This window comes from Polyodon spathula, chromosome 4, assembly GCF_017654505.1.
Source record: "Polyodon spathula isolate WHYD16114869_AA chromosome 4, ASM1765450v1, whole genome shotgun sequence".
NCBI lineage: Eukaryota > Metazoa > Chordata > Actinopteri > Acipenseriformes > Polyodontidae > Polyodon > Polyodon spathula.
This window is the reverse complement of record NC_054537.1, coordinates 83,174,228-83,318,406: the sequence shown is the minus strand read 5'-3', so window position 1 is coordinate 83,318,406 and position 144,179 is coordinate 83,174,228. Positions and strand designations below refer to the sequence as shown.

Here is a 144,179-nt window from a genome sequence, read left to right as displayed (position 1 = left end):
GGTATCATACAGAGAATTGTGACACACTGTACACGGAGATTAGAAAAGAATAGGGCACTCATGCAATTGCCTGAAAAAGCCAAGCATACAAGCAAATTATGTTTCTTTGCAATGAATTTCAATAAAATAATTGTAAAATGGATTGGAATATACGTTATTTTGGGTTACACAATAACATAAATTCAAACTGGCAACCTCATGTTCAGTAAAAATACTATTTAAAATGAATATCAATATTTTGCCATAGTTCATAACACGTTGGTAATTTCAGCTTAATTGAACAAATTCTTGAGAGCTGTTTCGTCCATTTGTATTTGAAGATTTATAAACACGTTAGGTCATGCCCGTGCTGAAGAAGAGCAGTGAAACTTGTACCCAACATGGCGAGAAAGTGTCTGAACTGTAAAGGTGACATAAATATTAATAAATCATGTGCATTCCAACAAAAAAATAATGAATTGATGTAAGAGGTCAAGTAACTCCCACTGGTCCACTTGAGCAGGAATGACCCAATATGTCAGCTTTTGTGGAAACTGCTAAACTTGAACTACATAGCTCTACCAAATTCATTCTGTTTACATACATGAACAACAGCTAAGTAATGAGTTCATAAAATTAAGTATACTTACCCTTGTACAAAAAAACCCAATGAGTAGTAAAGTAAGATCATTGAGAATCATAATTAATGTTTATTTATTGATTCCTGTGTTGGATTCCTGTAAAGATATAATAATGACAATATGGTTTACAACACTCCGAACAGCTGAAATAATATATATTTTTAACTGTTTGTTAGTTAGTTAGGTTTATAAGCATCCTCTCAGAATAGCAACATTTCTCAAGTCAATGCTAGTGGGCAACAATGCTTGCTGTCATGAATTCTGTGTGTATTCAATTAAAAAGAATTGGAGGAATGTCTTGATGTATAACTTTTAATCCATTGTTTGATGTGGGCGGTATCATCTCACCACAGTTCATTTTTACTACATAAACTGAAAACACTTTGACCTGCTTGTAATACAGTATGTATGGCTTGCCACATGGATAACAGAGCAATTGTTTACATTGAATACTTTTTTCTAAGTATTTAAGTCATTCTTTTTATGAAAAATGTATTTGTAAAAGGTAGTAAAGCATTCACATGGTAAAGTACACCTACACACATTCACTCATATAATCTCCCTGTCTTACAGAATCAGACAGAAAAGAAACACTGTGCTGGATTTTAAATATCATTTGTTTAAAATAAGTTTAGAGTCACGCATGTCTTTCATTTAAAAGACATAAATGCATTTTTCACTGGTATTTTCAGTCACGACTAGCAATGATTCATCCTTTATTGTAATATCGCCCACACATAACAGGTATTAACATGACACATCATTGCTTGATTGTTGGCATTAATGTATTTTTTAAATGGTTTGTGGGGTTTTTTTTTTGGTGATAAAATATGATGTAAACTTAAATGGGCACAGCTGCAATGAAAAAATCCTTAAAGGTTCCCAATAATTATACTCATTACAAGCATACCGGGATAAACTACTTTACGAGCAAAGCACCTCTCCAACATTGTCAGCTTTATATTGTTCTGTAACCATTTTCTAAGCAGACGCAAACATATTCCAAAATCTCATTCACAGCAAACAACTGCATCTCCATTTTAAACCTACCATGTTTCCATAGATTGCAATAACAAATGAGAGGGGGCAAGCAGCACAGGATGGGAAGCAAAAGGAATGACTTGCTTTCTTTGGTTGTATTTGGGCTAATTGGCCAACAACAGTCTTAAATTAAAAGAGACAAACAGATGTTGCCTGGAGCTGATCTTGATAATGGCTTCCAGACAGGAGATACTCAATCCACCCAAAAAATGGTATTCACTGTGGCTCCCAAACAGGAGCCCATCCTGAGACCTCTCTGGGACCTCTCTCAACCCACAGTCCTGCAAACCAACTCTTATAATCCCTGACCTCAACAGAACTTATAATCAACTATAAGTTATCAAAGTAATGGTGAATGAGTTTAAAAAAGCAAACACACAAATATTTAAAACACTTTACACAGTAAGTTGTGAATATGTTTTTTTTTTTTTTTTTTTAATTTAAACTAATTTATAAGTGAATACATCATACGCAGGGTACTCTTATTATTGTCATCATTGCTCAGTGTGTGCAAAATGACACACATGAAGTATTAGAAGTTCATGCATCATGCAGGTTTTTTTTTTTAATTGTATAGGAGATGTCATCTCACCTAGTTTGGGCAAACAAACAAAAAGCAAAGTAAAGCAAAATGTACAACACAATGTCTTGTTGACATCCTGAACACAACCAATTCACTTCTTAGAAATAGACCGAAACGAAGAGTGTACTGGGTTACTTTTGTTGTTTTGTATTTTTAGGTTTGCGATGTCAAGCGAAGGATGATATTTTAAAAATGGATGGCCTCTCCAGAAATGCAAATCTTGTTTTGAAATCCTTATAAAAACTAGGAGTTCAGCTGTTGCTCACACTTTCTTTGTTAAGCATGAGTTTGGCGGTGGTGCCGTAAAACAATATGAGTCATCCGTTTATCTAGTCTTCCAGAAGACTCCTCCTGTATTAGTCAGTTATTTTACCGACTCTGGCTCCTATCCAACCCTGCAGAGAGGTCTCTGCAAACTTCCTTCTCTTTGCACAGTGTCACTAAGCAATAAAAAGTGTGTACTTAAGTGTCATTTTAAATTTTTTGAACTATTGAAATCTGTCCCATAAAAACAAAATTAATAAATAAAAAACACTTCCCCATATAAAACTGACTTGGCTTTATTTGGGATGGTTCAGAAGGAGTGAGGGCTCCTGCTTAGTAAATTCTTTGAGACCCTGTATATCCAGTCTAAGCATTGCCTGTGTTTGTTGCTACCACTATCCTCACCATTGATCTAGTCAACTGAACACATTCCAGTTGATAAAACAAATAAACACATTTTTACCTTTAATGGCTTGAAGTTTGTTTGGGGGTTTGTCACAGATCATTTCAAGCTCTGTTGAAAATGCCTTTGCTCTTCAGTTAAATAGCTCAGTTTAAGGGACAAAGAATATGTAGAATAAGTATAATTTAGAGAAAAACATTACCTTATCATTACAACCCAGTGGCGAATACTACCATTATATCCTAACTTAATTTGATGTGGTATTATTCATTTAGCAAAAATAAGACACTGTTTGTAACAAGAACAATAGCTTCTTCAGTGTGTTCCGGAAATGCTGTCAACCAGTTCTTCCTTGAAACGTTTTAGATTCAAAATGGTAAATACGTAACTTCAGAAACTGAGAGGGAAAAATAAAATACTCTGAAAACCCCATAGTCTTAAACAATTACAATACAAGGTGACTTGTTCAAAAGTCAGTGAAAAGAGGCGCCAACGAGGTCTGTTTTATTGATCAAAGCAACATCTACACTATAACTGTTAGTAAATCATTAGGTCCAATAAGAGGTGTTTTCCACCAGAGGGGATTCACTGAACACCCTATTAACATGTTTAAATCAGTCAAAATCTGGCGGAAAGGGTCTCTGGCAATGCAGTTTTAGCCATGTGAATCTTGCACACCAGGCCATTATCTGTGGTTCTTAAAAATTAAACTTTGAATGCATCATGACAACAATGAGCTAAAGCAGATACTCATCAACACATTTTAGTCTTTAAACTTTTAGCATAACTAGAGAGTCTAGAAATCACTGGCAGTGGCATTCGTATGAACCAGCCTTTATTTTAAAAAAAGTAAAAAAACAAAACAGCTGCACAATGATGTTCTGAACCAAGTACTGCTAGACTTAAATCTTCCATGGTAAAAACAACTACTCCGCAGATGCAACACAACCTTTTCTCCTGGTTTCCTGCAAATATATATATTTTTTTACTTTTCGCTTATTCTCTGCTTTGTATAAATAAAAAAAAAAACAGAAATGAAAACACAAAACAATAGCAATAGTGTATTTTCAAAGTAAGCAGGCAGGAACGTACCTTGCAGGAGTGCTTTTGGAGTGTTGTTTGCACCTGAATGAGAGCAGAGCTGTTGAAACACTCCCAACACCTGGTCAAATGTTAACCATCAACCAGTTTATTGGACCTAATGATTTGCTAACAGTTGTCGAACAGCAAAGGGGACAGATGTGTCAGAAGCACACTAGAAAAGCGGAGTGGTTTCCTACTGATTAAAGAGGAACAATAACACTTAATAAAGTGCAGGTTTCACGTTTTCTATTCAGATTAGCTGCTGTTATTCTTTTTCTTCCTCACGTAAGGGAAAGTCAGTTTTGGGTTTGGTTGCTTTTGAAACTGCCTTCATTGATTGTTAAAGGCCTCATACTATTGGAAGCCTTATTGCATTTTGTTTGTTTGTGCGTATGTGATTATTTATTTATTTATTAACAGAGGCCCTCATCCAGGGTGACTTATAATTGCTGCAAAATATTACAGTACAAAGTATAAAATATCACATTACAGAATATCAGAATTACAGATGAGAGCAGTTATAAAGTACAATAAAATCAGTAGCAAATAAGATCAAATTCAAGTAAGAGCAAAATAAAGAATACAGTAAATAATTACATTTAAGAGTGAATTCGACTGAGAGCAGTTAACTTATAATAAAAATATTTGCTTGTGTGAGTAAAGTCCAGTAAAAGCACATAGTAAGTACAATGAATGGATGAGAATGATTTCAACTAAGAGAAATTACAAAAAACGTGAATACGGATACATATAATCTGTATCTTGTATTTGAGTAAAATCAAATACAATATACAGGAAGTAGTTATAATTAAGAGAAGTAGCAGAATACGACACAATATGGAGCAGTTCAGTGCAAGTACAAGCTGAAACAAGTACTGGTACAATTGGGTGCCATATAGTCCAATATAGTCGAGTTGTGAGGTTTACAGATGCTGTCTGAATAGATATGTCTTCAGGAGGCACCGTAAGGGGGTCAGGAACTGAGAAGTCCTAATGTCCATGGGTAGATTGTTCCATCACTGAGGGATGAGGGTGGAGAAGGAGGGCTCTGGAAGCGGGGGGGAGCAGAGGGGGGTACAGCTAATCTGTCGGTGGTGGAGGAGCTGAGGGGGTGAGAGGGGGTGTAGGGAGAAATGATAATCTAGAGATAGCAGGGAGAAGAAAGGTCAAGAGAGTGATAGGTGAATACAAGAGTTTTGAATTGGATGAGAGCAGCGATAGCGAGCCAGTGCAGAGAGCGAAGCAGCGTGAGAGAAACAAGGAGCAGAGTTTTGGATGAGCTGGTGCGGACAGTAGTGGATGCAAGGAGGCTGGTCAGGAGGGAGTTGCAGTAGTCAAGGTGGGACAGTACTAGGGCCTGAACTAGGAGCTGTGTGGAGTAGTCGGTGAGGAAGGGCTGAATTCTGTGTATGTTGCTGAGGAAAAAGCAGCAGGAGCGTGCAAGAGTAGAGATCAAGGGTGACACCAAGGCTCTTGATGGATGAGGAGGGAGAGATGGTGGTGGATTTAAGAGGAATAGAGATAGAGAGATCAGCGTGGGTCGGAAGAGGGGGAGAAAAGGAGGTCTGATTTGGAAAGGTTGCTTTTGAGATATTGCATGTACGTCTAGGAGGAAATGGCTGAGAGGCAGGTAGAGATACGGGAGGAAATGTCATAGTCAGAGGGGGGAAGAAGGAGGAAGATCTGGGCATCATCAGCGTAGAAATGATACAAGAAGACATGGGAGGAGATGAGGAGACCCAGGGAGGCAGACAATTACTTGCAAATTACCCTAAATCGAGTCAGCTGCGCCCTGGTGCTGAGAAAGAGATACCGTGTGCTTCACTTTTTGTGAAAGGAAACACACAGTACATGAAAAAAAAAATAATAAGAAACAACTTAAGGACCTTATACTAAAGGGTCTGATATATTTATACTTCCTTCTTTTACCACCATCTTTAACATTATGCATAAAAGATTTTGCAATATCTATACAACGGGGACTGATTAAGTACAGTTTTCTTTTTTCATATTTTCACTAAATGGAGCTATTGCTGTCATGGAACGGAATAACAAGTAAAACTATTTTTTAAACAATTTACAATAATGATGCAATAGCTACCATGTTTCAAACAAAGACTAAGCATTAAAATACAATTTTTTTTAAGTCATGGAAATGAAGATAAGCAAAAAGTAATATGGATTAATTTGTAAGAAAAAAATGTAACCGGTGATCGGAATCAATGGTGGCGTAGTTTTCTTTCTCCTCATTCGGTAGCAATAATCCCCCGGCAATACACAGCAATGTGTACTGCACGGGGTAAGCAATAAGTATCTGTCCCACAATAATGCCAACACAGTCACCAGTCCTGGGTGTGTGCAGTAGTGCTCGTGGTGGCTGATACAGTTTATTTTATGACAGTTGTGCACTGCTGTTCCGCCTTAGTGCTGGCTCTCTGTATTCCATTACCACCAAAAACTTTAACAATATTTTTAAAAAGGTACAAGCAGAAATGCACAGGGGGTCTCATTTACCTATCTCTCTACAAAGCCGCATAGCTGTTATTAAAATGGATATTCTCCTTTGCATAATTTTTTTCAGCTCAATGATCCCACTTCCTCTTTTTGTAGGTCAATGGGACATAGTTCATTCAATAATTTTGAAATTTTATGAAATGGAAAACAACCACATATCAGAATTCTTACTTTACAATGCGATAAAACAGCCTGAGGCCTGTCACTTTCAAATTTAAAATTGTATTCCTGGGCATTTGTACTAAGACCACAACTTGACTTTCTCCCAATGGCTCTGCTTCATGGTGGACCATAGAACAGAATCTGGTTTATCCATATAGACTTCAGGATCTTATTCACTCACAAATTCCTTTAAAGCACTCTAAACTATATTTTGGCCCTATTATTACCCACTTCTATCAGTATGGCGCTCGGTGGAAAAGCATACATCTTCTCAGATTAAGTGGCTCCCATAGCCCCATTTTTAATAATCACCTGCTTCTATCAAGAGGTCTTCCATTCTCTTTTCCCTTATGGCCAACCAGGGAAATACACAGTTTGGATGATATTTTTAATGAGAATGGCCTTCGCACATTCCAGGATCTGCAGTCACACTATGATTTATCAGGCTCCTCTTTTTTCTTTTACCTCCTACTCCACTCCGTAAAACGGGGCAATACGGGCCATGGAGGACAAGTGTGCCAGGGCATACACTGCACAATGTACTTGACAATGACAGGTCGACCAAAGGGTTGTCTCCAGAATTTATATTTACCTCCTACAAGCTTCATATAAACCTTTGGGAGTCTACATTGCAGTATCATCTAATGACGTTTCCTGGAATACTGTTTGGAACAATGTATATTTGGCTTCCAAAAATCACAATCACCAGCTTATACATTGCAAATTATTGCATAGAATGTACTTAACCCCTCACAGACATCACAGAATGAAACTGGTCCCTGACCCAATGTGCACACCCTGTTCTCTTGGTGCCTCAGGCACTTTTTTACATAGGTTCTGGGAGTGTCCAGATGTAGCCTCTTTCTGGAATCGGGTTGCAAGAACTTTGTCCACTATTCTAGGCCTGAACATACCTTGTGTTCCTTCTGTTATTTTATTAAATGCCGACTCTTCGATTAAGCTTTCATTACATCAGAGGAGGATTTGGTTGACCAGTTTATGACTGCCAAAAAGTTGATTGCCCTAAGATGGCAGCCTCCACATGCCCTCCCTTGGTCTCACTGGATGCTCACCTTTCTTAATATTGTTCTCATGGAGCTCTCCACAGGCAGAATCCATGGTGCCAGGAGGGATACTATACAGCCATGGAGCACTGCTACAGAAGCTGTGAAATCCTTACTGTGCCCAGCTTTATAAATTTTATTACATAATGCAATGTCTTTATTTTTTCCTAACACGGGGTCCCCTTTGGGGGGGGACCCCCCCTGGGGGGGGAACCCCCCCTTGGCCCAGTGGAACCCAACCCCCAACCCACCCCCACCCAATAATTCTTCCTTCATTATATTAAAAACCGGGTACAATTGTAAATGTACTTGTCTTTAATGTCTTTGTCTTAATTAATAGTTTAAATAAACAATTGATCACAAAAAAAAAGAATAAAATTTAACCTATAATTAAGAAAAACATTAACATTTAAGTAATCCATAATTACTGAAATAATGTGTTGTTTAATATATAAACATTGAACATAATTATCAGGAAAAACACATTGCCAAAGCACTAACAGGAAACAAGTTAACGTGTTTTGAAAGCAAGTAAAACATTTTAAGTTGCTAAAAGGCATTTAGCAATATATTTTCCTGCCTCCTGTTTATCTTTTATAAGCTATACATTTGAATCACTGGAAGAAAGAAGGAAATAAAAAGTGTGGGTGAGGTAAACAATGTGCTAAGGGAACCAGAAAGATGAATGCAGGGTTGTAAACCTTGTTGGTTTTGGTTTACCATATCAGACGTTGAACTTTGGACCAAGGAGTGTTGTGATACTAAATGTTAAGCCAATTCAATGTTTTATGATAATTAAAAGATTAGTAATAAACCAATAAAAAAAAAACTCATGCATACATTGCCAGTAAAGACAATGAAAGACCAATATTACCTAAAAGATAAGAGGAGACCTTGTGGATGCCCTTAAAGGGGGTGTGTTATAGGTAATGAGGGGTGGGGGGTGGGGGGCACATTAACTTTTAGACTTTAATTACTGGCTAGTTCTAAATAATTCAAAACCATACCCCATGCCTGCATGGCTCTCTTGGAACACATTTTTAATAGCTCTGTATCCTTCCCAAAGCCCTAAAGGGAGAGTTTGGCATGTCTCTCAAATGCAATACTGCAGACCAATGTGATGACAGATCTGTGATTAACAAAGCTGCCTCCTGTAGATTGTAGACAGATGTTACCTAATACTTGTTTTCGGAGAGCATATGAACACAATTTTTCCAACAGAGTGTAACTGGCAATGACCAGACATGAGGAGTAGACAGGGTTCAGCATTATCTGCAATAACAGTGTCATCACAAACATGACCTGTTATATGAACAAATTTACAGTCGTCCTTAGCAAAGGCTATGGTAAGGACAAAAAGAAGCATTGTATATACATAAGTATTGACACCCTCTTTTGATTGAATTTGATTGATTGCATTAGCACACATTATAAATGATGGTTTTGATTAAATGTTTTAACACTGGGGTGGGAATGTCCAGGTTCTTGGTCCATAGCCAGACAGACAATCTTCATTGATTGAGCAGGTACAACAATTGCAACAAGAGAAGGTTGAGACCAGTGAATTTCACCATAGTTCAGGGAAGCAAAACAAAAATCAAATATATTTTACAGTAAAAAGGAAAATCATATAGAGGCATTACGCCTTTAAGTAAGTGCATTAGCAGGCATACTGTTTGAACAGCAAGTCTGATAGGTACAACAGATGACAATGAGCATGCTTATCATTGGAGAGAAGGCACTTATAACTCTTTGACGTGATGCCAGGCCAAACATTGTTTTGACTTGAAATGTCTTAGGACTAATACATACTTTAATATGTATGTTGTTAATGATGCTGTTGGGAAAAGTGCGCATTTAGTTTTATTGGGCCACCCTAGCAATATCTAGATTTTTTAATTGACACAAAATACAGACCTCTTATTCTTGCAACCAACACAAAATGTCTGCCTTCTTTAACCAATGCATTTCTTATGCCAGCACACATCACACCCAGAGCATTGCCTTGTATCTATTTAGCATTGCATGCATAGGAAACTGAACAGGAGCCTCTGCTGCAAATTTTTTTTTTTTTTTAAAGACTTTTGCTCTCTCACCACCAAAAGTGAAAATAATAAGGATGAGATTTTCAAAGTGTTTAATCCAAGTGTTTAAGTGTTTAAGTGTTTAGTCTGCAGTTTTGTGAAATGAGAAAAACCTTGAAAGCTAGAACTAAAATACATATTACTTACTGTAGGTTACAGCATATTTTGAGAAAGAATATCTGATACCATGCCAGGTTAAAGCCTTGCTTTGAAATAGTCTATTATGCTTGCACTGTACTCGGTTATCTCACACCAGCAGTGTCAGTCATTATAGGATTACCCATTAATGGCAGGAAAGAAGACATCAAAGGGATGGAGAGAATTTCACTCTACAGGTAGATTGTCTAGGAAATGCAGACAACCTTATGAAAAGGATGAAAATATGTATTATTTCTAATAACTTTATTTAAAGTGTGTTAAAAATTAGGTTTGAAAACCAAACCATTTTGTTTTGTATATTTTTGCCCTAATGGAGTTTAATAGAAGAGGAATATTCACAACTGATGGCCACTACAAAATTAATGTGCCAAAAAAAACTCTTCCTTCATTCTGGGCCTCTATCCAAAGATGTCCTCTGTGCATTTAAGACATTTTGTACCACGATTTAAAAATCAAACAACTCAAGCAAGGCCGGACGCAGAGTAGTTGCATCTCTTTGGGTGTCTTGTTACTTCCCTGTCTATTTTAAATTCTGAAATACTTAAATTGAGGAAATACTAAAATATACTAAAATTCAATGCAAACATATCGATTTGAATTCTTTTTCATTTGTTCATGACATTGAAAAAGTCTTCTAGTCATAAAGTTTGTTATTGAATTTTGTTTTTTTTTGAGTATTTAATAATTAAACATGGGATAAATGTACCTGTATATAATACATTTTCAGAGAGAACAGAAATGCATATACGTTTATAACTATATAACTATATTATAATGATTTGTTTAAGAACAAACAACTGGATCATTTAGAATCCCGCTATAAAAGGGTATCAATGGGTTAATAAAACTACACCATTCCGTTTGGAGACAATCTCCATCTATAATGACCAGCAGCTCTGCTTTAAAGGGTCTACAAAGTAGGATGCGGAAATGCAGTGCATTCTGCAGTCTAATTCTGATTTCAGTTTTGTAATGTGGACACCGGCCCACTTAAGAGCCCTGGCTGAAATAAAATGAACTTTGGATGCAGAGAGATTAGGTGACACCATTAGCAAAATTAAATTACTAAGTGACACTTTAAAAAAAAAAAAAAAAAAGTATTTAAAAAAAAAATCACATTCCATTCCTACACAATGACATTAAAATGTATTGAATCATTGAAAAATGCATCACACCATTATTGAATAAATACAATGTTGGTGTGTTTACAGTGCTGATTTTTTTTTACTGCATTTTTTCACACAATATAAACAGTGTACTTCTGTAAGGCAAATCATTGACATAAATAGTTGGGAGTTCAGGGACACTAGAAATGGCACATGTGGAGTCTGGCTGTGCCCATGAGACCTGAACGTTCTAGAAACTTGTTTTGATTCTATTCTACGCAATGTGCTGTACTGCAAAAACATTTTCCATGTGCTGTACATTTGCACAGACAGACAAATATCTTTATAAGGGATTTCACAATGCCCTTAACATAATTTTGAGTTATTATTAGATTTATAATGAAACTGCCTCCTTATACCATATTATAAACATACTCAAACTGGACAATTGGACTTTTATGCAAATAAAATGCATGTTTTAAAAAAAATAGTATTAAATTATAAATATATATTTTTTATTACAAAACAGTTAATGATGACACAGGCTACAAATACATAAATATGGTATCATCCTTATTTGTTTAAGGTTGTAATACTTACATTTTTTAAGCACTTTGGCAATACTGACTCAGTTAGGTCAAGGACACAGAAGCAATCTATGGCAAGACTAGGATTTTGATCATTATTTCAACTGGTCATTTTCCATAAGTCCCCTGCATATATCTTCCTTTTTCCTTACGGTCTTTATTTTCTGAAAACTTCCCACAAATACTTTCATGAAATAATCCTGTCAAGTGGACACTGAAGTCAGGTTATCACAAAACTCAATGTATTAAAGTTGAGGTTGAGATTGCATATGTGTCCTTGGTCTGAGCCTTCGTGAACAGGGATGACCTGCAAACTTACCGACAAATCCCTGTCGCACAACACTACACAATGCTGATGATGTAGTAAGATGTGTTGCATGCTTACAGGTTTGCTTGAACTCTGCTTTTGATGTTCTCTTAAATGCAACCGTGTTAAATCTTTTTTTCATAGTTCCAAATCAACCTCAGAATTTCAAAAGATTACATCTGTATCATTACTTTGCAGAACGTACAGCCAATGTGCTCATAGAACTAGCTCTCTATTTATACAGACTGAAATCATTTCAGAGCCTTTATATGTTTGTGAAAAACAACAGACTACAGTTTTTCGCTGTATTATTATATAGTGCAATCTAATGTAGACTGACACTTTTTTTCAGATAATGTCTTTTAAGAAAACAGTCTCCTGCTTAATCCACAGACAAGTCAAAGTTCTCATAGCACTGAGAGGTCGTGACAAGACTTGGACTTCAGTCGGTATGCCATGTTCTTGTTATTCTTGGCCACTATTTTGTCCAGAAAACGTTTGGCCTTCTTGGGAAAACTTTCTCTCCTTTTGTTATGTGCCATCCTTTTCTCATTCACTTCCTTGCTGTCCCTCCTCAGCCGAACCTGACGTACAATTCCTTCAAACATCTCCTGCACGTTGTGGTGGACAGCGGCTGACGTCTCGATGAATTTACAGTCAAACACCACAGCGCAAGCTCTGCCCTCTGCAGAAAGATTCAAAAGAATGATCAGCACTGAAAACAAGCATTTTGACACAAGGAACCAAAGGATTCTGAAAGGTATGTAGTTGTAACATAGGGTGCACAACCTGGTCCTGGAGGGCCGGTGTCCATGCAGGTTTTTATTCCAACTGCACCCTAAAGTACTTTATTGGACCTTATTAGAAGCTTAATTGGTCCAATTAACTAATTTAGGGCATAGTTAGAACAAAAACTAGGAGGGACACCAGCCCTCCATGACCTGAGTTGTGCACCACTGCTGTATACCATCATGCTAATGATCCATGAACACTGTGGCCATTCCTTAAAATAAATAAATAAATAAATCCACAGCCTGTGGAGGTTCGTTTGACTGACTGCTTTTCAATTTAACCAATTTAATAACTAAGGACACCAACTCTTTGCACTTTAATCGTTTAGGTATACCTATTAAATATGTAAAGGAACTACAGTGCAATGGAAGATCAGTTCCCTTGATCTACTGCTGTGATGTAAAATGAGATAATAACCCTTATAAAAGCAAAGTGAATAAAGCACAGTGAAAACGAAGTACAGAGGGGCATGGTAAAACGTATTAAAAAACATTGCAATCAGGGTAAACTATGGTAAATGCATAGTATAACGATAAGGAAAATAGGGTAAAAGTGCAAAACTACTGTGCTTTTATAAAGGAATTAACTGCATTAGGACCTGGGTGGAAGTTTAATTGGCTCCATTAAATAATTAAGTACATGCTTGGAACAAAGCCCTGGGCTGACCTATACAGTAGGAATTGGGTTCTTTCCATTTACAGAGGTCTTAATAGAGAGCTGCTGGTCCTTCTAGGTCAGCAGAGCTCCGGCTCTCGAGATCCATTCCAGTCCAGGTCTTTAGTCCAAGCAGGTCCTAAATTAGTTCACTGAACTTGCTAATGGTCAATCAACTCATTTAATACCTGACTGGAATAAAAATAGACTGGAATGGATCTCGAGTGACAGATTTGTGTACTACTTTTCTCAATTGGGTAAAAAAAAAAAAACTAAATCCAAAGCCATCCCAATCGCTAATTAGTAACCTTTCAGTACTTCACAATAATGTGTAATCTGTGTTACCAGTAAACATGACCTATTCTCTATCGGTTATGCACTATAATTGTACTGTAGTTTAGTGAGTGGCCAGACAATACAATAAAGAAACACATGTTCTTGCTTTTTTAGAAATATTTTTTTTATTTTGTGTCTTACCTGTCACTGAAACTTGTCTGCGTCTGACAAGGTCACTTTTGTTGCCTACCAAGATGATCGGGATGTCTTCTGATTGCCTCGTTCTTCTCAGCCGTATTTGGAGCTCTGAAGCCTTCTCAAAGCTGGCTCTGTCTGTTATTGAGTAGACAATAAGGTACGCATCACCAGCTTGCATACACTGCTCTTGGGTCCAGCTGCCTTCATCCTACAAACAAATATTTAGAAACTAGTTAGTTATTTGTATGAAGTTGTTTATGCTTCAGGTGCTGGAACTGGCTGCTTTCACATATATTATTTCTACTGAACCCCATATCCCCTGGTTATCCTCAGATGACAGTAACCTAGATCCTAGAACACTGGTACTCTGTAGAAGCTCTTTCAGTCTCATGCTTTAATATCAGGGTTCTGTTAACTATCACCTGGTTGGTAGAAGGTTCTTGACTGCTCAATTCAACAATAAAGTATGTGGTTGAAAGAAGGTCCTGGAATTGAACAGACTAAAGGAGTGTAATTGTCTTTGAATGTAATCTTGCTGGCTTGACTATACCATTTTCTGGGCCGTTCAAACTTTTTGCACAATAATTCAATCAGTCAGTCTGGCCATAGTCCTATGATGGCAGCTCTGACCATTAAAAATAGAATAGAATAGAGTAGAATTTCTATCTTGCTAAAAGAAAGGACACTGCCTAAATATCTTCTTTTTAGGGTTCTTGTTCAATAAAATGTTGACCTTTGTAGCTGATTTTTACTTTTCTTGTTATCAAGGAGGGTAGCTAAGTGAAGGTTAGTGTAAAATAATGAATTACCTGATTAGCCCACGTGTCCAATAAAATAATGGTTGCCCTTTCGCCATCCACTACCAATGTTCGCTCATATGTGTCATCTAAAAAGAGAAATGAAATACAGTCAGTTTAAACATTGTTTAAAAACATAAAGGTGAGCATTTCTTTATTGCCATGAAACAACTAAAATAATTCCAATTTTGCTTATAATATTTTATGCTGAATAATCTTTCATAAAATTAAATTACCAGTAACGTTTCCTGATGCAGCATTATAAAATACATTAGTTTTATAACAACATATGTGCTATTCTGATAACTGCGCTTTATCTAAACAATACATTTTTCGTAACTCGTTGTTCCGGTTATGAGAAGTAGAAAAAGAGGAAGCAAATTACCTCCAAACAGGTCGCAATTACTATCCATGCTATCCCGTGCACCTGCAAAAATGCCAGCCAGTGCCGATTTCCCCACACCATTCGCTCCAATCACAACCACTCTGGAGAAGCTGCATTCCGACTCGGTTGAGACTGCAGAATCGGATGAATCCGAGGACCATCTTCCCCTGTATGACTGGCCGGAGTTCGTGCACGACTTGGAGCGCACGATATGCGATGGTGGAACGTTTTTGGTCAAGACGTACTTCCCATCTGTGGAAATACTCCAGCGATGCTGCTGCGGTTGTAAATCACAGCTGCTGTGTCGCATTGTTACATGCAGGGTCATGTCGCTTTCTGCTGAACAAAACAATGTCATAATTATACACACATTTAAAAAAAAAATGTATATAGATTCAAACCACTGCACTGGAAATGCAACAATTTCTCATTTTATCCTTACAAAAAGAACTGTATTGCACAGTAGTTTGGACACATTTTTTAACATTGCTGCAAAATTAATTATAAAATTAATAAAATTAATAGTTAAAAAGCATTAGGCTACTGTACTGTATTGCATTAAACATTACAAAGCCCGAATGTATGTACTGAATACATAAATGAACCTCCATTTACCAGTAGAATGCACATCACACGACATAACCTAATATAAAGTTTAGATTGTATTAAAACGTGTTAGTCAAACTTACACTATTACGTGAAATAACAAAGTTTCCTTAAGTAAAGTTGCTGTCTGACACTTTAAAGAACGGGATGCTTACTTTATTATTTTCAGTTACTTGCAGCTCTGTGATCGTACGGTTTATTTCTGTCTGAAGTATTCGTGATCTGAGCACTAGCTTTTGCGTTGTAAATCCTGCCTGGTTCTAATAGTCTCTCTAATGCGCTTTAGGCTCATCTGTTGTTTTTTTAAAGCTGGGCTGAAACTGAAAAAGCCTTTTCCTTGACGTCACCATTCATTCTGTCAGACACACTGGCTTAAAGCAAAAATAAAACAGATGAGTTCTTGTAATACGACTCGGTATAGGAATTATGACCAGTTCATAAGTCCCAAATGAGAATAAACACAAAAGCAGTACGAGTGCTAAATGTGTTGGATCATTTATTTTACTGTAATACAGAACATGCAGAGACGTGCCATAGCCAAGTTTACTGTAGGACTTTTAAGCACTGACAGACTACGTATTAAGTTAAATGCAAATTGTATTCTCATGCCATGGCAATGCGACTTGCTTTACCTCTATCACTTATAATATTGTTATTTATTATTATTATGTTTTAAATGTTTGATTACTCTAGTGACGACAAGGGGACAAACACTCGCTCACCACAAAACACTGACTCGGCCTTTAAGATGATAAATGCTTCGGCTACTGACTATAGCACTATTATACTTTGATCGTTTTTACTCCTTAAACCCATTGTTTTAACTCGACACATATTGTATCTGATTTACTTTTTTTGTATTTTGTTCCTTTTTGTATGTATATCATCTTTATACAGATGAATTGTGCATGTAAACGCCCCCAATGATGGCGTATGTCCCAGAGTTTTTACTACATTATATCTTTTCAAAAATGAAATAAATCTGATGTTTTCACAAGCTAAATTTAAATTTGTTTTCTATGGCTTAATGCTTAGTTATTTTAAAACTAGCCAGGGATTAACTTCAGGGTAAGCAGGAATGTTTTGGATTGTCTACCGCCAATTAAACAGCTTTTCTCAAATACGATTGACTCAAAAAAGTTATATCTATTAAAATAACCTCTAATAGTCTATACTTTAAGGGATAGATAGTTCAGTTAAGGTTATTTTGGATCAGGTCCAATGCGCAACTTAGTGCAGTAGTAACAGTGCTGTGATTATATACCAGAGTTTAAGAAATATAACATAGTTTATTCTTTTTTGTTGTTGGCATCATTAAGTATAATAGAAGTACAAGAAATCGGTCAGAGTTTTAAATGCAAAGTGTGGTGTTACCAGGTAGCTCAAGTTTGGCAATATGATATTACCAACTCGGGAGCAGGGAATCCAAAAATACCAATGTAAAAATATTATACAGAGATACCAAAGAGGGAAAAGGAGTGGATGGCTAAGGTAAGTAAACTGGGTTAAGATGGAGGGGGGCGGTGCTGGGATGCCAGCATCACTGAAGAGCTTTCCAGAGGTGTTGTGGGCTAGTCGATGGGGGGTATTTTTAGAGACAAAAAAAGGGTGCCTTTGTCTACATCTGAATAGATCAATTGGGTATTAATTGTCTTGCTTAAGATTACGGAAATTGGTGCTGAGGTGTATATATAGGTGTAATAGACTAACAATATGAATGAAAGCCTGAAAGTGAATATAACATTTTACAGGACATCATTTTAGCAAAAATTTTAATTCTGTAACTAGAAGGAGGTTATATTGTGTTCAGTGCATTGTGTGGCATGGTATCCATCTCAACTACTGTCACTGATAAATAGTGACAGATTAGGATTACAGTACGATGTTTCTGAAATAGACTGTGTCCTTAGAAGAACTATTCACTCAAGTGGGATAAAAATCATAAACTACTATTGCTGGCAGGATAACCAGGGAAGGGAACACTGATAAAGGGCATGGTGAATTGTGGGACGATACACAAATGAGTTGTGCCACCTTTCTCTCTCAGTCCACACCTCAAAACCATGACAAAAGCCCAGGATTAAATGGCAGGGGTTGTACAGGCCAAGATAGAGTAGAAGTTGGGGAGCTCCCATGATACCTCATGACATGTAGTAAGGTGATTGTCTGAATAATTGTTATTACCTTTTTAAATTCAACAAGAAAATTGAGACACTACAATCATAACATGCTGGATATGGATATTTTTGTTCTGTGGTCTGTCTTTTATAAAATGTTTTGTCCCTTCCAAGTGCACTCTGACAGCTTGGAAATCCAGATTTGAAAGATATTACCACAGGCAGGGGTTTATTTTTGTATGTTTTTGTTTTTATGGCAGATAGGTTCTTTCAGTTCAGAGCAGACCTGACCTCTCCTGAGGGAATCAAGAATATCGTGTGAAAAAACACAGTAAACGGGTCCAATCGATGGAAGACATGATTTCCATTACATGAGAGTAGGTGTTAAAACTTCATGCTGATATTGGACTGAGCTCTCGCCAAGATAAGCACCAACTAAGACTTAGCTTCTTTTACTGTAAACTAATGTGATCCAGCTGTGTTTTTCTTCCATCTGATGTTGTAGATATTCTTCTGCCTGTTGTTGATGGCTGAACTCTAATGCTGGCTCCAGGGATCAGCCTCTTTTGCCTCCCTGGTGCATCAGCACACACAACGGTGCAATGCTGGCTCCTGGGATCAACCACTGTGCGGCCTCCCTAGCACATCAGCATGACAACCATCTGGACTGAGCTGAGTAGGGTACTTCTCTAGGGTCTTCAAGTGGGCACCTTCAATCCTTGGTGTTTTGTCGACTAGCCCACAACACTTCAAGAGGGCTCAACAGTGATTCTGGCATCCCAGCATCACCCCCCTCCATCCCCCACTCAGCTCAGCCCAGCTTACTTACCTTCCTTTATGGCGATGTTGCTTTCTTTCTACTGTGCTTCTGATCCCCAACCAGAGTCAGTTGCTGCTCCTCTCTGCTGCTTCAGATAAGTTCGTCACTGTGTGTTGCAACTTTTGACCACTGAATCTGATGTTTCTGAGAAACCGGGTTGTGGAGTGTGCCACAAATCCTCGATAACCTACCTCCACTGGGTAAACCTGGACTCCCCATCCTCGCTGTTCTGCTTCAGCAACTAATTGAGCGTACCAAGGTTTCTTTGTTTCATACGCCTCATCCACAGCATCCTCCCATGGCACTATTAACTCTACTAGGAGAACAAGGCATGCTGATCCCGACCACAAGACAATATCAGGTGGAAAAATAAGTCGTTGTCCAACATCTGCTGGCATTTTCCAGTCTCTAGCAGCTTCCAGTTGTCCTAGACAAGTTTTGGTTTTAATATCTTTTCTTGGTAGTTGCTCCCCTGGATGGAGGAATGTTGTTCTTCATGTGTCATATATTGCTGGAATTGGTGACAACCTGTTGGTCATGCTACGCTTGTCTTCCAATGCTAAGGCCAAACATTGCAGCACCTGGTCATGCCGCTAAATAAACCGTCCTTGGCTAAGACCCACCTTACATCCTGTCAAAATGCGTCTTAATGTAGATGGCTATGAACACAAAGGACGCCACCGATCCTCTCCTACCCATAGATTAAGGTTCTGTGGTGATGGGAGAACACCATATGTTGAACTGATGAGGAAACTAATCCTGCTCTGTTCCATTGTCCATCGCCACCCGATCTTGCAATGTTCCACACTCTCCCATCTTGTCCATTCTCCCTGCTTGGCCTGGGAAACTGCCTTTACATACCTCATCCTCTTTTCCTGCTTTTGCACCTCGTTGACTACCAGCTTCCTGGTAGCTGTCATGTAGGAGGGAGCTAAACTGAGACCACGGCCTCCTCTTCCTTGCTGTACTTGCCCCATGATATCATTGATACTAAGGGTAGCCTTTGCATCTTCCACAGCTTTCTTTGCTGCCAACTTTCTTCCAGTTTTCAACATAGGTGCTGGCTCTCTCACACATTCATTGTGTGACTCTACCAATGTCATTTCCAATCGAACCTTGGCGCACTTAAACTCCCTCGGTTAGAACTTAGACTGGCAGCTTCAGTAAACCTTTACCATACAGTCCCACTCAGCTGAGGCAGCGTAGAACTCCTAACCATTTCTTGATTAACGCTTCCAGCTTCTCTACTGGAGGCAAGGAAACTTCATACACAGTGAGTGGCCACAGAAGTCTTGATAGTAGACTAAACTGAAAGCACCAGAGTTTAAGTTTGCCCTGTAAGTTTATTGTCTATGCTCAACTTTTCACAGGCTTCTCAAACACTGTTGGTATTGCCTCACCATTAATCTAGCACCTATTATCCACTGCTTTACTTTTAATTATAGAGTTGCTCGTTGACTTAGTGGGCTTGAAATGCATTCGTGCCCATTCAATGCTATTGATTAGTTTTCGTTTCTGTAGGCGCTCAGCTCTGCGCAATGTTGCAAGCTTATCTTTTATCACCCTTTGTAAAAGATTGAGTGCCTCTTTCTGCTCTACTCCATTGCTTCCTCAGTGGCCTCCTTTTTCTAACTAAGCACGCAATCTCCTACTGCCATCTAGACTTTACAGGAATAGTTTGTATTATCTCCTTTCTTTTTTTTAATTCCAAACCTCTCGCTTCCATATGAGTAGATGGTATCCCCAAATTTATCCAGCTTCTTTATGACTGCTCCACCTAACCTTTCCAATGTAAAACAGAGAACCATGTTTACTGTTTCCAACATTGTTTTCTCAGAAGCTTTTGGCCATCTAACTCCAGGCTTGTGCCTGTAGGTTCTTTTCTCTCTTACGCTGGTTCATCTGATCGGGTTCACAAGGATTCTTAGGTTCATCACTGTTGTGTTTATGCTAGTCCTCCTCTCATCTATGACAGGGGTGCTGATATCCTGCAAACTGTGGTTTGCTTCCTGCCGCTGTATTTCTTTCGACTGACTTGACTGACTTTGTAAAAAGTGCTGATCAATGCAAGGCCCTTGTCCCTTCTCCCTCAACTATTTAATTCTCCCTTGATGAATCTTCAAACCTCTTACCGTTGTCACTTTGCTCCAGCCACAGACACAAACCTGGAGCTCCATGTCTTTGCTAACTGCAGATCTTGAGCTAGTCCTTGATTGAATGGAGTCACATTATCATAGCACGTTACAATTTTTGAAATTTGGAGCAAGACTGATTATATTGTAGCGTGCACGGGGGAAGGCAGAAGCAGGGCTGGTAGGGGACATAATCGCATACAAAGACATAAGCCTGATATCCTTGCAAAGGAGCCGGCTCTTTTGTACAGCGGTAATGGTGCTATGCTTTAGTCTAAGAGGTCCCAGGTTCACGCCCGCCCTCTGCCTGTGTTTGGATTGCCTTGCCCTGTGTGATGTGCCTGCCTGTGTGAACCGAGATCGCTACAGTGGTGACACAAGTACCCCGGCATGCACTTGTCGGACTGTAGCCTGGTGAGCAAGTTCAAGGCGGACTTGAGGTTGGCAGGGGAGAGTGTAGTGTGCACGGGGGAAGGCAGCAGCAGGGCTGGTAGGTGATGTAATCACATACAGAGTCATAAGCTCGATATAGGCTCCTTGCAAAGGAGCCAGCTCTTTTATACAGCGATATTGGCGCTATGCTTCAGTGCGAGAGGTCCTGGGTTTGCTCCCACCCTCCTCCTGTGTGTGGATTGCCTCGCCCTGTGTGATGCGCCTGCCTGAGGGAACCGAGAACCGGAGGCGGGACATAAACAGTTAAAGGTATTGTATGCCTCGACTGAGTAAGTTTAACCAATGGGAGAGTCAAAGATCTGCCCTGGTTTTGCAGCTGTCCAATCTTTAGTGAGCAGAAGTTGGACATAAACATGCTAGGGTAAACGATGTAAGAATAGTTGAATTTTGCATGATATTGCTTATTATAGAGTGTTATTGAGAATTATATTGGGAACATCGAAGTAATATTTCAAATTACTTTTTACAAATAAAAAAAAAATGTCATCATCACAGTGTCCATGTGTCAATAGCTGTAGCTGTAGCTGTCAATTAAAAAAATTATACTGCTGAAACTTTGTTCAGTACAGAAAAGTTGAGATGGAACTGCACTGACTACAGGAAGCAAAGTCAGCACAAAAACATGAGTGTTCCCAAAGCCACTTGCAAGCCACTGTAACACTCAAAGCTTTTGGACAAACCCGGATTGATGTTCAGCTGGATAAGCAGAAGCGTAGAGATTAAATACATCACAATGAGCAAGTAAGAAAAAAATAGTGAGGTCCTTAAACACTTGGTTGATTCTGTTGTTTACATTGGCAAGCAATATCTGGCTGTCAGAGAGCACAAACACTTGGTTGATTCTGTTGTTTACATTGGCAAGCAATATCTGGCTGTCAGAGAGCACAATGAAAGCACCAGTTCCTCAAATAGAGGTAATTATGGGAAATTACTTTCTCTCATACTTTCTATGACAGCATGTTAAGCAGTCGCTTGTTAGTAGCCACAGTATTCTCAGGTACCTCTAACAAGATTCAGAACGACTTAATCTCTACGGTGTCTGGGGTTTTGCTAGATGCAGTAAAAAGGAGTACAGGAAGCCAAGTACGTAGCTATAATGATAAACTCAGCTCAGCTGTCTTGTGTTTTCAGGTATGTTTCAGGACTGACAGTTGCCCGAATGAACGGTTGCTCTGTGTAAATTAGTTACATTTACGAAAAATAAAGAAATAAATAAAGAAATAAATAAAAATGCTTTTAAAATGACAAAATTCCCATTGGGCTTTTTTTTAGGTTCTATTGATTTAGAAGTATTATTATGCAGGCCATAGGATTGTTACTTTTATTAAAACTGTGGACGGATTAATCTACCGGTTAATCTACAGACTAATCAACTAATAGTTATAAATTAACTGATCAAAAATTGTAATCAAATGACAGTCCTAATATATATATATATATATATATATATATATATATATATATATATATATATATATATATATATATATATATATATATATATATTAGATATATCTGCATGGACAGCGTTCAGTTCTACGTCACATGCATGTTTACCATTTAGGCCTTGCAAAGCAACTACAATGTGTAACCCGTACTGATCTTGGGCATCAGTCGACTCGTCAGTGGCCACTGACAAGCAACCAGACTGTTTTACCAATTCCACAATGTGATACTCCGCAACTTTAGATAAGTAGTCACGTCTCAGGAATCTAAAAGAATCGCTCCAACATTTGCTACACTCAATCTGAAGAATTGATATAATTTTTGATTATCCAATTTTTCAAGAGGGATATTTGCACAAACAAGTGCCTTTGTCAAGTCGAAATGTTGTGTTTTGTGCTTCACGGTTATCAGTGGACGTTTGGAACATGGAAGTCACCATTTTTTGTTTCTTTGCAAGTAAAGCAGTCTCAGTACTGATCTGGATTTCCGCCTTTCTCTTTCGGTGAATACTTGAATCTAAATGCCTGCTAACACATGATTCTTGGTAGTGATCTACAGTAACATTGCAGGACATACAGAAGAGCTTACCTCCATTGCTGTGTAAAACTCCTGCTGGATACTGCTTTAGTGATCTGCTGCAGACACATTTTTAGCCTTTTTAGTTGTTTACAGTGTGCAGTATTTTAATTTCCCACCTAGATTGCATAGAGTCACATGACATAATCACTGCACAGCACTATGTGCATGGCAAATAGTACACGCAGGCACGCAGCAGAGCTGGATAATTTAGTTAATCTGATTTTGTGTATGAAATACAAATAATAATTCTGAAATAATTCATTTAGATTTCTGAAGACTATTGTAAGAAATCACAGTATTGGGCTAATTTCACGATTTCCGCACAGTCCATGAATTCGCGATTTACACAGGGCCTTACTTATGATTGGACTACCGTGGAGAAAATGCAGATCTTCTATTGGTTGATTTTATTTTATACACAAAAATAAAATTCTGCACTATTGTAAAAAAAATTATCTGTTAAACGGAGTAGTAGCCTTTATTTTAAAATATATATTATATATATATATATTATATATATATATATATATATAATAATCACACTTTAGAGCTTTGATCTATGAACTAGATAACTTTTATCGAGCTAATTAGAACAGTGGATGACGTGCACAAAAAAATAAAAACTTTGAACCGTGGCAGAGGGGAAGGATTATGCTAACTATTTCACAATATCTCCGACGGAAGAAAGAAAAACAAATTGAAAATTGAACATTTGCCGAAGAAAACAAATTGCAACTTGCAACATTTGCTCATCGGTGCTTTCCTTTCAAAGGAGTACTGCAAGTTTATCACATCACCTTAGTTGCAAGTAAAGTATGTTGCACTTTTATTTCAGCTAACTAAAATATAATAGCCCGCAATAAATTACATTTTCTCTTCAGCTAACCTAAATAAAATAGTAGTAAGTTACCTTTGTTAGTCTGAACCTTGAAAGCTTACAGTATAGCAAAAACAGATCTGTGGTGCAACTGGTAAATCATTTAAGAAAGTTTACAAACGAGAGGAGGCCATTCGGCCCATCTTGCTTGTTTGGTGGTTAGTAGCTTATTGATCCCAGAATCTCATCAAGCAGCTTCTTGAAGGATCCCAGGGTGTCAGCTTCAACAACATTACTGGGGAGTTGGTTCCAAACCCTCACGATTCTTTGTGTAAAAAAGTGCCTCCTATTATCTGTTCTGTATGCCCCTTTGTCTAATCTTCATTTTGTGACCCCTGGTCCTTGTTTCTTTTTTCAGGTTGAAAAAGTCCCTTGGGCTGACATTGTCAAAACCTTTTAGAATTTTGAATGTTTGAATTAGGTCGCAGTGTAGTCTTCTTTGTTCAAGACTAAATAGATTCAATTATTTTAGCCTATCTGCACATGACATGCCTTTTAAAGCTGGAATAATTCTGGCCGCACTTCTTTGCACGCTTTCTAGAGCAGCACTGTCCTTTTTGTAGCGAGGTGACCAGAACTGAACACAATATTTAAGATGAGGTCTTACTAATGCATTGTACAGTTTTAACATTACTTCCCTTGATTTAAATTCAACACTTTTCACAATATATCCGAGCATCTTGTTAGCCTTTTTTATAGCTTCCCCACATTTTCATAGATTCCTTCTTCAATTTCAGTATCTCCCATATGATATTTATAATACACATTTTCATTTCCTGCGTGCAGTACCTTACATTTTTCCCTATTAAATGTCAATTGCCATGTGTCTGCCCAGTTCTGAATCTTGTCTAGATCATTTTGAATGACCTTTGCTGCTGCAACAGTGTTTGCCACTCCTCCTATTTTTGTGTCGTCTGCAAATTTAACAAGTTTGCTTACTATACCAGAATCTAAATCATTAATGTAGATTAGGAACAACAGAGGGCCTAATACTGGTCACTGTGGTACTCCACTGGCTACCTCTCCTCTAATCAGCACTTTCTGTTTTCTACATGTTAACCACTCCCTAATCCATGTACATGTGTTTCCCTGAATCCCAGCTGCGTTCAGTTTGAGAATTAATCTTTTATGCGGGACTTTGTCAAAAGCTTTCTGGAAATCAAAAAAAGGACCATGTCATATGCTTTGCAATTATCCATTATCGAAGTTGCATCCTCAAAAAAAAAATTGTGTACATCCCAAAAAAAAACCCTTTCCTTCATTGTATTCATTTTTGTATACTGCTGTTATAATTCCATTCAAAGGGGCAAAGGTAAAAAAAAATGTAAGAACTGAAAATATGACATATGATGTTATAAGTTGTGGGCTATTTGAAAATGTTATGGCACAGAGGCTTCAAAGATACAAAAGTTGCAGGTGTAGAACAACAACAAATGACATTAAGTGAAGTCCAACATTTTATACATTTAGTGGGATTTACAAGGCTTAAAGTAAATATCAAATTATATCAAAATATCAAATTCATAGCACAATGTAAGTTTGTTAACTAAAAAACAATGTTAGATTGCTATCCCATTTTACAAGCACAAGCCGCGTCTACAATTTCTACATCGCTTCATTCGTTTGTGTTGAGGTGTTCCCCCTACGCCAATACAGAATATTTAATAAAACATACTGCTCAAGAAATTGAGTAATCTGTCAGCAGGCCCTGTTTATTTGGGCTGTTATGTTTGGTTGCCAAGCAACTGCTGGGATGATTTTGTTTTAATTATAAGGGTCTAGGTCACACCTCTGGACAGTATAGTCTACAATGAGTCAACAGTCTGAAAAAGCCTGGTGTGTTCCAGAGAATATGTTTGGACTATAAAGTTTTACTGTTAAGAAAACTGAGGTTAGTTACTTAGCAACACCTTACATGAGGGGTCTAATGACACCTTTAGTTAATAGAAACCTAAGGGCTACAGAAGAAACAGTTGATTAAAAGCTTTTATTACACTATGTAACACAATTTTTGTTCCTGGGTAGTAAGTGTTATTTCCTAATTGCTTATGAGTCAAAAGTATAGAAAATAGCTATTATTCCCCACAAACTTTGCTTTTGTGACCAGGATAGTGATATTTCAAAATATCACTATTTCCAATGGGAAAATGGGCAAATGTGTGTCTTTTCGTTCACATAAAGTCAGAAAAAAACAACATATGAATCCAAATTAACATGTATTTATACTAAAGTAATACAAAGATGACTACAAAAGATTTAGAAGCGAGTAGTTTTTCGAGATTTACAATTATACTGTATTTACGGCAGGGTTCTAATTGTGAATGCCTTAACGGTGTTCTTGATTAATTTAAATTACAGAAGATTAAAATACCAGAAGAGAGTCCCATAACACATTCATTGGCAATAGTGCTTCCAACTGCACCCATTGCAGCCAACATTTTCTTTGGACAATCATACCTGGTCTATCTGGTGCTGAAGAGTGTATTGTTTTTGTGATGTGGATTACTGCTCAGGGAGGGCTTAGCACTGATTATTGAATTTATACCATTTATGACCTCAACTCGAATGGCTCAAGCAACAAAAGTTGGCCCCCAGAACAGCTGAAAAGCGTTCAGTGTATCAGCCCATGAGGCTTAGACTGAGAACAGTCTGTGCTACATTCTTCTGTCAACATTCTTTACAGCAGTTACATAAGATTTTAACATCCATCAGTTTCAGGTCAAATGTTCCCATGCTAAGATGTAGAGTCAGATTTATTAAGCCTTTGCCTCAGTGCATATTCACTATCATCAAAGAAAATATGCAAGAAAGAGGGAACTAGCCTCTTAACTTTTTCTTTAATAAGGAGCTATCCATAGAAATACAATAATAATTTAACTTATTGATTGAATTGTTGTATAATGAAAGCATTGTGAAGTCAAGAAACTTTAAAGACACACTAATCTGTTTTATAAACAGCCACGAATGCAGATATGGAAAGTTTTTTCAAATCCTTGCTTGTATGGCTTCAGGTTCATTGGGACAGTTTGGGACAGTTCACATTGCCTACATCTTTTAAATGACATTTAAAACAACAGGACCCATTGTATGCCAGTGAACCAGGTGACATGGTTACCCTGTGGTTATTTCCTATTTACTAGATTCTACAGAAAGTTCAATTTAGAGCAATTGACAGAAACATACAATGTATTAAACACTGTGTAAAGCAGAGAGGCCCAGTGCCTGGTGTAACAGATATATTGTTCTTCAGGATCATTCGGGATAGCCTGCTGTCCTACTATACTATTCTGGACATTCAATTTCAAGACACACTGCTGCCCACTGTGAGTTAATCAAGGCCTATGAGGTCTGAAATTGTGTTGCTGTACTGAAGTGTTAAAGGCATCTTCCTGATGTTCATCAGTGTATTCTCATGAGTTTTATGCTCACACTGTACTGTATCTGCTAATCCCAGCGTTGCATTAAACAGGTTTTTAACATGTCATATTACTGGAAATGTTATTTTACCAAATTGTGTAAAATATACTGTAACATATGATGCTGCTGTTTTGTTTTTACAAATGAATAAACATAAAATATTTATAACACCATTTGAAATGCTCGTCACAAACAATGCACATCCTTAAGGCTACGAAAATAGTGCACTCCCCAGTCAAGTTACTTTGTGCTGAGTTAAGTCAAGGCAGTCATGATGACACATTTCTGTCTCTGCTTGAGGCTACATCTGTTGTCAATGGAAATAAATGTGGAACATTTTGATAAAAACAATACATAAAAATGGCCTACTGGAAAATGTGTGCAACAGACACTAAACTGTTACCAAAATAGAGCATGCCACTGGCTATACTAAACTCATAAGACTCATGAAGCACAGTATATTTAACAATCTATTTTTAAAATAGTAAAGTAATTATCCAATGCTGAATAAATGTATCAACATAATACCATAAGCAGTGACCTTAAGCAAACACAATTGGTTGTTATTGTCCTGCAACTTAAATGCTGTGTAATCGTTTCAGTTAGGGAGCTGCCAGTGCTACTCTCTTGGTAATTCAATGCTAATCTGGACTTCACCAATCATGTGGATTGGGTGTACAAACTCAGATAAAGAAACAAATCCCTTTGTGGAGAATTAACTCCACATGTTTTTTTTAACAAACATCTAGGGTCTTGACACATTTTCCTCACCCTTTTCTGTAGTGCTATTTAAGGTATCATTAGTAGTTCACTAACAAATAAGGGAAACAACAAAAAGCACATTCATATAGCTGAGGGGGGAAAAAACCCACACCCCAGCCACTTTGTGTGCTGTGTTCACTTGAGGCAGTCATGATTTAAATGTCTATTTCTGCTTGATGCTACCATTTGTCGTCAATAGTGTGTGTACCCCTTTTCTTTCCCGGTAAATCTTAGAATGTTTTAAATGTAAGGAATACATGACCTGATGAAGATGGAGATTTCTGATGCAGAAGTCAGAAGATGGATTTAAAGCCTGGTTCCAAGAGGTGATTTTGCTGCACTGGAGGAATCTGCAGCACGCAGAGATGGGCATTGCTTCCAGGAGGGCGTCTTTGTATGGGATGAAGCAGACGGAGCAACAGGGATTTCCAGGACTTCTTAGTAATGGTCAATTTGGATGATGGAGGACTGTGAACAGATCATTGGATGCCTCATAACAACATTTGAATCCATGGGAAGGAGGTTAGAGGGGGAAGAATAACTCAGAGGAAATAAAAGTGATATTATAATCCTAATAGTCGTAACGTTTAGTAAGGAGGGACAAGTTTTGTTTGATGGAGAAGAAAGTGATGCATTCAGTAATGGAATGTTCAGAGGGCGAGGTAAAACATGAATGGGATAGAGTATGGGATGATGGTATTGTTTGATGTTAACTTTTCTGTTTCGATAATATAAAGTCTGATCTGATCAGGAAAGAAGAAATAAAAACGGTTGATATATAGAGAAAGCAGGCATCTGGCACACGTCACTGCACTAGCTGCATGTATGATTAATGGCATGGTTTGTTTGCTGGATTTGCTATTGTTTGACCTTACCTTTGCTGTTTTGAAAAATGAAACAACTGATCTGAGGTGGGAGGGTGTCAGTGGCCTGTTCAAGCGGGGTGGGTTGTAGTGTTGGCAAAAGCAGTGCCTCCAGCAGCAATGATCTCTCTATGCACAGACAGCAGAGCGCAGGATGACATAGCAGACAGCATCGCATGCACAGTGTGGCACAACACAGCACAGCACAATGCAGCACTGCACAACATAGCAAGGCACAGTGCAGCACAGAACCACACACGCAGCCCAGCCCAACACAACGCAGAACTCCGCCTCTGTTTATCCAAATTGCCAATAACTTTGTCTGCTGCACGACGTCCCAAAACCTTTAATCATATTTGTTTGGTTAGTCTTCAACAGAGCTCCAAAGTCTGACCACCCTATTATTATCAGCAGTATAGGATGGAAGGTAAACAAGACTGGTGTGATAAGTTTCATACATACATGCTAACAGTCCCTATATGGTCAGGCAGTCTCGATGCATAGGAAGAAGGTACTGTCATTTGTTCTTAGTTCTCATAAAATACAAATGATCTTTTTTGGATCTTTATTGTGCTCCATGTTGATAAACCAGACCAAGCTGCTCAAAGCGAAACAAGGTTGAATCATGTTAGTTTTCTATGTGTGGGAGGTATCTTCAATCTTAGGCTACATTCATTTTGTATTGTATTTTCTGAACCTGTGATATCCTCATTGCATCTTCATTGCTTCTCACAGTCAGGGATTAAGGTTTCTTTGTGTTGGCACCAGTTGCACAGGTCTTTTAAAGATCTCAGTTTCTATAAAAAGGCAGTACTTTCAGGACCTTTTTATTCCCCTGTTGACCTGCAAGACTTGGGAATTCAAACTTGCTGGATACCCTGCAGGTCTATAACTGCAGGTTTACATCAAAACACTAAGATTAATTAACAATGAAGACATCATACTGTAGTTTTTCTGTTTTTTTTTTTTTTTTTCTTGAATCAGCAAACCAAAAAATAAACATGATCAGTTGAAAATCATCTTTGATCATCTTTAGAAACATGGAGGTCTTGTTCAGTCCAGACTTAAATGACTGTTACTCCAAGGATCAAATTATAAATCCTTCTGTTCACTTTTGAAATGTTTACAAATTAGCATATATTTATGGCTGAAGTAGACCTTTCCTCTCGCCCAAGCTGCAGCTTCAGGTCACATTGTTATGCCTCTCATCCATTAGATCCATTCTCTTGCCAGAATACCAATTTATCCTTAAACTATTAATTAACTTATTGCTTACATAGTACCTGCAAGAGGTAATTGACCTCTAACTATGACTAACTTGTAAATGGAAACTTTTGTTTTCCATTTGTATTGTATATTTGTATAAATGTTCTCGGTACATTGTCCTATGGCTTGTGCTACTAGGAATGTAATTTGTTGATTTTAAAATTGCCTTACTGCACTACAGAGGATAAAGTGAGTAGATTAGGTTTATACAGTGCTCTCCTTTTTATGCAGCTGCAACTCCCCACAATTGCTCAGGGGAACTAAAGTTCAGTGGGCATCCTCCAATCCCACAACCAAGTCAAACAACCAGAGGTTTGACAATAGATGTTGGCAAGCTACCAGCCCATGGACAACAAAGGCTAGCCCTGTAGGCTCCGTTCAAGTTTACTTTGCCAGTAGAAGCAGCTTCTAAACTATTTCTAACAGGGGCATTTTTTTAATTATATTTAACTGAATACTTTATTTGGTCAAAACATGTCCTGTAAATGTCCTTATTAAGAGCTTTGCTTGCAAAACCAAATTGAATGATAAGAATAAGGTGATTTTTGTACATTCCAGATAGACTTACATTTTTTGTTGATTTAAAAAAATACTTTTATTATCTGAAGAAACTGCATGGTTAAACAAATGACAGCATTTTTAAAAACAAATCGCTTCTCAAAGTAAACTGAGGGTGCTCAAATTTATTTCAAAGTATTTACTTAGACACAAGTATCATAAACAGTTTTGACAGACAAAAAGAATGTCACATAACTTTCCTATTTCAACTGACGTTTAAGAAGAACACATGCATTGCATTACTGTATTCTACCAATAATTTCACAAAATAATATCTTATCGTATTCATTTGGATTATGATGTTTTACTCTACTTTTTGCTAATTGACAGAACTTAAAATATAAATATATACAACATTTTAAAAAGCCAAACATGACACAACAAAGCTGGATGTAATTTAATGTCATTTATGATAACATTTTTGAGCCGTATAAACTACATGGCTCTGGATAAGTAGACAGATATTTACATGGCTGAGCTTGGTCCTGTTGCTGTGTGGTAAACAAACGTCTACTTGCACTCCATTTTCAGAAATTACCTAGAGCTTTAAGTTTTGACTTAAAAACATATTGTCCAGGATTGTTACCCTTTTATTAATTTATGTATTGAGATGCATATTATTACTTTTGCTTTGGCAAATAGTGCTTCCAGGGGCTGTTTCACTAATGGCTAACTGACACCTATTTAGGATAACATTTCAGGGCGACCACATCGTTGAAATGCAATCATGTGATACCAAAAACCCCTTGTTACCTGGTGGGTACATCAAACTGAAAAAGTTCAGGTTTTAACCTGTTAAATACAAGCACAGGGTTCAGAGAGAATGGGTTGCTAATGGAAAATTAGCCCTGAAATGATGGTGCGTTATGCAGTATGTGTGTTACATGTGGTGGTTTCTGCAAAGTTAAGACAGTGTTGTAAATGTGTGTGTTATATTAACTTCCAATAATAAAATCCACACTAATATCAATGAAACTGATCATAACCTTCACCTAAGTTACCTAAGTTAAGGTCAGGCCATATTTCTCCAGTTTACTTTGAACCAATTTAAATCTCATTCCAGAAAATTACACTTGTAGTGTTTTTTACTGAAACAAAACTGCTAATTCCTCTAACTCGCTCTATGACTAATTAATCCTGACTAGCTGTCTTAAATATATGCCTATTTTTGTGTGCATGTGTAACAAAGTGCCCGCCCCTGTGTATATTATCAAATGTTGGTGTATAGACATTGGTACACGGGATATAAACGGGTCTGTGTAACACGAGTGTTTAAAAATGTATATGTGTATTTAGGCACGAGGATTGCACAGCACTTCACGTGCAAGTAAAATGTAGTAATATGTGAGCACGGGGAATTGCACTTTATTAATTCACGTGCTGGGATTCAAGTGAATAATTAATTGGTAATTGAATCCCAGCACAATAGTATATATAGATGCACGTTGTCACATACTGGCGGTTGGGTGTTCGGTGAGCGGAGAACGGGATTGGAGACGGAGGAAATAAGCAGCAGCAGCAGCAGCAGCAGCAGCAGTAGTAATGATAAGAGGAGAAAGTATCCGCTCACCGTGTTTGTCAGTGTCTGTGCGTGCACCGTTTTGTTAAGTTTAGTCTGTTTTCGTTTGTCTATTTATTTTGGCGTAGAGTGCCGTGTCCTGTGTTTTTCGTGTTTGTGTAAACCTTTTATTTGGTATTAAACCGGCGCCAACAGGCGTCTTCATCACTTCATTTCATCCGTCCTGTGTTTTGTGTATTGCATTACCTTTCCTGGTTCTGACGCCGCCCACTTCGGCCGTCTCTGTGACACGTGGTGTCCTAAGTGGGATAACAGCGCCTCCAAGCGTCAGACCAGGAGAGGTTTTTTTGTGTGGGAGAAAAAAAAAAAAAAAAAGAAAGAAATGGGGAGAAGCAGGAAAGAGGATAAAGAGGTGAGGGACAGGGAGGAGGAGTGCCGCCTAAGGGCCAGACATCCCCGGCGATGTAACCAGTCCTTGCCGGGGTGCCTCCTCTGCAACCAGGACCATCTCTTTGCCAATTGTCCCTTCCGCTGCCCCTACCAGGAGGGAGAGGAGGAACTGCCGCAGGAGAGGAAGGTGAGGAGGTGGCAGAGAAGGGGAAAGGGGAAGAGGAAGGCAGAGGTCCCACCGCTGTCTCCACAGCCGCACCAGTCTCCTGCAAGGGAGGAAGAGCCGCACCAGTCCCCTGCAAGTGAGGGAGAGCCGCACCAGTCCCCTGTATCAAGGGGAGACTACACACCGCTCCCACCTCCACCACCAGGAGACTACACGCCGCTCCTACCTCCATGGGCAGGAGCAGAGCAGCAGGAGCTGCCTCTGCCTCCGCCACCTCCACCGGCAGGGGGAGAGCAGCAGGAGCTGCCTCTGCCTCCGCCACCTCCACCGGCAGGGGGAGAGCAGCAGGAGCTGCCTCTGCCTCCGCCACCTCCACCGGCAGGAGCAGAGCAGCAGGAGCTGCCTCTGCCTCCGCCACCTCCACCGGCAGGAGCAGAGCAGCAGGAGCTGCCTCTGCCTCCGCCACCTCCACCGGCAGGAGCAGAGCAGCAGGAGCTGCCTCTGCCTCCGCCACCTCCACCGGCAGGCGCAGAGCAGCAGGAGCTGCCTCTGCCTCCGCCACCTCCACCGGCAGGCGCAGAGCAGCAGGAGCTGCCTCTGCCTCCGCCACCTCCACCGGCAGGAGCAGAGCAGCAGGAGCTGCCTCTGCCTCCGCCACCTCCACCACCAGGCGCAGAGCAGCAGGAGCTGCCTCTGCCTCCGCCACCAGCAGAGGGTGAATGCCTGCTGGGTCCCTGTCCACCAGCAGAGGGTGAATGCCTGCTGGGTCCCTGTCCACCAGCAGAGGGTGAATGCCTGCTGGTATCACTTCCCCCACCAGCAGAGGGTGAATGCCTGCTGGTATCACTTCCCCCACCAGCAGAGGGTGAATGCCTGCTGGGTCCCTGTCCACCAGCAGAGGGTGAATGCCTGCTGGGTCCCTAAGCAGAGGGTGAATGCCTGCTGGTATCACTTCCCCCACCAGCAGAGGGTGAATGCCTGCTGGTATCACTTCCCCCACCATCACGAGGAGAGGAGCTGGAGCTTCCTCTGCCTCCACCTCCATCAGGGGGAGAGGAGCAGGAGCTGCCTCTCCCTGCACCAGAAGGACCAGGACTAGATGCTGGCGGTCCTCAGCAGCCCTTGCATAGGCTGCTGAGGGAAGCACGGGGAAGAACCTCCCGGCTGCAGTGGCCGAAAAGAGGGCCAACACCCGCACCCCAGCTTGTCCTGACTGCCAGCCTCGCTTCGCCCAGGGATGCCAGCCTCGCTTCGCCCAGGGATGCCAGCCTCGCTTCGCCCAGGGATGCCAGCCTCGCTTCGCCCAGGGATGCCAGCCTCGCTTCGCCCAGGGATGCCAGCCTCGCTTCGCCCAAGGATGCCAGCCTCGCTTCGCCCAAGGATGCCAGCCTCGCTTCGCCCAAGGATGCCAGCCTCGCTTCGCCCAAGGATGCCTCTGCATCGCCTGGGGTTGCCCGCCGCTCTGCATCGCCTGGGGTTGCCCGCCGCTCTGCATCGCCTGGGGTTGCCCGCCGCTCTGCATCGCCTGGGGTTGCCCGCCGCTCTGCATCGCCTGGGGTTGCCCGCCGCTCCGCATCACAGCCGGAAGTACTGTGGCCGGAACCCCACGAAGGGGAGCTGCCGGCCACGAAGAAGGGGGAGGAGGTCTGGAGACCGCCAACCCCAGCAGCAGTTTCGCTGCCGGAGAAGGGGGAGGAGGTCTGGAGACCGCCAACCCCAGCAGCAGTTTCGCTGCCGGAGAAGGGGGAGGAGGTCTGGAGACCGCCAACCCCAGCAGCAGTTTCGCTGCCGGAGGAGGGGGAGGAGGTCTGGAGACCGCCAACCCCAGCAGCAGTTTCGCTGCCGGAGAAGGGGGAGGAGGTCTGGAGACCGCCAACCCCAGCAGCAGTTTCTCCGCCGGAGATCGTGGGGGAGGTCCGGAGACCTGCTCCCTCTGCAGTTTCTTCCCTGCAGGAAGAACGGTGGTTGAAGCCCCACCAAGGGGAGCTGCCGGCGCCGAAGGAGGGGGAAGGTCAGGAGACCACACCCCAAGCAGCCTTTCCGCTGCTAGGACTACCCTGGCAGGAGAATGCTACCCTGCTGACAGCATTACGACCTGTGGGCCCCTGGAAGCCTCTGGTCCTGGCCAAGGACTTTGGGCGGGACTTTTGGGCTTTTAAGGGGGGAGGTGGCCATTGAGGCCATGTGTGCTTTGCACAGGAGGGGGTATATGTAACAAAGTGCCCGCCCCTGTGTATATTATCTGTTATGTGTTGCGTGTGGTGTGTTTAAATGTTGGTGTATAGACATTGGTACACGGGATATAAACGGGTCTGTGTAACACGAGTGTTTAAAAATGTATATGTGTATTTAGGCACGAGGATTGCACAGCACTTCACGTGCAAGTAAAATGTAGTAATATGTGAGCACGGGGAATTGCACTTTATTAATTCACGTGCTGGGATTCAAGTGAATAATTAATTGGTAATTGAATCCCAGCACAATAGTATATATAGATGCACGTTGTCACATACTGGCGGTTGGGTGTTCGGTGAGCGGAGAACGGGATTGGAGACGGAGGAAAATAAGCAGCAGCAGTAGTAGTAATGATAAGAGGGGAAAGTATCCGCTCACCGTGTTTGTCAGTGTCTGTGCGTGCACCGTTTTGTTAAGTTTAGTCTGTTTTCGTTTGTCTATTTATTTTGGCGTAGAGTGCCGTGTCCTGTGTTTTTCGTGTTTGTGTAAACCTTTTATTTGGTATTAAACCGGCGCCAACAGGCGTCTTCATCACTTCATTTCATCCGTTCTGTGTTTTGTGTATTGCCTTACCTTTCCTGGTTCTGACGCCGCCCACTTCGGCCGTCTCTGTGACAATGTGTCTCTCCTCTCATAAGACATCCACCTCATGTAAAACTTGTCCATTCCTATTCCTGCAGCACTGCAGTTGAAAGGTTCAGTTCTCAAGACAATGTCCAGTACATACAGTAGCGTAACACCTCACACTGTATCACAACAAATGCCTTCCTTTTTTATTTATGATGGTCTTTTTGAGGTACATTTTAGCTGGCTTCTATTTTTGTATTTATTGTATGCAGGAAAAGGGTAGACCTCATCAGATTTTCAGAGGTACATGTCTAAACTTATCTCAAAAGTTACACCTGTATGGAAGGTCAAAATGTGTCTAATCTGATCACTGAAAACAAAATGACAACCAATTAATTTAAAGAAAATAGTATGTGTAATAAATTATCCAATTAAAAGTCACCTTATATCTGCCATTCCCGCCCAATTCGACCAGTGGTTTCAGAGCCTTAGAAATCGCTTTAATTCAGTGGTAACCCCACTCTAATATGTCGTTTTAAATAACGGGTTGACAGATTTGACATTGAATCTAAGATTAGCTATGGTAACTCTATTTTAGTGTAAAACTGAAACAAATACAATTAGAAAATAAAAATAAACATTGTTAATACATACTAACCATGGCACAGTAAACACTGCCTCAAGAAGTTGGCAGCACTTAGCAAATCTATATTTGCACAGTAGAAGAAAATCTCTTGTCGTCATGAGTTGCAATTTTCCTTACTCTTGATTTTCCCAAAGGCAATTGCCTTCTCTTGTAATCACGCTGAATGACTGTAAAATGACCAGCCACCACATAGGTACTACTATGAAATGACCAGCCCATATCTAGAAAATGTGGTTCATTTAATTTATTTAGAACATGCTAGAAGTAGAAGATCTAGGGCATATAGTGAAAGGATCTACCATCACCTGCTGACATTGCTGAGTTTACCAGAAGACGAAATCGTCAGACATTTCTGTCTCAATAAGCAAGCCATTTCAGATTTGGAGAGCCCCACGAGACGGAGCCATGGTGTTCCTGTGGCAATGAAGCTTACCGCTGCCCTAGGATTTTATGCCTCAGAAGGTTTTCAGAGGCTGATCAAGGATATCTGTGGCATAAGCCAGACTTCCATCTCCAAAATAGTAATAGATGTCACTGATGCCTTAGTCAGGAGAGCAGGTAAATGAGAAAAATCACCTGTAATATGATTTCTTTGTAGGATGAACTCCACACATAATGAACACTTGGTTTCCATGTTGCTTGGTCACGTGGAATAAACTGATCTCTTACCCAGAGACACTGATAGAATCCTTTTCAGTGCCAAAGACCATGTCATTTCCTCCAAGAAAGCTCATGTCACAACCCATCATTGTCCAAATTTTGAAAATAAGAACAGTAAAGAGGGTAAAGGAGGGTGGGATATGGGTGTGTGGAGTTCATCACCCTACGAGGGAACCATATTACATGTAATCTTCGTCTTCTTACCTTGTGTGATGAACTCCACACATAATGAACAATACCAAAGCATTTAAGACAAGATGGTGGTTGGTAGAAGTTAGTAGAGGAGGACATGAAATACATAGAGTAAAATAAATACATAAAATAAAAGGCTAACAAAAAAAGTTGTAATGCTAACAAAGATCTCAGAGGGGGCCCAGGTAGCAGCGTGGCAGATGTCCTGTATTTGGCAGGTTTTAGTTTTGCCCTCGATTAACCATACCTTACCACATGGGTTTTGATGGACCCTGAAGATGGTTTCCTTCCAAGGCTGCAACAGAATTTGATGCAGGAGATTCAGATTAAATTTGTCTGTTTGGAGACAGTTCTGCCATGGTTTTATGATCCCTCTACTAAGATCACAGTCACTAGAAATGCAGTAGACCTTTTTTCTTACCTATAGCCAGGGTCTGAACTGTGGTAATCTAAATAGTTGATTACACGCAGAGGCTCCCCCGAGAGCACAATGTTTCCTTGGGGGTCTTAGGTGGTAGCCCCACCAAACGCTCCAGCCACCCTAGGATGGGACCTACAGAGTGACATTCCCAGCCAGGAAGCATGTTGGAGAGTGCAGTGATGTGAACATTGATGGAGGGTAGGTAGAACCCCTGTTTAACAGGTGGATGAGGTATGATAATAAATTTAGATAGAAAGACCCCAAGTCATGCAACAATTTTGGATCGCACCCAAGGACGACTTCTTTCATTCATCTGTATGATCTGAAACCTGAAAGTTTCCCCTTTTAATTTTTTTTTTTTTGGACTAAGTAGGGTTTGTACTTGTTCAGGTAACTGTAGCTCTTAAGAAGTCTCCCTTCAATCTTCGGACAGCTAACATCAACTGCAAAGTATTGTGGAAAACATCGTCCTGTTGCTTAAGGCCAGCACCAAACCCAGATAACACTTCACTACTATGCACAAATAAATTGTATTTCACCACTTGCACGTTAGCACTAACTGTGGAGTTGTGATGGTGTGTGTGTTTAATACTGTGTTTATTATTTCGGGACTGTAACCTATGTTTAACAGTGCAATGGACCGTGAACTTATGTTCTTGCCATTCCTTGAGCACTGCATCAATTCTACACTTGCACACTGCAACCCACTTGGCCACACGTGGTGTCAGAACACAAGATGGATCACACTACACTGTTGGCGCTGTAAGGTAAAGGCTATTGCCAAGTTCAATGCCTAGCCCATCCTTTGGGTCGACAAGCTTCTCAACAGACTGGGAACAACTAGGTTCATCTCCACTTTGGACCTGACAAAGAGATACTGGCAGATCCCCTTAACGTGCAAATCTAAATCATTTATTCACACATCAGCAAGGTTCAATCATCATTCGGGTTACAGTTCTAGTGGTCATGTAATTCTTAGTATGAGACTCCAAATACACAGTTCCTATAACACATATAACTAAACCTAGCTCTATATAGTGTTGCAATCTTATCAGGTGATAACAATTAAACATAGAAACCCTGGGAAGCGTAGCAGAGCCTTAGCTACAGGCTATATGTAGTTTTGTATAAACTGTAGATTTTGGGTTGCCCTTTTGTTGTCTGAGGTGAAGCACACCCATAAAACATGGATGTCACCATTGTATCACTGCAGAGACAGGTCAAGTTTGTAACAGTAAACAACCTATGTGTGATTTCATATTTATTTATTTTACCAAATGTGTTTTATAACGTGTATGCAACATAAACTTGCTTCAGTGCCCATATACTGCCCCACAACTTATTAATGTATTGGTACATTTTCTTTGAATTCCATTGGTTGTCAATTAATTCCAACCTTTATGCAGATGTATTAACTACAGGAATCACAAACAAAGGTAGGGCTACATAGACATGAATTCCATCAGTGCTTGACCCAGTTTTCAAGTCCTGGCACTAAGATAGAATGCATTCAGCAAATGTAAACAACCAAGTGACTGTAGCGGTCTCCTGCAGGTTCAACAGAGACAATTTGTCCTTATTTTAGGGTTAAACAGTGCCTTAACTCATTTGATTAATTAACAGGGGGGAAAAAACTTACATGAAGAAAAGTAGGTTGCACACTTACAAACAGAAAGCGTCAGTAAATCTCAGTAAATAAATGGTCCTTCATCATAGGTTAATTCACAATTTATTAGATTTGTTTTATCAGTGTTTTATATGTGTTGTAGTACAGTACACAATGTATACCTCATTTTTTTTGACTATACAAATTTACATTTAGTATATAACACTGACACTAGCCTGAAATTTCAAAGCTTGATAAATGAGTACCTCTTCCTGAATTCAATTTAATTAATTCAATTTTGTGTATAACTGAGACAAGCTGTTTAGTAACTTTAACTTTCCTCGCATTTTAGTTTTCTACTCCTAAACACTTTACTTTTAAACTAAACTAAAAGGTATCAGCCCCTGGATTCCTACAGAACGTGATTCATTTGCTTTGTTGTTGCTTGAACAGTTTAACTAGATTGTGGATTTCTTACCTAACGGAGAGCACTGTTTTAGCAACAGTGCAGCATTTCCAGATGTCAGTTTCAGTTCAAGCTGTAAGCAGTATCTCTAGATTCCGCTTAAAGGTACACTTAGTTTTCAGCAGTTACTGTACACATTTAAAAATATTTGATCGACATTTGTTTCCTGAATAATACAGTCCTCCTTAACCAATGATTTGCGACAGGAGACAGTGCTTTTGTGCAGTGAGGTCATGCCTCTTTGTTGGAAGGTGTTTGAGGCTCAGTCTTATTCTGAAAGGCAAATGTAATGTGTTTCCTAGCCCTGTCAAGGAACGGATCTGGAAAGCTAGGGGTTTTTCCAGAGTAGTGTTTCCATTGCATCAGCTCTGACATTGACAGGTGTTTCTGAGAGTCAGGTTTTTCATGACTGTGGCCCAGCTGGCAGCTTCTCTGAACCACTAACTTTACATCTTCAGCGAGACCTAAGAAAAAAAATATTATTCATCATAACTCATTAAGGAAATAAAACCTGTGTCTTTAATGTTTACAGTGCACCAGTTTTCAAGGAACACCTGTTTCATTTAGTTCATTGTTCTGACTAATACTATTTATACTAACAGCTCAGACAAGACTGAGTGAAGCCCTGATCTCTAGATCTTGAGATGTAAATAAATACAGTGTTGCTCCTTGTGTAACCAGCAGTCTCCAAACATCAAGGTTATGATTAAGGGATGCATACATATTGGAGTCCTTCTTTATAAATACTTAGATATGCGGAAAATTCAATACTAAAAGATCTCCAACACCTTCACAACAATGACATAAGGCTGGGACTGGGACTAGTCCTTCCCATGAAATCAAAGCACATGCCAAGAAAGCCAAAAGGTAAATGTCTACAGTATATCACCTTCAGTGCCTGCTTCAGATCCACAGCTGCAATTTAGCAGGTCATGAGTAACACACTCTGAGTCTTCATGTAGTGTGAACAGGTTCCGGAGCTCTTCCACAGAGAAGCTGGTGTGATTGGATTTCTTTGTCAGATCCACCACTACTCCAGAGAGACCCTGTTTACTGATCTGTCTCTGATAGATCTTCTCCTCAATAGTACCTTCCAAGAAGAAGAGCATGGTCCACATAGCCAATTCAGACAATCACATAAAGGTTTCTCATTTAAGGTCACGTTCACACCCAACATCCCGCTTACAGGAGCTACCATAGTGTATAAACGATTGAAAAATAATGTCTTAATGGGAATGCAATGTACTTTGCTGTGCTTACTGAGCTACAGTCAATCTACTGATAAACTTGAGTGACGCACCAGCAAGCAACATTGAAATACCTGTAGTTTTACCAATAAAGATCAAGTGGAAAAGGCATTCCAGCTGGATGCAGCTCAGTTTGCAGTATGCCATATTGATATAGTTTTACTTGTTGTCCAAATCCTCAAACCTGATTTATTAGATCTGTAATTTTATAATGTACTTGTCTTCTGGTCATGTTTATGTTTAACCATGCCTTATCATACATTGTGCTTTGTGCAGCTAGACTATGCTTTACTGTAACTAGATGTTCCCATTGTAGAATTTGGTTTATACTGCCTGCCAACAGCATTCTATCAATGTCCATTTTGTCACTGTAAATGTACACAGATATTTAAACCATTTTTTATTTGTTTTTATGTATCTGTACTCCTAACTGAAGACTAGCTAAATGTTCAAGTATAGTATGCTATGCCAACTCTGAAGTATTTTGGTTGTAATAGATATGTATTTTAACTATTGAATTATGGTACGATTATTACTCTGTATTGTAATAATTTATGCATATATTGTAGAAGCAGACAATAGAGTGATGAGACCTACCTGTGGTCAGGAAGCGATAAATGTGAACTGTTCTCTTTTGCCCATCTCTCCAAACCCTGGCCATGGCCTGAGAACACATAAAAACCAACCAAACATCACTGCCAGCTCAGAAACCAACAATTCATTAGATCTGGGCTTTATTATTTATTTTTTTTAAATCTAATTCAAATAAATATACTCAATTACATTCATATGCTGCACTACTGTACCTGGAAATTGTCACAGCAATACCTCCAGACAGATAGCCAAAAAGAGCTATGTGAACCAGTTTAAAAAGCATCTAAATTACCAAAACAAGGCAACTGGTCAAATTTATTAAGTGTAACACGGAGGGGACAAGAAGTGTCGAGACAATAAGCGTCCGACTAAGAAAGTGTATTTTTTTCTCTGCCACTTTGAAGCTAAAAACAGTGTGCATATGTTGTTTCACCTTCCCTGATTTTACACACACACACACACATATATATATATATATATATATATATATATATATATATATATATATATATATATATATATATATATATATATATATATATATATATATATATTACTTGATTGAAATGCCGACTGTGGTTAAGGGCCCCTTTTGCACACCATTTTAACAGATACATTGGAGTAAGTGAGCGACTGTGCAGTCCAGTTTGCAATACAAAAGTATTTCACAATCTAGTTTTCACAACCGATTTTAATTTAAAGTAAATAGTCTCAAATTGTTTCTTATTGATTCTGGAATGTAATAGTTTTTTTTTTTTTTTTTTTTCTTAAACATGCTAATAAAGGTTTGCTGACAATTTTTTAAAGATCTCTATCTTTTGTAATTTAGCTCCCAATCTCTCTGCAAATAATAAAATCACCTGCCAACTGGAGGAAATGTTTGCGGTCAATGGAAATTCTTAAGCAACACTGCCATCTGCTGTACCACCACAGCACTAACGATCACCGTGGTAACCTTAACATTGCATGCATGAATAAAAGATCAACATGCAATGAACATATAATCTTGCAATATGTTTATCTGCATTTTATGTGTTTTGTTTTTTTTTTTTTTTTTTTTTTTTTTTTTTAATCACTGCCCTTGGCATTTTGCATGCTATGATGATAGCACATGCTAGATTTGACCTTGTTTTAACTTGTGGCTGTCAAGACAACATGTTTGTCTTGGGCAAGCATGCTGTAATAAAAAAAAGGCAGTAAATATACCATACAACATCTCTATAAAAGCCTTGACTTACAAACTACACATTGAAACATAGTAGCATTTCAATTTGAACATTCAATTGATCTCATTAGTTGCTGACAGCACAAAATAAATGGGCCGTATTAAAAAGATGAATACGTATTTTGGCAATAACACACACAAATTGTGGATCACACAACCAAAAAAGATTTTAGAAAAACTATATAATATTTTCCATATAAAAGTTTCCTGTTGTGAAGTTTAAGATAGTTGGCTTTGACTGGGGTATTGAATTAATATTGCTTGAGAGAGTATGTCTCTTATTTCCCTTCCCAGCTCTGTGAGCTTGCCTCAATCCTCACTAACACTAAGCAGTTTATTCCAAGTTCTTTACCTGCATATCATTGGCAGGATTCCAGTCAATGTCATACAGAATCAGATGCGATGCCCCAACCAGGTTCAAACCTACACCTCCTGCTTTTGAGCTCAACAGAAACACGAAGTCTGAGGAGTATCTGCTATTGAAGCCCTCCACTGTCTGCTGTCTCTGGGATATTGGGGTCTGTCCATCGAGCCGTGTGTAGCTGTACCCAAAACCTTGACACATTTCCTGCAGCATGTCCAGAGTCTGGGTGTAATTGGAAACAAGAACAACTCTGCCAAAGAAATAAACAAATACATAAAAAAAAAATTATAATAATTACAATATAACATAAAAAAGGAACATGTCTGTCTATTGCCGGCGTTCCCAAACTTTTGAGGCCCATCTTTTGATACCCATTTGGCAAAGCAGCCCATGTAAAAACATTGAATGTTTTATTGCATTTTTCTTCATGTGTGGTTATTTTGATTTCATTTTCAACTTCTGCAGCAAAACCCGAGTTGTATATTATATGTTGTTTTCATTTAGTTTGCTTCTTTTGTTTGGTTAACATTTTTTAACTCATTAAACCTAATTTACATGTGAAATTTTGATCATCTTATTCGCATGTAGTTATTTGTTACTTATCTATGATGTACAATATGATGTGTTTTTCTATCATAAATGTATTGTCATTTAAGTAAAAACCTATGGCATTAACTGATTTTTTTTTTTCTAAAATACACATAATATAATTCCTATTTACAGTTAAATTTACTTAACTATTATGTGTTTTTGTACTGTAAATGTATTTCTGTTGTAAATATATTGTCATTTAAGTAAAAACCCACACCAGTTAATAATAATAATTTACATAAAATAAAAAGCTTGGGCCTACAGTATTAACCCTGTTAATGAAACTACCACTTGACAAACATGGTTGCGCTGGTTACCTTTCAGCAGGACTGAGCTGGCGGATTGCTGCCAGCAGGTCAGCCAGTACCTGCAGCTTCCCAGAATCCTCGGTTTTATATCCATCAGCTGCGCATCCCTCTGGTATGAGGTCTGCTATCCCCTCGTAGAGAGAGCTCTCGCAAACTTCGTCAGGCCTGCTTTTAGGACTCTTCTCTTTTTTCTGTTGAAATACAAAATGTCTGTAAGGAAGGCTTTTTTTGTAGTTTGTTTTTACTTTCTAATATTTTTAAGTATTTGAAATGATGGTGGATAGAAGTCTAATAGAAGACGGAAGTATTCAATGCACCCACAAATTAAGATCAGTAAGGATAGCAATGGAATCTTATTAATTGCACTAACTGTCTCAGGTTAGGTGACACCAGGGCACATGTTTTTTCACGGTGCAGTAATGATGCTATAATCAAACTTTAGTTACACCTGTTTCACATTTGGCTTTTACTCTTAAATTAACGTATTCATACTGCGTGTCCCTTAAACTGGAATATTGAACTGAAATTAAAATTTAACATAACCTAATCATGCAAAGTGAGAAATACAGTCCTTTATAATAATGTGTAAGGGGTTAAAATAATATTGGATGTTGACAATTGTGGACAGCGAGGAACTAAAATGAAACCACATGAAGCTTTACTTTTTGCCCCTATTCAACACCAGGTCACAATAACGTTTGATTAAAAGGCCACTTATTTATTCGAGAAGCCACTCAGCTGCTTACATTATTTTCAGGACTGATTTCTCTACTCATGCGAGAATGTCTGTACACAGTGCTTGCTGCAGACTCTTATGTAACCAAGAGGCTGGCAAGCCAAACCAACTACAGTATTCACTGATAGCATTTTGATTTTATAATGTGGTATGCAGAACCCTTAGAATGTAAAAAAATTCCAAAGTGAGATGCCTGCCATTTTATTGGCATCATTCTTTAAAAAGCAGATTCTTCACCATCCTTTCCAGCTTCACTTTTTACCTTGCAACACAACTAACAATGCTATTAGAACTATTCTATTTTTTTTTTGACACCACCTATTGATATTTTAATTGATTCATTTTAAAATTAAACTGAAAGCTCAATTTTGTGACAGAAAACTGTGGATTAGTTAGAAAAATCGGTATTCGTAAATCACTGAATCCACAGTAGTCAATTGCTTGTTTTCCTCTCTGACATCAGAACCAACATAGCATTCATAACATTTTTTATAACACTTCTTACAAAACAAATGTGCTGGAATTGAATTTCAGTGTTTCAAGTGCCTAGCAGCCATCAAAACACTTATTGTATTTCTTGAGATCTATAAAATATATTATTTTTATCAGTGGTATTATAGTTTATTAGTCTTAGTATAGCATCATATAGGTATGCTGTTTGTTTATACTATACAAACCTTGATGGCAGTATGCAGCAAGCCTGGGTGATTGCAAAGTTTCTTTAGAGCCCCGATACAGACCAAATGAGGGCTGTTCTCAGTCGCCCCCTGCAGGAAGGACCTGACGGTGCAAGATGTCAGAAGCTTGCGGTAGACTTCCAGCTGCAAAGCTGCAGGCTCACAGAAGACGATCCATTCCACTTTCGGGGGGAGGTATCTGTTAATGATCTCCTGTGTCCTCCTCAGGATAAAGAGCCCAGTCAGACGACCAAGCTCAGCTGCTCTTTCTTGGCCAAGCTGCTTTTCTTCCTGCAGTAAGGATGACATCAGGGTTCGTTCATTTTTGTTTAGATATTAGTTGAAACAGGAAAAACAAATGTCACATCATAAGTCTCTCTTCTGAAGTCTTTTTTCCAACGTTCAATTGAAACCATCATCACAAGCACAGTACAAGTCATCTCTAAAGTTGTCAAAGTCTTACAACGAGGTTGCTTAAACACATCCACACTGTCGAAATTTCCATTATTTGCTTACTACAATCATAGCAGACGAGAAACTTAAAGATCTTGACATATGCAACATACTTTGTTCCCAATGCTGAAACCTGTGCTGACAATTTGTGTTTAACTGGTTATTTTCTGACAGAAATCTTTTTTTCTGGAACATAAAGCCTAAAAGGTTGACATATTATTAAACTTTAACTAATCATGCAATTCAGGTGTACCAATCACAAATACCCGATCATGAGGAAAGTACAGTACATGAGGGTGATATACAACATATTTCTTGTGAAAACATATATCTGTGGTGGACCAATTACCCTAGACATCTTTCAACAAGTTTAAAACATACTTAAATATGTCTCACAATTGAAAAGATTAAACCGCTGTACCTCGGTTGCTGAAGGCTGCCGAGACCTGATGACAGGCTCTTCATAAATTTTTCTGTAGGTGCAGGCAGACCCGAGAATCCCTGGATTCACAAATTCGATTATAGCGTAGAATTCTTGGAGATCATTCTGAACTGGTGTGCCTATGGGGGAGAGACAGAGAAATATCCATCGTCTTGGTTTGTAGTTATATTTATATTAAATGTTAATGTTAAGTATTACAGACATATACTGCATAACCCTATTTACAATTTATCAAGCTGTACCATCTTTTCTTGGCGTGGCTCTTTCAGTGCTAAATAATTATTGTTTTGGTATTTCTAAAAACCTTACATAAGGACTTCAGTAGGATAACTATTACATAGTTTCAGTGTCTTTTACTAAAAAACAAACAAACTGGCAAATATATATCCTACACATCAGTATTTGTGATGCGTTTACTGGTCTTTTGCTTTATGGTAGAGCGGTCTGAAGTTTGCAGTGGAGTTTTCTTTCCTATATCTATTTCTAATAGGTGGGTAATAAGCAACTGGGCCTTTGAATAGAACTAGGATTTCCTTGAATGTTATCACTTTACAGCAAGCGAATCTGTAATTACTTTATTGCATGTATTGTATAAAAGGTGCATGCTTTGCTATGCAATGTAACTCTGTGTTTCATAACCCCAAGGAGTAAACTCTGTTGCAGCATTGAAAAACACTTACCTGTAAGAATGACTCTTCTGTCACAAGACAGGCTCATAAGTGCGGAGGATGTTTTTATGTTGCTGTTTTTTAAGCGATGCCCTTCATCACATATGATCAGGTTGAAGTCGACCTTCTGAATCTGCTCCAGGGACCGGAGCAACATTTCATAGCTGATGAGCAGTACCGAGCAGAGAGGGGAATTGATAAAATCTTCAACCTTGTGATCCTTTGAAAGAAAACAGGAAGATGATAAAACACACACACCCACACACACACACACACACACGTAAGTTATGTTCAAGTTATTTTCACTGTACAGCTTTCCATGCGGACACTAGAACAAAGTACAGTACAGTGTATTGCAGCATAGTATCTATGGTAAAATGAACCATTTTACTACATTACTTGTGTCTACGGGGTCTTGTAACAGCTTTCAACCAAGTCGCTGCAAATAAACTAAAAATATATATACTGTGGTAAAACTCCCATAAATGGTGGCGCACAAGTGGCAGAAGGCCACTCTGGTAGTGAGGGCTTAGGTCAGCAGGGCAATGGATTGGCAAGAACACGTTTCAGAGAATGCGTGCTTCAGCCTCCGTTTCCCCGAGTTGCTGGGAGGTTGCACCGGTGAACCGGGATAAAAGATAATAATTGGGCATTCCAAATTGGAGAGAAAACCGGGATAAAAACCATTGGCGACGACTTAAAAAAAAAAAAAAAAAAAAAAAAAAAAAAAAAAGTATTTTATACTGTACATCTAGTCTTTATTTACAATTAAACAAATGCATATAGTTTACTACAGGACAAATTGACACAACAGTTTGTGTCAATATCTAAAAACGGCATGATTTGTCGACTGATGACAGATATCAAATAGGCGTTGCACTTGGTGTTTTTTTTTTGTGTGCATTTGCATAAAACTATGTTAAAGAAGAAAAATTTGGCGACTTTGGTGTTTTGATACTGAACTGTATCCCGTTAAGACCGCCCACTCAGCATTTGACAGGCTGCACAAAATGCCAGTTTATCAGCCGAGATTATTATTGGTTGTTAGTTGCGTTGAAAATGAATTATATCTTGTAGTTATTTAGTAAAGCCTGGTCAGGCAGCATTTGAAAAAGGCTGCACAAAATGTGACAATAAGCGGGTTTGTGAGATGATATTAGGGTAATTTCTCAAAGAACCTATGGTGCATGGTGAGTGGTTTTTGAAAAATCGTGATAATAAATGTGGTATGATATTAAGCGAGGTGATATAAAACTGGTTCATCTGTATTTGTTTCAGACAAAGACGAGTTAGAGCCTTATGCTGCTTTATTAACGACAACAATCCCCACATATTCAATCCTGAATTTTAACACATAAACCAGTCACCTGATCTACAGCAAAGACATGGATTCGCTCTGTCCCCAGCCACTTCTGGAACTCTTTGCTCCAGTTTCTCACCAGGCTGCCTGGTGTGACGATCAGCACTTGCTTTATCACTGGTTTATTCCCGTAGGGTCCCTGTCGAAGAAGGGTCCACACCAGTGAGATGCACTGTAGGGTCTTTCCTAGCCCCATTTCATCAGCAAGGATTGCACCACACCTGCCGTTCAATCTACAAGCAAAAAATGGCAATGGTTAAAATACATTGCGAAAATATGTCAGGGTTAATGGTACAAAAAAAGAAAAGTTAACATAACATGCAGCGCAGTAGATTAATGTAAGAATATGAAACCCTATTTTATTTCTTATATTGTCAAATGGATTATTTTATAAAATGCTTTGACTTGTTAAGCATCAGAATCTGAGTTGAAAAGAACATACTGAACTGAAACTATTATAATCTTCTACAATGTAACCTTTAAAGCCAGACAGCTCTGGGTATAATATTAGATAAACAAAGATATAAATAACACCACTTAACATGAAAAACTACATTGCCATGACCTGTATCCACAGGATATGATAGCAACTCATAATAAATTATTATAGAGAGACAAGGGAAAATGTAGCTCACTGTGACGTTCACTACATTCACAGTGGAAGAACTTATTGAACAACATGCGTTCCTTCATTTCAAAGCTGTATTAAATTGAGAAAGTTTGCTCTCATAACCGACACAAACAGGATGTGGAACTGTCACGTCTTATAAAAATAACTTCTTATATAAATCTTTCATTACAGCGTTACTGAAGAGGCAGTGCTACCCTAACACTAGGAAGAATTAAATTCTAAAATAACCTCTGTCAGATCCAGGTTATAAAAACCTCTAGAAATTGTGCTAAAGAAGATCATATTGAGTTTCATTGCTATTCATGGCTACATAGATATATAGATAGGCAAAAATAAACAAATTAGATAGAATACAGAGATTTTCAAGGGACAACAGTATTAACAAAAGAAAACTAAATGCTTAAAACCACAGGCGATCACAAATGTCTCAGGTATCACACAGTGGAGGCCAGCAGTCATTTCAGGTTAACTAAGGAAAATATTAAACTGAACAACAGTATAAGTTAAGACAGATATCAAAATGCTGCTCATGCCTCATCCCCAGCACACATTCGTAAAGAAAGATGATTCCCTCTCTCTGATGTGGCCGCAGGTGGGTACTGAGGTAAGGGTCCACAACAACATCCACCACCTGCAAACCAGCCTTGTTAAACATCCACTGGTGATTCATGGAGGGACGTGGCATGACCAATGCATCTGATGAAGAATAAAACAAGCATGTAAGTGCCAGTCGCCCCACGCCTTGGCTGTATATATATGTACATACATACACACACACACACACACACACACACACACACACACACACACACACACAGAGTACCAGTCAAAAGTTTGAGTACACTTGCTGAAAACTAGGTTATTTTTCATAATAGACAATGTTTTACATCGTATACTTTTCTGTAAATACTTGAAAATGAAAACACATGTTACAATATACAAAACATAAGGAGTATCAAAGCAATGTTCAAGAAAACTGAAAATTGTCTCTAAATCTTGGATTCCTCAAAATAGCCACCCTTTGTCTTAATAACAGCCTCACAAACACAAGGCTTTCAAAGAAGTTTCAGCAGGAAATCACCCGACATGTCTTCCCAGCTCTTCTGCAGCAATTCCCAGAGATGTAGGGCACTTGTGGCTAGCTTTGCTTTGACCCTTCTGTCCAGTTCGTCTTATACAAGTTCTGTGGGATTGAGGTCTGGAGACTGGGCAGGCCAGGTCATTAGATTGAGTTGTCCTTCACGTTCCTTCTTCGCCAGATAGTTCTTGCACAACTTTGAGGTGTGTTTCGGGTCATTACCTTGCTGAAGAATGAAGGACTGCCCAACTAGCCGTAATCCTGATGGAATGGCATGCCTCTGAAGTATGCTATGATAGCCATGCTGGTTGAGGTTGGACTTGATCACCAACTCTGTCACCAGCAAAGCAACCCCAGACCATGACACTGCCTCCTCCATACTTGATAGTGGAAACCACACATGCAGAACTCATGAGCTCACCCTCTGTGCGTCTTACAAATACTCGGCGGTTGGACCCAAATATTTCAAATTTTTACTCATCGGTCCATAAGACCGACTTCCACTCCTCAAACATCCAGTTTCTGTGCTTTTTGGCCCAGGCAAGTCTCTTCCCCTTATTCTGCTCTTAACAATGGTTTCTTTGCAGCAATTCTTCCAGTTAGACCAGCTTCACGCAATCTCCTCTGAACCGTTGATGTTGAAACATCTGTACTTCTAGTAGCATTTAGCTGAGCTTGCATTTCAGGGGCAGTTAATCGCCAGTTTCGCAGACTTATGACTCGAATGAACTTGTTCCCTGATTCTGAGGTCACCCTTGGCCTGCCTGACCTTGTTCGGTCCTCATGAGTGTCAGTTTCTTCAAATCGTTTGATGGTCTTGGCCACAGCAGTTACAGACACTTGCAAAGTTCTTGCGATTTGTCTTAAAGATTGACCTTCATTTCTTAAAGTAATTACAGACTGTCTTTTTTCTTTGCTTAACTGAGCGTATTTTGCCATTTTCTGCTCCCTTACATTCAGGAATGACAAACTTGTGCCTATGCTACCTATATTTATAGTAATCATGGACCCTCACCTGTTAACAATAATTGGTGACAAAAGGTTAATTAGGTAACATGCTAGTTAACTCAGAGAACATCTAACAAAGACACTTTTATACCTAGGCCAGTGTTCTAACACCGTGTTATACACATTTCAGACTTTTAACTGACTTGGGCTTCAGACTGAAATCCCCTTGCTTTGGGTGACCATTTCATTGAAATTGACAAGATTTACATTTTCATTTAATAAATTACATTTTTGAATGCAATTCACTTATGATTATCAGCTTATATAAATACATGTATCATATAATGAAATATTAAGTGTTTATAGACAAGTTTATACAGTTAAAAGCATAGATAATCATGAAAAACCTGGTTTCAAGCAGGTGTACTCAAACTTTTGACTGGTACTGTATATATATATTTTTTTACCTTAAAAGGTTGAGTACAGGGACTGATTCTTATTGTAGAATGTGGTCTTTTGCAAGTGTTCTTTAGAAATGCAATCAATGATTCTGTACCTGGTGTGAAAGGGTTGTGTCGTGGTTTGCAGACCACAGGCAAGCTTTGTTTGGCTTCTTCATTCTGGCTGTTCCCTTTGCAGCCACTTATCAAGGGCTTGGAAAACGGCTTCAGTAAAGCCTGTTGGACTGGACCAGAGGCCTGATTGACAGCTTCAACGGGAACTGAATGGAAACACCTGCCACTGCTGAAATCTTCTGGCAGTATGGTCCCCATTATCTCTATCTCCTTCCCACCAACCATCAAAGTCTGGTTTTCAGTGAGGCCTTCCAGCTCTGCAGACTTGTATCCAGTCCCTGCCAGGGATAAGAACACATTACAGACACAAACCTTAAGAGAATGACCCTTCAAAAGACATACTAATTGTGATAAACTAGGTGCATTAACAATGTGCAGACGTCACTTGTTCTCTGCTAAAGGGTGCATCATCTAGGTTGACATTAACATATGACTAACCAGGAGAGAGACGAGTGTGTGAGGAATGTATTGCAGTCTTTAACCACGATAACATAAGGATGATCCCTACTCAAGCATTAATATGATCCATACTAAAGTGTTACGACTCTACTTCTCGACCTGTAAGTTTGCCGTTAACAGCTGTGTCACATAACAGAAGGTGCTTAATAAAATGATAGGTTATTATCATAACCCTGGTTCCAAGAAATAGAAATGGAATCAATACCGTATAGGTAATTACCTCTTAAAAGACCCGAAGCCTGAATAAGACATATCATCTTGTGATGCAGTCAGGGCCCGCCCCCGAGGGCACAAAAGCACTGGGTCACAGACCTCAGCGTCATTGACTTTGAAGGTTAATGATTACATTTCTATTTCAGGGAACTAGGGTTATGATAATAACCTAATGTTCCCTTTCAAGTACAAAATGTAACTATTACCGTATGGGTAAGTGTATCAAAGCTGTCACAAGGGCAATATTTCAGAACAACTAGAATGCTACCGGAATGCCAAAAGGCTGCCTTGTGGGTTACTATATGGAACCCCAGTAACTAGGCATAAAAAAAAATCCAGGGAGAAACTCATCTCTATGCCTCTGTTATAAGGGTCAACTGAGAAGCAGCCTTTAACACTCTAGTTCCAAAACCAGGGATTCAATGATCCACTACACTCAACCCCATAGCAGACAAAAATTGTTCGGACTACCTCCAACTTTTCATCCTGTCAAGAGTATGCCAGGGCCCAAACTTGGCAGAGCGAATGTTGCTGTCACTCTCTGTCACAATGGAAAGGAGGAGGATGGAAAGCCTCCAACTCCACATGGAATGCCAAGATCATCTTCGGCAAAAAGGCAGGACTGCTACAGAGTGTAACCTTTGTCCTGGCCTCTGTAAAAATTAAACATGCTTTTGCATCTCACTCACCCACTTTGCAGAGGTGACAGCAAGCAAGAAAGCCGCATTAAGCACCATGTTTAACCTCCAGCAAGAAACAATGTCCTTCTTAGGCGGCCAAAGCCGGCAAGCCCCTTTCAAAAATTGCCGCGCCAGGAAGTGAGCTCCTGAGGAGTCAATTTTGACATGACAAACCAAAATGGCTGCCAGATAGACTTTTAGCGTGGAGCCAGTCGTCCAGATAATTGAGCACTCTGATGCCTTTGAGTCTCAATGGCACAAGGATGGCTTCCACACACTTCAAGAAGGCATGGGGAGTTAGGGAGAGGCCAAATGGAAGACACGGAACTCATACATTGTTCTCTGGTTTTTTGGGGATGTGGAAATAGCCAAACATCACCTCTGGCAGTAGACGCATCCGGCTGTGCCGGTCTTTGAGGCTGCTGGAGCCTAGGGTGCCAGTTTACGCATTGGTGGTCATCGTTTGGGAAGCAGGCGAATCAGCTCCTTCGTGGATTCCAGCGCTGCAGCATCTCGTCCATCGCGGGACCAAACATATACCCTAGTATAAATAGTGGTATCTAAAAGTGGCCTTGTCCTCATCAGGCACGCGTACCTGGGAAAGCCAACGCTGCCTATGTGCAGTTACCAGCGCTGCCAGGTTCTTACCCACAGGCTGCTTGTTGAGTTTAGACACAAGGAGCAGGTTCTTGTTAACCAGGCACAGCTCAGCCAACTGTTGTGGTGAGGGCCTGTGTTTCTCAAAAAGGGGCCTCAGCAAATGGCATTGGTAGGCTACCAGGATGCTATTACAGTTGCATAGCCTTGCGATAAACGCATTGACGTGCTTGAGGATCACCTCAGAAACCCAGTACTGTTTGTTGGGGCAGGTAAAGTCCTTGAACAGGTGCGCTAAATTAGGTGACTGGACCAAGGCAACAATAAAGCTTCCACTGGCGCTAAATGGGTCAGACCCGGCTTCACCACATCATGTACCCTATATAGGGTGTCCATTGACCTGGGTGATCCTCAGGGTGCATGGGGGGGACGGACGGACAGACGACAGGATAGATGGTAGGCACATCAAAGATGGACTGCCTTGTTTTGTCTTCTGTAGGCCACGGCACTTGCAAAATTACAGTGGTCCTTTTTATCAGTGGCAGAAGCTCTGCTGTCATGGGGAGCTTAACTGCAGGGGATGCACTATCAGACTCCGCATCCCCAGACGAAAACGTCAGCTCCTCTTCGTCTGCCTACTCAGAGTTCCTTGGTGGGAAACAGCTGCCCAGAGCTTTTAAATCTGCTCTATCCACATATTGTTTGGAACAGCGACTCTTCTTCTTCTTCCTCGGGAGAGAAGGAGAAGCAGAGGAGGATGAGGATGAGATGCGGGAGAGATGTTTCTCCAGCATGTGCTTAGAGAAATGTGCACAAAACACAGAAACTGTGGTTCACCAGTGGCTCCTTGGTGTACTCTGGCCACAGGCAGGAAGAGCATCTGCTGTGCTTGTGCTCAACAGGCAGACCGGCCTTGCATGTTTTGCAGAGATAAAACCCAGGTATGATGCAAGAAGCAAGCAATGCAGTGTACAGTATATAGTATACAGATGCTGCCTTAATCTGCTTATAGACAGCAACCAAGCAGGTTAAGAATCAATGAGAAAAACACTTCAACAAAATACAGTCATTTAACAATTACATAAATTACATAAAATGTCTCAATTTTAGCCAAAGCCAAAATGAGACATAAATAACTCCACCCGGAGCTACTGCAGCTGACTTATGTTACTGGAAAAGAGTGACAAGCTGCTGGCTTCACACGTGACAAAAGGTCGCAGTGGGACGTAATAAACAACAGGCTGTAGTGCACAAATGTAAGTAATTAATAAAACTAATACAGACATTATTTTTAAGATATAATTTGTGTAAAAACACAATAAATGCTAAATATTTAGCAGAAAAAGTAACAAGTACTCCTCTGAACCAGCTCTCCTGTCAGGTCAGTTCTTGAAAGGAAAAATGGCATTGAAGTAGTTTTGTGCCCTCAGGGGTGGGCCATGACTGCATCACAGACTGTACGAGCAGCTTTGATAGATCTTATTTCAGGTTTTCGGGTCTTTAAGCGGTAAATACCCATATGGTAATGGTTGCACTTCATACTTAAAAGGGAATTTCTAAAATAAAATAAATCAATAAATTAAAAACTGATCTGTGTATACAGTAAAGGTTTATTGAATTATGGGGTGTATGCTTTTTGGGCATGGTTTATGACATCACCTAGATGCAATGCTGCCTATTATCCTCTTGAAGCAATAGGTAAAAACTTTAGTATTTAACATGAAGAACACAATGAGTCAGTAGACTAGCTGCATTTAGAACCCAGGATCTGACGAGTCGTAAAGGGTATGAATCGGTTATAGCAAAAGACTACCAGCCAAATGTTAATGTACCTCTCCCAATGTCTTTGCCTTCAATGTCCTTCAGTGTCACCGTCCTCCCTCTGATCACTAATACTGCATCTCCCTCCCACCTCTTGTGTTTTTTCTTTGATGCCTTGCACCACACCACGCTGAAGTACTTAGCGATACTTGTTGGTTCATTCTGTCCTACGTCAGGCTTGACCGGGTTTGTCCTCTGCGAGGAAGGGCTGCAAAAGGACTTTGGAGGCAAGAATGACCGGGCTGATTTGGGTTGATTTTGATAGACCTTTGATGAAGCATCTGTAAATCAGAAAGCATTAATTTATTAATTTCTGTATTAAGAACAAGAACCTGTAGGAAAGGGATTCACTGATCTTACCAACCCAGACAAAACAGAATGCACCTAGCAGCTGTTGGAGATTCTGAAAACATACTAACGGATGACTAATTTTCTACGAATTGGTGCATGTGTTGCATTTTTATGAGCCTGCTTATCTTGTGCTGCCAAAGTGACCTTGTTTGCTTTGGTACAGTATGTCATAGACGACTGCACTTAGCAATATGGAAATTGTTCTCCTAACAGGCACCTTATAAGTGGGTGGCTTAGTAAAAAAAAAAAAAGAAGAAGAAAATGTTAATGAATAATTACAACTATGATCAGCTAAACTACACTGTTTGCCAAAAAAATTCTTAGTGAATACCTCTTTCAAAAATATCAAAATAAATCAGCCTCAGACAAGTCTGTGCATTCCACTTTTATTAAAAAATAATATGTGAATATATATATATATATATATATATATATATATATATATATATATATATATATATATATATATATATATATATATATATATCCATCCTCTTGGCACACACAATAGGATCATCATTCAAAAAGCTTGTTGTTTGCTTAATGGGATAGTGTCGGCTACAACAGCTAAACTAAAAAGGCACAGTAATGTTTTGAAGGCTGTATTCTGTATAGCCCAGTTATAATTGTGTGCCACCACAAAATTGTCTTTTGACAATATATTGGAACATAAAGCCTGACAAAACAAAACCAATCAGATATATTAATCCATGATAAATCCACTCTCTTGCGTTCTGTAGCAGTGCAGAGAGATTGCAACTAGAAACAAGGTCAGTTGTCTTGATAACAGATTCTAGGCATATATGAAACACGTATTCTTATTGCTGTAATGAAAATGAATGTGTGCAGTGGGTTTGTCTGTAACAAGATGATTACTGCCTCTCTCACCAGGATTTTAATGGAAGTAAGTCTTAGTGATGGAGGTACAGATCCTGGTTTCAGACAGTAAATAGACATAAAACATCCTTGATGAAGCAGCATTGCACCAACTGCATTGAAGCACCTAATCCTCTACGCATTATCTTCCATCAATTCATTCATGCCTTATTGTGTAACAAAGAAAGTATGTCTTGAAAAAATAAATTGATCTTTTGTTTTACTTTTTACCATGTGCAATGACAAATATATTATCTTATTAATATAAATCAATATTAAAAAAAAAAAAAGTTCTGTGTTGGTAGAGCCATAATCAGACCCTATCAGCATCAAACCAATCACATGACTATCACGTGAAGTCAAAACTGTTAGGCTGAAGAAAAAAAGAGCCAATTAGCGAATGCTGTCTACCTAGGAGTTTATAGGAAAGTCTATCAATATATTAAAGCCTGGGAAACACCAAGTAATGATGCTGTTCCAAAGATCAGCAGTACAATTAGCTTTAAATAAATAAAACAAGGCCTTTGCCATCAGCCTGGGACTTCCCTGCCGCACTGCACTGGACTAATAATCTCAGTGCTGCTGACCTGATCTAGGCCTATGCAGTATCACAAACAATGGCTACAGTGGCACTTACACCAATCTAAAACAATAATACAATAATAAAAGAGCCTAATATTTGATATTATGCATTACAAATATATATATAAAAAAACAAGTTATTTAGTTATTTAGACCAATGCCTAGTTAAAAGCTGTCAAAAACTTCAAAATTAAAAACATCAAATACAGCTCTGTGGGGGTTTGGATTGGTCTTTTAGAAAGAATTTCCTGAAATGTACTCTGCTTGCCTTGTACTTTAAACCACACTCATGGTGTCTGTGTATATATAGTGCTGGGATAAATATTCGGATACAAAAATTACATGTTCGCTACAAAGCAAGTCAAAGCAAAGCTATCCACAAGTGCCCTACATTTCTTGGGAATTGCTGCAGAAGAGCTGAGAAGACATGTCGGGCGATTTCCTGCTGAAACTTGTTAACCAAATGCCTCGTGTTTCTGAGGCTGTTATGAAGGCAAAGGGTGGCTATTTTGAGGAATCCAAGATTTAGAGACAATTTTCAATTTTCTTTTATTTACGTAAACTTATTCGACGTAAAACATTGTCAATTATGAAAAAAAAAACTAGTTTCCAGCAAATGTACTCAAACTTTGGACTGGTACTGTGTACACACACACACACACACACACAACCGGAACACCTCCATTTTTCCAGTTTTTATTGAAATTTACGCAGTTTAATGTCTCACTGTATTCTGAAATTAAAGCACAGAACAAATAAATACTTGGAGATAAAAACTAAATCATGGAATCGTTTTGTTTAACAAAATGTAATCTACATTTTTGACTCAAAGTAGCCACCTTTTGCTATAATGGCATTCTTTCTATAATGGAAATCAAATATTGTTTGGAAAGTTCTTCCCAACACTGTTGCAGAAGTTCCCACAAATGTGTTGCACTTGTAGGTTGCTTTGCTTTCACCCTTCTGTCCAGTTCATCCCAAACCATCTCGATGGGATTTAAGTCTGGAGACTGTGCTGGCCATTCCATGATTTGAAGCCTACCGTCTTCTTCTTTTCTTCTAAGGTAGTTTTGACATAGCCTGGAGGTATGTTTTGGGTCATTATCTTGCCGTAGGTTGAACCCCTGACCAACTAGGCGTATACCAGAGGGTACTGCATGGCGCTGCAAAATGCTGTGGTAGCTGTTTTGGGTCAGGGTGCCACTCACTCTGTGCAAGTCGCCGACTCTGGATCCAGCAAAAGAGCCCCTGACCATCACGCTTCCTCCTCCATGTTTGACAGTTGGTGTCACAAACCGAGGAACCATCCTTTCGCCTACTCGACGGCGTACAAAAAAACCCTTAATGATGAACTGAAGATTTGAAATTTTGATTCATCGGTCCATAAGACCTCCTTCCAGTCTTCAGTAGTCCATTGGCGGTGCTTCATGGCCCACGCAAGCCTCTTTTTCTTATTTTGCCATCTTAGCAATGGCTTTCTTACTGCCACTCGACCTGTCAAACCTGCAGCTCGAGGTCTTCTCTTCACAGTTGAAACTGAGACTTCCTTACTTCGACCAGTGTTAAGCTGTGCTTGAAGCTGTTGTTCTGTGAGCCGCCTATCACGCAAGCTGTTGACTCTCAGAAACTTGTCTTCTGATTCTGTTGTGGCTTTGGGTCTGCCAGACCTCTTCCTGTCAGAGTTTCCTCCAGTTTCCAAGTGCCTTTTGATGGTGTAGGAAACTGTACTCACTGACACCTTGGCTTTCTTTGCAATTCCTCTAAAGGAAAGACCTACACTTTTAAGGGTTATAATGGTCTGTCTGTCTTCCTTTGTTAATTGCCTTTTTCTCGCCATTATGATAACAATATACTACAATACAATACTGTCCAAATAATGCTTAAGAGGGTGTAGAAACACAGTCTGTTTCAACACTGCTTTTATACAGACAGAGGGTTTGTAAGTAATCAACAAAAGTTGGAACACATGTAGGAATTGTTAGCATCAAATTTCAAGGCTTAATTTACTTCCATTGCTGCAGAACAGCTGTAAGTTGTTAACCCATTACTTGTTCCCTGAAAAAGGCTTTTTTGTATAACTCGGAAATGTACATTATTTTTCAGTTTTTGGTAACCTAAACTTTTTTTTTAACCTCTGTCAGTTTACTGCTTACCTTTGTACCATTTCAGCTTATTCACTGGACTTGAACTGCTTAAATTTCAATAAAAACTGGAAAAATGGGGGTGTTCTAAAACTTTTGACCGGTAGTGTATATATGGATAACACTATGTAACACAATTTTTGTTCCTGGGTAGTAAGTGTTATTTCCTAATTGCTTATGCCTCAAAAGTATAGAAAATGGCTATTATTCCCCACAAACTTTGCTTTTGTGACCAGGACAGTGATATTTCAAAATATCACTATTTCCAATGGGAAACCGGGCAAATGTGTGTCTTTTCGTTCACATAAAGTCAGAAAAACACAACATATGAATCCAAATTAACATGTATTTATACTAAAGTAATACAAAAATGACTACAAAAGATTTAGAAGCGAGTAGTTTTCGAGATTTACGATTATACTGTATTTGCATGGGCGAACCAGATTCGGCCAGCATCGATTCTAAAGCGTTGGGCTAGTCCTGAAATTCAGTGAAAACTGAATATGGGTTTCGCCCAGTCATCTTTTTCCAAGTACTGGGCCAACCTAGATTCGCTGGTGAGTGCTGAAAAAAAGTGGTAACTTTGGGATTCGTCCAGAAGCCTTTGGCAAAACTAGACTCACCAGACCACCGGGTTTCGCCATTACCACACACACACACTCTATATATATATATATATATATATATATATATATATATATATATATATATATATATATATATATATATATATATATATATACTCTGCTTATAGAAAGACTACACTCCCTTTCAAAATTTTGACCTTTTGTTGCCTTGTAGCCTGGAATTAAAATGCATTAAAATAGTTTTTTTTTTTTTTTCATTTATCGACACATCCTACCGCACAGCTTCCAAGTGAAAAAAATTTCTAGAAATTTGTAGAAAATTAATTAAAAATAAAAACTAAAATAGCTTGGTTGGATAAGTGTCCATCCCCCTTGTAATAGCAATCCTAAATTAGCTCAGGTGCAACCAATCGCCTTCAAAATCACACATCAAGTTAAGTGGCCTCCACCGGTGTTAAATTGTAGTGATTCACATGACTTCAGGATATATTCAGCAGTTTCTGTAGGTTCCCTCTACTGGGTAGTGCATTTCAAAGCAAAGACCATGAGCACCAAGGCGCTTTCAAAAGAACTCCAAAACAAAGTTGTTGAAAGGCACAGATTAGGGGATGGGTATAAAAAAAATATCAAAGGCCTTGAATATCACTTGGATCATGGTTAAGATGACTGTTAAGAAGTGGAAGGCGTATGGCACCACCAAGATCCTGCCTAGATCAGGCTCTCCCTCCAAACTGGCTGACCGAGCAAGAAGGAGACTGATCAGAGAGGCTACCAAGAGGCCAATGGCAAATTTGCAAGAGCTACAGGCTTTTATGGCCAAGACTAGTCAAAGTGCACATGTGACAACAATACACCAAGCACTCCGCAAATCTGGCCTGTATGGTAGGTTGGCAAGAAGAAAGCCATTACTCAAAAAAACCCACCTTGAATCCCATTTGATGTATGCCAAAAAACACACTGGAGATTCCGTAGACATATGGCAAAAAGTTTTGTGGTCTGACGAAACTAAAATGAAAATTTTTGTCCTAAATGCAAAGCGTTATGTTTGGAGTAAACCCAACACCGCACATCACCCAAAGAACACCATCCCTACTGAGAAGCATGGTGGTGGCAGCATCATGTTATGGGGATATTTCTCATCGGCAGGGTGTGGGGCACTTGTCAGGATAGAAGGGAAAATGAATGGAGCAAAGTACAGAGATGTCCTTGAGGAAAACCTGCTGTCCTGTGCAAGAAAGCTGAAACTGGGAAAGAAGTTCACCTTTCAGCATGACAACGACCCAAAGCACACAGCCAAAGCTACACTGGAGTGGCTAAGGAACAAAAAGGTAAATGTCCTTGAGTGGCCCAGTCAGAGCCCTGACCTAAATCCAATCGAAAATTTGCGGCATGACTTGAAGATTGCTGTCCATCAACACTCCCCATGGAACTGGACAGAGCTTGAACAGTTTTGTAAGGAAGAATGGTCAAATATTGCCAAATCTAGGTGTGTAAAGTTTTGGTAGAGACCTATCCCAACAGATTCAAAGCTGTAATTGCTGCCAAAAGTGCTTCCACCACTCAGGGGGCTGGAGAATTATCCAATTATGATCTTTCAGTTAAGTATTTTAAATATCAATCCTTTTTCACCTTAACAGTATGGATTATGGTGTGTAGATAAGTGGAAAAAGTAAAATCCTCATTTAAATGCATGAAACTCTGAGGCACTGACACAACAAAATGTGAAAAGGGGGTGTAGACTTTCTATAGGCACCATGAGTGTGCATATACTTCTTGTTATACTATTATGAAATGGAATTAAACAATTAAAGTGGTCAGGCCTTCTAAATATTTATATCTTTTAGGCTGCACTGTATTGGTTCCAGCGATAAAAGAACTGATCAAGACATAATGGACCTTTCCAGTGGCTACAGTCTGTACAATATATTCAACAGCATCCAGTAAGGTTCACATGTGTGGTATTGGAAGCCCATGTCTGAGTCTTGCTGCTTTTAGTTTCTCCACTTTGATTTTACCCTTCAGCAGCTCTTCTTCCAGCTGCTGCTTCCTTTTCAGTCCCTCCCGTTTCTCCTCAATATACAGACCCATCTTCCTGTGATTGTCCATGACCAATTCATGCTCCGCCTTGGATAGCTGCAGTGTTTCATGTTGAATGCCAGTCAGATGCCTAAAGCTTTCAGCTCTGGAATAGATATCCCTTCTCATTGCAATGGGAGACGGAGACATGGTCACAGCTAAATTGATAGAGGAAGGGCAGGGGGAGATGGATCCATCAAGGCCATGCACAGACCCCACGTCTTCATCTTCTTCCTGCTCCCCCTCGAGTCTTGTCGACAGGAAGGTCAGCTCGGGAGGAGGCTTCACGTCTACCTCCTGATCCAGCTTCACAGTGACTGAGGCAGGCTGGTAGTCTGAAATAGCTGGCAGAGGGGAAGAGCTTCCTGGGTGTTCAATAGAGGAATCATGTTTGTAGATCATCCTAAAAAAAAAAAAAGACAAAAAACTAAAAGTAAATGAAAGTAACATTTAAGTAACCGTTTGTAGTGAGGTCTACATGTATACAACTGTTCTGTGTGCAGTTCTTTCATGCATTATTATGCCTGATGCTTCTAAATCTTTCTTTAAGGTCTTGGCTTTTAATCTTGGATTTTTTTTTTAAGCTTCTCGGTCGATTCTCCTACCTGCTGTACCCGTCATTTCATTTGGACATCCATTTCTTTAAAGCACTTCAGTTGAATTTGTTCTGTGGTACTTGGTTATTGCTCTGTGTGGATTTTGGTATTCCATATTTCTTTGACACTGCTCTGCAGCCATTTCCTTTGTTGCAGTTTGCTATGAGTGCTTTCCTCAACCATGAATCCAACTCATTTGTCTAGCTGTGTTGCCAAAACGTTCAACTTTAACAGATGTTGGAAATAATTACCTCTTTCTGGCTATTGCCATTATAATGCAGCTTAATTACTGTGCAATGGTTTTCAATCAATGAATATATTTTTTTAATTAGTTCTATTTTTTTTTTTCTTTACAGACTTAACATAACGGTGCCAATACTTTTGTCATGAACAAATATTTCAGCTTGCTTCAGTGTTTCTTTTTTTACATGAAGATTGTTTGTTTACCAGAAATGGTGTGTTTAGGTCTATGTCATATTGATTAATGGATAATAATGACTAAATGCTTGTATTTAATATGTTTTATTGAATTCTTACATTAAGTGTAGCGTGCCAATACTATTGCCTGCGACAGTAAATATAAACATATTAAAGCCATTTCTGAGCTGGATAACGGGCATGTGCAGACAATAGCTCTGACTAGAAGCAGAAAATCTTAAAAAGCAGAGAAGCATTGAAATTTCTATTTTTATTTTATTGCACACAGGGCCTATTGAGTTTTCAATACATTGAACAAAACAAAAGACTATCAGCAAACATTCTATTCATGCAATACCTTGAATAAAGATTAATTAAAATCAGACAAAAATTATCAATAATGCAGCAAGGTACTGACTCGAGCTGAAGTCTCAGATCTTAGATTGAGAAAAGATATTCTGGTTTTTATCTATTTACTAAAAAAAACTAATTTTAACTTCAGTATTTATTTTTTTTAATTTTTTTTTTTTACCAATGTTCAATAAATGTAGCAATAAATTAATAACACTCATCACTACAATATTTAAAAAATATATATGATAGCATCTTGTGGAGAATTAACATTTGTAACATTAACATCATGTTACTAATCTAATTTTTTCCTTCTTTTTAACACAACAGCAACTAAAAAAAAAAAAAACAGAGTAGGGTCAGGTTATCACCAAACAGATACACAAACAAAAACAGCCCATGGTAAGTGCCTTACCTGCTGATTTTTCCAACTCCTTTTGCATAACCTAAATAATGGCAGAATTGGATTTTCATCCCGCCTCTATCCATTTGCTACACCAGCATTTGCTGTACCAACTTTACATAATGGCAGTTATAAACAGAGGAAGCTTTTAGTTTCACTTGGAACAACACTGTGTCTATTATTAATTAGGTAAATGTCTCTTTAATACATTGTGTATTCTCTCAGCCAAAAGGAGGGGCTAGAAAAACTGTCCCTAACCCCAATACCTTCCACAGAGCTGTTTTTGAAACATACGAGAGAAGTTGTAAGAGCATGTTAAAAGGCCTGCCCGGCCCGCTGTCTTTAACAAAACTGAGTGACTAAGTTGCAGACAGTACTTAGTTCAGGTATTCAGGGGAGCAGCACATAGGAATTAACTGTACAGTTTAAGGGAAGCTTGATCAGACAGACATTGAAACAAATAGTGACGGCTAATACCACTGTATCAAATTAAAGCGCAACTCTTGCTTGTCTTGGTCTGAGGTATAAATGGCACAGCACTACTTCTGTATGGGTTTTCTTACCTCGGCAAAGCGTTGTGGTCCTTGTCATGGATGGGCCTGAAGAGATGGGGGATCATTTCCATCACTTTTTTAGTGGGTTCAGAGATGCTGCCTCGATACTCGGGCTGGGCATGCTTGCGCTGCACCATCTCCTGCTTGGCGCTCTCCTTCAGCCTCTTGTACAGCGTGCGGAGGCCTTGCGGAGTGCGAGGAGGCCTGTCGCCCCCCACGATGTTGTACTGCTCTGCAATGCTGTCCCAGCACTTGTTCTTATCCATGATCACTGCATGCTTGTTGGTGTGCTCTTCCAGAATCCTAATGTGGGGTTTGACCAGCTTTAACAAATCCAGCTTTTCAGACAAAGTGAAATTGGAGGACCTTGCTTTCGCCGCCATGTTTGTTGCCATGAATACTGCAGCCATTCTTGCTCATACTGTGTCTGTGTGTATTTGTGAGTGTTGTGCAGTTATTTTCTGGTCTGCTTCTTGGCGCTTTATCTCCCTCTCCCTCACACACACACTCACTCCTTCTCCAGTCTGAAACACACAACACACATACAAAAAATTTTTTTATAAAAAATCAGGCTTAACTAGGCCAGCCTCATTTAGGCCCACGCCTACCAGGGAGGGTTTTATTGAAATTCCTTTCAGCTTAAGCTGACGCAGATTCAGGAAAAGCTGCTAAACCCAGCCTGACCTACTTAAAGATTTAGACTGTATTAAATTGTAAGCAAGGCAAGCAGATTTGATTTTGAGTATGTGAAACTAAAAAATATATAAAATCTATGTGGTTTTAATAGAAGGGTTGAGGGTATGACTTATTTTTGGTGTAATTTAAACAGTAAACCCTCGTCTTAAAAAAAAAAAAAAAAAAAAAAACGAACATGCTGTAGTAAATCGTGCTGTACTGGACATGCTTGTCAGGAAAAAAAAAATGCTCAAAATAATAATATTCGCCACTATTATACGTTTAGCTCTCGCAATCAGTGATTCCCTAGTTAAATTAAACCAAAAGCATAAACAAAAGCACACTAGTTGCTTTTAATTTGAAGTAAAAGCAAAAGAGAGGCAGAGCGTGCTTGTGCACTGATCCTTACTCTTCGGCGCTGCCTGCTGCAGCTCCTGCATCATTTGCATAATGCTGGACCTGCTGTCAATCACAAGATGAATTTCACTGTGGCTGGTTAGGTTTCACCCAAAGCTCAAATTGCAGTATACAGTTAATCTGTACCAGCCTTTCGGAAGCAACAAAAGAGAAGGACACTCTAGTTTTGTTTTCCCTTGTTTCACGGTACAATAGTTACACCATCTGCACAACAGCAGTGCTTTTCTGTTCATGATTATTTAACGTCCTTTTTTTTTTTTTTCTTCCGGTTTTGGGGAACATTTGTTTGCAGCGAGACTGTAGCGTCCCTTTCATGTTGCCGTGTTAAACTGCGTTTTTTTTTTTTTTTTTTTTTTTTTTTTTTAACTATTTAACATTGTTGCCGTTATGAAATAATTCCATAATTATATTAAAAAAATAATATCAAGCAAAACCCAAGTAATACACTATATGCTTTTGGTGATGATTAGTAACGCTTTTTTTTCAAGTATATCGCGAGTTCCGTGACATATACAAATTGCAGTGTAATATGTATTTTCTCGTCAAAATTCCCATTTCTGAAAGAATAGTGTAAATAGACATATTTGTTATCACTTAAAAACAAAGACGTTTGCCAGATTGAGGCACTACCCATTTAAGCATTTGGGCAGCCGATATGGTTCGTGGGTTCTATTATATAACCATGCGTATGAACTGCACATGCGTTTGTCCTTTTTTATTTTTAAACGAACGTACGTTTCACACTAATTCCAAAAATGTAAGAGTATACATGTTATGACAAAATGTAAGAATGGTCTAAATTATGTTAATATGATGCTATGGAAAATGTCAAACATTTCATTTACTTCCTTATAAAATACACGTACCCGAAACAGCGCGACAGTTTTATGCAGTGTTTTGTATCCGAATCTGACAGTGCCCCGCTTACACTATGCAACATTACAGCAACTACAAATCTACTACTACTACACTACAGGTTTACCACACTTTGGGTGCAAAGCTTTTTAAACAACTTTCTGTTTAATAGACCGAAGACTGGGTCGTATTTACTAAGCTTTTGCTCCATTTCATTTCAAAATATCTGTCCCAGCCATCACATCCCAGAGACTTTTTAAACCTGAAAAGTTCAAAGCACCCCTTATAAAGCTCTAAAACTGCAGCTGGTGGACAAGTGTAATCATTATCCTGTCCCCCTACAACGACCTTTGTGGTTGTAGAAAAATACAGCGTTTTATTTAATCAAATTTTGTTGTCTCTCCCTTTTTGTTTGTAAACGCTCCATACAGCAAAGCACACAGTGGATCAATTAAGACTGAAATCCCCAGGTGCTACTTTACTCTCAGATTGGAAAGACAGCAGGGGTGGTGGGTTATACACAGAACTAACATTTCAGTGGCTGGTTCCAGACAACTGGAATTAATGTTAACATCCATACCTCTGTATCACCATTTAGACAGGTAATGGAACCTCTGTCCAAAAATACCTTCACAATCTAATACTTCAGAAAAAACAATACCAATATGTAGCAAAACATTATTTACTATATATACATACAGTACCAGTCAAAAGTTTGAGTACACCTGCTTGAAACCAGGTTTTTCATGATTATCTATGCTTTTAACTGTATAAACTTGTCTATAAACACCTAATATTTAATTATATGATACGTGTACTTATATAAGCTGATAATCATAAGTGAATTGCATTCAAAAATGTAATTTTTAAATGAAAATCTAAAAATTGTCAATTTCAATGAAATGGTCACCCAAAGCAAGCGGATTTCAGACTGAAGCCCAACTCAGTTAAAAGTCTGAAATGTGTAAAACACGGTGTTAGAACACTGGCCAAGGTATAAAAGTGTCTTTGTTAGATGTTCTCTGAGTTAACTAGCATGTTAGCTAATCAACCTTTTGTCACCAATTATTGTTAACAGGTGAGGGTCCATGATTACTATAAATATAGGTAGCATAGGCATAAGTTTGTCATTCCTGAATGTAAGGGAGCAGAAAATGACAAAATACGCTCAGTTAAGCAAAGAAAAAGTAATCTGTAATTACTTTAAGAAATGAAGGTCAATCTTTAAGACAAATCGCAAGAACTTTGCAAGTGTCTGTAACTGCTGTGGCCAAGACCATCAAACAATTTCAAGAAACTGACACTCATGAGGACCGAACAAGGTCAGGCAGGCCAAGAGTGACCTCAGAATCAGAGAACAAGTTCATTCGAGTCACAAGTCTGCGAAACCTGCGATTAACTGCCCCTGAAATACAAGCTCAGCTAAATGCTACGAGAAGTACAGATGTTTCAACATCAACTGTTCAGAGGAGATTGCGTGAAGCTGGCCTCAAAGTTGTGCAAGAACTATCTGGCGAAGAAGTCAAGGACAACTCAATCTAATGACCTGGCCTGCCCAGTCTCCAGACCTCAATCCCATAGAACTCGTATGGGACGAACTGGACAGAAGAGTCAAAGCAAAGCTACCCACAAGTGCCCTACATCTCTGGGAATTGCTGCAGAAGAGCTGGGAAGACATGTCGGGTGATTTCCTTCTGAAACTTGTTAACCCAATGCCTCGTGTTTGTGAGGCTGTTATTAAAGCAAAGGGTGGCTATTTTGAGGAATCCAAGATTTAGAGACAATTTTCAGTTTTCTTGAACATTGCTTTGATACTCCTTATGTTTTGTATATTGTAACATGTGTTTTCATTTTCAAGTATTTACAGAAACATATACAACGTAAAACATTGTCAATTATGAAAAAATCCTAGTTTCCAGCAAGTGTACTCAAACTTTTGACTGGTACTGTGTGTGTGTGTGTAATATATATATATATATATATATATATATATATATATATATATATATATATATATATATATATATTATAAAATGTTCTCTATGTGCAAGGTATTTTTGTCATAAAAACAGTGAATACACATTATGATTGTTTGTATCTAAATGCATAGTCAAACGTACATTTTTTATAAGCAAGCTTATGAAACTTATGATTCAGCAGTAGTATATATTTACCGTCTCAACAGAATTTGCGCAACAGTTTAAAAAAAATGGCAAATCAAAAAGAGTATGTATATATATATATATATGTATATTATTTTTTTTTTTAGCTCAAACAGCCAGCTGCCCAACGTTGATATGTTGTAAATATCTTTTCTCAACACACAACACAAACACAGTTGTCAACACGTAATATAATTTAAGTGATTTAAAAATTCATAAATAATATATATATATATATATATAATATATATATATATAATATATATATATATATATATACACCCCATTGGTATTAGGAAATTTCTGGTTAATTGCCAAAAACATATCTAACCTTTCTGGAAGTCATATGTTAATTAAGAAAAGAATTTTCTATAACAGCAGGTGTTTAACAAAACATTTTTTTCTTTTCTTGAAATGGCGCATTACACATCAACAGGAAAATATGGCACAGTCCACGAATATCCCCACCCCGTAATTACCTTTATGGGAAATGTACTCTTTTACTGCCTTAAAGAGCATGTATGAAGGGAACTCCTTGTCCATTGGGGTCACAACCACCTCACTGTATTTATATAAGTAGTTGCCTCATTAAACAAATACTAACATTCAGTACTAACATTCAGCAATGATCAACAATAACACCACAGACTTATTCTCCTGTAACACTTCAAAACAGTAAGAATACATCATTCAAAATTAGTTTACAGCAGTGACAGTCAATAGGCGGAAAGCGGTCTGAATCCAGGCTGCCAGTACATTTTGAAAGAATCTTTTTTTTTTTTTTTTTCAAATAATCTTTTAGTTTCAGCTTTTTAACAGTACAGCAATTTGGATTTGTAGCTGGAGGTGTTTACGCTGTTTGATCTATTGAAGGAAAAAAACATGAAGGCAATTCTTACTTGTGTGTCCCCTGCTGTGCCTCACACAGCAACAATGAAGTTTGATCACGGGTGTCATTTCACCCAATGCAACAACTTTTCAAACCATCAGTAAAACCCATATCATCAACACCCTTGTGCAACAGATGCATCATATTTTATTGAAAATTAAACTCGTGCAGAGATAACTAATATGGAGTACTCACTAACTGAAGATCCAGTGTTTAGTTTGTCCACTTGCTCAAGCTGAGCTTCAGCCTTCTGTTTTTCCCTTAGACAGTTCTCCTTGGTATCCACCAGTGTTGCTGGATTTAAGATTCTGACTAAGGCTTTTGCTGGAACATTGTTTTCTGGTTTACCACTGCTTTCATGAAGAGGCTGTAAATGCAAGGAGGACAAATATATAATTTAAAACTACAGAATATTGTAGCTAGGGAAGTAGGTATCGTTGTTTTTACTTGGGTAGTGGTCTTTGCACATTTTTGGGGGTAGAATAGCATTGTAATTGCAAATTACAGCTTGTGGTAGCATTGAGAAATACTTATTGGTGAAAACAATTGGGGATTGTTACTTGATATGTTTGCTGAGAAATGTAGCATATTCACAGTCTGAGTGCATGTGAATGGGTATTGTAGGTTTGTTAACTAAATATATCTCTAAATCATTTCTAGATATCTTCACATACTTGAAGATACTGTAGCGATGGCTGTACGCGGGGGTTCTGGCGGTCAATGAAGAGACTGACACAGGTAATGATGAAAGCAGTGACAACTGCTGTTTTGTTTTCAATTGGTTTTTGCGCTTTCACTCAAAGGTAACTTTCTCTCTCTCTCTCGCTACTTTCCTCCGACTGGCGCGAAACACACCCTTATATGGACACCAACTCTGCCCAGTCATCATCCACTGGCCCATCAGGTATCCACTTGTGTGTGTGTGTGTATATGTATATATGTATATATATATATATATATATATATATATATATATATATATATATACACACACACACACACACACACACACACACACACACACACACACACAACTGACAAGCAGGGAGCCGACGAACAGGCTCAAACTCATTCACACAACATAAGCATACAGTGCCTATAGAAAGTCTACACCCCCTTGAACTTTTTTTCACATTTTGTTGTGTCAGTGCCTCAGAGTTTCATGCACTTAAATGAGGATTTTTTTTCCCACTTATCCACATACCATACTCAACACTGTTAAGGTTAAAAAAGTTTTTTATTGAGAAAAAAATATATATATTACAAATAAGAAACTGAAAGTTCATAATTGGATAAGTCTCCACCCCCGAGTTAATACTTGATGGTAGCACCTTTGGCAGCAATTACAGCTGTGAATATGTTGGGACAGGTCTCTACCAACTTTGCATACCTAGATTTGGCAATATTAGACCATTCTTCCTTACAAAACTGTTCAAGCTCTGTCAAGTTCCTTGGGGAGTGTTGATGGACAGCAATCTTCAAGTCATGCCACAAATTTTCGACTGGATTTAGGTTGGGGCTCTGACTGGACCACTCAAGGACATTCACCTTTATGTTCCTTAGCCAATCCAGTGTTGCTTTGGCTATGTGCTCTGGGTCGTCATGCTGAAAGGTGAACTTCGTCCCAGTTTCAGCTTTCTTGCAGAGGGCAGCAGGTTTTCCTCAAGGACTTCTCTGTACTTTGCTCCATTCATTTTTCCTTCTACCGTGATAAGTGCCCCACTCCCTGCCGATGAGAAACATCCCCATAACAAGATGCTGCCACCACCATGCTTCACAGTAGGGATGGTGTTCTTCGGGTGATACGTGGTGTTGGGTTTGCGTCAAACATAACGCTTTGCATTTAGGCCAAAAAGTTTAATTTTAGTTTCGTCAGACCACAAAACTTTTTGCCACATGGCTACAGAATGCCCTGAGTGTTTTTTTTTTTTTGCATACTTCAAACAGGATTTAAGGTGGGCTTTCTTGAGTAAAATACAGGCCAGATTTGTGGAGTGCTTGGGATATTGTTGTCACATGCACACTTTGACCAGTCTTCTATAGGCACTGTATTATGAGTACAGCACAAAGTCCCAACCCCTTCCCAGTCCATAACACAGTCCATGTTCATTGCGGGTGATCTGCTGCTACAATACCTTCAAATATTTAAGATATCTAAATTATTTTAAGATATTTAAAATCCATTTAGATATATCTTAAACTGATTTACATATATCTTAAAATTGAGCTTTAAATGAGATATCTGTAATCATTTAAATATATTTCTAAATATTTGAGATATCTTTAAATCATTTAAAAGATATCTGAAATTCAATTTAACATATCTAAAAATAACTTCCTGTTCATCTGAAGAGATCTTCAAATGATTTATAGATATCTGTAAATAAGCAGGAAGTTAGTTCAAGACCTCTAAATGATTTAGAGCTATCTCCAAATAACTTCCTGTTCATTTAAAGATATCTCTAAATAATTTAGAGATACAACACCTTAAATAACTTCCTGTTCATTTAAAGATATCTCTAAATCATTTAGAGATATAGCATCTTAAATAACTTCCTGTTTATTTAGAGATATCTCTAAATGGACAGAAAGTTCATTCAAAACATAGAGCATTTTCACAGGAAGTAATCACCAGATATCTTGAAATGGCTTCCTGTTCATTTGAAGAGATCTTCAAACGATTTAAATATATCTGTAAATGAACAGGAGGTTATTTAGAGATATCTCTAAATGAAAGTAAGTTATTTTAAGATATCTTAAAATGATTTAAAGATATCTCTAAATGAACAGGAAGTTATTTTAAGATATCTTAAAATGATTTAAAAATATCTCTAAATGAACAGGAAGTTATTTAGAGATATCTCTAAATGATTTGAAGGTACCTCCAAATAACTTCCTGCTCAAACAATGAAAGCAGAGGGTAAAGGATGTGTCTTTTTTGTTGCCTACCTTGTTGTCTGTAACGAGTGGCAATGTTGGTGTAGTTTTCTGTACAGGCACAGAGGTTGGATGCAGTGTACCTGGAGGGATGAACCTGGGTTTCTTTGCTGCATTTCCAAACAGCTGGCTTGGGGCTGCTGATCTGCGCATTGTCCGATTTTCAATCAGCCTATGGTAAGGAGAATGTACTAATTAATATATATATATATATATATATATATATATATATATATATATATATATATATATATATACACACACACACACACACACACGACCGTTCACATCATTCCAAATAAATCTAAACTGTATAACAAACTAAGCACCGTTCCCAAAGGAAGCAGTAATACAAAAATATATATTAATAATAATAATAATAAATAATAATAATAATAACAACAACAACTCCCTATATTGTTTGGGTCTTAGGTTTTCAAAACTTCTACAGATAGTACATATAAATAATTTTGAAATAAACAAACAAATAATAAAACACATAGAAATACGATTTTCTAATGTCTGAAACCTTTCATAAATGCGGGCCATTATTAGCCTTAGCTGTGGTTTATGTTTTTTGTTATTTATAGCTTTACTGCATTTTCAAGTTGCACATTTGAAGACAGAAACATCTCTCACCCTAACGTTGTTATAAGGCCAAAGCAGGTATCAGTGGTAAATGTTCGCAAAATAAAAAGCGTAACGTCAATTTATACTAGTACGCAAGTAAAACCAGCCATGGCTTAGGCTTGCTTTGTGTCTGTATTCTTGTGACGCAATGCCGCCGCTGTCAAATCTCAAGTCTCCCGCGTAACCATCATGCTCTCTGCTGGCGATGACAAACGCAATGGTGATTGTTTGTTTTCATTACATTTATCGAATAGCCACACTCATCATGGACAGCATAGGACACTGCGTGATTACAACCTGAGACACTGAGCGGACCACAAATAAACATAAGGTAGAGATAACCTTAACCAGATAATAATAACTACACACACACACACACACACACAAAATACGAATTATACCGACGCTGAATATCGAAAACATACCAGCTCTGCCACACTGTCGTAAATTGGAACGTATTCCAACGTGTATGCAAATCATTTACGACAGTGTGCGGCCGTATCTCCTGCCATTGACAGCATCCACAGCTGATCAAAAACAACACAGCCCGCCTCAAGGAAGAAATACCGGTGAGTCTATTTACATGGCAAAATGCGTTTTAAAATGAGGAGTGTTTGTTTATTTTAACATTGATTTTTGTGTGTGTGCATGTGTATTTACTGTAGCTCAGTGTTGTATATTCCCCCCATCGTCTCTACGGAATAGGAGACTTTTGATCACATTTCATGCATTATGTGTTGTGTGTTTCATGTGTTTCATGGTAACAGTTACATTAACATGTGTCTAGTACTTATTTCGAAATAAACGTGCGTTAATTGTATCCATTAAGAGTATATATATATATATATATAATATATATATATCTATATATTATATATATATATATATATATTGTTATAGCTAAAATAATAATTTCCTTGTCAAATTTTGATTAAAGATGAAAAGATGACTGGTATTTAAGTCAAGGCTAAAATTGGCTACTTGCCCAGCACCTGATACAGTACAACCAGGCAACCAACACATTTCCTCTAAAGGACCTCAATCTAGAGAGCAGCTCTCAACGAATAGAATTCTCATAATGGAGGGATTCTGCTGTTACTGTTTCCATGTTGGACAGCTAAGTAATGGTGGATCTAAATACTGCCACCATGTAGATCAATTGAATAGACCCCGAAGAAATTTTGGTAATTGTGTTTTAGTCAAAAATTACAGACCCAACCAAGAGATTGAGAGCACAAATACTTAAGCCTTTAAACTTGCTGTTAGCAGAGACCTCTGAAGACGAACAGGTCCCACATTATCACACTTCTAGGTTTCTGGACTTCCTAGGTCCTTCTGAAGCAAGTGACCTCAAATATTGTTTGTTACAAATCAACTTGGTGTGAAGTATGTTGGTAATATTACGGTATCTTAGCTAATGCATTCTTCTTATTGTTTAGAATGCCTGCGATGTGATAGGTGTTACAGAAACTTGGTTATCCGAGAGTGATGGAGACCAATATAATATTAGTGGGTATACACTGTATAGGAAAGACAGGCAGGACAGAAGAGGCAGAGGGGTAGCGCTATACATCAGAAATAGGCTTGAAGCCCAGGTGTTAAATCTGGAAGAAAAAAACAACGCAGAATCAATATGGGTCAGAATAATGGACAAAAATTCAAAGGGCATAATAACAGGGGGACGTTATAGACTGCCAAATTCAGGCACCAAGCAAAATAATCTGTGATACAATGACATTAGAAATGCGTGCAGCAAAGGAGAAGCCATACTAATGGGGGATTTCAACTTCCCTCATATAAAATGGGAAAACCTGGTGGGGAGCACAACAGACAAAATAGAAATGGTGGAAATGACAAATGACTGCTCCCTAACACAATTTGTCAAGGCACCAACTAGAGGGGAGGCACCCCTTGATTTAGTCTTTTCAAGTAATGAAGACTGAATAACTAAAAGAGGACCATTGACAAACTCAGACCACAACATGGTCTCATTTGAAGTGCTTTTTAAAACCCAAGTGTAATGACTAAAGCTAAGGTTTACAATTTTAGGAAGGCAAACTATGATGGAATGTAACAGAGACTAATGGAAGTAGATTGGAGTAAAATAGAGAAAACATCCACAGAAAAGGGATGGCTGTTTTTTAAAAATGTAGCACTAGAGGCACAAAACAGCTACATCCCAAAAGCAGATAAATCTAAATCTAAAACAGAATTGCCAAAATGGTTTAATAGATCAATTAAAAAAAAAAAAATTCAGTGAAAAAAGACACTTTACAGAGCGTTTAAAAGGGACCAAAAACAAAGTACACAGAAAGGATAATTGGAACTGCAAACGCAAGTCAAAAAGGAAGTTAGAAAAGCTAAGAGAGAGATAGAAATGAACTTTGCTAAGGGGGCTAAAACCAATTCCAAAAAGTTTTTCCAATATTATAACAGCAAGTGTTAAAACTGTACAATGCATTAGTAAGACCTCATCTAGAATACTGTGTTCACTTCTGGTCACCTTGCTACAAAAAGGATATTGCTGCTGTAGAAAGAGTACAAAGAAGAGAGACCAGAATTATTCCAGGTTTAAAAGGCATGTCATATGCAGGCAGGCTGAAATAATTGAATCTATTCAGTCTTGAACAAAGAGGACTTCTATTTCAAGCATTCAAAATCCTAAAAGCTGTTGACAGTGTCAACCCAAGGGACTTGGGTCCCAAATGGAGATTAGATAAAGGGACATTCAGAACAGAAAATAGGAGGCAATTTTTAGTCAGAGAATCAATGGAATCAGGAACAAGCTCCCCAATATGTTGAAGCTGACACCCTGGGATCCTTCAAGAAGCTGCTTGATGTGATTCTGGGATCAATAAGCTACTAAAAACCAAACAAGCAAGGTGGGCCAAATGGCCTCCTCTTGTTTGTAAACTTTCTTATGTTCTTATGTTCTACATCATTTTCAAAGTGTAGCTGGTACACCAGATTGTAACACTTAACCTTTTCCTCGGTAACTTTCTGCCCCTAGTGGATGTAAGAAATACAGTAAATTCTCGTTAAAACGAACCCAGATAAAACACATTTTCTGTTACTACGAATTGTCTACATGGTCCCGGACACCTAAGCAGCCGCTTATAATTACTTCATAATACCAGTGTATCTGATATTTCCCTTTAAAGCTCTATTCTTAATTCTATGATTACAGGCTACTGCTGATGGCAGTACTATACTGTAATCCCTATTGTGACGACGGCACTATACTGTATTCCCTATTATGATGACAGATCGCACTGATATTTCTGATTACAAATGTGATCTGAGGTAAATGGAATTAACATTTTTTTAAAAACTTAAAAAAAATTATCTGACAGTTTCTTTGAAAGTTCAAGTAGACGATTATCAAATAGGCTTATTTAAAAAAAAAAATAAAAAATGTCCTCTCGATTTACAGTATTATTATCTGGTTATGTACTTTATTCTCTATTTATAATACAAATTCACTTAACACACATTTCCTGTTTATGCTAATTATTCTGGAGCCCGCCCATGGAAGAAAAATTCCAATAGAATAAATTGCCCTGGTTCAAACAGCAGAGTGTAAAGGAATTAGGAAATGTGTTTAAATTGCATCCAGGACCTCTGTACTGTATTTTAGTGATGTTTTGGTTCTACTGATCAGGTGATGCACTGCAAGTTACCATAGACATATTTTCAGATTTTCCGTAGTGCTCATGCATCAATGCCATTTCCGTGAAGCAGTGCAACAAAAAGATGTTATTATCCTTGCAGAAAAAAAAGTGGAGGTGTTGAAATTGGTGCACCACTGTACAAGAAAAAGAAAGAAGTTACTGCAGATTTCAACATTCACCGGGGTACAATAATACAGGCCTATGAACAGCAAACTGTGGATGCAAGTCGTCGGCTGTTCTGGTTTGTTCAGTACACCATGCATTTGTCAATACAAGAGACAGTAACTGTGTCAGTACTAAAAAACACTTGTTAATAGTCTGTTCCTCTCTTCAAAGAAAAGATTGGTAGATAAATGTACAGCAATGGCCAAAAGGTTTGCATCACCTTATATAATTGACACATTTTACTTCATAAAGTCGAATAAAACCTGCTGTATACTGTTACATTAACATATTTAATTACATACCGCTTTGTAGTTTTTCATATACTTAATGAAAAACTGACAAAAATCAAAAAATGTGACATTTCGAAATCTAACATGAAATACTGTAGTACCCAGTGTATCAGTGTTAATTCCTTCAACAAAGCATGTATTGTATAGTGACAAATGTTTTGTGAAATAGGTAGGCTGTTTGATATTGTGAACATTTTGATGCATCTTGAAAGCCATAAAGCTGTATCCCTCAAGACTTATCACTTATCCTGTATTGTTTTTTTTTTTTTTTTTTTTTTAATTTTGACTAAATAACCTCAGCACCTGGCAACGTGGAGGTGAGGCACATGAACGCATGCTGTAGTTCAGTCACATATTGAGGAATCATGAGAATAAAAGGTGATGGGTTTAATTAGATCTGTGCTATGTTACTAATCTACTGTAAGCAGTGGGTTACCTAATTATCTAATTCATTTATTTAAACACATTTTAAAATGTTATCATAAGACTTCGTTACTGTCTGTAGTTTAAATGCCAATAGTAATGCTTTTTATTTGGTTTGATTTCCTAGCTATTCCTTATGAAGTAGGAGATGTTATTATGGTCTGATTATATTGCTGTTTTTTGGGGGGTAAGCTGCATTAAATGCACATTTATATTAGTCCCTGAAGCTTTGTCATACAAAATGAAAAGTGTGATGTTGCGAAATTCACGCTTCAGAAAAAAGTGTATTATGATAAAGGAAGCCTGTTATATTGAGAACTGTGGAAAGATAGGCTTTTCAACACAATCTGCTGATTCTGATTGGACTACTATTACTGGGTCAGGCTGAGCAGCTCATGAAGTTTCCACTTTAGTGCAAGTTGCTTTTAGGGAGCATCTGAAACAGTGTGATTAACAGATAGAGAAAGGACACTTGCCTCTGCAGGTCATGACTTTGTAAGTTTATTGAGCTTATTTTGGAGCAACATTCCCACTAAGCACACTAAATCATTTTAACTATTCCAATACCAGTGCTTTCCTTGTTAATTAAGCACAAAAGACAAAAGCAGTCAATCAGCTTTCTAGCACAAATCCTGCATATTCCATGTAAAGGAACTACTGTAGCTTAATTGCTGAAATGGTGTAATAGCCAAGGCTTAAACGTGTTCTGTCTTATAAGCATAACTCTTATTATGTGGCTGTTAATCTTCTTTTTTTATCACACTGACTCGGTTGATTCCAGTTTTTCCATCCATAACACAATTAGTTCACTTTCTGCAGGGAATCTTTACAAGCATTACAAGCAGGCGTTGTATTGTAGTAGCCCTGTTGAAATGGTAGGAGGCTAATGGTTAATGTATGTGAGATTCAGTATCTCAGACAAGCAGAATCCATATTCATTTCTGTTTTTTTTAAGGGTACAGTCAAAACATCAACATGGAACCTTCACACATCACACATATGATCAGGGTTAGTTTGCTAAAAGGAATGGTTTACTTGTGAGTCATGTTATCTAAACATGTTCCTTTTCACACCATGTGCCAGTGGCACTGGAACAATTTTTAAAGTGGGGGTGCTGAAAGCCATTGAACAAAACTGTAACCCCTGTATATGATGGAAGCCATGCAAAGCCAGAGGGTGCTACCGCACCCCCAGCACCCCTAGTTCCAGCCCCCCTGCCATGGGCTCAATACAATTGAAGTACAGTTGGCGCCGCTTTATTGGTTAGAAGTAAAAATATCCCAAATAAGCAGCTGTCCCAATTAAAGGAGATGCATTTGAGATGACCTTAGGGGCATGAATGAAAAGAAAAAGAATGAAATCACATCACCCTTTGAATACATTTTAAATATATAATTTAAAATACAAGTCAAATTTTTTTTAATTATTTTTTTTAATTCCTAAACAGAATGAATCTGTTTTTTATTTCTACGTGAAATGAAAAATAGTAAAATCACATCTTAGCACCTGCGGTGTTGACACGCCAACTTTCTTTGCAACGACAGCCTGAAAAACCAGAGAAGACTCGCTTCAGCTCCTTCAAGAGTTCAGCGTGGTTTACTTAATTTATGCAAGTCACAGCATAATCACGAACTTACTGCACTGTGCTACTCGAACGAGAACTGCGATCTCTGTTCATCATTTGAAAATACTGTATCCCAATTAAACAAAGTGACATCCCAGTTAAACAACATAAACAGCATTGGGAAGAATTGTCTCCCACAGTTGTAACCCATTGATGCAGTAATCCCGATTTTAAGTACCCTGATTAGGCAGCGCTGACTGTACTGTACATGGTGTGGGATCCATTGGCTGCATGGACGGTTGGGGATCCATTTTTACAGTTTCCTTTTTCAACCGGAATGATTTAATGTTTGCATTTCTTTCTTTTCAAAAGCAAGAATACTGCAGTATGACTGTATTTTAACAAATACCAAACCAAAAAAAGGGATAATGTTGGTAACCATAAACACAAAGTAGTCCCTGGGGGTTGCCATGGTGCAGTGAGGTGAACCTACAGCCAAATAATTTCCCTCTCTAGCCGATGCAGTGCTCACTGTGGCCCCCAGGGAAGAATGGAAAGACCAGGATTGAAACCAGTGTGCCAGTGCTGTTACTACTGTAGGTGAGTGACTGGGAATCCAACATTTATCTTTAAACCAGCTATTTAAAACCAACCAAATTGTCAGTACCTTTTGAGATGACTGTTTGAGACCTAGGTGTAATTAGCTCCAATTGTTTTAGTTATTTTTGTGGTTGACGTGTGTCCACTTCATTCACAAACCCACCACCATTTGTCACTCTGCCGCTCATATTGGCTGAGGAATGGATTGGTGTGGTTACTGACCCATAACAGTACCTGATGCAAGAAGAACTGGTAAACAGTATAGACGGCCAATTTGTATGGGAGCTGTCGCAACAAAGCCAGCACCAAACACCGGACTACACTGCACTACTGTTGTCACTGTTGTTGTATAAATTGGACTGGTGATCATGTATGTGTATAAAGTGAGTGTTATTTGATGTTATTATTTTGGGACTGAAGCCCGTTGGTTTTGACTGGGTTTTACACATTACCGTGTTACACATTATTTAAGCATCAATAAAGCTTTGTTTTACCTTGAACTGTTGTTGGGTTCTTATTCCTGAGCGCTGCAAACCACTTTGCCACAGTATCTCAAGATACTTTCAGTCTAATGAAAACAATTGATATTTAGGGTTAGTTAAATTAATAAAATGTATTGTTGTTAGACTTGAACGTGCTTTCTGCTGACTCCTAATTAAGCTGCTGCTATGTAATACTGCACCGAAAAAGTCAGTCGTGCGAAGGAATTGCTCTCCAGGCTCAGCCCATGTGAACACTGGGTTATTGTTTGCTTTGTTCAACAACTGGCTGCTTAGGCTCTGGGGATCCGTCTCTTAGGAAACACAACAGCTGATACTATTTTTTTGTGTCTTTTTTTTCCCATTCAGGAGCTGGCAGGGTCAGAAGAGAGCCGGTCGTTAACAGTGCAGAGGTGATTCCTCACCTTTTAGAAGTACAAGTTGAAGATTAAAGGAGGATTAAAGTTTACCAGTTCTTGCATCAGGTAAATGTAATAACCCTAATATTTGCATGTGCTTTAAGATTTGCATCTATTGACGAATACAACTGTAGATGAATATGAGTTATTTTGTATTTAACAAGAAAATAGAATAGGTGCAGCTGTTTAGAGTTAAGGGTTAATTAATCGCCATGTCAGTTGTTTTTAATTACAACGAATCCATTTTATTTTTATGTTTCGGCTAACCACTTTATAGCACTGCAGTATTTGAACATAAAGACTTGCTTGATAAGTACTTTCATCAATCAAGTATTTCTGCATTCACTATTCTTGTCAACATCTTAACATAATGAGACGGTTAAGAGTGAGAGGTTTACTCCATGCAAAGAAAGTTCTGAGATCAATCAGCTAACAGGAACTGGAAGAACATAAATGGGCCAAATGTTCTTATAAAACTGAGCAGTTTTGCACAACCCATTGTCTTAGTTAACTTCAGATCGAAAAAGATGGTTTATGGATGTTCAGTCTTGTGAAAAAAACGAAACAAAAAACATCATTGTCATTGCGGAGATCTCAAAAAGAGTCACTCATATTATTTTGTTCTTAATAATAAGCTACAGTAACTGAGATTAGAACTGTTTTTATTAACTTGTAAGACATTTAAAAGTAGTGTTATAATAGCCATGGTTTATTGACATAGAGGTTTGTGCCACAGCTCAGATTCTGACACAATCTTTTGCTGGGGGAAGGGGGACATTATAAATAACATTGTAACTTCCATGTTGAAAAGGCAGTTTTTGTTTATGGTATAACTTATCCAGGTGTTGTATCTCTATATAGAACTGTTCCTGAACATTTTCCTTGGTTGACAGGAGTGCACCAGCCCAAGGCAATGGGATATGATATAGAGCGCTTTGTTGGCTACGTCAATGACGGTCTGCTGTGCTGTATCTGTCGGGATGTGCTGGAGAATCCACTGCAGGCACCCTGCGAACATGCCTACTGCACCTCCTGTATCCATGGGTGGTTGGTTCACCACCACAACTGCCCTGAAGACAGACAGGCCCTTGATTTATCCATGCTGCGACCCTTATTCAGGTAAACCTGAACAGTACAGTGAGTGGTGGTCAGTGTCATAACATCATGAATTACTACTCATAGTAAAATGGGAGTTTCAACAGCTTTTCTTATATATATATATATATATATATATATATATATATATATATATATATATATATATATATATATTAAAAAAAAAAAAAAAAAAAACTGTAATTATATTAAAGAATGCTGTTTGATGAGGAATACTCAACTGTCAAATTATTGTTAGATGGAGATTTTATTTTACAAAGCCTGGGACTACACATTCAGCATTTTCATGCAGTGTCAATACAACTGTGCCTTTAATACACACAGGTACATGCGAAATGACTTGAATCGACTGCAGATCCGATGCCGGAACAGAGAACATGGCTGTGAAATGGTGTGTTCTCTTGAATCCGTGGACAGACATGAGAGAGAGTGTGAATACAGCCGAATTCCCTGCACAAATGCTAGTAAGCAATAACGTAATACAGTACAAATGACATAGTATGCCAGCATACGTTGTGTGTGTGTGAATATGATACTGACAGTGATATGTAACTAAGCAGAACAGGTGAGGTAATAAATACAATCTAGTGTGTTCTTAATGGGCACTCGAGGGACCACCCTGAAGTGGTAGGTATTGAATTTATAAAATTTGTGTTTAGATTTAAATAAACATTGTTAATCTGCTTAGGGATTGAACATAGTGGTTACTATATACTGTTAATAGCCTTGCCAGGTGGTCTTTTATACAGGATTGACTGTTGGTAAAACTCAACAGCCACTAACAGTTAATCTATGATCAACATATTGGGTTATGCTAGCTAAACAACTAAAAAACAGCCCTATGTCACTTTTAGCCTACAACCACTCATATCCAACCATATCCCTCAACTGTAGTAGGTTCTTGGCTGCTGTTTGTCTTGGAGCTGCCTTTTATAACATTTAGTATGAATACAAGTATGCCTGACGAATGTATTCAGCACCGCCCATGTTTGGGTAATTAAAATAGATCCCACTGTTGCTTTCGACAAGCAGAGGTATAAACCCAGGATAACAAAACCTAGCAATCATCTGTATTTTTTAGATTAATAAACAAGGGGTGCTAATGCAGATGTGCTCTGTTGTATTGTAATCATCTAAACAGCAGCAGATCTGAATATTAGCGCATTTAAATTCCCCAGGAGTGAAGAAAAGTATTGCGAAAAGCAGTTTGCAGTGAATCAGACTTACGAGTTTAAGGCCAGCAGTAGCTGTGATATTGAAATTAAATCCAGTGGTATTAAGTATTTTGATCATAGCAGTGTAAGCGTGACTTTTCTGCAGTCATGTGCGTTAATTATCTCCTCACAATAAAAGTTCAACAGAATTATCGAAGGATACTTTTGGAAAAAAACTATCTGCACTATTGTAGTGACTTAGGCTAGTTGTTTACCACTAAATTGTAAAAAAAAACCCCAAAAAACACATAATATTTTTTGTAAACTGTTTCTACTAGGTGGAGTATACATGTGTTACCAATGTGGTATGTATAAAATGGTTGTTGAAAATGCTGGTTATTTTTTTGCATGTTGGATTAAGCAGAACTTTAGCAGTAATGATCCCTAGTCAAAAGGCTTTAATGCATGATTTTCATTATAGTATTTGAGCCAGCTGTTGGCATGTCAATTTGGTATAAAAACTGATATTTTGGGGAATGTGTGTGATGTGCTGTGTGGTTTTTGTGTTCTACTGAATAAAAATAAAGAATATAGGATACAGCTGGAGTTATGTCAGTAAGTTGCTGTTTGAGGGTTTTTTTTCTCTTCCCTTGAGTTTCAGTTAAAAAAAATAAGGCAAAATTAGTCTTGAACTACAGTAGTTTCTGTGTTTGTCTAGGAATTGGATTCTGTGAATACGTTTGCATTTTTTGTGCTGTTTAGACAACCTCTTTGTATTTCTGAAGTCTGTTTCAGTTCTTTCCTGGGTGAGTTTTTGAAGTGCAGTAGTAGCTATAGAAACGTGCAATTATTCAGACTGCATCCAACTGTGCAAGTGTGGGGGTGGTGGTGGGTGGGGGAGGGTTCCCTGGCTTTTTTTTTTTTTTTTATATCCCAGACTCTGCACTTTCAATTTTCACCCTGGCAGGGAAAGTAGTTTTTGCATTTACAATGGCTTTCTGCTAGAAAATGTCACTTATACAGATGATATTCGTGGCCAAATTCACTCATGCTGCATCATGCACTGTCTCACTGGTTCTCAGCTTCTTTAGGGTGTTTTCTAGTTCCCACATATGATTATGTTTTATGCTATGTTTGAAATGTGTGTCTACACTTTTTAAATAACAGGTTTGAATAATGCATGTTTGCATTTTGACAGTTAGGGTTCCCATATATTGATTGGGGAATGAGTGTTATGTAGGGGATACAGGAAGTAAGAATGAGAAAGAATTGTGAGCGAGACTTGTAAGAAAGACTAAGAGCTGCACTATCCCTTTTGCTTCGTACACCTTATACCGTGTGCTCTCCCAGTAAAGCCTTTTGAACCCACTTATTCTGTATCGACAATTAATACACAAGCCTCACACAGTCTTCTCAAAATAATTATTTATCATAAATAAGAACACCTGTTGTTTCAGTTGGGATTGGGAAGTTTAGCATTGGTTGTTTGCAAAGTATTACAGAGAACTGTCTTGTACTGTCTGGTTTGTAGTTTCTGTATTTTATCCCCCCCACCCCCCACTCCTGTCCTGACTAGGGATGAAACGATAAATTTCCATGATACAAATAGTTGAGAGCCCACTCTCTCGATACACAGATTATCACGATAGTAGCCGTTGTTTTTCAATTACTTGTTTTAACTGAATAAAAAGAAAAAAACAACAGGTTATGTCTTTGTTTTCTGTGGGATATGGTCTGAAAGACAAGGAAGCTCCAGACTTTAAAAAAGAGCAAGATCCTAGCAACAATGAAAAAACTTACAAGCACACAAGTGGAAGAAAAATAATCTTAATGACATTGTCCTTATATTACCATCATTAATAAAAATGTCTGTCAGAATGGGACTGCAAGCTTTTTTCCTCCTCCTGCTTTATTTACACATTTTATTTATTTAAATGTACTTAAAAACAGTACATAATTACAAAATATGAAGCATCTGTATTTCTTTCAATACATTTAAAGTACTTGCTTTACACACATACTGCTAACTATATTCAATTGTTTTTTTTTTTTCAAATAGTCTGCAAAATAAATAACTATACTGTACAACCTGTAAGTATGGAATAGAGCAGTATGGGCATGATGTTCTTTATGCATATTCCTTTTTTCATTCCTATTTTGTCGTTATTTCATTTATAATGTAAGAAAACACATTTCAATACCGTTATCAACTTTACCTGAGGTAGCCTGTTTTTCTGGTGGCATAACAGACTATAACATGTACATTTTAATGGACATACTGAAATCATATACTGATAATTGAGGGTGGAACGGAGGACAGTATAGGAAGGGCACCGCACTGGGAAAAAAAGTACTTTATTAAAGTGACCTTGCTTGTTATGGCTGACGTTTTTTAAAGTAAAGTACGGAAGGGCACGCATGTTCCTGGTCTCGTTGTTGTGCTTTTGCCACATTCTGCTGATTGGATGTACATCCTATGGTACTGTATTTCCCGCACTATATATATATATATATATATATATATATATATATATATATATTGTAGTGAAAGTACATACTAGGGCTGTCAGTTAAGCCTCAAAATAGAAATCGATTAATTGGGTACACAAAATCCAATCGTTCTAGTAAATATCGATGATTGCACCATGCATTTTCGGTGCATTCCTCTCCCTGGCAAACCGGCGTAAATAATAATAATAATAATAATAATAATAATAATAATAATAATAATAATAATAATTAAAAATCGATTTACTTACCACAAATTGCATAGCCGCTAGCTGATCCTTACTCCAAAATTGCCTTTAACATCACTCATTTATATATTTTTTAACGTTATTAAATATTGTTAAATATTAATTATATAACAGTTCATTTTGAAACTCCAAAGCAGCGCAGACTATATACAGTATTTTTTTTTTCAATGTGCACAATTTATTTACAGACTGTTGCCAGGAATATAAGTCTGTCCTGCTCTGGATAAAAGGGTGCGCGTTTTTGGTTTTTTTGATTTGTTTTTTGCAGTGAATACACAGAGGGGCGTAATAACAACGAATTTTCAAAACTGATTTGCTGGTAGGGTGGGACCAGTAAATCAGATGCTATTTAACACGAGCAGAAGAGAGCACACCCACTGCTTGTCTGTGGCAGAAATACTGTAAATAGCAAGTCAGGGCATTAGGCGCAGTTTCGTTGACAAACTTAAATAATGTTGTTAACTATGCACGTTACAAAATGTAATTATTGACTCGATTATCCATGTACATAATGAGGAATGGAATTGATCAAAAAATTGATTTTTGATGTAATCGTAGCAGCCCTAGTGCACACCGATGATTGTACCCATATTTGGAGAGAAAAGCATCTTGTTCTGCTTCCAGCCACGTTTAGTGAGTGACTATCGTTTTCTGAGGTTATCGAATAATTAAAAAATGTTCACGATACGATTATCACGAATATTCGCAATCACGATTTATCGTACTATGGAAAAATCGTTTCATCCCCACTCCTGACACTATAGATTGGAAATAGGAACACCCAACAGGGAGTGCTGTTTAGCAATGAATGTACTGGTCTTCTATTTCCTTTGAAATGCTTTCTTATCCCCGAGTGAAACATCCTGCATGTAGTATAGTGATTGAATGGTGGGTATCGCACATATTTATTTTTGTCTCACTGTATATCCACAGGCTGCCCGATGCAGGTTGAGCGACGAAACCTGGAGGCACACCTGGCGGTCTGTGAGTACCGTAGTAGGGAGTGTCTGAATGGTTGTGGCTACACCATTCTCAATGCTGACGACACTCATCACAACTGTGTAGCAGAGCTGAGGACAGAGCTGGAGCTGCTCAGGTATGCAGGGGGGTGATCAGGAAGGGATTTTAATAAAGCACTTGCAGTGTTTCACCTCAGCCCACCGCAGGACGCTTGAAATGCCTCTGACTGAAATGCAGAAGTGCAGAATAGCACCGAGGCACCAACAAAATCAACTCTATATATTGTAAACCTAAAATGTGCATTTTATTTCTGATAATTTATGCTTCCATCTGGGAAGTTGGTGGATTACAGTGAAAGCTGTAGTGCCAATATATTGTAGGAACTCCATGCAGACAGGTCAATGTTCAACAATATGACCGATATGGTAATGCATTCCTGGTGCCACAAGAAGATGAATCAGTACAGTTACAGTGTTCAAGCTATTTTAAATGATCTTTGATATTTTAATTGAAGAGTAAAACAATGTGTTATGGTAATTTCCAAAGTAATGTCCTCTCAAACTCAAAAACACTCACAAGCCAAGACCAATTAGTTACATTGTCAGATATGTCTAAATAGCTGGAAGAAACTTTTCGGATGAACTCACCAAATGTTCTTTGGTGAGGGTGGACTGGGAAGCCAGATGCACCCTGGAACAAAGTCCATAAAGTCGCCTGACCCCTGGTGGAATGGCCGGTGAGCTTCTCTGGTGGGGGCAGATTGGCCAGTTCATATGCAGTCTCTACTGTGCCTGTCAACCACTTAGACAGACGTTGCTTTGACAGAGTCTGTCCCTGGTACTTAGCCCCATAGCAGACAAATAAAAATTTCTGACTGCCTCCAGCTTTTAGTCCTGCCAACATAATATGCTAATGCCCACACTAGAGCTGGAAAGGAGGGTCCTGGAAAGCTTCCAATTCCACCAGCTGGTTAACATGAGAAGTCGAAATGGTCTTCGGCAAAAAGCAGGGTTAGTACAAAGGGTAAATTTAGACAGGCTTTCGATACGGAGAATGCTTGCATTTCACTCACCCGCTTAGTGGAGGTGCTTGCATGCAAGAGAGCCACCTTGAAAGCAGTACATTCATCCTCCAACGAGGAACTATCTTCTTCACTGGCGGCCTATGCCGCAGAGTGCCTTTCAAAAATTGCCCCGTCAGGAAATGATCTCTGGAGATACCCCTTCTCCCTTTATGGAGAACCACAGGGGACAATGTGCCGACTCCTGAGATGCAAAGAGGTCTACCTCTGCTCTCTTCAGTCTCTCCTAAATGAGGCTCACAACTTCAGGATGGAGTCTCCACTCTGCACTGCTGGGGACCCCCCTCAAGAGCAGGTCTGCAGCCCAATTGATCATTCCAGGCAGGTGGACTGCCCAGAGAGGAGGTTCTTGTGTGCCCACAGCAGAAGCTTGTGGGCCACATGGTGGAGACTGGGTGACCTCAAGCCACCATGATGGTTGATGTCAGACACCACAGGCGTGTTGTCCGTATGAACAAGCATGTGTGTGTCCCGAACCTGCTCCAAAAACTTTTGCAAGGATAGGTACACTGTCTGTAGTTCTAAAACACTGATGTAGCGACCCTTCCACAGGGGCTGTTGCACAACCTGTATGCCTCAGCCATTCCATATTCTGCCCCAACCTAAGTTGGGCGCGTCCATAGTGACAACCTCTCGCCTGGTAACGCTGCCCAGGGCTACACTCAGGCATATATGGGCCAGCTTTCTTCACCAAGAGAGTGCCTGTAGACAGTGTCAAGACGCTGTCAACAGGAGGTTGCAAGTCAACATGGGCTGACAAGCCATGAGGTTGAACCAAGCCTGCAGGGGGCATATATTTAGAAGAACCAGTTGAAGTGTATTGGATGCTGCTGCTATCAGGCCCAGAAGCCTCTGAAAAACCACTGCTGAGTTGCTGAAACAGCTCAGGCAGGTGGTTATTCTCCTCGCTCTGTCGTCTGACAGAGTGGCCAACATGAGCCCTGAGTCCAGGTGCACCACTAAATAGGTAACAAATGTAGGTGGTTGCTGGCGATCTCTGTGTGTTTGTGTGTCTGTGCTGGAGACTCTGCGCAAATGAGCCAATCGTCCAAGTAGTTGAGGACTCTGATGCCTCTGAGTCTCAACAGGGCCAGTATAGCCTTCATGCATTTTGTAAAAACGGATGGAGCTAGAGAGAGGCTGAATGGCAGAACAAAGAACTGGTATACTGTTCCCTGAAAGGTACTGTTTTATACGGATGTGAAAATAGGCTTCCTTTAGGTCCACCATGGTTTACCTGTCTGTACATTATTGAGCACCCAGGGGTCTGTAGTGAACTTGTTCCAGTTGTCCAAGTGGCTCCTGGAGAAGGGGTCCTGGACCTGTGGCAGCAAAATCCTAGGGCTGCTGCTTCGCCCGAAGTTCAGCCTGCACCTGTTGCCTAAACACAGGACTCTTGAAAGCAGGCCTACCTCCGCAAAAAGTGGTTGCACGCTGTTTCTGGGCAGGCCCACCAGAAGTGGAAGCAACCTGTGAAACTGTGGCTTAGGGTGCCACTGTGCTGCAGGCCTACGTGGTGGAGGCGGGCGTTTAGGGAGAAGAAGCACCAGTTCTTTGGTGGACTCCTGTGCACGATGGAATTGCTGCAGCATCTCGTCCCGTCGGGATGAACGTGTGAGTGGGGTGACTGGAGCATCCAGCAGTGCAGTCTTGTCCCCATCAAGCACATGTGCCTTCCTCTTCCATTTTGTAGGGGGAGAAGGCGAGAGAGAACTGGGGGAGGAAGATGAGGAGTAAGACAAAGAGTATGGCTTCTCGACTGGACTCCTTACAATGTGACACCTACCCTTCCTTAACACAGAACCCTGGGAGATGGGTCCAGTCTCACTGACAGAGCGTGGCGATGCCGAACACTGAGCGTGCCTGAGACAGCATTCCCTGGAATGATGGGCCACCTAACTCTCAAGCATACACTTGGTGAAGGGGGTACAAAAAATCACACAAAGTGCGATTAGCCATGGCCTCTTGAGCATGCTAAAGATCCAGACAGACAATGCATTTATCATGTCCGTCCTCTGAAGGCAACTTGGACTTGCATGAAACCCAGGCATGGCACAGCAGGGCTCTCTACTATGTAGCAGTGCACAAAGTGATAACACAGTAAACAATAAGGACAGTGTCAGTACAGACAGCAGACACTGTTAATGCGCCCAGTATATATATATATATATATATATATATATATATATATATATATATATATATATATATATATATATATATACCCTCCAAACTGTTAATTGCAATAAAACTTGATCAAAAGAATTATATTTTATTTAAACACGTTTTGCTGACAGTGTTACATTGTCAGGGTCAAAAACGCATGACGTACGCCAAAACGTGAATATTCCCAAAATTAACACCATTTACATATAACTGTACATGTAGCATGCCGCGATGTGGCTATAAAAGTGGAGGGTTCTCAGCTTGCATGGCTTATTGGTGTTCACTGTAGACACATTTGAAGTTATGCCTAGACTTACCGAGGATCAACGGACTCTACAACGTTTGCAGAACCAGGAGTGCGTAGAACTATATCCAGACTGTCAGAAACCGCCTACGGGAGGCAGGTATCCATCCAAGCAAGAAGGCCGGTTAGAGGAGTGGCCCATAAAAAGATGGAGAAACATGGTGTTCGGTGATGAATACAGATTACTGCATTGACATGCAGATGGAAGAGCCCAGGTATTCAGGTGACGTCATGAATATTTTGCGGCCAACTTGTGCGACAGGTTGACAGATTTGGTGGTGGGAGTGTCATGGTGTGGGTGGCAATCTCAGACAGTGGCAGAACCAACTTTGTTCATGTTCAAGGCAACCTGACAGCTCAGCGCTCTTGTCATGAGATGATACAGTCTCATGTTATCCCATTCATTAACCATCACAACATAATTTTCCAGCATGACAATACACGACTGCACACAGCCCTGGCCACCACAGCTTTCCTCACTCAGAACAGTGTTCAAGCACTTCCCTGGCCGTCTCGATCACCAGATCTGAACCCCATTCAGCATTTGTGGGACAAGCTTGATTGACATGTGCGACAACGTCACCCTGACAGACGTTACAAGGACTTTACCAAGCACTTGAGTGAGAGTGGGTTGCCATTCCCCGGCATATTATCCAGGCTCGGATTTGATCCACGTGCAGCAGATGTCAGGCCGTCGTCGATGCCAATGGCAGGCATACCAGTTACTGATTTCTATTCACCTTGAACTTTTTTTGATATTTGACAGTTGTTTTATTGAGAGTTTAAGGTTATTTGGAACTGTCTATCTTACTATGCAAACTGCCATACTAATGCTATAAAAATGACATTCAAAACTCCTTTGTGCTGCTTTTTTTTGAAGAGTGTGTGTGTGTATGTGTCATATATATATATATATATTTTAGTGCACACAGCAGATAGCCAATACTCAGTATTGAACGGTAACCTCAGTCCCGGTGTTAGTACCAGGACTGGCAGCGACAGTGTCACAGTTACTGTTAATGGTGTGCTAACAGGGAACACAAACCGACTTCCTAAGGTCCCTGGAAGGACGACACTTGAGCTACTGGCTTCTTTAGTTACACAAAAGCATGTATGCCAGTATTTCAAAACAGTAGTTTAGATTAAAATAATAACCACTGGTAGATGCAGCTTTAGGACAGCTTTGAATGCAGCACTTAGGTGTTGAGCAGTTTGATCTGACTTTCTGCAAGAGATACTTAAAGTACTGAATCCCTTTAAAAAATAAAGACATCCTGGGCTCTCGAGTGGCGCATTCTGTAAAGGTGCTCCGCGTGGAATGCAGGATGCGCACTATAGCCTGGACATAGCCGGTTCGAGTCCAGGCTGTTCCACTGCCGACTGTGGACAGGAGCTCACAGGGGACGACGCACAATTGGCCGAGCGCCGCCGGCCAGGGTGTCCTCGGCTCACCGTGCACCATGACCCCTGTAGTCTGGCAGGTCGCTTGCAGGCTTGCCGTAAGCTGCGTTGTCCTCCAACACTGTAGCTCTGAGGTGGCTGCATGGTGGGTCTGCAGTGTGAAAAGAAGCGGTCGGCTGACAGCTTCGGGGGAGGGCGTATGTCCCGTCCCGTCCCCCCGTCCCCCCGTCCCCCAAGTCAGCGCGGGGGTGGTAGCGATGAGCAGAGCCTAAAAATTATTGGCTATTCTAAAATGAGTGAAAATGATTTAAATATAAAAATAAAATTGGCAGCTACTAAATTTAAAATAAAATAAATAATAATAAAAAAATAGACATCCTACAGCAGTTAAGTAAAAAGCCTTCACCTGTAAGCCTGTATGTTTGCAGAAGAATTTCTGTGTTTTAATGAAACATGCTCAGTATTAGTAACTGGCTTTTAAGTGTTAACCAAGGTCTAATTTCCTATCAGTTGGTATAACAATGGCAATCAAACTTTCAGGTCTGAGATGATATGTAAAGTTGAAGAAGTAAGGCATGAAATGGAATCCCGACTGGACTCGCAGAGACGACACATGGTGCAGAAGGAAAGCCTGCTTAAAAATGAAATTGAGGAACTGAAGGTAAGCAAAAACTGACCTGCTCACTTTATGTTCCTGTATTACATTTTATAGCCGTGTATCAGGCTTTTGATAAAGCACATTTTAAGTAAATATCCACTCAAGATTAAATCTCATGGGTTTTTTTTGTGTGTGTGTGTGAACCGGACATCTGTTTTAAGAGGTGTGTTCAATAAAAATCACTGATAATTTAAACAAAAAAAAAAAATGTGTGTAAGTATAAAGTACCTGCCTCTCCCATGTCTTATCAAGCGCGATTCTAAATCAGTGTTGGTTTTGTGATACAGAGCCAGATGTCGCGGGTGATGTCAGACGTGCGCACTCTGCTGGCGGCGGAGCGGTTGCACAGGCAGGATCTTGAGCAGGCTGACCTGGAGAAGAGGGAGCTCCTGGAGTTGCTCAAGAGCCTACAGCGAGATGCCCGTGCTGGCAGCAACATTGCTGAGGGGGGTGTCCGCAAAACCAGCGGCTCCCGAACCCTCGCCCGCCTTGACAGCATCAAGAGGAAACCCAGAGAGGTCACCGTCATCTAAGCCTGGTAAAAGAAAAATCATTTGAAGACTCTTTACATCCTGTATAGTACCTGAAACAAGGGTATGGTAAAGTAATAGAAGGGACATCATGTGTTTGTAGGTTCCTGTGGAAATTAACATTCTTGTGGGAATTTTGCAAATAACTGACAGCTAATAACAGACTTAATGTGAAAATAACCTTAGACTGTTTTACATCATCTACTGTACCTGTTCACATATTTTTCACTACCTTGACTGTCTGTACACTACAAAAAAAAAAGGTAGTACTACAAGTATACAGGCATTACAGGTTCCTGTCAGCTTTATTTGAATCCTTGTATTTTTTCAATGTATACATTTGACCTAAATCTGTGTTTTTGGCAAGATGAAATATTAGTTACTGCTTACTAAGACTATGACATAGTAACACTGTTTTCTTACTGCATTTCCCATGCAGTATTTCAGGGGCCTTTACCGAGACGATTGGATTACAGCTGGCCCATCGCATAATTAAGAACAAAGAAAGTGGTGCTGGGAGGATACACAATGATTTAGACAACATGCTGTCTATGCAATTATACAGATCAGGTCCTCAAATCAACTCTGCAAACTGCCATTCAACAATTGAAGAACTGTTATAGCATTAAGTAAGTGATAGCACTGCCACTGAGGACTAATGTAGAAGTAGATGGAACATATTTTTTGCTATTATTTTAGGTCACTGAAGTTCTTGTAATTTATCAATTTTTTCTGAGTTTTATTACCTTTGAAGTTTGTCAATTGTGTAGTTTTTTTTTTTTTTTTTTTTGCATATAACTAATAGTATATAATGTTTCATTACTTTTTTTTCTACACCAAATGACTACGCAATATATATATATATATATATATATATATATATATATATATATATATATATATATATAGTTTAAGTATAAACTATGTGATTCCCATACAATTTAATTAGTTGTTTTTTTCTTCTGTTAGGTAAAGAATGCAGCCAAACAGTGTCTTGGTGCTTTGTTTTAAAATTTTGGAAAGTTTCTTCCATCGCGGTCATAATTTGGTAAACGTTTATCTTTCTGAATACACAGTACATGTCTTTTAGATTTTTGTTTTATGTAATAATGTTGTACTGTATTACTGCCAGTAAGAATTTTGTACATAAGTGAATGATGGATCAAGTTATTTTCATATCAAGCAGTTCATCACCTCTAAGAATATTCCACAAAAAAGTACTGCATAAACTGACAGTAGTTCTTTCAGTGTTATCATGCCAGAACCATTGCTTTTCACATTTGAGATACTTTGAGAGCACTGTATGTTTTTTCACAAATAAAATGTTGTACAAATGGTCAAAAATAAACGCGAACTTTTTTGTACCAAAGTCGCATTAAAGAAATTAGGAAAGTACAATAATACAGAGCCTCCTCATCTTGAGATTTCCCATAGTTAAATCTAACGAAAAAATGGACTGGGACACTTTTGTTTTGTTTTAAAGAATTACCTGTTTGTATAGTGGATTTAATTTCCTGAGAGTCTCTGTATGCACAATCAATTACTGTGTGCAGTGCCACAGGAAGAGATGTAATAATTTAGTAGAAACAATACTGTTTACAGTACATTATGAAAAGCAGCACTTCTGATCTAGTGGATCCCTTATTATCAATTGACTATTTTGTAAATTATTTAATCGCAGAAAACCACTTGTCAACCAGTGGTTTCTACAGATGTGCATCCTCCCCCCTTTTCTGTAACACTACAAAAGACGCCAGTAAACATGTTTGCAAGCCTATAGCCACCAGTTTTTAGGGATGCCCAGCCCCCAGAAATTCCGTTTACATAACTGAAGTTCACAAACTGAAGTTCAATTTTCCAAACACTTGTTACTAAACAGCCCACTGATATTTTGTCCTATTACATTACATTTTATGTCCTCAAATTACCCTCGAATTCTGTATGTTACAGTAGGAACACAGAGTCTAGAGTGTATTACACTCCTGCAACCGAAAATGCAATAAATCTCAGATTCTTACAGGAAAGTACTTTATTATATATTTAAAGGTATATAGTAAGGTTATACTGTAATAATCTTTCTTGACTGGAAATTTCATGTTAACAATTTTATAGAAATAAAATTGATTAAATGAAAAAATTGGTCCCGATAAGTTTGGTTCTAAAATGTTTTAACCTGTATTGTAATTTAAGCATAACACTGGATTGCCACCCCTGCTTTCGATGGCACACTGAAAGTTTAATAGCCCTACAAACAGAAAAGGATGACATCTTGTTACATAATTATTTTTATTGAAATTCCAACACAGCTGTAAGAAAAAAGAAAAAAAAAAAAACACCTTACTTATTCATCAAACAAAACAAACAAAGTCTTTATTGTCTCAAGACAATACAATAAAATCCACATTGGTCCTTCAGTGCCTTAAATCCTCACAGGACATCTGGCAGTTTCTTACAAGGATGAAACATTTCACATGTCTACAGTTCTTTCCATTGCATTTTCTTGCTGGTGACAATTTTGAAAAAAGGTGCAAAAACGGCAGGTTTATCTGGTAAAGGAGCGGACGTGTCTTCCTCGGCCACCACTGCTGCTACCACTGCCGCCTCCACCACCGAACTTCCCTCTGGAACCACTGCCTCCCCCCCCTCCACTGGCCCACGAGGGGCCCACTCCCCGACCACGAGGGGCACGGTCCCGAGGAGCTAGCCGGTAACCACCTGCAAGGACATAGCACACCCCTGAGCATCATACACCAGCACACAGGGGACAGAGCACACCCCTGAACATTATACACCAGCACACAGGGACAGAGAACATGCCTGAGCATCATACACAAGGAGACAGCACACCCCTGAGCACCATACACCAGCACACAGGACAGAGCACACCCCTGAGCATCATACACCAGCACACGGGGACACAGCACACCCCTGAGCATCATACACCAGCACACAGTGGACACAGCACACCCCTGAGCATCATACACAAGCACACACGACACAGCACACCCCTGAGCATCATACACCATCACAAAGGACACAGAGCACACCCCTGAGCATCATACACCAGCACACAGGACAAAGCACACCCCTGAGCATCATACACCAGCACATAGGGGACACAGCACACCCCTGAGCATCACACACCAGCACACAGGGGACAGAGCACACCCCTGAGCATCACACACGGGACTGCAGACTGCAGCACTGTACACATGTCCAGCAAAGATAATTCCACTCGAAACTGACAGACACATAGAAGCATTCACTTATTTATTCTATGTCTATTAATATGTTTTTTTTGTATTTCAGTATTTATTATTTAGTATTCATAACATATAAGGTTAAGTTAATCTAGAGTAATCTGTCTAAATTTAGTTGATGCTGAAATAAATAAATAGGAGATTTCAGCCAGAACATTTTTCCCTACGTTTGTGTAAACTAGTTTTAGACAGGCGAGGGTGCAGGAAAATCAGAACAAAATAACTTCATGACATTACTTTGCAAGCATTGTTCTCTATGGTTTGAAACACATCTAGTAAATATCTATCTGACCCAAATATTTTAAGCAGTAAAAAAAGTTATATAAAAACAACAACTTTAAAACAAGGTAAAACAGAATTGCAAAGCCCAATTTTGCTCAATTTATAATGTATATAGGCCTAGTTCTAAATGAACTCTTCTGTATTAAGACAGACACTATGCACATATTTTACCTTCACAAGTAATGAAAGGCCTAGACTTTTGACTTCCAATTGTCTTGACCTTTCCAAGTAGTTTATTCTACAAAAGCAACTTCCCTCCCCTTTTTTCTTTTTATGTCCAGTTTTGATGTGAAAACACCTTAATGCTTTAAACCATAAATATAAACATTTTAGCCTCCCCAAAGGTCTTAAGAACATGCCTGTCTTCGACACTGTGGTACGAGGGCATTCCTCCCCCTAACTTCTGTGCAAGCAACATCACTAACTCCCCTGAAACAATATATCTCCTTTTCCTTTTTCTAAACCTTTTTCACAAAATTTGTTTGTGGTCAACAAACCAATTGGAAAATACATTAAAATGACTCCAAACTGAGGTGAGTGATATGTACATTAGAGGGTTAATGTGATACTAAAAGTTTCCAATAAATTTGAAGTGAGGTAATAATAATGATGGTATTCGTATAAGCAGGAAACATGCTAACCTGCAGCAGGCTGTCTGGATTGGGGAGGTCCTCGGTTGAAATTGCTCTGCCCACCTCTAACTTCGTTGTATGTTCCTCGATGCGTGCCAGGTGTACCCTGCGGACTCCAAGCAGACCCACGGCCACCTTCTCTACGATTGTAATTTCCTGTAACACACAGCGTTGTATAAATCACCAAATGCATAACCATGGAGCCACTGTATTAACATTGATTCTGCACAGCAGTAAATACACAAGTCACTTCATCTAGCTCTAGCATAGAATACGTGGATGTGGCACAGTTCTGTATTAACAACCCAGTTACCAAACACTAGGTCTGCAGCCTCACAACTGAACCTGAAAATATGACATTGAATATATAAGAAAGTATTTCTCTGTAACAGTATATCTATCTAGGAGGTTGGACTTAACTTTTTCACTGCAACACTGCGGGTGCACTTGTTTGTCAGCAAGTATGAAAAGCTTCAAATACCTAAGCACTGGTTGGTGAATCCAGCGAATATTGCTAAACCAGAAGGTGACACCGACGGTTCAGCGGCTATACCATATATTTTAAACTCAGACTCTCAATGAGTGCACCAAATTATCAAAGTAGTAAGACCTAAGAACGAACTTCACATATCAGATACATATATTCCATTCAGTTATTAGCAGGGTCTAAACATAAAATTGACTATTTTGCTTACTCCTTAGAAGTGCAAGTGCAGCTCCATGTGTCACTGGCAGGGGGTGCTGTGCGATAGCTGTTTCCCACGGTCTGCACAAGTCCCTGGAAGTACACAAACCTTTTGGAACTGGGGGTGAGAAAAATCGGGTCTGACTGTGGAAAACCCCCCGACCACCTCTGTTCCCAGAGAACAGACCTCGAGACAAAGCTTTTAGAGAGCCTTTGGCAGTCCTTTTTGGTAGAAGCAAGCCAGTAGGAGGACCAATATCTTTTATTTCTGCTGCAACAAAATCGTCCACGTGCATGGACGGTGGTCGGCTAGTGTTCTGTTTTCTTTGTCGGAAAATATCGTGAGGTCTGCAGAGCTGTCCGAATGCTCCCCTGCCCCGCCCTCTAGGAAGAGCCATAATATGGGCTCTTTTGGCAGGTTCTATGTAGTCCAACTTCCCACTGGATAAAACAATACAAATAAGAGACATATTAGAAGAGAACTTATGTTTGTAGGATCAGTATTTTTGTGGGGACATGGGGTGAAAAAAAGATGAAGTCGCTGTTAATCTAAAGAATCATTAAAATAAAACAAATGGAAACCCTAAAACACATCAAAATGGATGTGTGGAATGCAAATCTCTCGCAACATTCTAAACTGGTTCTTTGTTTGATGGGTTTATTCTTCCCAAAAGGACACCTTACACAAAACTATCACAGAAAACTGTTTATTGAACTGCAGATATTAGAAGCTGAAATAGCAGCTGTGGTGGAGTTACAGGGATGCTTAAATCATCTGAAAGGTTTTAAGCAAATGTCTTGCCATTTTAGATTCATAAAAATACTGTCCAACCATTCTAAAACAGGCATACTGTAGTTATGTTTAAAGATCAAGCAGGTGGTTAAATTTCTCCTGATGACCTATGTGCAAGTGCCGCAGGATTCCCCAGAATGCACACACCCATTGTAATGATCAGCTCTCTAACAATAATGGGTGGATTGTTCACACACAAATACATTTTTACCTGGAAAACACTTTCCTCAAAAACGTTGCACTACTTAAGTTCGTTAAAGTATAAAGTTTCATCAAGTTGTTGTCATGCCATATACCTCGATGTGATGAATGTTTCATGCTTATGTTTTCCCAGTTTGAAACCCTTGGCTGCCTTTGACCTTCCAGGAGAAGAAGGTTCCATCAGGAAAGACCTCTCCAGCTCTGCCTTCAGGTCAAAATCAGTGCAGCATCTCTGCGACAACTCCACCAAATCAACTTTCACCTGAGATCAAACGATACTGATTAAGCATTTTGAAAACAGTGTGTTCTATTTCATATCTTACTTTAAGCATTAAACATAACTTGTTCTGCAAAACACATCAACATGATTGTTACCAAATTTCTGAGATCTGGATTTGCACCTATCTTGGACTACCTAATGTTACCTTACATAAGGTAGTCCAAGATTATTGTTATTCAGAGCCTGATTTTTAGCAAGTTCTGTATTTCTTCAATTTACCTTTGCTAAGCAGCAACCCCAGCAAGTTTATGAACATATGTCATGACTCTTTGGGAAACAGGAAAACACCTTCTTCAAAGTGCCCCTGGTACAGTTTTCAAACCGTGTCTATGTTTGTATACCAGTTTCAAGCACTGTATGAGATAGGAGACCGAGACCAAGGGTGGGGGAGTGGGAGGTAAAATCTGGTGGGGACCGGGGGCCGTATTCTTGAAAGTCTTTTTTGGACAAAATAAAGAAAACAGTTAAGATCTTTTTTTTACAATCTTCCTAATTTTTTTCTTAAGAACATCTTAAACATTGTCTTAAAGAAAATCCTGAGTAATACTAGCCTATGGCTGGTAAACTGTTTCAAATACATGTATTGTAATTTAGCTAAATGCATTACACTTTACATTAAATGTATTTATTAATTTATTTATACCCATATACGTATTTTATAGTGTATTACTAAAATAAATAAAACAAGAAATATTAACATCAATGCAGGATTCTGTTAGTTTCTTTGAGCAATTTATATTGACCATCTTATGCGTTCGGGCAAATCCAAAACAGAAATAAAACAATAAAATGACTATTTCAATAATTGTCAGTGACAGGCTTTTGTAACTAAGCGGGGATGCTGTGATTAGTGTTTTTGTCACTCAACTTCATAGAAATACAACTGTAAAAAAATATATATATTGTGGCCCACTCCCAGCAGCAGCATGGAGCTCTATTTCTTAACTGACCGAAAATTGTGCTTCTAACTGGGTAATCTGTTCTCTGATCTGTCCTTAGGAATACTGCTTCCGAAAACTGAGATAACCCCTGTGACTAGATTGTAGTTGGGCAAATAGATCACGGTCTTCTTATGGGTAAAAACACCCTAAAGACCGAAAACCTTTTAAATTCAGATGTATAATGACAATTGAGGCTTAGGCTGTAGTATAAGCAGTTTAATAAGTTCCACCCTCCTCTTGGCACCAACCATCGTCTGCTGTTTTATCAGGGACATGCAATGCCTACCTACAAAAATAAGTAACATTATATTTTAACTGCCTGTAAAAACAAAGGGTAACTTGTAAGTTGTGATTCACTAGCGTGGTGACCTGTCAATCAGACTAAAAGACGAGGTCCTTTCTAAACCCCTGAAGTGATGCAGACTCATCTCACTCTCATGTTTGTTTTCTCTGCCTCTTGTAAGATCAACCAGGGCCACCACTCTACAAAAAAAGTTGCAATATTTTACATCAATATGCATTACAAATTGCATACATGTTTTCCATTAATTAATATTAAGGATATCATAAATAATCCTTAAAATAATTAAATTGTTAGAAATAGCAAGATTTAGGTCTATTTTAACTGGTAATGAAATCCTAAAATACCCATAATGAAAAACAATTTTATTTGGGAATTCATAAGATTCCAAAGTCCAAAGTCAAGCAAACAGTTGGATTTAAGAAGATGTTTTTTTTTCCTTAAGAACGTTTCAAGAATATGGCCCTTGGTAAGAAATAGGGCTATTTTTTTGTTTTTGTTTTTTGCAAGTAGGGGGGAAGTGGGGAATTGGTTATTTATTTCTTAATTTTAAAAGGACCAGATAGGTGGACGAGTAGCGACTGCTAGTTTGCTGGGGTTAGGGTAACATGCAGACATGTTTTTTGTCTGCTGCAAACCGGCTTTTATTGAGAAGACAGCAGCTGTGTTTTATAATGAGCCCAGGCAATACTGAGGCGCACATTACTGACAATAGGTCGTTGTTAACAAGTTCTTTCAGTTATGTTATATTTACTTATTGTTTATTTATTTGCTCAGGTAACAAAATGTTAAATTTAAAAACCACTCCAGAAGACCAAAACTGAGTTTGTCAATAAAGAACTGTTCCAAGTATTTATAAATTTAACTGCCTTCCGTGTCCAGTCAATTACTGCCGCCAGCACCAGATTAAAACAGTTCCTGATGATTACAGTTAACTCATAGCTAACCAGAATGCTAACAGTTATGCTTTTGCTGATTCACGTACCATATCAAGGCCAATGTCAATCTCTTCTGCTTGGAATGGAGAAAACCATAATGTCTTCAGCTGGTCATCAAATACATCTGCCAGAACGTACACAGTCCTAAAACACAAAATCAAAAAGGGGTTGGTTTTCGGCTGAAAAATCAAACTGTTTCCTTCCCGAAAATACAGTACACTAAACTACAGTTTTGTAATTCACAATACAGTTTACAGCGTGTTCCTTTTTGCATCTGAATGTGAACCCGCAGTCCATTCAGGTGGCCCCACAAACCACCTTTTCCTGTCTTTTCTGAAATGTTTACAAATAAAATAAATGATTGGAATGAACATACTTTATTGGTTAGGATAAACTGAACCCAGAGTTGCAGGGGACAGGTATGCCTATTGTTTGACTGAAAGGACCTTTCCATGGCTGCAAGTTAGTGTATTGAGCATAATATAAACATTTCTATGTAAGTTTGCATTCGGCAGCCAAAGTATGAAAGGGAGTTGCAGTTGGTTATAAATGATCAATCCTTCACGATCGATTAGCATCTATCTACACCTGCTGTAATGGGACAGGCAGCATATATATGTGATTTGTTCAAACACAAAGTAGCATACAGAGGCTACAGCAAGTTTTGTATTAGTCCTGTATGATGTGGATGATGATGCTTAAGATGGATTGAAAGTAAACGGTAAAACTTCCATTCTTTCTAGCAGCATTTTTTTTTATCACAGCGCTACAACGAAGGGTAATGTATTGTAATTAATAGACAACCATGTATAAAAATAAATACAATAAGAACCTACTGGCTCCAAAAATAAATGACCCACATAGAGCTCTGAAGCTATTACAGCCTCGTTGCTGTAGGACCAGAGACTTTATGCACTACCAAACCTAATATGTACACATCATTACATTACAACTATTACCACGAAACAGGTTTTACTTTTGTGAACTTACCTGTTATTGAATTGGGTTTGCAGACTCTCTGCTGCAGGAAGGACAGGTTCTGTGTCCTGTTCAGTTGAAACAGTAGCATTACTGGCACTTTCCAGCATCTGCCTGAGTCCGACCACATTTTCCAGCACAGATTCAAGGCTATCGTCATCTTTAGAATATTCCTATTTAATCACAAAAACATAAGTATATAAATGCAAGGAAAGAAACTCAAACACCACACACACACACATTCTAGTTTACACACACAATAATCAAATAGTACACCACCCATAACTTCAAAACACTCAATCACAATTCCAAGGTAAAACCAAACGTTTTCAGCGAATGTCTTTTTCAGTGTACTGATGTTTCCGCTTCTTCTCTATTAGTTCAAAATTAAAGCTAGATACAATTCTAGACATTTCTTGGAGCTCTTTGGAAAAAAGTAAGCCATACTTATTAATGAAAAAATGGGGGAAAAATAAACTGGACTTTGTGAACAAAACCAAAGCAAACCGGGGACAATATGTAAAGGAATGGCATATCTAATAGAATAGTAAAATGCCACAAGATGGCAATATGGCAGCCATCTTGTATCAAGTCAAAGTGAAAGGTACAAGGTGTATCGGTAACACTAAAAATATTAAGCCTACATTTCAAATGCTTTATGAGATACACCCACCCCTCGTTATATTCCCCCTATACTGCACATTCTGATACATTGCAGTCCTGGAGTTGGCTCTCCATTTTTACAATCTTCAATATACATAGGCAATTGAGGTTAGAATTACTGTTCGTTTTATTTTGTACTGCACATCAAACAAAAATATACAAAACAAAAACAAAGCATTAATATCATACTGTTATCACAGACACACGTATTGCACAGTAACACAAAGCTAATTAAATATCTACTTGCTGAAGCGGTTTTATTTTAGCCAGCGAGGTGTTCACTTGTGGCAGCAATGCACTAGCTAAAGTCACAGGGCAGTGACGTCAGCTCCCCAGCAACAAGCCCACTATGTTTGGAATGGGATTCTTTCATTGCAGTGGGTTTGTGCATTTGAGAAAGGAGAGAAAGATTCATGAAATTAATTGGAGACTTAAGTTGATGAGAAGCAATTACCAGTACGAAATATTAAAAAGCGGGTAGATGATTTATACTGGACTCTGACGCACCCAATAAAACGAGGGAGTGGTTGTACAGTATTTGTTAGCCTATTTGTTTCTCTATGGATCTCGCTAGATCGCAGCCCTCGATATATAGCAGATTTATGTTTGACCCCGACACCCGCGATATATTGAGTGGGTGGTGTATTAGCTGTTAAAATAGCGGCAGATTCACAAGTACATATAAACTCCCTCACAGGATGCTTAATAACTTACTGTGATTTGCTTCTCTAGATCATGAAGCAAGTGATCCTGAGAGCTCTCCTTCCATTGCAGAAGTTGTTTCATCTCTGTCACACTGAGTGCCAAGGATCGAGTAGGGCTGCTTCCATCTACATCCATGGGGGTCGTGCTTTCATCGCCACAGCATCCCTGATAAAGAAATACAAAAAGGCTCACATTTTGCCTGATCTAAACCAGAACACCTTTATAAGAACGTTACTGATAAATAAAGTTTGAAATAAATACATTCCATTGTTGTTGGAAATCCTGTTACCTCTTGGGGTGAGTCTGTATAGCTTGCCAGGATAATGCCTTTCTACTTATATTGCCTATTGCCTAACTGATGCATATCAAAGCAAGAGATAGTGCAAGATACAGAAAGTGTAAAGGTAACAAAGGATGCAAAACGCTCTTTGCAAAGGTCCTACATGTAATCTAGTCATTTCTATTCCACTGTGATTGTGTCTTTGGAGTTCTATTTATATACAGTTCTGCAGCAAGATTCTAACTACAGTAGGATGTGAAATTCCTAAAAAAGAACATGCCCACTGTGCCACTCAGCAATTACAGTCAATGGGAGATGGTATAAAGAACAGTCTGCACCTAGGTAAGCACTCTGTACCAGGAGAAATGCATGCAACGTTGATTATTATGGTTGGTTGAAAAGTGATATACAGCACATGACAAATAAAACAACCATTTAACTTTCTACAATACAAAGGATTTAATCTGAGAAGGTTGGTGCCATACTTCCTTTATTCAACAATAGAGGGCGATATGAACTAAGAACCTGTCAAAACACTGAACAAAAGAATGCATATATGGTAAACCTATCAGAAACAAATGCTTTGGCAAATTATTTAATTATCGATATTAATTAATATAAAGTAAATTGATGTCATCCATTTATGCAACACTGAAGACATTTACCAAAGTTTTTCCTAACAGAATTACAAATCCTGCACATTCAAAGGATGAACTTCTACTAATAGAAAAACATCATCTCCTACCAGGGTGTCAGTGTTTAAGATCTGTCTAAGGAAATCCAAGAGGGCCGAAACCAGCTCAGCAGATTCCTTGTTGAACGATACGACCACTCGTTTCAGCAGGCAGAAGAGGGCAGTGTCATGTTTCTTCAAGGAGCTGTGCAAAATAGCAATCATTTCAGTTATACATGTTAACTCCTGTAACTTTCTTTAAACCTGCTAATATACAAGGGAAAAAAAGGCGTTATTCATTCAACAATATCAAAAATCTACACAAAGCTGCTGATTTAGGAGGGTTTAATCCAAAATGAAATCTATATGCAACTCAGTGTTTTTATAGGATGTTTGCGAGTCTTCTAATTTCTGAATGCCTTCTCGGATGGTTGGAGAACTAAACATTACAGATTGTTAGATTCATTTTTGATGGTTGCTTTTGGGGAAAGGGTTTGTTCTATGTGCATAATCATTTGCGACCACACAGTGCGACGTACATTTTAGTGAATGCCCTTCTACAGTAATCATCATTCAGCTGGAGCAAATCACACAGCACTTTGGCTACTTGTCCACTACTGCTTCTTTACTTTAGATATTGGAAGTGAAAAACAGGAATTAATAGTATTAACAGAACAAACTAAAGGGTTTCCTGAGTGGCGCATCCAGTAAAGGCGCTCCGCATGGAGTGCAGGATGCGCTCTATAGCCTGGAGGTCGCTGGTTTGGGTCCAGGCTGTTCTGCTGCCAACCGTGGACGGGTATTCCCAGGGGGTGGCACACAATTGGCCGAACGCCGCCCGGGTGGGGAGGGTCTAGGTCGGCCAGGGTGTCCTCGGCTCACTGCGCACCAGCGACCCCTGTATACTGGCCGGGTGCCTGCGGGCCTGCCTGTAAGCTACCCAGAGCTGTAGCTCCGAGGTGGTTGCATGGCGGGCCCGCATAGTGAAAAGAAGCAGACGGTTGACAGCATACGTTTGAGGACATGTGTGTCCGTCTTCGTCCCTCTCGAGTCAGCGCCAGCGCGGAAGAGGTGAGTCGGGTTGAAATAAAAATAATTGGACATTTCAAATTGGGGAGAAAATAAGAAAAATAATTGGTGATTCCCAATAATAAAAAAAATAAACAGAACAAACCGAGAACTTTTAAAAGCAAGCACTGTCCTGCAACCCATGGGAGTTTAGAGCTGGAGGCTGGTGTACCTGTAGGACGCAGGGAAGCAGTAATACTGTCAAGGCATGTCTTAAGGATAAATCACAGTCTGCTTCACCAGACAGCACAATCAAATCAGTGTTTTTTTTTGTTTTGTTTTGTTTTTTTACTGCAACAAGACATGGATAGCTCTGACCCTTAAAGTAAAAGGAGAATGATAATAAATTTACTGTAATTGATGGCAACTCCCACAGCTGTATAAACAAAAATTATTGAAAACACAGAATAATTCAGATTGTTTTGAACAAATCAACCCCCAACACAAAACTATTACAAAAAAGCTGTTGTCTGAAGCAAACTATGTTCACTATACTTTTAAAAGACAAGTAGCTAATGCTCTTCAGGTTCACAGTAGCTGACTAAAGGATCCCAATGGCTTAGAATCAACAACATGGCTTTGTACTTTCTCTTTTCAGGCTCTCTTATTAGTCATTCCAGAAATTTCCACAACATCTAATGTCAAAAGACATGGTCAAGTACAAATTCAATACAATCGATACGCAGCAAAAGTCTGTAAAACAATAGTTCTGAATGCTTCAGGAGACAAAGCAACAAAAGGAATGCATGTGTGTGACATTTACAGTGGTGTGTGCCAACCCATGTCTTTCACATTGGTAGAAACGCACTGATAGAAAGCAAAAACCTGTAATGCCCCAGGTATGGATTTTACCATTAAAAGGACATTCAAAGAATTCTTACTGGCAAAATCTGTACTTAACTGTGAACTGCAACTTCAATATAGCAAACATGCATAAAATGTGAAATCAAACGATGGCAGAGCTAAAGTATGTGTCCTGATGAGATTAGTGTGTCCCTTACTCTCTTTGTTCCTTTTTTTTATTAGAAAGGAACAGCAGTTACATTCAATATCCTTATATTTAGCAGAATAAGGTTACACAAAAAAAAACAAGATTCAAATGGTGTGAAAACCAACGTTATAAAATTCACAGACTTCCCTTTTTTTTTTTTTTAAGCACTGCAGTAGCAACATTCTTTGCTTGTTATATGTAGGCATATAAAATACATCAATTAAAGAATTAAAAATAGTATGTAACTTCCCACCATGGTACCTAATTGCTTAATGTGCTCACAATGTCAAAATATGTACAACGGCCTATCTGTGATCAGTACAGGAAGTGATTAAAGAACTGAAAAAAGGGGGTCAAATTGTAATGAAAATGAAAACCTTTGTTATTACTTCTTGTTTGAGGAATGCAACAAACCCAGTTTGCAAATCAGAACTGGCTGAACCACATGAACAATATAAGCCTTTAATGCCACTGCCAGCATAATTACATCCAAATACAGCAACAAGAATCTTTGTTGAACTGGAGATACATTTTTTTATGTGCATGTGTATATACAGTACATCAATGAAATATATCTACATATATCTTTATCTCTCTATATCTACACACATACAGTATTTTATAAATGAAGGTGACATCCCACCAAAAAAACAATATTTTCAGATTACAAATGCCTTCAAGGCAAAAGGTGTTCCCCACTGCTGTCATTCACAAGCAAACGTTTTAAACAGGCAAGAAAGAATTTGAAAGCAGTAATGCTCACAGGAACACAAGGGAAAACCAGCACTGGGCCTTGGCATAGGGTGTGAAATTTATGTAGGGCTCTTTGTTTTTTTTCGTTTTGTTTTTTTGGTTGCATTGTAATGGTTAATTTCACAGCAGTGTAATAGGGAATTTTAACCTACCAAAAATGTAAGCCATGCCCTGACTTCTAAATTAACTGGAAGAAATATGTAACTTCTTAATACAGCCGTTGATCCCAGTCATTCTACTCGCCAAGTAATATTTAGCCGTAATATAGAAACAATAATAAGAATAGAAACTTCAACTATAAGTTTATTAAAAGATAATAATTTTCAGAAAGGAAAATAGGTTAATGTTCATCACTATGACAAGATAATAAAGCAGTAGGCCCTGTTTCTTTTTTTTTTTTTTTTAATACTGTGTATCAAACACAGCCCTTAAGAAATGATTAAGTATCTAATTCTGGTACATTATGCAAAAAAAAAAAAAAGTGTAAAAGGTATATACCAATACCAAAAAAGCCTACTATAGAATAACGATGGAATATGCAAAAAACACAAAAACACTAACATCTACACAAAAACAAATAAACATAATACATACAAATCAACCAATCCTAAATTCCAGAGTTTCATCACCAACGCCCCTTTCACACTAGCACTTCTACCCGGGTCCGGAACTGGGTTCTGGCTACCCAGGTCACAATCCCGCGTAGTGTGAAACCACATACCTGAGCAGTCCACCTCAGGGAACATTTTTGTTTATTCTGATAAATGCAAAACAACACACAATTCAGCAGAAGAGTTCTTCATAGTCCAAAAGACTTCAGTGTTTAACTTGCGTGCCAAATGTTTCCTTAGTTCCTCTGGGCAACCACTCACTAACCAAAAAGAGATTGAACTATATTCCCTATATCTTCAGCTATTGCTATAAACAGCCAGGTAAGCAGTTCAGTTTATTCTCAAATAGGAACATAGAAAAACAAACAAAAGAGCTGTTTTTAAAATTTATCCAGGTCACTCTGACAGAGCTATGGAGATGTTCATAGCTTTTCCAATGAGATCTCTTCATTTTCTAATGGTTGAAATCTACTACAGCACATCGGCCATTTTGTATGAGCACTGTCCTCTGTGTGTGTCGGTTTCCACACACATAAAAAAAAAAAAAAAAATAACCTACACAATGTATCTGGTACATAAATGTGGATTTTATTTGTTTTAATGATCAAACAAAACAAAAACAATCCCGTTAATCGGATTGACTAACTTTAAAAGTAATTATCCGATAATAACATTTTCTAGCTCTTAACTGAAAAGTATTTCTATTTCTGTTGCACTGAATCAGACCATGTATGTTCGATTCCATAACAAATTAATGTAGTTCATCCAGCTGAATTTGTTAACCAGCAGTAGAAATGTATTTATAAAAAGACCTTTTTTTTCTCACAGTAAAAAAAAAAAATACCAAACTTAAAAGCAACACTAGTGTTTTCCTATTCTTTCACCACTTTATTTTTTGATGTAATTTTTTAAAACAGGGATGCAGTCTTATGATCGGCTTTGTTTTTTTTATCAATCTTTCAGCTGTTTTTGACATCCAAACGGTTTTCGGTAAAACTGAAATGAAAATTTAAAACTGAAAAACTGGACTGAATTTGTGCAGCCAAGGAAACAGGACATACCATTATTACACACGTTCTTAACTGTGAGAAACAAACTGAATATTGTTACATCACTTATACAAATGTACAGTATTATACAACTAGACACAATGTAGAAAGAATAATGTAATAGCAATTGGTTTTTGGAACTGGAAATGCCCAAGTAGAACTATAGCTCAGGATTAAATTATTTAAGTCAACATGTTGTTTTCAAAGCAACAAATGTTTAGCAGAATTTTAAAACAGTTGCAGATGAGGAAATGTTGTATAGACTTGTCAGGAAAAAAAATTAAGCTAGAACTCTAGCCCTCCCAAAAAAACACATGCACCATTCTTGTTTAGCTGGTTTGTTATTGCCCATTACTACACTACATAGAACTCTCTGGATAAGGCCCAATTGAATTCAATCAATATGCAGACAGAATGCAACAACACAATGTAAAATCAGGCAAACATTTCAATATATGCAGAGTAAATTAATCCACCTTAATAAAAAATAAACCGACTAGCTCACAGAAGCATCTCATTTAAAACATCTTTCAGATATTTACACTAAGTTAACAACTTATCTAGTTTCACAACAGTTCGGGACCTCAACTAACATTTAATTTTCTTTCAATACTTTTTCATTTTGCCGTTTTATTTCGTTTATTGTCTAAACTAGAGCTACACGGGAGTAATTTAACAGACACGATAGACTGAACAACTTATTTATTTATTTAAAAATCTTCAGCTTCATCTTTTCACTTCTTAGGATGCATGCTTTTTTTTTTTTTTTTTTTTTTTTAAGCAAACATTTTAAGTTAGGCTGAAGGCTGAGTGTATGCCTATGCCTGCTAGTACTAGCACCAGCTCTATCAACAAACCTAAATCTGCGTTTATCCCTACTGAGGGCTCAAGACTGTCACAATCAGCCAGGTAAGTCTTGTCATAACATCTGATTTATGTTACTATATTAAAATTATTAAGGGATGTTAATATGAACCTTCTACATACAGAAAAGTGCGCAATGAGCTCACAAAAATGCTGCCAGCTTAGTGACTGCTAACATTTTTTCATTGTACAAACCTTCTGTTCAGTTTTATCTTTTGTCTCTATCATTCAGTTTGGTATTTTATGAAATTAGTATTTATTTTAGGAGTGGGCTGTTACCAGTAGTTTCACAAATGGATAATTTCTCTTTTTTTAAATTATTTTAAATGATTTAAAACCAGAACTCTTACCTCCTTAAGTAGAAGAATCCATAATGGTGCTCTGTTAAGAACATCATTGTTCTGATACAGGTAAGCACCAGGGTGTAGCTGATCTCAGTGCTGGTTAATGCTTCAAGCATTCTGTCACATATGGAGGACAGAAGATCCTTTGACGGGAGGGCATTGGCAAGCTGCTCCGTTTCCGAGACTGAACTCTCTGCAGGGCTGGTTACAATCAGCGCAATATCCTGAACAAAATTTTTAAAAAAGGGTTTGCATCCATTTATCGTATTGAACAACAATAATTCTAGTTAAGTAACTGCACTGTAAATAAACAATTCTTTAAAAATATAATCTAGTAACATTTGTAATAAATGACATTAGTTTTTGTAATCACAAGTTCAAATTCTATCCCGATATCGGATATACTTGAGCACTTTAAAAGCCTGCATTTGCATTTGATTTCCACTTCCAACAAGGAATGGCACCCCTAAATTTGCACAGCTGGTTGGTACCCAAATATTGGATGCTATTGATGAAATGTAATCAGTTTACCATGGTTATGTGTTTTTGAATTATTTATTTTTATTATACAAAGTATTTGGGCTGTTACAGCATCTATTACAGAAACATCTCAACTTTTCTTAATAAGTTTTGCGCTACGAGTTATTGCCATTTACAAAAAACAAATTCCTCCCTGGTACATATTTATAGGTCGACGACACCTCTAATAAGCTGGGGGGTGGGGGAATGTATCGTGTCTGTCACCAGTGTGTGGTCTGTCATTTATATGGAGTCTTACATCTCCAAGGTCAATGACACACTTAGTCTGCTTATCTCCCTGCAAATCTGTGAAGTCAAGTACCTCAAATGAGATAAAAGGAACTATCTGTGTGGTGCCAGCAGCAGTAGCAGGAGCTTTGTAAATTCAATTTGTACAACACCCATACTGATTGTGTGGTGGCAGCAGCAGCAGTTTTGTAAATACAATTTTACAATAGGTTTCCATTCTGTCATGAACTGCACTTGTCTTAATCTGATAAGACTGAACGTGTTAAGCTTTACCTCAAGGTGCATTCCAGCACTGTTACAATATACTGTGCTACTTGTCCACTCAGCAATGCAATGTTTTCTTAGTTGTTTTAAAAATGAAATATTAACTTCAGATTTATACCTAAGACCATATATTTCTTGACTCCAGACACGTTCAGAGACCAGGGTAGCTTAACCGAGAATATACTTCCCTTGCCGAGGTGCACGACCGTTTAAAAATCTTTTCCCCTGCCTCAAGGATGGTCTACAATATTTAAGCTTAATAGTGTGCTTTGGCAGGAATACATCTTAAACTCCAAACCCAATATAAATTACATCTAAAGATATCTGTGTTTAAGTCTATATATTTAAGTTAGAAGCCAAAGATAAATCACACAATTGCTTTTTGTAAAATCTCCTGTAATTCACCTGATCACAAAGAGACTGTATGAAAGTTGCGATGAACTCGGCACAGTGCTGCTGGTGCATGTTGTTGTCGCCTGTGGGCTGCAGCTGTCCTAAAATGGAAGGAAACAACTCAGGAAACTTCTCGTCTCCCTTATTGGCTCCACTGAGAAGGTGCAAGACAGCCACTTTACATGCGCGGTGCGAGGCTAAGGAGTCCAGGAGGGCAAAGAGCCGGGTGGTCTCCACAGTGCAAGCCTTCTCTTTCCCTTCAGGAGGGCTGCAAAGAGAGAAATGCTGCGATATAACTACAAGTCAATCAAGCAGTAACATTTTCAGCTAATACCTTCATCTGTGTTTCAAAGATATGGATTCAATTATTAAAAAATTCAAACAGCAAACAATACAGAGATATACAGAGATATATACAAAGTGCTATAATGCTTCTGAAAACCTGACCTGGGAAATGTTTTGCAATTCTAGGCTTCTCCCAAGTCAAAACTACATAATGTGCTGAAATGTGCCTTGTGATTGTGACCTGAATGGCTGTTTCACCACACTTTAGTTACACAATGAAATTTCTTGCAAAGGCCTTACATTTCCAGCTCCTCCGCTATCAACTCGAGCACTGTCCTCATGATGAGAAGTGCTGTTGGAGAAGCCAGGTCGCACAGCTGGACACACACCCGCCTCAGCATGTGCAGCAGGGGCTGACAAGTCGTCCCAGAGAAGGATCGCACAATGTCCTGCAGTAGCTTAGCGTGAACATGAAGGTGCATGCTCCACAGTTTCCGTGTATTAAGGGCAACTGCAATATCCTGCGGTGCAATAGCCTGTTCCAAAATACAACATTAAATGCGTTAGTATAATATGAAAAATATTAGTAGCCCCCATTGTTTTAGTATATATTTCTGATCAACACAATGAACTTTAGTCTACTGGACTGCAATAGACAGGAAGGCGCTGCATTTGTAGCCAGACAGGCAGGAAAAGAAATCAAGCGTTATACCCAAAAAGACTGCCAGAGGCAATTATACTGAATTAACCCTTTACAGTCCTATGTCGGGCCAGGTCCGACATTACAATTTTCCCTTTACAGTCATCAAAAAGACGTAAAGAACTCTAGTCGTTTTTTCTCTGGAAAAAGCAGAAAACCTTTCAATGGCTGAATGAAACTGGAGAAAACAAAACAAAAACAAAAAAGGGTATGTATCTCATAGCCCCAGGCATTACAGAGACAACACGGACATAACAAAGGAAGTAGCTGCTTCTGCATCCAGTGCTCAAAGAATATCGCAGACATTTGGAGAGCTTTTAGAAATGTTATAGTAATACAATAATGGCTTGGATCGCATTATTGACGAGTTTGGTGATACAACGAGTGATCAGGATAGGATTTCTCAGTATGCACGTCTATAAAGAGGTATGTGAAAAATACAGCGAACAAGGAGTTGGGCTTGGCTGGAGATACAGTACTGAGTGTCCTATTGCGATTCAATGCCTTTTAAACCTGTTTTACGCTAAAAAAAAAAACAAATTTAAACAGCGCATGTAAAAATAAACAGCGCGTGTAAAAATAAATTGGACCTGATGTGTCTGACAAGCGCTGAATAAATGGACTGCAAAGGGTTAAATCAAACAGAAAATGTGATACAATGAAAAATACAGAAGCATTTTAAAAGTCGATGGCCTAGGCACTGGACAGAACAATGCTGATTACCTGGGTCGTCTGCATTGGCAGGGGAAGAGGCAGCAACTCTGATATAAGAGCAAGTCCGGAAAAAAAGCCTTCTGGAGTTTTCAGCACAGTGGAGAGGACCTCTTTCAGCATCAGAGACCAGGTGTTGTTGGACAGAGTCTCCTCAGTGTCTGTAGCTTGCTCGTTGACCCCCTGGGTGAAGGTGAGCAGGATGTCAATGATTTCGCTCTGGATCTTCTGCTCCTCCGAGTCCAGGCGTCCAGAGACGGGAACAGAGCAGAGGATCATGTGCAGGGCGACCAGGGTGGAGGGCACCCGCGTGTCCTTGAACTCGAAGGAGCCGCTCCTCAGCAGCTCGGTCAGCATGCACTTGAGGAGGCGGAGGGTGCTACAGGCGACAGAGACGATCATGAAACGCTGCAGGCTGGTGCCCATGTTGCCGTGCAGTCTCCAGGGCTGGATGAGGATACTGTTCAGTTTCTGAAGAATTTTGATGAAGGTGTCCATCCCCTCAGCTGAGAAAAGCTGAATAACTGCCAGGTTCCACTTCAAGTCCTTTTGTTGTCCAGCTGCAAAACCCACCACGTAAAAGACAAAAAACATCCTTTAATAATATGCCATCCCAAACATGGGTGACACAAACACAGCATTACTGTCTAGCTCAGACCTCAGTGTGTGGGTGTGCAGATTTATGTGCACATATTTACCTGTTTGCTGGAAAAAACTGCCACAAGTAAAATCGTCTGAAGCAATTTGTCTAAAGTAAATGTACATTTTTTAAGCTCTCACCTTCGACAGCAGGGGGCGTACAGGCAATTTGGCAGAGAATACGGAGGGCCGTCATGAGCCCAGCACCTTCTTGAGTTATCAAGTTATCAAGATTCTGAGAAGGAAAATGTATTTTAAATGTTTGCAGTTCCTCATATCATGCTTAGTTTTTTAACAATACGTATTTGAAACAAACTGTGGCTGGTTTAAAGAAAACACACCACTTAAGGGTGTAACAGATGACATCCATCCAGTCAAGACCAAAAACCCTGATGGAATTTGAAAGACATTTAATGTCTTCCTCAACATTAACATTAAACTGCTACAATTCCTAAGTGTAGAACTCAAATTCCTCCATATTCATTAACCTACTTTCAAGAGGTTCAGTACAAATATGTACAGTACATGTGTTATAAAGAAGGAATTATAAAATGTTAATTCTAGGTCTTCTAATAGAAAAAGTGATTTATGTGTGCATCTTTTAGCATTGTATCAAAAAAACATGATTTTACAGACCTGTTTAATATATTCAATAAGACCTGGAATGCAATTAATTTCGAACTGCAATTTCTCTAAAGGTTCAAGCCATTTGCTGAGCTCTGGAAAAATAAAAAGCTTAAATTAAGAGAGTACAATCAAATCAGACAATGAGCACCATGCATGCTGTGCTAAAGGCAAGAATATCAGATCCAAATGTTGGCTGTCATGCCTCCAACATACAAGATATTCATAGCACAGCACACACACACACACATTATATATATATATATATATATATATATATATATATATATATATATATATATATATATATATATATATATAATTTTTTTTTTTTTTTTTTATATACTTCAGCATCAGTATATTTTCACCTTTAAATCGTACTTTTAGTGGGGGTCAAGAAGAGCTACTTCCTTGTAGTGACCCCTGGGCAACGTCTCTGACGGCAAAAAGCTCTTCAAATCGAACTTACCATGCAATGCTTAAGCAAAGCAACGTTGGGCTTGGTTAGTACTTGGATGGGAGATCACCTGGGAATACTGAGGGCTGTAGGCTGCATGTTAAGCTCATATGAAAATTATATATATAAGTTCGTATTCATTTTTAAACAACACAATATTAATGTTTTAACTTAGGAAGAGTTCAGAAATCAATATTTGGTGGAATAACCCTGATTTTCAAGCACAGCTTTCATGCGTCTTGGCATGCTCTCCACCAGTCTTTCACACTGATGTTGGGTGACTATATATGAACTTATTTTCTTTGCATTATTCGAGGTCTGACAACACTGCATCTTTTTTGTTATTTTGACCAGTTGTCATTTTCTGCAAATAAATGCTCTAATGACAATATTTTTATTTGGGATTTGGGAGAAATGTTGTCAGTAGTTTACAGAATAAAACAAAATGTTCATTTTACCCAAACACATACCTATAAATAGTAAAACAAGAGAAACTGATAATTTTGCAGTGGTCTCTTAATTTTTTCCAGAGCTGTATGTATGTGTGTGTGTGTGTGTGTGTGTGTGTGTGTGTGTATATATATATATATATATATATATATATATATATATATATATATATATATATATATATATATATATGACACACACACACACACACACACACACACTGTGTTAAACCAAAAATAGGAAACTTTACCTCAGGAATAAACAAATAGATAAATAAATACTTAGTTGTACCCACTGACAAGTACATTGATATTATTCAAAGAGCTTTACAGTCTATAGCAATTTAAAACCGTGAGTTCGCAAAGAGAAAGTTACCTTGCAGTTTGACATTGTTCTCATCAGCCTTACAGACTTTGAGAAGGGGTGCGCCGTAGTGCTCAAGCATTCGAACATCATTGGACGACTGAACCACCAGCAAAACAAGCATGCAGGCATAATTGTACGTCACAGACTTTCTTGATTTTGTTTCCCTAAAGTTGTAGGAAACATTTGAAAACTTATAAATACTTCTGTTCATTTATTTTGTACCACATGTTAAGCAAGAAAAAGCTGAACCTTTTAAAATACTGTACTACCATTAAGAGCTGTAATTTTACCATTATAATATTTCATTAACCAAAACAAAAAACAAAAAAAAGAACACAACAATCTTAAACAATGCCCAAATTATAATGCAATCTCACCCTAAACCCTCCTTGGAATAATGCTCAAGTAGAGTGATGAGACAAGAGAAATTCTGGTCTGAGCTCAACACGTGAGACACAGCAGACCTCCCCGTGGAGTTGAAGGAGATCAGATAGAGGCTGTGCAGGATTCCCAGCAGCTCAGTGCTGTCCCCCTCCTCAATGCACGCCTCACCGCCAAAGTGATCAAAAAGCTCAGCCACACACTGCAAGGCATGCAGGGCCTGCATCAGCCAGACTGCAAATGGGTCCTCGCCTGAACTGTCTGCTTGGATGCCCTCATCAGGGTCCTGCTCCGAGATCTGAGTGAGAACCCTTGTCAGCAAATTGGTTGCATCATGTTCAGCCATAAGGAAGAGGAGGCCCTTCTGTGTCTGGGCCATGAACCTCAAGAGGTCCTTGACTGCCTGTAAAACACCTGGGTGGAGACTTGTGGCTGGGATGGACAGCACCACAGTTAGAGACTCGAGGAAGTGCCTGCTGTGCATGTACCTGCAGAGGAGATGTTAATTTAATGAGATTAAAGTATATTAACCCTAAAGATGACATTATATTCATTTATGTAGTATGTTGCCGCAACCTTTGTAGTGGCTTTAAAAAAGCACCAAATAACAAACACTATGACAACTATGTGCCATTACTTCATGCTAACACTGCATAAAATGTTCCATCAGTTCACCTTATCAAAGTGGTTGTTTGCTTAGTTTTTTGGAACACTGCTTATCATTTGCTTATTTAGAAAGGAATCTAAAATAACTCAAATGGGCTTTGGGCAACAGGTATACCTGAAAAGAACTGGATAGGGGTCATCCCTCTCTGGAGGCCCGGTTATTCGAGCTGTGGTCGGAAATGATTTCACTGGGGGCTGAATCATAGTATGCGGTGCTGTCTCCATCAAATGTAGCAGTTCATAAAGCACGCTGATGAGTTTCTCTATGTCCCCCTCGTTTACATTAGAAGACTCCAAAAGGGGATCCATGTCCATGGGAGCCTCAAGGTCCCCCTCCTCTTCCTTGCCTGTCTTTTCCTGGCCATAATCTGGCTCAGGCTCTTGCTCAGTGTTACTTGACAGAGGTGGAATTATCTCGCCCATCTGGCTGGCTGTTTTTTGTAGGTCTGACAAAATCTCGTAAAAATGACCCTTCTGAATAATAGCAGTACCAGCAGTAACAACACGCACAGTCTGGTCCAACAAGATCAGTTCTACCAGCTTCTGATAGCCACTCCTTTCTTGTCCTTCCAGAGTGCAGTTCAAGAAGGCTTCCATTCCTTCGGAAATGCTGATTAGGCTATCCAAAGACTTCAGCGTGTTCAGCTTTAGAGACGAGGACACATGCTCTGCAAAGAGCAATTCAAATAGTCTGTTTATAATGCCATTCTCCACAAGGGCCACAACGGCTTGGGACCCACATTCAGCCAGAGAGGAAGCAAGCTTGGTTCCAGCTTTCAGCTGTCTTACATTGAGTGCAATGGGCTGCGAGAGGGCTGCCTGGAGAGATAAGGCATGCATAGTCCAGTCTACCAGCTGTCCAAGATGACTGTGTGTGGAGTCTTTCAGTTGGAGGTAGCTCAGGCCCTTAACAAGCAAGCCCGGTACCTCTTCCAAAGCCATCACCCACTTGGCTCCTCGATCTTCTCTGTATAGTTCAAGTAGCTCAATCAACTTGGCCGATGGCTCTGCCGCACTTGAAGCATCCTCATGCAAATCACTGTCCTTCATTTTATTCACTTCAATTTCAAATTTAGTCCTGTACGGAGGATTAAAGTATAGCATGGGCCTGATATCCCTCTCGTAAGGATCGTACTGCATGGTGGGCACTGAAGCTAAATCTTCAGGCGTATAGTTTATATCAAAGCTGGGGAACTTATAACTTTCATGTTCCAGCATGGCTTCTTCGTCACTAGAAATCTGCTCGTAGCCATCATCCCCTACAAAGATAAAGGTAATACAAATTCATTAACCACAGGTTTGAAAATGGTACATTTAACATACTCAAATGTATTCCCTCGTGAGAACAAAAATCTAAGTCAATACTATTAATTTCTCTATAAGCAGGACATCTAATTTCCTGCTTGTTGAGTGAACAGGTCTGTCTAACACACTGGAAAAGGTATTTATTAATTGCTTGAAAGAGATCATGCATTTTTCTAATTGACTCCCTACAGGTACAAGGTTAAGATGCTTTGACTGGATAAAAGAAACTTAAATTCTGCACTAAATGGTAAGTATTAGTTTAAAGTACTCTACTATAATGGAGCAACCCCTCTCTGAAAAGCCCAATTTAACAGGTTCCAGTTGTTAGGATTATAACACTAACTAATACCACAGAAGAGTCATATCGCCAGTTCTTGAGACATTCAGATTAGTCAAAATCCCAGATAGTAAAGCATGCTCAATAGGGCCATTTTATTAGAGGCATGTTAATTTATCCTAATGAAAGCTACAAAGTCAAAGATGATGCTGTTTGTTTTGTGGAGGCAATGGCATTGAGCAAACCATCCAGGAGTAATAAATGAAAAGTTTATTAAGACAGAATGTGAGGAAGAGTTTGGCTTCACTGAAAACAGTCGTAAACCTCTGTGTCTCACCTACAACAAATCATTACACACTGTAGTCTGTACAAGGCGAGCAATCTCAAAACATCATTATGAAGCAAATCACAACATATTTTCATCTGCATATCCTCCTGGATCAGACTTGAGGAGAAACTAGCCTCTTTAAAAACACACCTCAGCAGATACGCCTTTCCGCATTCTGTAAAGAAGCTGATGTAACGACAAGCGAGTTCTGTATGGCATGTAATATCGCTCGTGCCAAACGTCATTATTCAGATGAATTAATCTTTTTATCATATTGGAATGTTGGGGATAGGCTAACATTATTATATTTACATATCTTACTCCTCATCAGGAGCACGTATTGCAATCCCTTTCAGAATCAACACAGTGCATTTGTGTCATCCACAGAGCTCTCAAAAGTATTAAATACATGCAGCAGTCATACAAAAAAAAAACTTTTTATGTTTTTTTTTAAACCGAGCACTCAGATCTTCAAAAGGAAGTGCTTGTCAAAAAAAAAAATCCTAACAAAAACCTGTCTTTCTATGGGGCGTTTTGGAGGAAATCAGGGCAGTTATCATATTTTGCTTCACAATAGCTTCATGCTTTAATAGCTTCATGAACATTCTGGTATGCGCTTCATGGGGTCAGGAAGTTTGGCCAAACCTGGACTTGAGTATCATAACTTTGTATGGGGATTTGTCACAGAACCATCATCCTTTAACATTTAAATGCACAATAATGCAAACTGCATTCATCTACCTGTAATTTTAGGCTACTTGAAAACTGAACAGAAATCGTTATGCATGTACCTTACATATTGTTAACGCATTGCTCATTTTTCCACAGCATAGTGCTTTAGTAGTCTCTTAACCTTTTAGCTGTCACTCGCTGAAGTTGATTTTACAGAAACAAAGAAAATCTAGATTCCAGTTACTGACGCTTCGGAGAACAAAAGATACAAAGTTATGATACTCTTCTATACCAAATATGTAATATACATTGTTTTAATTGCTAGTCTAGTTAATGAAAGATGTTAAATGTTTCTATACAAACATAGAAATACTGTACACAATTCATATTAGTAAGTATTTTGAAACAAGATGTTGAAAATGTACATTTTCTTAAAAAGGACAAAATAAACTAGAATGTTTGCACAGCAAAGCACGTCAGTGTGCTCGCTCACCGGGAGTGCACAGTAGGGCTCACAAATTCTAAGTATCTGTCACTTATCACTATGTCTTTCTAATTCCTTTGGCAGGGGATGAGTAGTATGCTCTGTGGTTGCAAACACATTACATTTTGCAGTGGAAGATAGCGCTTTTGCATTTGCCGCCAGTATGGCAGCGTAGCCTGCTGAGGTCAAATGACTGCAACCCCTCAAAACAGTTATCTTGGGTAGACTTAAACACGGACTAAATAAATTTGGCAATTATCTCTTGTTGAATTTTACAAACCCTTTGGTAAAAGCTTTACCTTGCTCCTTGGACATGTAATGAGGACCCAAAAATATAAAATGTATTAATTAAAATTTATTAAAATCACTGGGGGATTTCAATGACCAAATGTATCTATTTCTGCAGTGGCTAATGCTTTTAGGATTTTATAAAACTTATATAGCTATACTTCTACCTGTGTGATAATGACTGACATGACCTATGGATGGGCATGATGGTTTACTGTAAAAGGTGTGGAATTTTTATGACCAGGTTGGCCATGAATATTGCTCCAGTATTTTCCAGTAGCAGCTAAATTTGTTTCTAAACCAATTATATGCCACTTACATGGTCTAAGATAAAACGCAATTGTTAAAAGGAATACCAAGAATAGAGCTCCACAAGACTTGGTTTGTAGCATCAAACACTCAGCATGGAGATCATGAGACCCATGTGGAAAAAGTAAAGAGTTTGGAATATTATGGATCTTTAACCAAACAGTACAGTTTTTTTTTTATATTTCGTTATTTGTTGTAAATACATATGTGGAACTTTTCAACCATGTTAGAATTATTAAAAGTAGGAATGACAGAAAAATGCAATGCAATATTCAAGGCCAGCACTGTGATCTCAATTTTAAAAAAAGCTAATAAATGGGGCTCCAGGTGAATGACATGGGATGATCCTAAGCTGCTCTGCCTTGAACCAAAGTGGTCCCACCCTACCTTCTCCTTCCTCATCATCATCCTCCTCCTCACCCTCCTCCTCCTCCTCTTCCTCTTCGTCTTCCTCGTCCTCCTCTACGATGCTGCCCACAGTCCTCTCGTCATCATCCTCTTCCTCATCCCCGTCCATGTCCTCTTCCTCCACCTCCCCCTCTGCTGCCTCCTCCTCGTCCAGCTCTCCCATGTCTGAGTATGGTTCTTCCGGGGGTATCGAGGTTCGGTCTGGGGAGATGGGCTCAAAGAAATCCTCCTGGCCCTCCTCAGCATCCTCTTTGTCTATGCCCACTGAAAACGACAACCAACCGATAAGCACAATGTAGGGAATATATTCTACTCCGGCTATACCTAGAGGTGAAGGGCAAAAATAATGACTTTTTATTATGTCATTATTTTTCAGCTTTTTTTTTTTTTTCTTGGGGAAGGTTATTGAGACCGAAAATACAACAAACAAGCCATAAGAAATCAACCATTTTGTGTAACATTTACAGTTAACCCGGTTATGGATTTAAAACAAAATAGCAATTGTATAGCACGTTCAACTTGATTACATTTCTTTGGAAATAGCAATAATCTTTCTACTTTGAAATGTAAAAATCATCTTGGAAGGAGAAAAAAAAAAATGAACAGATATTATTGAATCGATATCAAGGAACATTTAGTAAGCTACTCTATTAACTTTTTGGTACAATGCCTCCAATGAAACACAAACCCAAATACCCAGACAATGGCAAGTGTATATGAGTGTTTGAAATGGACAGTGAGGTCTACCGGACTCAGGGACAGCTTCCTCCTCATCATCGTCGGGTGGTGGAGGTCCAGGGGGGGTCCTAGGGCCTCTTGGCTGGGGTCTGGGGGGGCTTCCATTGTACTGATCCTCTTTATCCCAATCTGTCAGAAACAAACCCTTTGATCACCCAATCCTTCCTTGATGACCTGTCTGATTTAAATCTGATATAGCACTACAGAATCCGTGACTGAAGGTACTATCTCTGGCTCTTAAAACATTGTGTACTATGGTATATTTAGAGTAATCCTCAGTAAAGCCCACAATAAGAACTTCAGCTTTTTTGATGAATATAGTGCTCATCAGAAATACTATAAAACTTGCCAGCAGGTAGAGCACAAGCTGATGAAATGGGAACATCCCCAATGTAATAATGATTTTGACAGTTTGAGAAAAGGCTACAATAACTAATAATTAATTGCTCATTTCCACCAGATCTGCAAGTGGTACTAATAAGCATCATCAGATTTGTAAAAATGAATATTAGTTCACTGTGATGCCTTCCTAACTAACCATGTTTGGGGTTCCTCTTTATAGCAGCCTGCTGCTGAGGTGGGGGTGGTGGGGGAGGCGGAGGCGGGGGAGAGTCCCTGTCATGGCCAAGACTCCTTTCTGCAATTCCATAGACTGCCAGGGTAAGGCAGTTATACCAGCCTTTGAGCACCAGCCCATCTGTATTCACCTGAAAAAAAAACAGAAAACAAGGAGAGTGGCACTGGGGAACTAACAAATAAAAACACAAGCTAGTCCATCTTTTTTGTCATTAGCAAATTGTAAAAGTTTTTTTTTTTTTTTTCTTGTTCCATTTCCTTTAGAATTTATTGGAAATATATAACCAGGATACATGAGTTTTGGCTTGTAGTTGGGCAACATGGACAGGTAAGACTGTGCCACTTGTGTTCCCCCTTATAACAAGAATATAAGTGCGAATGTAATGGAATTATGGGTCAATGGCTGATAAAAAGTTGCTTTGGATATTTAGACAAATGCTGTGGTTCGTCCAAAACGACTCACGTTACTTAAACTTCGTACAGACACAGAACAAGCCATGGGCTTCAACAGTTGCTGCTACAGTCATTTTTTATTGCTTTGTTGTGTTCCTTATGGCTTGTTTTGTGTCTGTACCACATTTTAAAAGATGGAGCGTCAATAAGGTCTTGTTTTGGACAAAGATTGGTTTAAAAAAATGTATTTCTTTAGCAGAAATGTATGTTTTGTGTTTGTAAAACCTTAAAGTTGCACCTTCACAAGGCAAATGCAAGCCTGTTGTTTAGCTAGTAAACTAATCCCTCCCTAATTTTGTTTCGGTATACTGTTCAATACAAAAAAAAAATCTTTATTAATCTTTACAAAAAAATTATATTTCTAAACAGCCATCCAGCATATTTTGAATCCATTTCCAATTCACCTTAAAAATAAAGAGTGCAAAACAAACAATATTTTTTATTAGGATTCGCCCAACTGGAATGCTGGCTGAAATATGAGGAGAATGAGGTTAGTGCCGGAGGGCACACAGGGTGTGGGGTAATCATGCATCTTCATTTGCAGAGGCAGGAAACTTCCATCTCTGCTGACAGAGCACCCTCTGGGCAACCTGCCTGATTACAGAGGGAACAACAAGGGCAGGGACAAACAGAATACAGCTTTCCATGCTTCTTTTTTTGATAGCTTTTGCATGAATGCAGAGTACACTGTTGTATTTCTTTAAAATCTCAGGAACCTGTTACCGTTTATGCACATGACTAAAACTTGGATGTACAGAAATTGAGCCAAGTTCTGTTTCAAATATAAGTTTTCACGTCATCCATTTTCCCCTGATAAATGGTACCTTATTTAGGCTTGTTTTTGTGTTAATTTGGGATATATATTCAAATTTTGAATACAACACATTGGATTAACTGCATCATTCTGGCACCTTTAACGACTGCAGTTACATAATTGGAGTGAATGTGAACTACTGCACACAAAGTGATTGGATTGCACAAAGCAAGATTAACTTTTCTTCTATAGTGTTGTTTTTGAAATATTTACATATCCTAAACTGAACATAATAGAAAAGATTGTTAAATGAAAAAAAATGGGACTAGTTCTTAAATTACTAGTTCTACTAAGCAAAGAAAATACTTTCAACCTGTGTTAGTACTCCCTCAAAGTCAGAGTCCATGTTTTTATTCCATAAAGAACTGACTTCACTGCTGGAACCTCTTTGCCGCTGTGTTTTTACAGTGTCAAAGAGGACACTGTAGTTGTGAAGAGGATACTGTTTTAATACTGACATCTTGAGATGTGAAACTTACATCCACTCTTCTCCAACCACTAGGTGACAGTGCAGGAGTAGTGGTTAGAATGTTTGTTTTGTAAACAAGACGTGGAATATCATGTGATCCTAGTCTCCCATCTGGATTTCACCCCCAGAGAACACAACGTTTGAGAACAGTAAAAGTAGAATCCATTGTGCAGTCTTACAACACACTGTCTGCCACATTCTAGCAGTTGTTACTGAATCATTCAATTGAAAAATATCTGCTGTGTCCACAAAACAAGACTACCTTACCTTGCCATTTGGTCTGAAAACAATGGATTTGTTCTCATCATAGTCAAGGCTGTAGGAGAGAGTAAGAGGAATGTAATCACTTTTTATAAAAGAGCATCAGTGGTACTACCTTTTGCCTTTAAAGCACCAGATGCACCAAACAGGTCATCACTCAATTTAAAGATACTCGGCTCATATGCTAAGGTTGGAAGCTGTCTGTGGTGTTCCACAGGGCTCCATTCTAGGTCCCTTGTTGTTTTCATTATATATGCTACGGTTAGGTGACATTATCCGCAAACATGGAGTGAACTTCCATTACTATGCTGGTGGCACCCAGCTATACTTTTCTATTGTTGAATTCAGATAAAACAGAGGTTATGCTATTGGGCTCACAGAACCAACTAAAAGAAAATGTGTGAATACATGAGCTTGACCCTTGCAGTCTCTCATCAAAACTTAAACTACAAATTAAGAGTCTGGGGGTCATCTCTGATCCTGATCTCTCATTTAAAGTATCTTTTTACCATTTGAGAAATATAGCCAAACTTAGACCAATTATTTCTGTACATGATGGCAAAAGACTAATGCATGCCTTTGTTTTAACTAGAATTGATTATTGTAATGCACTTTTTTCTGGTGTCCCAAAAAGTGTGGTATCCTGCTTGCAGCTTGTTCAGTATACTGTCACTAGAATTTTGACTAAAACCAGATAAAGTGAACATATTACCCCTATTATGATCTCTTTACACTGGCTTCCGGTGCAGTACAAAGTTGATTACGATTTCTCTTAACTTACAAGGCCCTGAATGGATTAGCACCTAGTTATTTGCAGGAGTTATTGGCCCCATATCTTCCAAACCGCACTCTGAGATCACAGGATGCGGGGCTGCTGGTTATTCCTAGGATCAACAAAAGCAACACGAGAAGTAGGGCTTTTTCTTGTAGAGCTCCTAAATTATGGGATGCTCTGCCTTTGTTTGTCAGGGAAGATGGGACCATTACAGTTTTGAAGTCATGACTAAAAACGCAGTTTTATAAAATGTCTTTCTATTTTAGTGGGTTTTAATGTAACTTTAAAATTGCTACTTTTGTATTATGTATACTGTTATTTAAATGGTATTTAAATGGTCTGATTATGGCAATTGTATGTGTGACATGCAATACAAATGTATCGTAGTTCTTTTTTTTCTGCAATGTACTGCACAGTGCTTTGCGATACTCTTGTATAAAAAGCGCTATAGAAATGCAATAAATAAAATGTAAATAAAAACTTTGCACACCTCTAATATGCATACCTTTGTTTATAGCTACACTAACCCAAGTATCCAAACAAATTGTTTATATCCGTTAGTGGTAAACACAGCTCAACCTGACAATGCTCTTTTGTCAGCATAATTTTATGAAAATAATAATGTTCTTGCATTGAATTAGTCATTGATGTCAAGCAACCAACAAGCAAAAAACATGTTTAAACTACAAATAAGTTAAATTAGGACAGACCTCTGGAAGACCCATTCCCAAAATAAATATAAAATAAATCCTTAAGGCAAAAACGTCAGTAATTTTCACATGGCCCCTTTGCAAGTACATGTTTCGGCTTTCATCGACAAACGTGTGTCTACATGACTTAGTATCTTGTTTTACAACAATTTCTGACTAAACTGAAGTTATGGATAAACCCCTTTCATCTTACTATATGTTATCATGCACAGAGTTTTACAATTGCGCATGACACTCTTAGTAAATGGATTTGTGGCACTGTAATTGCTCAAAGCAAATGTTTTATCAAAGCAAATGTGTAAACTAGAATATCTTGTTAAACAGTCAGGCAAACACTCACCTTCCCAACCTGTCAAAGACAGGGGCACTTGGCTTGCTGACATTGTTGAAAAACAGGTCGAGCTGAAATGCATGTGGCGATGTCTCCCTGGGGACAGAGCACAGGGAAAATGTATACCTGCTCCATTACACTCCTGGACTAAAGGTCTCCATTTACCCTGAAGGATAAGCACTTAACATAGTTAGAAGTTACAAAAACAGCATTTACTTTACCAATCATAAAAACCTCTTTAGTTGCTATAGATTGAAATCAGTTTCAAAATAAATTTAAAAGAAAGAAGAACAAAAATATAAGTTTAAGGGTGTAGCAATACACTACAGTCCCAACATACAATATCATGACATGCAGGTCAGTATACAATGTCACAGTACAATGGATGGTCCTGATGGGCATTGTTTTACTATGTTTAATACTGATATATAAAACATATAAAAATATTAAATGATTGACCTTTTTAAGAGAAAAGATAGAATGCATTTTATCTACACACAGCATACAAGCAGTATGTTTATTGACTTTTTTTTTCCATACCCATAGACCCTGCTGTCCTGCAGGTTACTGTGAGCTCGGATTCCTGGAGGGATCACTCGCACTTCATTAACAAGAACTCCACAGGGAAATCGAACAACGTCCACATTCGTGATCTGCCAAGACAGAAAATAGAGCCAGATTGATGGCTTTTGACTGTGCAGCAGTGGCAGTTTTGTAAATTGACTGCCAAAAAAATAAATAAATAAATAAATAAATAGGTTATTGGTCTTGCATAACAGCCACAACTGAAATTGATAAAGAATCATAGGGTATAAATGCATACCAATTTCTCAAAGCAAATGGTCTTATCAGCTGTAAAACCAGAAAGGCAATTTACCACAATCTGGCAGTCATATTGCCATCACAGGTCAATGCAAAGGATACCATTACATGTAAAGCAAGGATTTTCCATTGAAAATAAAAATGTAAAAAAAAAAATGGTCAGTACTATGGTATCCAGGGATTTGGGATTTTTGAAGTTGCATTTGTCATGCATTCGAGCATTGCTTATGGCCACTTTGAGTGCCACATAGTTCTACCCAAACTGGCTACTACTTCAACTTTACATTCTCCAAAATCCCCAGATACCAGCATAATTTGCTTGATGCTTGTAGATCTCATTAACATCTATCCAAACATATATTTGGGTATTTTTTGGAGTGCCCCACGCAAGATATTATGGCCTAAACTTGGTACAAATAGGAAAAACTCAAATTTCAAGAGGGTTTAATAACTCGAAACCAAGTCTTTCACAGAATTTGGAAGACTGGTTTCTAAGGTTCTTACAGCAATAATTACATTTTAGGACCCACAATCCCTACAGGGTAAAGGCTGAAGAGCAAATAAAAACTTGTCCGTTACCCCTCATCTGGCAATTTGCCAGAAGTGAGTAGGGTGCTCCTAATATTTTTTTTTCTGAAAAGCCCTATTCAATACGAGTAGAAAGAGGTGCTAAACAGGAAGGTAGCATCTACTTTGCACCCACTGGTGATTTCTCTGGTCAAGGTTCCTTGATCACTTTAGGTTGACCTTTGCAAGGTCACAGGTTGAAGGGAAATGATTTAAAAAAATAATGGCTAACATTTCTGAACTCAGTGTGTCTGAAAACCCCAGGTAAATTTTTCTAGGAAAATCTGAGATAGTCGGGCAATGGCACTGGTTGAGTTGGCATGGAATGACCATGTTACATTACAGATCGTAACGTCTTGCTGTAAAATAAAGGCATACACACCGAGGCCACGCCCCCCTGCTGCTATGCTGTCTCTGCCTGTGTTCTGAGCAATATAATAGTTTTTATTACTTTTGAAAACGAACGAATATCCAAATGAATATTTAAATTATGAGCGAATAACCGAACATGAAAATCCTGTGTTCATCTCAGCACTAATTATAATTGGGCTTCTGATTTTTGGTTTTAACTGATAAAAACCAATAAAACACCCGATACAAAAAAAATAAATCTGTGTATATCCAATAAACACTGGAAATGGTTACTCAATTCACGTTGACTTGACAGTGTTCCCCGTGAAAAAAAAAAAAAACCTGCCAAACAAACTTTGTGCAGTGCAGCTGTGCAATGTCCCCCCTCCCTGACTTGTACCTTGCATTGATTCATTCTGAATACTTAAACCCACCCCAACTACTTAGCAATTTGTATTGGAGGATTGTAACACGCTTGCAAGATTTAAAATGAGATGTTCTTGCTCGCAAGATTTAAAGCAATATTACAGTACTACATGTAGTATTTACACACTTCAAGAATTGCAAATTAGGGCAAAGTGCAAACAAATGCCTAAACACACAAAACCCCCAGAAGAACATGCCCGTGAACATAAGGATTTCATTGCGGAAGACAGCAAAGGAAAGAAGGTACAACTTGTGTGCAAGTAACTGTCAAGTTTCTATACATATTGACAGAAAAAAAAGGAACTAACCAAAAAAGATTCACAGTATATAAAAAGCAAAATCCCTGAAAAACAAAAATACATATAACTTGAAAATAACTAAAAATAAACACAGAAAAAAGAAATTAATAAAACCCAAAAAACAAAAGCCCCAATTATAATACATTCTACTCAATAATTTGAAAGTCCTTCACCAGTTTAACATCAGTTGGACAAGAGGATCTCTAGATATATGCTAAACTAACACACATTTGATACTGCTTCAAAAACAGTACAGGACAACTTAAATTAATTAAAAAAAAAAAAAAACAATACTGCACACTGACATGGATGAACATCACTAAAAACTGCTAGCAGCAAAGAAAGCAGGTTGTACATGTTAATGTGAAAAAAGTAAATTAGATTACAATTCTAAAATTAAGTGAATTTTATTTTTGATAACCTCATGATCCCTTTTACAGTAATTACTATAGAGTGCACTTTTTTAAACTAGATTACATTTTAATATTGATCCTTTGTCTCTATCTAAATACAGTTAACGCAGGTACAGACACGACAAGATTCTTTAAAATCAACATCATAGTTTAATTTAAACTGAGGCCAAAAGAAAGGTTTTGTTTTGTTTCACTGACACACAATCTGGTTGGAGCAGCTGATTCAGGTCTTAATCTTTATGACATACTATGTATGCTGCTTTAAATGTTTTCTTCAGAGGTTCTTTGGAATTTCTTCCAGGAACTTGTACTCCAAACAAGATCCAGAATGTGTACCTTATTGGTGCAAATTTTAAATTCTACCTTTATGCAAATCTATCAGTCTGCTAATAATTACAGAACAAAATATTGAGCAGGCTACACCCCACTTTGTGCGGCACGCATAAATACATTAAAATCACTTTCTATGCCAGAGATGGAACAGCAAGCATTTAAACAAACCTTAAGAACAGATAGAAGTTATAGGAGAGGAGTCATTATTTGAAGTTAAATCATAATAGTAAACTGTAAAAAAAATCTTCTGTTAGGTTATGGAGTGTAGCCTACTGACACGAATGGGAATGCATGTGCATAATCTTTACTTCAGGAAATCAAAGAAAGAAAACATAATTCAGTCCAAATAAAAATGAGCCCATGTAATTTTTGTGCAAAAATAATAATTAAACTAAAAACATTTAAACTAAGTCAGACTTTTAGGTAGGACATCACTATGAATACTTGAAGAAAAGGGAATTGGAGTACATATTAAAACTTGTTTTTACATTCAAACTAGGTAATCGTAGGGTATATTTCACCACAGAGTGAAAACTTTATTATCTTCAGATTCTCAACTTTTTAGAAAGGTATAATACGGTACACTTTCGGTGGATATTTGTCCTGACACACAAGCCGAAAGTCACGTTACGTCAACCAGACCTCAAACGGGTAGAAAGTTCACTGGAGTTGAAGGGGTTGGCTTCTAAGCTACATTACCCAGAAGAACGGCGATGGCGCTTGTTTAATATGTTTTGGTTTCCTACATAGTCATTGGCTAGAGATAAATCATGTTGTTTTATGGGAGACTGAGGGTACACAGCTGAGAGTCGAGTCAGAATTCAGAGAAGGTAGCAGTTTAGTAGGAGTGCAATGCTATGGAGTAATTTCAAAGTTGTATTAAAAACAATTATTATTATTATTATTATTATTAATAATAATCTTTATTTTTATATAGCGCCTTTCATAGTGGACCACCATCACAAAACACTTTACAAAATACAAGAATTTAGTCAATCTATAGCTTTACAAACCTATAGCCAACCACTCGATTTAAGTAGCTTTTTAAAAAATAAATTGCTAAACTGTTACATATGAAATAGTTTAAAGGTTTTTGTAATTTTTATTATGTTAAAATATTCTTCCTAGAGTTGGCGGTCAAACTTTACTGAGCTCCTACTGCAGACAAAGGCAATTTAATAGTACTGTTGCATTAATTTAAATGTTTGTTACTGTGTGCGAGTGAGGATTTGTGAATTAAAAGGATTTGTGTAATCTGTATATATTTTTGCTTTGAGCGTTTAGGTTACGCTTATTTTCATTTGTATGGGGTGCTTGTCTGACACGCAAAGTAAAAAGGTAAAACTGGTTGTCCCTCACACAAATCTTGTTGTCCCGGGCGTCGGGCGATATGAACTGCACAATCCTGTACAATGAGTAATAGCTGCGGGTAAGTGATTGAGTATTAACATTTAAATTGTCAAGCATTAAATTTAGTAAATCATGAACCACCTGTGAATTTGTTTTCTTACTGTAGGTCTACACTGACTGCCCATAACCATTCTTCCAAAAAGAATAACCCACGATCCACCCTTCCAGGCTTGTTTATTTTTCTATCCTTTCACTTGACTCACCAGAAAAGTCCTGTTTAAATATCCATGGATATCCAGGGATATTAGTAAAGTGAGGAGATCCAAGTTTTTACACCAGGTATTGGTCTTACAATGCATAAATAAAATTGGTTTTATTTATTTTCCCCAATTACATTTTCAGTTCATCATGCACATAAACACGTGGTTCCATATGCCCACAGATTTCGTTAGTTAATAACTTTTGCTAGTTAGCAAGTTTAATCATAATCTCATATAATCCTAAAAGTAAAGTGTTATTGAACAGGCTGTGGTGTTACACATTCCAGAATGCTGCGGCCTGCAGCGTAATACATACTCCTGCAAAATCTCTCAACACTGCTATTATTTTGATATTTTTATTCACAGGTCCAAGGTAATTCCTTTTTAAATAGTAGCGCTGTACAGACATATTACAGTAGCCCGTCACGTATCCGACTGCGGTGGGACCAGGGTAAGGACGGGTATGTAAAAAGATCGGATAAATTAATCCTGATTAAAATACCATTATACACAGCTGTGACAATAACTATATTCACACAATCACTGTTTTGTGATTCAGCTTTTATTAGGGAGCTCCTCTAAATCCCTTGTTTAGGGTATTAATGCTTGTGACAGGGTAGTTGTCTGCCGTGTGGATGTGTGCATTGGTGCAGAGTGACAGGCAGGAGATCGAGACAGAACGTATTTAAATACCAACACACTGAATCGCTCACGTGACACTACCAGAAACAGTAGCGCATGCAGCACATACAACCCTGTGTGCGAAAACTTTAATTCAATCTCTGAACTAACCTTTAATATCAACAATCTCCGGCTACTCGACCGGCTGATTGCGGTTTCGACTTGCTTACTTACTCTTCGGTATCTAACCCTGGTTCTGGTTCTCTCTCACACACGTGTCAGTGAATTTCAGCTTCTTTAGCCCAATTAGCTTTGGCACTGATAAACCCTGAGGTGAATAAACTGAACCTTTTTATACCTGATGCACTGCTGGAACACACCTACCTGCTGATTTTATTCCACACCTGGTAATCACACACAGCAGGCAGGCTCTCCCAGGAGTGCCAGGTACTTCCTTAATTAATTACAATAAATACAATCTATTTACAATATACTTTTACAAAAAAACCCTGTCTTCATTTTCATTCAAAGTAGGAGGCTAGAAATCCTAAGTAGAAGGCAGGGGGGTATGGCGGTCCTCCTCCAGGGCAGGTGCAGCCCCCCCACCGAAAACGAACTGCAGGGTTTTGCAGGGCTCTAAATACTGCATATCCTGGGCCTAAATATGTGCCTTAATAGGGACCCAAAATTGTGGTGAAAGAAAAACAGACAAATGATACAGAGAAATTACATTTTAGCTACAAAAGCAAACATGTCACATTATACGGATACCATAATACCAAGTGAGCCAGAAGAGAAAAACATGAAGCAATTTCTAAATTAAGGATATAAGATAAATAGTATTAATTAGTAGTAAATTTGAAAACAGGTAAATTTGAAAAGGTAAGCCATGAGCTGTGTTTTGTTTTCATATTTTTGATGTTCAATTTTTTCTTTTGCATTTTATATAATACATAAACAAACAAATACATAATACGCTTGCGATTTAGAACAGTGTTGACTTGAGTTTTCAGAATTTTGTTTCTGTAAACACTAATGCGAATTCTACAGTAATTCTGTATTATTTTTTCTTTCGTTTTTAATATTTTTTTCAATTCTGTTAACTGTTGCTCGATTAAAATAAATACAAATAAAAATAAAGTACTGGCAATTACTTGAACAAGGTAGCTTGAAAGTAAAAGTCCACTACATGAATATCAAGTAACAGGTATATGAAATGGAAACCCATGGAAATTACTACAAATGGAAAAGAGTAATGTTGAAATGGAAAACCACTTTGGTCTACAAATAAACATTTATATACACAAATGGTTTTGGATATTTCTTATTCATTTTATTAATACAGATTAGCACAAACCGACACCAGTTCCTTAGGCAATTAGCATGAGTTACTGTAGGAAATCTGGAGAAGCTTCCCTTTTTGACTGGTGCTTGCAGTCTGCCACAAAACACTGTAGTACACGGCTAACTAGCTTTAATTTGTATTCAATTAAAAGTGCGACTACTTTCTGCAGAAATCACATTGATGTTTATGTAGCACCCAGGAAAAGGGTGGAAAAAGTTATTAACGTAGAATGTACACACTATTTAAGACTTTCAATGTAATACTGTTGTAGCTCAATTTTGCCAGAACGTGTCGCCACAAGAGGTACTCAGACCGATGAGCCAACTATACAGCTGGTGAGTGCGCAGGAGTACAAGGTATCAAACTGAAAGCAAAAGCAGAGTTAATCCATTCATTAATGCTTACATTTTTATACTGTGTATCAATGTTTGCACCATGCCTTTTAGCACCATAAAAAGATACACATCTCGTAATTGCAATTGCTGCAAGTTTTCCGAAAGCAGGAAAGATGTCGGAATTGTTCTCAATAAAAACCCTGCAGGCCTCACCCATGGTCTTTTACTTGTCCAAATTCTTGGCTGAGTGTCAACAGGCAAGATGCTCCAATAGCAGAGACAGGCACAGTGCTATATGAGATACTGAGACAGTTTATTTTCATTTATTTATTTTTATTCTTTAAGTCAATGGAGCAGTGGAACCATTTTTACACGTTGTATTGCATACAACTACTTTGTAATATAAGCGAAATTATTGCATAGGGATGAAAAGGGGATCTGTGGTCTTTTATCAGCTATGTATTATCATTTAACACGATAAAACACATAATCAGAACAATTAAGCACACATCCATTTTTTTAATATAAACTGCTCTGCTATTATTGTCTGTTTCCGCCATCAGGAGCGGTGTATGACCAATCTATCATTCTACCACCAAGTAATAAAAAGGAATATGCCTTTGTGTTATGTACATATTCACTTAAATTCAGACCACTAGATTTCAGTTTACAAAAGTTTCCTTATTTTGAAAACTAAATGTTGACCGGTATGTGAACCCACTTTTGCAGTCAGCTATGCTCGCTGGAAGAGTTTCCACTGCGAATCGCCTATATTCTGGTTTAGTTTTCCTGCAACGAATCAAACTAACGTACTGAACGACCACCCATAATGGTGACCACAACATTAAAATACAAAGAAACATACGTAGCCTTCAAAATCGTTTTGATAAATCGAAGTGTAAAATTACCCTGACAAAATGTTTTGCCAGTACTCCGTACAAATGTTTTACCAGTATGCAGAAATAGGGTTAGAACATTTGGAGTGCTGAGTGCTAGTGTCGTGCTGAATTTTGCAGTACTTTGAGATATGCGCAAGCGTGAGTACTGTATTTTGTTGACATTTGTCCTTAATTTATTCATCAACGTGGTTTACTGTGAAATTTCACTGTATCTATCTTTATATGTATTTAGAGACTATAATTAAAAAAGGTAGACATTTAAAATCATATAAACATCAATCACGTCCCCTTTTCCATATACAACACGCGCAATACGAGTGCAGCATTAAGCAGTAGTCCTATTAGCAGTGAAACATTGCACCACTGAATTGCGAACAGCAGCATGAAAAAAACTGATGCACAATCCAAACAATGTTAGCGTATTATTAAATGTGTAATGCAAGTTTCAGTAAACCAAAAAAAAAAAGAATTAAACAATATAGCGCAATAAATACAGTAACGAAACATGGTAATGCAAACGCAGACATTAATTATAATAATGTAAAAAAAAATAATACTAAAATGTATTTGGACAAAGTAAACATTTGAAGGGGGTATAACTGCAGTGTACAAAAATTAAATATATTGAAAAAATGAAGTTTTTTGTGGATATACACAAGGTTTAAATGATTTAACAGTTGTTTTTTTTCAGGATCTTTCGGGCAAAAGCTCTTCTGCTGTGTAGAAAATTATGTATGTATGTATTCAGATGTCTAGAAGTACATTTATGCAGTATATGATGTCTAAAATGTACATTTAATTTGTAATACCTCAAGTTCACAGTAAACCATGGCGATGAATACATTAATAGCTTAAGTAATCACACGGACAAACTCAAAGTAGTGCAAAAGGGGCAGAATTCGGCAGCAAAACAAAGGCATACCCACTACAAAGTGTTCTCAGGGCATCAGAAGGTTCTTGGTTATTTGCCAAGCACTCCCACCTTTCATTTCCCAAGCTCGTCACTTCTCCGACATCAACCCACCCTGACCCTAACCCAACCCTAGCCTTAAGCAACCCCACCCTTAAACCTAACCATTAAGAATCATCTGATGCCCTGAGGACAGTTTGTAGTGGATATTCCTTTGTGCTGCAACACCGGCACTGTGCTACAGGAAGTGCAGACTTTGCCGGCAGTGTGCACAAGGAAATGACAACATTGCCGGCACTGCCAAGGCAGTGAATATCCAGTGCCAAGAGGCTTACGCGAGTGTATGTTGGCAATGTGATTTAAATACATCAAATGTGGTTGTGAGAGCACCCTCACATGGACATGACTGTTTACAATGAGTCGTGTTGTTGTACTATGTTGTTATATATAGCTTACTATGAGGTGTTTTTATTGCTGCAATATGAATCCGTGTTAGTTTAATTCCGTGTGCAGCTTAGTCATGGTGTTTTATATCAATAACGCTATATTAATAATAAAATAATATATTTTTTATTTTTATATAGCACCTTTCATAATGGATCACCATCACAAAGCGCTTTACAAGATAGAGACTAGGGTGTGTGCACTATGCAGCAGCTGTGATTTCTTTAAAGACGCTACCTGTTGTAAATTGTAACAGCTTTTGCCAAAACGTTAATGCAGGCAATCCAGAGATCATTCTGTGCGCGTTTTGGTCAAGTTCATAAAAACCGACAAACGACACTGTTTTATTTCACTTTTCTTACAAACATCTCATTTCCTGCTGCAGACATATTTAATATTTGTGTCACCCTTTTACACCATTTCTCGACAAGACCTCTGGCCATTGTAGATTGTAATTACAGTACTTCATTACCTGACCACACCTGGACCGCTCAAAAAACAAAAATATTCATTTTCCCAAGCAGGTTTTGGTGCAACTATCTCCTGAGGGTATCTGATATTGGACTGCATTATTATTATTATTATTATTATTATTATTATTATTATTATTTATATGAGGGAAAGCGTACAGCTTCAACAAAATATGTAAAGTTGTACAGTGGTCTAGCGATCGAATAGAAAAAATGGACGGAAATGCATCGAACTTATTTTGTTCAGAATAATAACTTACGCAATAATCGTTTTTTTTTAAGCGATTTAAAATCAAGTTTAATGGAAACTTGTTTTTGTACGTGAAGATTCGTATATATTTTTGTGCCAAATTTTGCAACTTCGCTAGACATTTGGTCGTCTTGTTGGTGGAAACACTAACGACAACATACTAAAATTACATACTAGGGTGCGATTTGTGGGGGGGGGGGGGGGGGGGGGTTTCCCTGGCTCAATTTTTTTTTTTTCAAATACGTATGTTGTATTATATTCCATTTATTGTTGTTATACTCTGTAGTTATCAATGAGTTACTGCCTTTTGATACTGTATCCATAAAAAGAATAATACTGTAACTGCATTTATCCTACATGATGGCAGATTTGGCGAATGTGTCATTCCAAAAAGGGTTGCAGTTGATTCGGTAAAAAATAAGTTTCTCTTAACTGTTTAAATTATGTACTACAGATGTTTACCATGAGGTTTTGTTGTTCGTCCATTTTACCTCCCCCCCACCCCGGAACTTTGACAAATCGCACTCTACATGCATATAACACTCCCACACGTCATATTTTATAAAGCAATACATTTATCTTAATCGTTTGATGTTTCATTGTATTTTAAACTTCTTCAATAAAGAACCAAATGAGAAGGTTCTTTTTGTATAAACATATTTTGTATTTGAACGGTATAATTGAATCGTGCGGTTTTAAAAGGTAAATATGCTAAGCTTTACTTGCACAGCAGAAACAGAGTTGGGGGAGTGGGCCTGAACAACAGTATTTCAAATTGCAAATGGCTTGGATGTGCAGTACTTTTAAAATCGACAACGTTCCACAAAAAATAATACAATTTAATAACGTAATGATGTATTTCTTTAAAAAATTAACAATAAACTTCAGATACACTGAGAACTGCTTACCGCCAAGTCAGTTGACTGTGTCTGTGTTATGATGTGCATTGGGACAAGCGCGTTCTACACACTTCACATAAAAATATGATTTTACTTTTCTTTTACCACGCATATCACAGTGTGCAGTATACCAAATCACATTAGCACAGCTTATGCATTTTAAAAAAGCCTCGACAAGAAGGTACAAAATATATCAAATAACTGCAGGAGTTGCAAATGTTCACCCCGCTGCTGTGAGATTCAAACCAAGTTGATTAACCAGAACATTTTATGCAAGCAGGTGTACTGTAAATATGGTGATCAATGTAATGCACCAAACGCTTCGAAATTAAATCATAAGTTACTTCTCATACCTCAGCACTTTGATGTTTAAAAGTGTCCAAAAACAGCAACTCCATCGTAGAGTCTACCGCCATGTTCTTGGTACACATAGCCTTGTACTTCCGGATACAAAATTAACTACATCCGATGCGCGATGTTGGAAATAAGATTACTTTTGTCTCTATATAGAAACTGCAGCACTGTGTTGTTACTGTAGTGTTAATAGTTATGTAAACGAGTTTAAGTTGTGCCTGTTTCAAATAAAGAACAACTTATTTATTTTTTGTACTTATTTATTTTTTTAAATGGGTGGTATTTTATATTTTTTCCCAAATATATTTTAAAATTATTCAATTTATTTTTCTATTTATTATATTTTATTTTTTCGTGGACAGCTGCAAGTGACAAAACAGATTTTAACAGGTTACAGGTACTGGAAAAATGTGTGCCTTTGGTGAAATTTTGCACAAAACTAGGGCGTGTCCCCCGATGGATTCCAGAACCTCCTGTTTGAACTCAAAATTCTGTAACGTATTCAGTAAAATCGCAACGTGGCATTAATGTCTTAAACTGACATATACCTCGTTTCCCCGAACCCTCAGCATCGTGCTTGTGTTCACATATGCTTTCCATGATTTTTGTATTATTAGAAAAAAAAAAAAAAACCATACCATGCCCTGGCGTGTCAGCACCATGCTGTGCCAGCATCCTATACCTAGTTTCCACGTTTACTATTTCCATACCACGTGTCAGCGTGGCACTGAAACAGCACAGGAATGGAAGCATGGAAGCTGTCTCGAAGAAATACATATCTGTGTGTATAACAGAAATGTCGCAATACGGACAATGGTCACCAAGATGGATATGTTGAATCCGGTTTTTTTGTGTGTGTGTGTGTTTTTTGTTTGTTTTTGTTTTTCTTGCTGTTTTTTTAAGCGATGGTTTTAATTTGTGTGTATATGTATATATATGGAAAATGAAATCCTAAATGACATATCACAGAGAACAATATTAAGTTACATAAAGTTATATTGTAAATGTACATTAGTTTTGTATAAGCACTCTTTGACAATAACGTTTTGTTTAAATTTAATTATTGATCTTATTTAAAGAACATTTATGAATTATTGAACTTCATGAACAAAAAATGGAAATGGCCGAAAGCAGAATAAAAATATCAATAAACAATTTACATAGAAGGCAGCAGTCTCATGGACAGTACTGCATGATCGCAAACTTTTCAGCTTTTATTAAAACAACCAAATAATCGCTGGTTCCCTTTCAATTCGAAGATGGCCACAAAACATAGCTTATGGGATATACGCCTGCCTATTGGTAGGTGTCACTGAGCTCTGCCGATAGGCCCCCTTCCCTCGATGGCTCCTCGATCCCGCCTACCGAGGGGATAAAACCGTCACTCAGGGAAGGCTTGCCCTCTTTTCGCTTCTCAAGTTGGTAAGGTAAGACCATCTGTGTTGCATTGAGCCCTTTTTTATTACTGAAAAGCGCTGTGCTGAACTGGCTGCTAGTTCCCTTGCACTTCGTGCTGAAAGCTGGCTTGCCACTTTCATGGAATCAGTAGCCTTTTATCTTTTTCTAATAACTGTACCTTCAACATCTGCTTGCTTGCATTGCAGTCTGCTTGTCATTCTGTCTGTCGTCTGTGAGTCGACTGTCTGTGCAGTGTTAATTTTAAAGGAGCGAGTGTATGTCTTTCACCCTTTTTTACTTGGGAGAGTGCTGTTACTCCACCAGGGCTAGGCTTGCCTTGTCCCATTTGTCAAGTTAGTCCACCAGCCAACGTCGGGGCCACTGGTCGGGCCTTGTTGTTTTGATTGTGCTGCGCTGGGTTGCGTGGAGGACTAACTGTAGCGCGGCTGCTTACAGCCTGAACCAGCTGTGTATTCCTCACTGGGCCAGCCCTGTTGATGAGTTGAGAAATCTTTTACCGGCTGCGTTGGCTCACCCCCACGTGTGTTGGGCCTTACAGTCAAACAGACAGTGTGCCGTCCCCCATCTGTACTGTATTGTATTATTACTATGTTATTGTGTATTATTGCTGTATTGCTGTCAATCGCAATCGCCCACCGCGGCTTCGGCACTTGTGTCCACCTGTTGTACGCTACGCGCTGCCCAGGTGTGTGACCAAGCGGTTACGGTAGGCACCGTTGCAAAGCTGCCCCCGGTGTTTTTTAAATACCGCGGTGCGTGCTCGGCCATGCTACTTTGGTACCATGGTGCGCACAGTGCTCATTGAAACACAATACCTGGTACAGGCGGTGCGCCAACGCTGCACGGTACTCGTGCACAGGGTGCATGTGGTGCGCACAGTGCCCGGCGCTGCACAGTACTTGGTGCACGTGATGCGCTCGGTGCTCGGAGCATGCGGTACGCATGGTACTCTGTGCACATGGTGCGCATGGTACCTGTTAGTGCACCTTGTGCGCATGGTACTCGGCACTGTACTGAACTTGGCGCTGCACGGCAATCAATGCACGGGGTGCAGACGGTGTTCAGTGCAAGCGGTATGCACAGCGCGGTACTCGGTGCACGCTGTTACAGAGCCCCTCTGGGGGGATTCCTTGTGCGCAGGCATCTGTGTCCACCCGCAGCCACTCCCCGTCACCTACGGTGAAACAGGTGAAGAAGTGTCGGCAGGCATGGGACATTATGGACATGAAGCCCAGATTGCTTGCATTATGGAGCTTCTGGAGAGGCATCTGGCCCCGGCGGCTCTGGTGGTGGCCCCGTTTGAGGCTCCGCTGTCACCCCTAGTACCACTGAGGGTCACTGTACCACCGCCTGGTCTCCCTGTGGGAGAACAAGGCGAGCAGGAAGAACGAGCGCTATGTTCCGACGAGGACACGCTTACCAGCGTGGCCTCGTGGGGGGAGTCCGCCTTACAGCGGAGATGGAGGTTGAGGCAGCGCCCGAGTTCCCAACCGAAGCGGTCCCTAGTTCCGAGGTGTCCTCGGTCACAAGTGCGTCACCGCTGTCAGGGTCAGTGTCCACCTCATGGGGTGCGAGGCAGCGTACCTGCAGGTTCCCTGAGCAACAGTGGCAGAGCCACATCTCTCCGTTTTTCGGCCACATGACGTGGCTCCTCGGCCACAGCCTTTCCCCGCCTTCCCTGACTTTATAGAGGAGGTGTGCTCCTCTTGGGACCACCCAGCCACAGCACCTAGTCAGCTGAGACACGCTTCTTAAACGCGGTTGTGGGTACCTTGCAGAATGCTAGGGCGCATTCCACTAGGTCGTTGTACGTCTATAAGTGGAAATATTTCCATAATTGGTGCTGGACTAATGGTCTTGACCCAATCCCTTGTCCCATGCCTGTCATCTTGCAGTTTCTGCAAGATCTGCTTGAGGCTGGTAGATCACCTTCCACACTGAGGAGGGCTACTGTCCCCGAATGGAGCCTTGGGGTTGTACTGGAGGCTGTCACGCAGGCCCCGTTTGAGCCTATATACTCCATTGAGTTGAAGTATCTGTCTATTAAGACAGCCTTCCTCTTCGCTATCACCTCCGCGAAGCGGGTTAGCGAGCTGCAGGCACTGTCTGTGCATAGCTACTGCATTCGTATTTGGGATGATGGTAGCAGAGTGTCCCTGCTTTCCTCCCCAAGGTAGTCACAGCCTTCCAGATTAATCAGTCTATGGAACTGGAGTCCTTTCATCCACCACTGTTTACTTCGGAGGAGGATAGGAAGTTGAATTTCCTCTGCCTGTTTCAGGCATTGAGTTGCGACGTGGATAGGACAAGAGCATTGCATCATTCTGACCAGCTCTTTGTCTGCCACAGGATACGTACACTAGGACAGCCCCTCTCAAAGCAGCGACTGTCACATTGGATTGTGCACACAGTCTTGACTGCATATGATGGTGCTAGCTTACCCCGCTTGGGTGAGTAGCCGCACATTCCACTAGAGGTGTGACTACGTCATGGGTCCTCTTTAGAGGTGCCTCCATGGCTGACATTTGTAATGCGGCTAGCTGGGCTATGTTGCATACTTTTTCCAGGTTCTATCGCCTTAATGTGATAGATCCCTCATTGCCTTCAGTGGGCACAAGGGTCCTTGAGGTTGCATGCTTGCACCACTGACCTGTGGTCAGGAAGGGCTGAGGAATCCCTCGTGTGCTGCCATTCTTCCCTCCTTCGCGATGGCTCTGGTATTCATTTCCCCATAAACGATGTTTGGTGGCCATCTTCGAATTGAAAGGGAACGTTAGTTTACCTACCATAAACCTGGTTCCCTGAAAGAGAATATGGCCATCAACCTCGAGGTCTCATCGGTCGTCATCACGATTTCATCGCGAAAAGAGGTCGATCCTTTCCTGATTGATGGTTTTATCTCCTCGGTAGGCGGGATCGAGGAGGTCCTCGGGGGAAGGGGGCCTATCGGCAGCTTTGATAGTAAGAGCTCAGTGACACCTACCAATAGTTAGGTTAAAGGTTTTCAGCTGCTGCAAATCTGTAACTTTCCCTCTACCTCTCTTCCATTCAATATATAAGCCTTGTTCACAGCACCGGGAAACATTCTATTGCGGTAGACTAGTGAGATAAAGTGACACTTTTATGTTCCTAACGGCAGTATTCAGTTCCTTTTGGATGTTATATTCTCAACATGCTTTTGTTAACATTTTAATTTAAAAATCCTCCCACAGAGTTCTTTCTTTGTTTTCCAACATTTTTTTCCGTTTCGTTACACGTTTTTGCACACACACACCCTTGGCTCTGGGCAGCTACCGTGCCGTGCCAGTACAAAAATCATGGAAACAATGAGGCACGCTTTCATAACAGTGACAGAACAATCACAGCATTTTACATAAGAAGATCCTTAACTAGTTGTTGCAGTGAGTGCTTTTTATAAAATATTCTTAAAACAAATCAGAATAAAATAATATATATATATATATATATATATATATATATATATATATATATATATATATATATATATATATATATAAATAAAAACTATATCACGTAAAGTGATTTCACGCCTGTGAGACGCTATGCGCTTCACTCTTCTCCCCCACTTGTCACTACTTGAGACCGAGGCATGAAACCTCGTCAGCTGAATTGAAATATTAACTTTAGCACTTAGTGTCTTTTTTTAACAGTAGTGTCTTTTTTCTTTATTTGAATCTTCTGTTTGGTTTCTGTTTAAGGCTTTCAGGTGGTGTCTCTGCCTCCCTCAGTATAGGCTGCACAGACATTGTTTTTATCTTCATACTGGAAAAAATATGTAAACGTAGTGTGTTCTTTAATTCTATGTAATGTCGTTCTTTGCACACAGTAAACTTTTCGATGTATTCTGTATTTAATTTAGACATTGAAACATGTTTTACATCTAAGCAAAAGTCAATTTGACAAATAGTTTCACAGTAGCTGTATTTGCTGTTTAAATACTAATACAACAAATAACCCAAAAAAGTTCAGAGTTGCGTGTAGCCTTCCAGTGCCTCGAAACTGGCATGAGTTTCTCAGAATTGATGACAACAGTGCAGCAGCCATGGCCACCAACAAACAAGTCATCAGCACACATCACGCTGGTGTGCTATGTACTCAGCCCAAATGTGTGTCAGGTCTTATTCCATGCAATCACGAGGAGGCCGATACACGACTCATCCTCTACGTGGCAGATGTCATGAAACAAGGATATACCAAAGTGTCAATATGCACAGTTGATACGGATGTGATAATTCTGGCAGTGACATCAGCCCAGTGCCTCGATATCCCTGAGTTGTGGGAATGGGAAAGAACTTTCGGTTCTTAGCAGCTCACAAAATGGCCAGGGCACTGGGTCCTGACCGGTGTGTTGCTTTGCCAATGTTCCATGCTTTCCCTGGGTGTAACACGGTGTCATTCTTTGAGGCAGGTGGTAAAACACTGCATGGAAAACATGGAAAGCCTACGACGAGGTCACACCAGCATTCTGTGCTTTGGGTGCTACACCAGATTCCATAGAAGACTGGTTTAAACCACTGGAGCACTTTGTGGTCTTGCTGTATGACCGTATCAGCAGCCAGGAGTGTGTCAACCAGACACGCAAACAGCTCTTCAATTGGGGTGGAGCACTTGATGGTGTTCCCCCAACAAAGTTAGCACTCATCCAGAACATGAAAAGGGCTATGTACCAGGATGGTCACTGCTGGGCCCAGATGATGATTGCGGCTCCTGAGCTTCCATCTCCAAGTGAGTGGGGATGGAACAAGAATGACTAATGTGGCTGGGAAATGTGCTGGACAACTCTTCCACAAACTATAAAAGCTTATCGGGAACTCCTGCGCTGCAATTGCAAGAAGGGCTGCAGAGGACAATGCAAATGCCTCAAGGCAGCTCTTCAGTGTGTTGCCCTTTGCCATGGTGGAGAATGTGGTCCAGAGTAGTCTCTCTGTTAAAGAAACACTACTTTCTCTGGAAGTGCCCAGATCAATTACAATCAGAAAGTATGAAACCCAGCCTGGATAAAAGCAAGGAGCGAGGTAACGAGTGGAATACCACAGGGATCATTATTAGGTCCTCTGCTATTCCTAATCTACATTAATGATTTAGATTCTGGTATAGTAAGCAAACTTGTTAAATTTGCAGATGACACAAAAATAGGAGGAGTGGCAAACACTGTTACAGCAGCAAAGGTCATTCAAAATGATCTAGACAAGATTCAGAACTGGGCAGACACATGGCAAATGACATTTAATAGAGAAAAGTGTAAGGTACTGCACGCAGGCAATAAAAATGTGCATTATAAATATCATATGGGAGATACTGAAATTGAAGAAGGAATCTATGAAAACGACCTAGGAGTTTATATTGACTCAGAAATGTCTTCTTTTAGACAATGTGTGGAAGCTATAAAAAAAAGGCCAACAAGACGCTTGGATACATTGTGAAAAGTGTTGAATTTAAATCAAGGGAAGT

At 38.8% G+C, this 144,179-nt stretch overlaps 6 protein-coding genes across 11 annotated transcripts in view; 1 reads left to right on the top strand and 5 right to left on the bottom strand.

Annotated features, from left to right (window-relative positions):
• Positions 1-4,089, bottom strand: part of cdh17 (cadherin 17, LI cadherin (liver-intestine)) — a 23,049-nt gene extending 18,960 nt beyond the window's left edge. Inside the window, exons 1-2 of the mRNA XM_041248793.1 lie at positions 4,004-4,089; positions 630-716 (exon numbers count right to left, since the gene is read on the bottom strand). Of these exons, the coding sequence (XP_041104727.1) occupies positions 630-680 (51 nt within the window). The 5' untranslated portion in view covers positions 681-716; positions 4,004-4,089. The remainder of the gene's footprint in view (positions 1-629; positions 717-4,003) is intronic.
• A 7,492-nt stretch (positions 4,090-11,581) lies between these two features.
• On the bottom strand, positions 11,582-16,078 carry LOC121314978 (GTP-binding protein GEM-like). 3 transcript variants are annotated; one of them, XM_041248791.1, is made up of 5 exons: positions 15,769-16,078; positions 15,080-15,415; positions 14,707-14,783; positions 13,901-14,105; positions 11,582-12,662 (listed from the first exon to the last, which is right to left on the bottom strand). In XM_041248791.1, exons 2-5 carry the CDS (start codon positions 15,405-15,407, stop codon positions 12,385-12,387), a joined length of 888 nt encoding a protein of 295 aa, XP_041104725.1. In that variant the 5' UTR covers positions 15,408-15,415; positions 15,769-16,078; the 3' UTR covers positions 11,582-12,384. The 3 variants fall into 3 exon arrangements, with proteins under 3 accessions (XP_041104725.1, XP_041104726.1, XP_041104724.1); XM_041248792.1 differs by having other exon boundaries at positions 15,080-15,418; positions 15,841-16,078; XM_041248790.1 differs by having other exon boundaries at positions 15,841-16,077.
• Positions 16,079-38,837: 22,759 nt separating this feature from the next.
• Positions 38,838-73,116, bottom strand: rad54b (RAD54 homolog B). Its single transcript, XM_041248789.1, has 15 exons — positions 73,019-73,116; positions 72,392-72,551; positions 69,638-69,809; positions 55,522-55,791; positions 51,722-52,018; positions 49,673-49,835; positions 48,516-48,741; positions 47,161-47,368; positions 46,460-46,599; positions 45,586-45,876; positions 44,182-44,363; positions 43,262-43,523; positions 41,688-41,754; positions 40,733-40,933; positions 38,838-40,307 (listed from the first exon to the last, which is right to left on the bottom strand). The coding sequence occupies exons 2-15, from the start codon at positions 72,530-72,532 to the stop codon at positions 40,075-40,077; spliced, it is 2,853 nt and encodes a 950-aa protein (XP_041104723.1). The 5' UTR covers positions 72,533-72,551; positions 73,019-73,116; the 3' UTR covers positions 38,838-40,074.
• LOC121314975 (fibrinogen silencer-binding protein-like) lies at positions 61,589-64,969 on the bottom strand. Its single transcript, XM_041248784.1, has 2 exons — positions 64,454-64,969; positions 61,589-62,526 (listed from the first exon to the last, which is right to left on the bottom strand). The coding sequence occupies exons 1-2, from the start codon at positions 64,852-64,854 to the stop codon at positions 61,995-61,997; spliced, it is 933 nt and encodes a 310-aa protein (XP_041104718.1). The 5' UTR covers positions 64,855-64,969; the 3' UTR covers positions 61,589-61,994.
• Positions 73,117-73,472: 356 nt separating the features above from the next.
• Positions 73,473-93,572, top strand: LOC121314976 (RING finger protein 151-like). 3 transcript variants are annotated; one of them, XM_041248785.1, is made up of 8 exons: positions 73,473-73,578; positions 80,571-80,686; positions 81,514-81,739; positions 82,061-82,200; positions 86,580-86,742; positions 92,099-92,219; positions 92,504-92,754; positions 93,186-93,572. In XM_041248785.1, the coding sequence occupies exons 3-7, from the start codon at positions 81,534-81,536 to the stop codon at positions 92,747-92,749; spliced, it is 876 nt and encodes a 291-aa protein (XP_041104719.1). In that variant the 5' UTR covers positions 73,473-73,578; positions 80,571-80,686; positions 81,514-81,533; the 3' UTR covers positions 92,750-92,754; positions 93,186-93,572. The 3 variants fall into 3 exon arrangements, with proteins under 3 accessions (XP_041104719.1, XP_041104721.1, XP_041104720.1); XM_041248787.1 differs by lacking the exon at positions 73,473-73,578 and adding an exon at positions 77,446-77,513; XM_041248786.1 differs by lacking the exon at positions 73,473-73,578 and adding an exon at positions 79,509-79,722.
• A 1,522-nt stretch (positions 93,573-95,094) lies between these two features.
• Positions 95,095-137,362, bottom strand: virma (vir like m6A methyltransferase associated). 2 transcript variants are annotated; one of them, XM_041248782.1, is made up of 24 exons: positions 137,288-137,362; positions 126,481-126,593; positions 125,950-126,036; positions 124,131-124,179; positions 122,090-122,258; positions 121,561-121,680; positions 120,793-121,077; positions 116,858-118,001; positions 116,073-116,564; positions 115,705-115,859; positions 114,435-114,517; positions 113,940-114,033; positions 113,172-113,719; positions 112,049-112,284; positions 111,476-111,731; positions 110,045-110,262; positions 104,431-104,563; positions 103,415-103,570; positions 102,050-102,210; positions 101,107-101,203; positions 98,695-98,861; positions 97,616-98,046; positions 96,930-97,076; positions 95,095-95,461 (listed from the first exon to the last, which is right to left on the bottom strand). In XM_041248782.1, exons 1-24 carry the CDS (start codon positions 137,348-137,350, stop codon positions 95,289-95,291), a joined length of 5,577 nt encoding a protein of 1,858 aa, XP_041104716.1. In that variant the 5' UTR covers positions 137,351-137,362; the 3' UTR covers positions 95,095-95,288. The 2 variants fall into 2 exon arrangements, with proteins under 2 accessions (XP_041104716.1, XP_041104717.1); XM_041248783.1 differs by having other exon boundaries at positions 120,826-121,077.
• Positions 137,363-144,179: the final 6,817 nt, after the last annotated feature.

What these genes read in the sequence shown, in the direction of transcription:
- LOC121314978 (XM_041248791.1), bottom strand. Translation starts at nt 15,407, where the DNA reads ATGACCCTGCATGTAACAATGCGACACAGCAGCTGTGATTTACAACCG. An exon ending in TAATTGCGACCTGTTTGGAG is followed by an intron (nt 14,784 to 15,079) that starts GTAATTTGCTTC and finishes TTCTCTTTTTAG; the next exon opens with ATGACACATATGAGCGAACA. An exon ending in CAGACAAGTTTCAGTGACAG is followed by an intron (nt 12,663 to 13,900) that starts GTAAGACACAAA and finishes ATCTTTCTGCAG; the next exon opens with AGGGCAGAGCTTGCGCTGTG.
- LOC121314975 (XM_041248784.1), bottom strand. Translation starts at nt 64,854, where the DNA reads ATGGCTGCAGTATTCATGGCAACAAACATGGCGGCGAAAGCAAGGTCC. An exon ending in GACCACAACGCTTTGCCGAG is followed by an intron (nt 62,527 to 64,453) that starts GTAAGAAAACCC and finishes TTTTTTTTTTAG; the next exon opens with GATGATCTACAAACATGATT.
- rad54b (XM_041248789.1), bottom strand. Translation starts at nt 72,532, where the DNA reads ATGCGCAGATCAGCAGCCCCAAGCCAGCTGTTTGGAAATGCAGCAAAG. An exon ending in CACTCGTTACAGACAACAAG is followed by an intron (nt 69,810 to 72,391) that starts GTAGGCAACAAA and finishes TTGCATTTACAG; the next exon opens with CCTCTTCATGAAAGCAGTGG. An exon ending in ATGTCTTTGCTGTAGATCAG is followed by an intron (nt 47,369 to 48,515) that starts GTGACTGGTTTA and finishes TTTCTTTCAAAG; the next exon opens with GATCACAAGGTTGAAGATTT.
- LOC121314976 (XM_041248785.1), top strand. Translation starts at nt 81,534, where the DNA reads ATGGGATATGATATAGAGCGCTTTGTTGGCTACGTCAATGACGGTCTG. An exon ending in ATGCTGCGACCCTTATTCAG is followed by an intron (nt 81,740 to 82,060) that starts GTAAACCTGAAC and finishes TAATACACACAG; the next exon opens with GTACATGCGAAATGACTTGA. An exon ending in AATTCCCTGCACAAATGCTA is followed by an intron (nt 82,201 to 86,579) that starts GTAAGCAATAAC and finishes GTATATCCACAG; the next exon opens with GCTGCCCGATGCAGGTTGAG.
- virma (XM_041248782.1), bottom strand. Translation starts at nt 137,350, where the DNA reads ATGGCGGTAGACTCTACGATGGAGTTGCTGTTTTTGGACACTTTTAAA. An exon ending in TTAAACATCAAAGTGCTGAG is followed by an intron (nt 126,594 to 137,287) that starts GTATGAGAAGTA and finishes CTGTCTTGGCAG; the next exon opens with ATCACGAATGTGGACGTTGT. An exon ending in TGCCAATGCAGACGACCCAG is followed by an intron (nt 112,285 to 113,171) that starts GTAATCAGCATT and finishes ATTTTGGAACAG; the next exon opens with GCTATTGCACCGCAGGATAT.